At 46.8% G+C, this 134,012-nt stretch overlaps 2 protein-coding genes across 3 annotated transcripts; both read right to left on the bottom strand.

Moving 5' to 3' along the window:
- Positions 1-9,288: 9,288 nt before the first annotated feature.
- Positions 9,289-11,083, bottom strand: B9D1 (B9 domain containing 1). 2 transcript variants are annotated; one of them, XM_065733051.1, is made up of 7 exons: positions 11,017-11,083; positions 10,816-10,884; positions 10,601-10,712; positions 10,437-10,533; positions 10,000-10,062; positions 9,653-9,720; positions 9,289-9,487 (listed from the first exon to the last, which is right to left on the bottom strand). In XM_065733051.1, exons 1-7 carry the CDS (start codon positions 11,080-11,082, stop codon positions 9,342-9,344), a joined length of 621 nt encoding a protein of 206 aa, XP_065589123.1. In that variant the 5' UTR covers position 11,083; the 3' UTR covers positions 9,289-9,341. The 2 variants fall into 2 exon arrangements, with proteins under 2 accessions (XP_065589123.1, XP_065589124.1); XM_065733052.1 differs by lacking the exon at positions 10,816-10,884 and having other exon boundaries at positions 11,017-11,082.
- A 2,522-nt stretch (positions 11,084-13,605) lies between these two features.
- On the bottom strand, positions 13,606-123,339 carry CACNA1H (calcium voltage-gated channel subunit alpha1 H). Its single transcript, XM_065733031.1, has 33 exons — positions 123,247-123,339; positions 121,909-122,042; positions 118,222-118,319; positions 114,735-114,894; positions 106,965-107,280; positions 94,826-94,918; positions 92,160-92,949; positions 88,006-88,424; positions 63,794-63,945; positions 62,578-62,763; positions 61,773-61,890; positions 60,190-60,345; positions 56,081-56,171; positions 53,746-53,954; positions 51,611-52,045; positions 50,796-50,896; positions 50,270-50,393; positions 50,069-50,137; positions 49,774-49,958; positions 47,559-47,685; positions 46,843-46,968; positions 46,048-46,137; positions 44,954-45,146; positions 37,856-38,007; positions 36,053-36,162; positions 34,761-34,894; positions 34,099-34,169; positions 25,213-25,291; positions 23,640-23,761; positions 22,805-23,143; positions 17,760-17,943; positions 15,318-15,496; positions 13,606-14,729 (listed from the first exon to the last, which is right to left on the bottom strand). Exons 1-33 carry the CDS (start codon positions 123,337-123,339, stop codon positions 13,611-13,613), a joined length of 6,954 nt encoding a protein of 2,317 aa, XP_065589103.1. The 3' UTR covers positions 13,606-13,610.
- Between the last annotated feature and the right edge of the window lie 10,673 nt (positions 123,340-134,012).

Here is a 134,012-nt window from a genome sequence, read left to right as displayed (position 1 = left end):
CCCTTATGAAAAGGACGAAAAAACAAAAACAAAAAAAGCTGGAAGAGATTGCCAGAGTCGTGTGTCTTGGTGTAGTGATGCTGAGTGGGACAGTGTTAGGGTGCTGTGCTGCGGAGGGGAGGGCTGGCTGACACGCAGGGCACCGGGTTGTATCTTGTGGTGGGCAGAGAGGCTGAAAGACTATCAGATGTAGGGAACAATCACAGAGGTTAGCTGTGTAGGTCAGTGTAGCTCTGTTAGTAGATGGAACTAAACGTGTGGATGTTTCTGTGCAGATTGTTCAATCCTCTTGATACTAATGAATTTGCAAGTAGGATTCAGAATGTTCATCTGCTCTTGTTTTTATAGAAGAGGAAAAGGAATGACTGTCCACACCCAGTACGTCTTTTTTAAAGAGAAAACAAAAAACATCCGTGTTGCCTTTCAGAATAAGGAAAAAATACTTTTATGTTGTTGCTGAAGTTCTTGAAAAGTTTAGACCTAGAGGGGTTTGATTCTTGCAGGTGGGGGAGGGAAATGCTTTCCAATTGATCTGTGGCAAGGTTTATCTTCCATTATTTTTCCACTTTAGTTTTATCAACAGTGAAATTGAGGTCATTCGGTGTTTTTCCCTTGGTCACTTGAATGCATTTGTGACAGTTAGATGGGGCATTATCTATTCAGCCAAGCAGTCCTAATCACATCCTCTCGTGAAACACTAGGTAACTGTTTTCCAAGGCCAGATGGGGTTGATAGTATTTAAAATGATAAAGTCATCTGTAGTTGGGAATAACAATCTGTCACCATGCGCTGATACAAACGTGGTGCTGGTGTGGTGGGGAGCCCTGGCTTAACCCAGCTGCTGAATGGCAGCTCGTTGCTTCCACCAAGCCTCCTCTGTGAGAGCTGTATTGCTTTCCCATTGTGTGGAGACTGTACCACAGCAGCCTAAGGCAATGCACGCGGTGCTGCTGGAGCTTCGCCTGTGTCCAGAAGGGTGAATCCATCTCCTGATCATATAAGTGCTCCTCAGAATGCTCCTTCCCCCTCCTCACCTCCACCTCTTCCTGCATGGGGGATGTATGTGCATCTGATGGTGTTGCTCTGGCCTGCTTCTCCAAGTGCGTTTCCCTCTCGCCCTTCTTTTTCTCACTTGCAGATATTAAAAGTGCTTTTGATTTTTTTCTTTTTTTTTTTTTTTAGTGTTAGTATCCCAGAGTAGCCTTACTGGTCAAATTGACCAAAGATAAAGTGTTAATTATTTTGTAAAAAGAAAAAAAAAAAATCTTGGCATAATTTTAAACCCAAAATAAGCTCAGTTATTTATTCAGTTTTATACTATATAGAAACTAAACTACGTTGAGGGGACAGGAAAGGAAAACCATGGTGAGTTGTGGTGTTTACAGTCTTTTTGAAGTCCCGTAGCTAAGACAACTATTGTTATCCATCTTCCCTTTTGCTGTTACAGTTTCTAATGTGTACTGTATGTATTAATATTGCACAAATTGTGGAGAAATATATGGTTTATTTTTCACAGCAGAATCTCACCAGACTCACTTCCTTTACAAGTGTTACAGTTCAAATATTTACCAAACTGTTTTCATAATACTGGGAGCTGGCTGCTTTTTATGAATTTGTGCTGACTATTGACATTATTTACTGTATAAATAATTTATCATTTGTACTATTGTATCATAATGTCTGTATCTTTGTGTCATTTTTTCCCGAGTGATGTCACGAATGTGATATTTAATAATGCCATCAGAACAGTGGAAAGATGAGGGGTTTGTAGGTGACTGGTCAGAATTAAAATTGTATTGCTTATATGCCAGACGTGTTGCTTTTTCGAGCCTGCATAGCCTTCATGTCCTGTTCCAAAACACTTGCTGCCATGCTTGATTTAGTTTTCGAGGAAGGTGATGGGTTGGTTGAGATGATGAAGGTTTGTGCTCAGAGTCTGAGGCTGTAGGAGGAATGTGGTAGTTACTGGGAGTAATGCTGCTGCTTGGACGTTGTCCATGTGATTCCTGGGGCGAGCCAGCTCGTGCTGTGAGGAAGGAGGGTTTCCTACAGACCACTTCAATCAGAGTCAGTTGAGACCGTACTAACTCAATAAAAACGAAGACTTGTTGTGTTGCAGGTGACTGAATTGCTTCTTTAAACCGTGTTACCGTTCAGACGGTGTTTTTTGAGGAGCCATCAGCTGCTTTCCCTGCAGAAGCTCCAGTATTTATGTGAGACAGCAGCTGGGGAGAAGAGTTTGCTTTTGAAGCCAGTCACTTGTGGAATAAGGGCTGGGGAAGCTGACAGAACTGACCTGTGGAGCCCTTGCCTCCCGTTTTGCCTGTGAACCGAAGGCTCACCCTTGCTGTTCCTGCAGCCCTGGCTCTGCCCCCGATGGAGCAGCCTTGCACTGGGCAGCAGTGAGCTTCCTCCGGCTGGGAGGTGATTTCAGCTTCTAATGTGGGGTGTTTTAAATGGAAGGTACTTCATTATCGGGCTATTGAAAGAGCTGCCCCCCCAGTTCTGCTATGGCTGTGCTTGGCTGCCAGTCAGGCTCATCAGCAATCAAATACTTAATTTCTAGTGCTGAAGCTGCAGTGGTGCTAGAGACCTGGCAGCTGGCAAAGCATCAGGTCTGTGAACTATTTCCTTTTGGGTCTGTAGCACAGAGCTTGCTGTGGCTGTTTCACAAACCCACCAACAGCTTCTCTAACACTCCAGTGGAGAGCGAGTTCACCTCCTTTCAGGTCTTTAATTCATTTTGCTTCTGTGTTGGGGCATGAAAGGAAGAGGGGCAAACTTCTGTTGCCACAGATGACAGCCGAAATACCTTTTCTTTTCTGTAGCTCTCATTTTTACAGATGAACGTTCTGTGGCTCATGTTCTGTTCCCATGCAGAGCAGTTCCTCTCTGCCTGTGTGATGTTACTGCTCCCCTGGCCATTCTGTCCTGCATGATCAGTGCTGCATCACTGTTGTTACTCTGGCCTCGTGAAATTGCACGTATTTCTGAAGTAAAGCTGCTTGCTACAGGAAAGATTTCAGATAGGTTTGAAAGGGAAACTTTTGTGGTGACTTTTTAAAACCCTTAAAGAAGAGCTGAGTACTGCAGCCTGTTGTGAGCCAAAGGGTCTGTTGGAGGAGGGCAGAGCTGATAACGCTGCTGGGAGAGATTGTGGCCGTGCCTGTGCTTCCTCTGACCTTGGACAGGCTGCCTCCTCCCTGCCCCAGGCTTCCTCTTCCTCTTCTGTGAAGCGGGGTGGTATTTGCCTGCTCTGGGAGGAGGAAGAGGTCCATCTAGATAAAGTATTGTCTAGAGGCTTGGCCTGCCAGCACTGCCAAGTATTTCTGCTGAGTGTGTACGTCGCCACTGCCTCTGGTCTGTCCTGGGTTGCGAGTGGTGCAAGCTTTGCTCTTCCACTCGTTTTCAGTGAGCTGTGTGGAAATGCTTGGAGCCAGCTCGTGCTCGGGGTTCTGCAAGACTTCTGGAACTGCCTGCAGTCCGCTTTTCTGAGTTGATACACGAAGTCCCTCGTGCTGAAAACTTCTGCTTTCTAAAGAATGTTGCTTATTGTCTGCCTTCCAGGTAATGTCCTCTCCTGGGGACAAATGAACATTGATTTTTCTAATGACAGCAGTTGATTTTGGAGCTCAGGGTTATAAATAACTCGGAGCCGGTGTTAGGCAGGATTGCTACCATCATGTATCTTAGTGTCTTGCTGTCAATTGGTTATACCCTCTAATTGTTGAAGTCTCAAGGCTTCAGAGATTAGAAATGCCCCCTCCCTGTTCTCTCGGGAGCCTGAAACTTCCTTGCCCATTACTTATTAGGGTGGCTCATTGGGAGCAGTGTGGTGATCAACAAGGGATTGGCAGCCTGCCTGTGTAACACAGCAGAGGGGTGCAGCCTTCATTCGTGAGCGAGCACGTGGCCTCCCTGTGCAGAGGGCTGCAGCTGGGATGCTGGGGCAGAGGGAGCAGATAGCAGAGGTCACTGTCAGTGCACTGTGCAAGCAGCCTGGATGCATTACTGATCTGATCTCAGAGCTCATGTCTCTGGTTGAGCAAGTGCATTCCCATCCTTGGGTGAAAACATAATTGCTATTTCAAGGGGCTGGAATAAATCAGTAGTAGAGGTAAAATTTGTTTTCTCAGCTTCCTGCTTGTTGCTGCCTGATGTGATTTCTCGCAAGGACATCAGAGCTTCCAGCTCTGCAGTTAGATATCTTCAGCTTGCTCTGGGAAACCTTCACATTCAGGTGTGATATTGTGGTTTTAAATGCTGTATGAACCTGGCATGCTGCAGTGCTGGAGCTGTTGCAGGTGTAATCACAACTCGGTCCAGCCCCATATCCTGCTGCTGCTGGCAAAGGCTTCCCTGGGCACAGGTAATTGAGGCACTTCCCCTGTGTCGCAGTGGGGTGGGAATGTGGATCCTGTAGGAATTAGTGGGGCTTCTGGTTTGCTGAAAGGCTTTTTGGGAGGGGAATGTAAGGCAGAGGGGTGGCCAAGCTGAAGGCAAACGTTTTTGACTTGACGGATAGTCCTTGAGACCCTGGACTAGCTGGTATTGTGTTGGGTGGTGGTATTTTAGTATTTTTTCTTTTTTTCTAATTTATCTTCATCAGCGAGTCTAGCACTAACTGTAGCGATATTCTCTGAGGTGAAGTTGGTTACTTAAATATCTTGACCTGAATAGAGGTGTAAAAATAGAAGCCTGCTGCAGTTAGATGCTTCTGCTAATCTTCCTGCTGAAGGACAAGAGGCCAAAATGTTTGCATCCAGCTGGGAAAGTGTCCTGCTCTTGCTGCACTCTTGCAGCACGGACTTCTCCCCGGCTTCAGCGTCTGAAGAATGCTTTCTGACATCTGTGCTCCGAGGATATTGGGTACTGGAAATCGGTCAGTGAACTTAGAGTTCGAGGGATGCTCCGCAGCCATCCTGCGTGGGTTCTGCTGCTCGGTGCCATCCACCAGCACTGCTGGGGAAATGGGAAAGGGCAGAAGGGAGGGACCCTGGCATGATATTACCAGGCCCAGGGGGGCCATGCAGGGGCTGCTTTCTGCTGGGCTGAAACGCTTCCAGTGATAGGGCAGGGCAGACTTGGAGCTGAAAGTCTTGACTTTCTTAAAATGTTCTGTTTCTCAGGAGGCTCCTGCTCTGTAACCAGCACTGCTGCTGGGAAGCACTTGTCAGCTTGAATCTGTCTGCAAGACTCTCGTGTTCAGGTGGAGATAATTTCTAGCTGCTGTGGTAGTGCTGTTGCAAAACAGCCTGAGGAGCAAGGCGGCTGGCAGCAGTGCACTGAGCAGTTTTCCAGGTGTCCTTCATTCAGTGTTAGGAGCGATCTCTGACATCCTCCTAAAAGCTCAGGACTGCCACGAGAGGGCAGGAGCTGTTACTGCTGTTTCTGATTTTGGTAGAGCTGCAAATGTGTTTCTTTTCCTGGCGGTTTTTTAATCTCGAGTCACTGTTCGGACCTCATCCTTTGCTGCTTCCTTCCAGGGCAGCTTCCACCCTGGTGGCAGGAAAGCTGTCCCACAAAGCAAGCACAGTTAGTTGGTCTGTTTCCATGGAGCCCTTTCCACAGAGGGATTATTTCCTGGTGAAGTTGGAGCTGTCCCTGGCTCTGTGTGGAGCAGCGCTGACCTCCATCCTCTCTGTTGCTTTTGGTGCTGTCTGCCTGGCAGGATCACTATATTCACTACCAGTCCCTCACGTGCGCTGTGTTAGATCCCACAGTCGCTGTGCTGGCACTGGTGTCCCCACCACCTGCAGAGTAGCTGGATGCAAGTTCCCAGCGAGCAGGAAAAGCCCTTTATGTGGGATGAGGAGGTTAATGGCCAATTTCACTGTCCGGGAGAGATTTAAGCGTAACAAAGCAGAAGCTGCAGTGCCAGCTGCCAGCTCCATGCCACCATCTGTGTTACAAGCAGCTGGGAGCTTCAGCCCAGAGTTGGAGAAGGGAGAACGATGAAGTAGTAACGAGGAGGGGTGGCAACAGCTGCCTGGAGCAAGGAGGAGAGGAAATTGCTTCAGGCCTCCACTGTAACACAACTATTTTTTTTTCCCTGAGTTTTGGCTGTGGTTGAATCATGGGTTCTTTAATCTTTCATATATTAACAGCAACGGCCGTGGACAGTGACAGATCATAAATCCCTTCCTTAGCAGTGTCAGCCACAGCAGCGCAGCATCTCTCTTTATTCTTTTGTCACGAGGGCAGAGGCCTTCTCCTGCGTGAAACAGCTGCAAACCCTCTGCCATGCCTGAGCACCAAGGACTTAGAACTGAGACAGTCCAGAAAATCACAAAGGCAGCAGCAAGGCTGACTCCGGGAGAAGAACATGTTTGTGAGACGGACCAACAGTCGCCTTTCTGAAGAGACAGATGGCATTGAACTCGGGGAAGCTGTCATTGAAAGGGTCACCCCCCACGTGCTGCTGACTGAGGAGTTCTACGGCGAAGCATCCGTGCCCTGAGCAGGTTTAAGACTTTGCAGGTGTTGGGGGTTCTTAACAAACGTGCTCGGAATGCTGAGTCACAAGGGGAAAGAGAGGAGGCACCATGCCCCAGTAACACAGGTAGTGGTGCGGGATCAGCTCGGAGCCACGTGGCCTTTGCCATCATTGGGGTTTCTCTGAGCACTGCTTTTTGCTGTGGCTTCGTTTATTTTCTGTCCGTTTCTCCAAAGGTCCCCACAGCTTGGCTGAGCGAGGGGAAGCTGCACACGTGTTGATCTTGATGATTTTGATCAGGCTCTGTGGTAGGCACCTGCTGTTCCATCCAGGTAGCACTGCAGGTGGGCAGTAGGTGGCACACAGGGAAGCTGCATGCAGGTAAACTCTCTGCAGCCCTCTGGACGTGGAGTCTTCAACTGATTTAACTGTATTTTTTCACAACTGGAATTGCTGCTGTGCAGATCTGCTCTAATTGGAATTGAGGGCAAGTAACTGCTCAAGGGCAAGGAGATATTTAAGCAGTGGTAGGGTCTGCGAGTTTCAGGTCTTTCAGATACAGATATTTATCCTGCTACTTTAGATAACTGTTTCCAAAATACTTCTAAAAGGGAAACAACATTTCTCGCACCTCTTCTGAGCCAGTGGGAAATAGAAACGTTGATTCCCATGTGACTCAGCTGAGGAATTAAAACAGCTGCCAAAACTACTGGTGGATCCCTTTACTGCAAGTGTAAAACCAGTAAAAACACGGCAGGATGAAAGCAAAGAGATGAGAACGATCTATAACCACGATTGGAGAAGTATTTTTCATTATGAAAGATCCCCAGAGATCGTGTTATCACTTTAGATTTTATATTTATTTGGTGACACTGAGTGTGAAATAACCACATCGAACTGGGTGCTTTACGTGGTGTCTCTGCTGGAGGCTCTGCAGCTCAACGCTGTTCACTTTTTCCTACAGTTTCAAGGTGGTGGCAGTCCACTCACAGGGTGTTATCACAGTAAGCCCCAATACACGTGTTCACAGCACATGAGGTTACATGTCTGAGTGTAAATATGAAACTGGCTGAGCAGGTAGTCAGTTTACCCCCAGTTTACAGTTCTCATAGATAAAATAGGTACCTCGGATGATTCAGGACTCAGAAACATCCACGCTTATATGAACAAATAAAAACCCTTGGCAGCGGAAAGACAGAAACAAAAGCGTTTAGACAATGGGCTTTGTTCAGCCCACAGGAAGAGCACGAACAGCAGCTGCGGGAGGGCTCGGTGAGAGGCTGTAGTAAGACAGCGGAAGAGAAGCTGCTTAGATTGAGGCCCAGCTTTGTGTCCTTACAGTGAAGGCATCTGAGAATAGCTTCAAAGCTTCCATCCCCTGCTGTGATGCTATAATATGATGGAAAGTACAGCAATAATAGCAGGGTGGCAAGGTCTTTGGCTGCAGCAAATGAGGACAAACCCAAACACAGCAGCTGTGGATGCAGAAATGAAGGGGAAAGAAAAGCTGCTTACCTTCAGAAGGCCTCAGGCAGGCAGGGATCTCCAGCAAGGTACCCTTGCCTCCACTGCCAACCCTTACATGAGGGATCAATGGATCCTGGCTCCACCCCTTCTGGTCACTCAGCTGCACTGCATACACCTGAGCCCCCCTGGGCTGGCCCTGCCTTCCCACCAGGTGCTCAAGCACTGTTCCAAGCTGTTACTCAGCATTTCTGCTACACACACCAATAAGAAATAATGTAACATGGTTTGAGTCATTCATTTGGGTCATGCAGTGGGAAAACCCAGTTACAGCAAAACACAAACATCAATAAGTTGCTTTTTTACCACCTTTCCTCAGATAAGAATAACAGCTGAGTGTAAACAAACCTCCTCACGTTCTTTTGTCTCTTCTTTGAACCCACACTGTCACAGCAGTGTGTGACACTTCTGTTGGCAGAAGGCTTTTAAAAATGTTGCAGCTTAGAGCCTGGGCTCGCTCAAGTGTGAAACGATCTGCTGGGCTGGAGGGACCAACTTTCTGCTACCCCAACTGTCCTGTACAGCACAGTGCCACTGGTAACTAGTGTGACTTGGAGCCAAACACAGCACACACAGTTGGTTTACTGAGACTGGGTAGTTTCAGTTCAAATCCTTCTCAAAGGTTTATTTTTCAGTCAATAGCTGCACTTGAAATTCTATTTGTTCTATTGGAAGTAAAAAACATGCAGCAAGCATATATTTAACACCATGATCCCTCTAACACTTTTTCCCTCCTGCAGCTCAATGCACAAATAGAACCTGGAAATGAAAGAACCATCATCTTGTTCTTAAATGCAAAAGCTCAGGTTCCTCCACTAAAAATGTGGAAGGGTTTGCTGCTACGGTGCACAGACTATTTTAGTTGCACATGCTAAGTACTACGTGGGATTATAACGATGCCTGCTGTGGCTTTGGCAGAGGGCAGTGTGTGGCACAGGGAGAAGTGCGTGTGTCCCACTGGAACATTTCCATAACATCACCTTTTTGGAAGGTGTCATGATTTCAATAATTTCCCGTTTGTGCCACAGAATGATAGTAAAATGGGACTGCACTGATGCTTTAAACAAAGCAAAACTGGTACAACCACAAACCTTCCTATTGAAGTACAAAAAGAATATAAAAAAGGCTGTTACAAAAACACTTTGCAGGTCTCCTTTTGAGATAGTCTGATAACATGCATAAAAATGCATAAAAAAAATCTTTATTATATTCTAAGTAATTACTCCAAAGCCTTACGGATTAGTGTTTCCTTTTTAGAGTGAAGGTCTCAGGTAGAATGTCCTCATTTGAGTCACGTACTCATTTTCCATTGAAAGGAAAAGAAATAATAATCCTCAGAGCGTAACTTCTGTGTGTATCTTTGACCATCCCACTTCTGAGGTCAGTACTTAGGAATCCTTTCTGTAGCAGGCACCACAGAGGGGTTCTGCATGTCACCTGGGCTCACATCATAGCCCAACCTCTTCATGTCTTTGGTCACGACATCGAAGGAAATGGTCACAAAGCCCTGAGATCGTACCCTTGTTACTGGAAGAAAGAAGACATAAATAACACTGGTTCACAGCACACTTTGAGTCGCTGTTGAACTCTTCCCTGATCAGGGGAGGACTGCTTCTATGAGAGGAGAAGCAGATGGCCGAGCTGTGGCCTGCTGTCATGCAAGGGTTGCAGCATGAGCTCCTGCAGACTTACCTTCTCTTCCTTCTCCCCGTGCTACCACTTTTGGGTCAGTAAATTCCGGTCGTCTCCCCGTGAACCAACTTGGAGAAGAAAACAGAAAATAAAGAACTGGATACAATGAGTAAAAGAATGCAGGTACCAGACTGCTGTTCCTATTTTAGAACCAACGTTTTTGAGTCCCTCCCACGAGTCAGGCAGGCACTGAACTCATTTTAGGAAAGTGCTTCAAAAAGCCCCAGATAAAACTCAGAACTGTGTGGTTACGATAGAAAGAATGCACACACACATCAGTGAGCAGCTGGGCACACGTTTGTGAGCAACAGCAAGAACTTTTAAAATAAGAAGTCTTCAATGATTACCTTGTAAACTTCTGCAGCTTGGATGTGGACTCCGGAACAAACATAGCAATGGTTCTCTTATGCCTAAAACAATTCACACACATCACAGCACTGAAAACATCGAAGAAAAAAAGCTTTTATGAAAAGCACTTGCTTCCCATAGGAAGAGCACAACTGACTCAACTTCCAGGGGCAGGAATGAAAGCTTAGCATGAGCCGAGAGCAGTGGGGGAGAGCTGACACACTGCTCTTCATTTGTGGGCTCACTTCAGGCAGTTCTAGCTTTAGGGATTGCCAACAATTACTGGATAGCATGGCACTACTGATAGAAAATCTGCGTCCAACCAAACAAGGCACAATAAGCAGATCCAGGGACGCTTTGGTCACTGCAGTAATTCAGTACTTTAGGAAATCAATCTGTGCTTCAGCCCTGAAAGATGACGGGGCTGTCGCCTCACCTTCCGGGCGTGAAGGGAACGTGAACGGCTCCGTAACCTCTGACCACATCATTCCCGAAGAAATCGGGTCCGTAGACGCTCACTACGATCTGCGGCCCTGCAAAACGCGCGGCTGTGAGCGAGGAGCTCCGCCCGCGGGCCCGCGCCCGCCCCGCAGCACTCACAGCCGGACGGGTTGGTGCTCTTGAAGGTAATGTCGATGGGGAAGTTCCAGACGAAGGCGGCGGGCGCCACGTCGCTCCTGGAGGTGATCTGGGAGATGCCCTCCTCCAGGCCCTGCGGGGAGGGAGCGGCGTGAGCCCGGCCCGGCGCTCAGCGTGCCGTGCTGCCGGCGGGACAGCGGCAGGCCGAGCTCCGGGAGCACAGAACGGGGCCTCACCGCCGCGGGAGCCCAGTCCTGGCCGTACACGAAGCAGAACTTGCAGTAGAGGTCATCAAATCCGGGGAACTGCGGCGGAGAGAGGCGGGGCCGGGCCCGGCCCACCCGTCACGGACCGGGGCTGCGTTACGGGGCCGAGCAGCGGAGCAAGGCCACACCGCTCGGCCCTCCCGGCCCCGCCCGCCCCTCCCCGCCGCTTACCTGCCCGCTCTCGATCTGCCCGTGGACGGCCACCATGAAGACGCTGGGGCTGCTGGCGGCCGCCATGTTGCCGGGCTCCGTTGCCATGGAGACGGACGGCGCGGCGGAAGGGACAAACTTCCTTGAGGAGCGGCGCTCCGCGGAGCGGGGGCCCGAAAACCTTTCCGGAGCAGATCCGGAGCGGGGATACGGCCGCTAGGTGCTGCTCCTGGGCAAGGAGCCCGGGAATGGGCTGCCCCGCTTCGGGTCTGGGGGCTCTGAGGCACCCCCGGGCGGGAATAAACCCGCTCCCGATCCACCGCAGCAAGCGAAGCCATTTCATTAATGACTTGATTAATTGGAAGCATCCCTGCCAACTCGTCCTACCTCGTGCCCCATCCGGAAAAGCCGGAGTTCAGCGAGCAACACTTCTGCTGTAATTCTGGCTGGGTTTATTTACCCACAGATCCATCTGGGCAGAGCAGCACTGTGGGACAGATCGTCCCTCACTGGGTTCCCATCAGCCTGGGTCCCCCCAGCTCTACGGCACTGTGGGACACACAGCATCACTGTGCTCAGCTCAGGGCTCAGTCCGCATCCCCTCCTCTCCTCTGCTGCTCACACCACACCTAAAGGATGCGGCCACTGTCCCCGAAGTGCTCTTAGGAATTACCTTCACGGTGCTTTTCCAGAATCCCCCATGAAACCAATGGGAAGGAACAACTGCAGTAATCCTCCCTGGCTGCACAGGGCCCCGGGCTGCTCACAAAGTCAGGCCAGGCTTCCAGTTTATACAGTTTAATACATGTGAAACAAGATACATTTCCTTTTGAGTAATGAATGCATAAATAACAGAAGATATATGTGGATGCATAAATATGAGGGCGGCATGGAACGAACCAAATGAAAACGGCTGCTTTCACTCATTTTGTTGTTGGTTGGTTGGGTTTTTTGTCCCCGTGGGCCTTTTTGCTGCTGGTGCTGACCCACTCAGTGTCAGATGTCAGCGCTGCACGGTTAAGCTGTCCCGAGGTGAGGGCCTGGCTGAGGAGAGGGGAAGTGGTGGGGAATGGAAGCTAAGAACGGAAAATAAATCCCAAAACTAAATATATACATACTAAAAAAATATTATAATGGTGTTGGCTTGAACTCGAGAGGCTTTGGAGTGTGGCAGAGGAACCACGTCTGCGTGGGTGTGGGTTCAGGTTGGATATTAGGAACAATTTCTTCTCGGGAATAGCAGTGATGTGCTGCCTCCGCTGCCCAAGGGATGGGCTCACGGCCCTCGAGGTGTTCCAGAACCACGGGGATGTGGCACTGAGGGATGTGGTTTGGGGTCACGGTGGGATGGGTTGGGGATCCGAGAGCTTTCCCAGCCTCACTGGTGCTGTGATGATCTCTGTGTGAATGGGAGGGGTTACGGCCACCACCAGCAGGAGGAGAACAGCTCCCTACCTGCTCACACGCACCACCACCACCGACAGCTCTTTACGCCTCCACATTCTGCATCAATAATTTACTCTGAACTGCAGTAGACAAAGTAATGTTTCTTAAATAATTTACTATTTATTTGTTTCGTCTTTTTTTTTTTTTTAATCTCTGAAAATTTAACGTTTTTTCCTTTTTTTTTTTGGTCTTTTTTTTGTGTAATGCAAGACACCTTGCTTGTGCACGGTACTTCAGATTATTGCAACGCTTAACCTGAATGTCTGTGAAAAAAAAGAAAAAGGAAGAAAAATATTAATAATAATAAAAAGTGAAAGGACAATGGTACAGACGAGAATGAATGAATAACTTATTATTGCACTGGCTACAATTCAGTAGTGATTTGGTTTCTTTCTGTGGTCAGGACATAACCTCTAAAGTACAAAGGAAAAAATGAGAGGGGCGGCGAAAGCGTCGTCCAGGAGGAGCTGTGGTGGTGGAGGGGGAGAGGGGGAAGGAGAGCAAAGGAAGAGCAGAAACATTTGGAAAACGAACAGCTGTAATAGTTCCACATAGAACCCAAGGAAACACCACCCGGTCGCGTAATGCAAAAAAACCAGTATCATTTCTCTATAAAAATATGTGCATTATGAAGAAGAGAGTTTTTGTGGGTACTGTTTTTTTTTTTTTTTTCTTTTTTTTTTCTCCTTGTTTTGTATCTCACAAATACATCATTTCTACTCATATAACTGCTGATATACAGACAATGTACAGCGCCCATCTCCGCGGCACTCCCACGGCGTGTGACATCTCCAAAAGTGCCTTTGAAAAAAGTTGAGCATCTCGTTAAAAACGACGACGACAACGGAAAGAAAAACAACAACAGCAACAAAAAGAAAACAACAACAAAACAAACGACAAAGAGAACCCCCAGCCCCCCCCCCCACCGCCACCCGGATCAATGTGACCGAGGGCGCCGAGGACCGAGCCGACCCCACACCGCCTCCATCTGCCCTTTAGAAAAGCCCCCGCCCCAAAACCCGGCTCCGCTTCATCCGTTTGTTTGGTTTCTTTTTAAATAATAATAATTAATAATAATAATAAGTTCTTTTAAATGTTTTCTTCCTTCCGTGTCCACCCCCACGTCGGTGTCAAGCCCTTGAGACCCCCCGCACCCCCCTCCCAGACAGCTATACGGGCTCGATGTCCTCCTCTGTCACAGCAGTCACCAAGTCCTGCACCCGGCCGGGGCTCTTGCCCGCGCTGAGCAGCTCTTTGCTCTTCTCACCGCCGCTCCGTTGAGTTTTTAAGGGCTCCGGCTTTCTCAGTTCGCAGTCTGGCGTGGATGGCCCACTGTCCAGCAGATCTGAGAGGCTGCTCAGCGAGCCGCCGCCGTCCGACTGCTCGAAGGAGAAGCCGGGGATGGCGAGGTGCTGGCTGAGGTGCTGGCTGCGGCGCTCCGCCTTGCAGCCCGGCTCCCCCGGCTGCACCTCGGCCGGCTCCAGGGGCTCTCGGTACGCCGGGAACTCGCAGGACGGGGTCCTGCGGCGCAGCATGCTGTTCTCGGAGGGTTTGGTGCGCGAGGCCGCCCCGGCGTCGTCCTCCATGGGAGGATCTATAGAAATGCAGGGCGGACTCATCTTCTTCTTCCTCCGGGCTCCATGGATGTAGTCGGACTCCGGTTGGATGTGGGCGGGGGAGCGCGGCTTTTCCTCGGCGCGCTCCTCGAAGCCGCAGTCCCCACCGCCGCCGGAGGGGCAGATCTCGATGGAGTGCCGCCTTTGGTCATCCGCCCAGCTGGGCTTGGTGAGGAAGCCCTTCGTATCGATGCTGTAAAACTTCTTCAAGTCCCTGTCCTTAGTGCTGCCTGCCGCCAGGCTGCTTGTGCTGCAATTCTTCAGGAGCACCGGCGACGCGGCCGGAGAGACGAACGGCGACGTGGAGCAGCTCCCGGCTTCCGAGTGCTCCCCCCAGTCTTTGGCTGAGCTGTTGATGTGGCGAACCTCCTCGTCAGCCAGGTCGGAGGGCTCCAGGAGGCAGCCCTGGGGGCTTGGGGGGCTCTCACCGGGACTGGGGACCCCGTGCTGGCTGCAGGGGTGTTTCTGAGTCAGCGATGGGTGCCGGTGTGGGGAGGTCGGTGGGGAGCGCGGAGGGGAGCCCGGCAGGGAGGAGGCTGTGGGGTGGAGAGGGCTGCGGGTGAGGGTGCGCTGAGGGTGCTTTGGTGATGGTGCCATCTCTCCAAGCTCTGCTTGCAGGTTGTCCTTGGAGTCCGGAGGGTGTCCGTCCACTGAGTCTGTCCGAACGGCCTCCTGGAAGCAAAGAATCACAAAGGTTGGAAAAGATCTCTACTATCACCGAGTCCAACCCCAACCCATCCCCACCAGGGCACCAAACCACATCCCCCAGTGCCACATCTCCACATCTTGAACACCTGCAGGGACAGTGACTGCACCTCCTCCCGGGTAGCCTGTGCCAATGCACCACCGCTCTCTCAGAGAAGAAGTTGTTTCCAACACTCAACCTGAACCTGCACAGGCAGGGGAGGAGATAGATGGAGATGAGAAGAGCCTGGGGGTCTCCTAGACAGCACTTTTAGAGGTGAAAGATGGCACGTGGCAGGGTGGGTTGGTGTATGCATCCCTCACTGTGCTGTTCTTCCAGCCCCATCAGACCACGGCTGCACAAGGGGACATTTTGCAGCCAGCCCACGGCAGGAGGTGAGGCGAGGTGGGCATTAAGGCGCCTTCCAACACAACTATTCTATGGTTCTGTGATTTTACGGCAACGGAAGCAGAAACATTTTGTTCTAAAACAAGGAATGCTGCTCTCAGCTCCGAGAAAACTGGAAAAGAAGAGAAGCAGCGAGGTGACTGCTCTGCAGGCTCTTGGCCTCTTACCTGCCGGGACAGCAGCTTGCTGAGAGTTGGAGACCGAGGGACGACGTGCGGGGGAAGGACCTTCCAGCGGTGCCAGCCCTCGCGGCCGGGGGAGCGCACGGCCACGTGGAGGGACTCGGGGGGGACCCTCAAGGAGGAGCACGTCCCCACGGGCTGCGAGCGGATGGAGGTGATGGACCCTGGGAAACAGAGGGGACAGTTACTGCTGCTGCTGTGGCACCTGTAGGCTCCAGTGTCAGTGCTGAAGCATCTGCGTTACACGTGGCTCTGCCCCCTCCAGGACACTGCCCACGATAAACCTTATGGTCGTAGCTTCTGTTTTCTGTTTCAGGTAACAGAAACCTTCTCCTGTGGCACCCTGCCCCGGCTTTCCCAGGAGTGGACAGTGCTGGCATGCACTGAACAGAATTCCCATTTGCTACCACTCAAACAGCCCCATCACCACCTGACACCACGCAGACCTTGGCTGGCTCCCATCCACGGCACAGGGGCTGCTCCCTGAGCTCAGTACCAGGCAGGGACCGCCCTCCTCCTGAAGGCTTCTAGCCCCCTGGCCACTCCTAAAGGCAATCCTTCCTCCCCAGCCCCTTCATAGTGCTGCTTTACTGCAGTTCTCTTTGTTTGAAAGATCTTTGGCTTTTTATTCTTTATTTTTTTGGCTGCAGGATTTATTGTCCTTAGCTTGAAACCCAGCATCTGTTCCTACGTCGCTGCTCCATGTTAAAAACACAGCTATCCATCACTTCAAGAGATCTTACCCAGAGGTCAGGGAACTTGAACCTACGACAAAAGCCATCCAGACAGTTTGCAGTTGCATTTCAGAAAGAGATTGGTTGTTGGGAAGAAACAAAACCTATTGTTCGACCACTTTTCCTTTGGAGCTTTTCTCCAGAACAGCACAGAAGCAGCGGAGCAGCGAGCTTCCCACCCCCCAACCCACCCCACTTCTCCCTCTTTTGTTTTTGGGCTCTCCTATGGGCAGACTTTCAGCCTTGAGCTGTGCTATTCATGTGCTAACCCGGGCTTCACAAAACGTTTTTTATGATGTAGAAAAACGCTGTCATAAAATCTTTTACAAATACAGCCGTAAAATCAAAACCTTAAGCTTTCTTCCCCGTCCAGAATTTCCTTCTGTTGGAAACTTTCCATCTAGCTCTTATAAAGAAAACCAAAAAACCCCTCTAAATGGCACAGTCGGGAGCACCGAAGGAATCCAAATACTTCTGGATTTGTGCATTTTTCTCCTGTTCTTCCAATAAATCAGAAAACTGCTCGTGCAAACACAGCAACCCAAGACCTGCTCATCTCCCTGCATTTTCAGTGTGTTGGCACTCAGATACAGGCAGAAGGGCAGACATCCTTAACTAACAGTGGAAAGCCCATGAAAGGATAAACACTGATGGGGATCTCTGCGTGTGCTCAGTTTTAATCTCATGTAACTTAAGTATGACTTAAGTAAGAGAGAAAGGAAGCACCCATCGCAGCCATTGGAGTGTTCCTGGAGAGAAACTGGGGAAGGATGAAGAGTCCTTGGTCAGCTCTGCCCACCCCTGCCAACACCACAGCAGCCCTATAGCGGCATAAATCCTGATATACACCCAACACAGGGATGAAAAGCATCTCCAGCCATCCAGCCATGACACTCAACCTGGTTTACTTTGCTCAGAGAAGAATTTGCAAGTGAAATAACAACAATAAATGCTGAGCAGAGAACAACAAGTGGTATCCAGATTGCTTGAGCAAACAGAGTTACTTCACCCAAGGAAATCACAGCAGACCTTGTCAGTCCCACCACGGCCTGCAAACCCACTGCTCTTCTGTCCAAGCAGCACTTGTTCCAAAGGAAACCAGGCTGCTGAGTTCTTGGGAGCAACTCAAGCAGCACACGTGCTTCCAGGAAGGCAGTTTCTTCCTTACCCCTCCAAACCAGCTCTCTGACAAAGGAGACAGAACGGGGAAATGTATTTGGATGCAGTTTGGTGAATGTATGCTCCCAGGCTCTGTGTAGCTCACGATTCCATGTCTGTGGGGTCTCTGCATAATGTTCACTGTAAGGCCATGGAGGCACTGGAGGGTGCTCTCTAATCTTTATGCTCCCAAAGAAACTCCTCCATCTATGAACTCAATGTACTGTGCTAAAAGGAGCTGAAGCTGGCCTCAAACAAGAGCTGTAAGGAGCTCTTCAGGAAGCACTGCTGACACGGGCTTTCTTTCCTACTGATTTGATTGATCCATATCCCTGATGTCAGGGCTGATCACTTGTGGTCCTCTACGCCTCTCCTGCTGTTTGGCAGCCCTGCTTCTCCCCAGACACACACCCTGAGTAAACACGGGGACGTGATGAAAACACAAAGCCACAGCCCAACCCACACGCAGCACTGGTGGCATCTTCCCCATCCCTCCACCACGTGTGCACCCCCGTGGCATTGGCCATGATGGTACCTCGCTGCGACTTGCAGGGATACGTCTCCATCTCCACCTCGTGGAGGGGAAAGGGGGCTTTGGCTGGCATCACGGGCCGGAACATGTAGCTGTCATTGGGCAAGGAGTGCATGCGTGAAACGGAGATCTTGCGGACTGCCAGCAGGTTCTGGGAGTCCTGAGGCTGCGGGCTGGCTGCACCTCCCTGCAAAGCAAGAGAGAGAGAGAGGGGGCAGTCAGCATCTGGGTGGGTTTATGGCTTCTTTTGGCTTTAAAACCTCGTGCAGATGTTCCTCCTGGCATCTCATAGAGTCTGCAGCCCTTGTGACTGCAATGACAGCACAGCTGAGTACAGATTGTGGCTCGAATGAAACAAGGCACCAACGAGCACTGCTCTGCCAGTGCCACGGGGCCGGGCCCCACGTGCTTCTGGAAATCCATACGTGATCTCCCCGAACACACACAGACAGAGGCAGACATTTAAACATACACCCACAGTAACACCACTACAAACCCTGCAGCCTCTCCCCTGTGACGTCTGGGCACTACTGACCCCAGAGCAGGCAGCTGCAGGGCAGGAGAGGGCCTCAGGGCTCCACACGTGTGGGTCCAGAGCCAGATCCAGGGATGAGAAGGGATTTGTGTGTCTGGCCTCGAGCAGGGCTCCTCGACACATCACCCTCACAATTCACCCCGTTATCTAAAGTACAGTGAATCCCTCTGGTTTTCCTTTACTGTCAGTCTCCCCATGACTGATTGAAAACATTTTCCCAGCTGCATGTCTTAAATTAAACGTATGTTGCTTTGCTAATCTGGGCTGTTTTCCCTCTGTGCAATCAAAACCCATGCCTGAGATCCCCCACTGCATAATTTGGAGGTCACCAAAGATCTGGTTAAATCTGTTCTTTTTTCCATACATTCCTCATGAACTTCTCTCCTCAGATCCCAAAAGAGACGCATGCTGAGACAAATTATTCCATGCTTTTGCCCTCTTGCAGTTGGTTGAGGAGCCGGGTGTCCAGCAGTGGCGATTACAGGTGGTGGGCATCCCTCTGGGCTCTGTTAGTGCACGGAGTGGTGGCTGTGCCAGCTGGCCCTTGGCCATTGCAGCTAATGAGCTCCCAGCTAACGAGTTCCAGCATCAAAACACTGGGGCTGAATGGCAGCCCTCGAGATCTCGGTGCTGCGTGGAGAACACAAGTCCTCGTCCCTTTGTCTCACGCCAGCAGAAGGTCTGGGGCATTTCTCTATGAAATCACAGTTCATTTCTAAGGGATCTCATGTACCCGGCTTGTCTGGCTGGGACAGATGGACAGACATCCCCTCCGACATAAACAACTGCACTTTTCAAGTTTTTGGCTATTGAGACCCAATTGAGGGATCTGGGTAAATTCCAGATGGCTCTGAGCCACTGTCAGAAGTCCTGTAACTATTAAACGTGTGCAGGGAGTTTGTTGGCTCACACCTGGTGAGCTGCTCTTGACAGCTGGGAAGGTCTGGAGCCGCCCCACCAGCACTGCTCCTCCTCTCTGCTGGGAAATGCCTGCTGTGCTTGGGAGCTGCATCCATGGCCATCAGTGTAGCTCCTTCCCAGCCCACGGACCCCAGCAAATGATGGGGAGGTGCAAGGCAGGAGCCCACTCACTGTGGGACCCCTCTCAGACCAGCAATAAACGGAGCCAGGAGGGTCTTGGGGATGCAGCTTGGCATTAAGCATCTTTAGTCAGTGAGAACTGCTCCCTCCTCCTTTGTCTGGGGATCAGAATGCTGTTGGAGCTCTCATTTTGCTCTGGTGCAAAGGGAACTCAGGGAAAAAACAATGCTGCTAATCCCTCTGCAGGATATGACCCTTGTTGAGTGGCAGAATGCCCAGAGGGTCCTCTGGAAGCAAAGGCAACCAGCGGGATGCCCTGCACTGAGGAACACCATCAATTCTCAGAGGCTTGCAGCCTGCAAGCAAGCTGTGGGCAAAATTCCCAGAGGAAGGGAGTTCCTGACCCCAGGGCTGTGTGTCTCCAGCACTGCTCCAGCTGCTGGGCCCCTGCATGGCATGACTCTGATGGCACCTGGGCTGTGCAGTCAGCCCCTGAGGATGTATGAAGCTCTCCCCTCTGCCAGCAGAAAGCCACGGCCCCATGCAGCTGTATTTATGAAGTTGCAATTATCATCTGTCCCTGGGAGCTGCTTTCACAACGATCCACCTCTGTGGTCCCACAGCTTTCAGGTGGCTCCATGGAGCTTCTCTGAGGATTACTCCTTCATATCGCTCACTGTCTGTCTTGAGCAGGGAAAACATGCTTGGTGGTCTTCAAGAGCTTAAAGTGAACCCAGAATTTGCCTGGGGATGCTGTGAGATGCTTGCCACTAGGCGGTGCTTTGACCGTTGTGTAAAAGGAAAACGATCTGAGCCTGAAGAAAATTGATTCTAGGTGGCCACTGCAAGTTCTGAATGTGATGGCAGTGGATGTGCTCCCCACGCTGTATCTCCTCTTCCAGGCTGAGTTGTACTGAATGACTGCAGCCCATTGATTTCGGGTGTCCAGGAGGCAGGATGAGTGAAGGAAGAGACGGAGAGATGTTTACCAGCTTGCTCTGTCTTGCTGCTCAGCAGTGACTGAGTGCAGATGATGCACAGCAGCGTGGCACACTGTGCTGTCTTGTTCATGGGATGGCACACGCAGAGGTGGGGCAGCTGCTCCTCTGCTCCCCAGTGCCTAACGAGGCTCCTCTGTCTGTCTGGGGCTGATGGTAGGGACCACCCCGCTCCGAGGCTCCCAACATGGTCTGCTCACCTGCTGCCAAGCCAAAGCCAACCCCAGTGCTGAAGGAAGAAGACTGAAAGCAGAGAGTGCAGGAAGCAGCCTGCTGGCAGCACACACCTTAGAGCTCAGCTCCCCTTGCATGCCCAAGGCTGACTGCATGTCCTCGTGCACAGGGCTGTGGCATGGCACATCCAGTTCTTACGTGACGGGAGCTGGGCACCAGGCTGTGCAGCTACGGCTGTACTGGGGAGCAGGATGACCTCCCCACAGCACCTCCTGACACTGCAGCTCTGGTGCTTGCTGAAAGCCTCACGGGTTAATGTGCTCATGCCTTCCTGGTCCCTCAATACTATACCAGAAAAAAGGTATTACGGATACAGAAAGAAAACCAAACTGGTTCATGTTTTCTCAACTAAGCAAGAAAAGACTTTGCCAGCTTCCAGCTCTCAATGCACTGCTTGAAGACAGACAGCTTACACATCACATCACTCAGCACATAGAGTCAAAGAATCACTGAGCTTGGAAAAGACCTCCCAGATCCCCAAGTCTGACCCCACCCCAACCCACCATGCCCACTGACCACGTCCCTCAGTGTCACATCTCCATGGTTTTGGAGCTGGTAACCCCACACCACTCCCTGGGCAGCAATTCCAGAGCATCACCACTACTTCAGAGAAGAAACTGTTCCTAATATCCAACCCGAGTCTTCCCTGGCACAACAAAAGCCATTGCCTCTCATCCTATTGCTAGGTACTGGGAGGAGAGGCCAACCCCCATCTCCCTGCCCAGCAATCCTGCACATGCAAAGGCAGAACTAAGAAGGATAGAGGATGGGATGTGGCTGCCAAGCAATAGGTGGAGGACGACTCGGACAGCCCTGCCAGCTGCACAGCACCAAAGCACAATGCCACAACGCAGAACAACAGCACGGAGCCATTCACCTCAGCCTCGCGGCCTTGGGGGTGGTGGGAAGGTGTCAGGACATGGTGGGAAACAGAGCAGAAGGACGGGATTTCCATCATGGGAGTCTCAGCCCCCTCCAGCGTGTCTGGGATGGCTACAGACACATTCTCACAGCTCAGCGCCTCCTTCAAATTAGGGAGATAAAAAGCATCAGTAGCAGAGCAAGGCCATCCCAGTGCTCCAGCACGTGTGCCCCACGGTGTCTTGCCCTACTTGCTCAGAGCAGGAAGGAAGAGAAAAGGAAATGTGGTCTGCACAAGTGGCAGGACACAGCAGAGCACACCGAAACACCTTCCAGCATGTGATCTGACCCTGTGTGAAGGGATGTGCCCTGTCTTTCCCAGCTGAGAAAGGCAACACGGGTGTTGGGAGAGTGCTTTCCTGCAGAAATCTCTATTAGCAACTACATTTATGTAGTGAATTCCCCATTGCTATGTTACTAAATTCCTTTTTACTCGACTTAATAGAGTCTGATGGATTTTACAAAAATCTAATTTAATGTAATTTAATCTCACATCCCCCATTGATTTTGCAATAGATTTATTTGCAATCACGGTGACAAAGCAATTCTGTTTTCACTCTTAATCATATGCTGCTGACATGGGATGAGACAATCATCTCACGGCTCCTCCTTTATTTCCCCTGACTTCTGACTGCCTCATTTTTCTAGAGAACTAGAGAATTGGGGAGCAGGTGGTAGTAGTATCTGGGAGATCAGCCCCAGAAGTCCAGCTTCCTGGGGGGGGGATGTGATGGCACCCTGGGTCCAAGCTGGCCATGCCCTAGACAAAGCAAGAGCTTCAATTAGCTTGAGGCTTCCCTGGAAATCCCAGAATGGCACTAAAAAGAACCTGAGCAGGACTTCTATGTCTATGTGAAGAGAATTTACTCCACTCCTCCCATGTGGCACAGCCAGAGTGCCAGGACTTGAGGAGATTGCTCCCTGGCTCTGCTGCTTATGCTACAACGACAAGGACTGCTGCACTGCCAGGGGGAACAGGATGTGGACGAGTGGCTTTGTGCTTCTAAACTAAAAATTCATGACCTTTGACTTTCAGCTCTCCCTCAGAACAAAAACCTGTACAGTGATAGCCCCGGAGAATGTCACAAGTTGCCTTCCATCTCAGGGAGCCCTCCTGAGATGACACAAGGTGTGTGGTGCAGATGCCACCTCTGCCATAATGCAAGTTGCCTTCTTCCCATGCTGCCTGGGCTCTCCTGCCTGCTTGGTTCTGTGTCACTGGGATCGGACTGCCCGATAGCAGACAGTGGGGACTGGCAGGAACTGTCCCTTCCCTACCCCAAGCACAGGAAGAGCAGACACCTCGAATGAACCATTACCAGGGCTTGGTGCTTCGCCTGTGCTGTCGACTCTGATTTCATGGCCTCCTGGCTTCTGCAGGGTGCTCTGCTCTCCAGGGCCACCACACCTCCCCTGCTGCCACTGGTGGCTGAGGTGCTCGCTCCTCGGGACATCTCCAGCTCGATCTCAGCATCCATCTCAGCGTCCTCCTTGGCCTCCTTGTTGCTCTCCTCCAAGTGCTTCATCAGCACGGCCACCACCACATTGACCAGGACGAACTGTGCAATGAGGACGAAGGTGACGAAGTAGACAGGAGAGATAACAGGCAGGTAACTGAGGCAGTGTTTGTCTTCTCGAGTGCATTCCCGGAGCGTGTCCTGCAACAGGGGGACAGGGGAGGGATTCATAAACTCTGGGGCTCCAAACTACAGGGAGAATAGTTTAATTTCAGCAATTATCAAAGGTAATTTTCAACCCTTCGGAGGGCTGCACATACAGTAACACATCCCGGGCACAAACGCTTGTGGGTACAACCCAAACGAATGGAAGAAAAGATAGACTTCATCTACAGAGAGGGAGATCATGTTATGTCCCAAGAGAACGGGACGTGGAGGCTGTGGTCACTTCTCTGAATTGTAAGAACTGGCACAATTTTCCTGCAGAATAATACATACATTAAAAATACAAAGTTTCAGGCTGAGTAAGACTTAGGCCAAATTATGCTTTGAAAACACTTGGCTTTTAAAAGGGAAAGTTTAATTTTGATATTTGAAAAGGGATCCGCTTTTGTTTTCACACGAGAGGTGCCTACATCTGTCAGAAATCCATAGCTCCATATCTACAGAGAGAAGAAAGAAGAGAGATTGCACACACCTTCATGATACCATTCCAGTTGTCCCCTGTTGACACCCTGAAGAGGGTGAGGAAGGCCATCCCAAAGTTGGTGAAGGTCGCGTGCCGGCTCAGCCCTTCGCAAGGATTATCTTCGCTGCAGTCTGCAGGAGGATGAGGAGGAGCACATCAGGGAAGGGCTGTTTGCCTCTGCCCCTTTGGCAGGGTTGTCCAAACAGACACTATCCCCTACAGCACGCTTTGTCTGTTATTCTATTGATTACATTTTTGATCACATTTTCCACCCTGATTACTTTTTCAGGGCCTATCTACGGTAAGGTTTATTTCTCTGCAATAAAATTGACTAATTTCACATTTTTTTTTTTCCCTGAGAGATAACGTACGAAGAAATGCAAACTGAACACACAAAATATCCCTCTTTCTATAAAACATGAGTGCATGATGTTTTCCTGATGAAAGGCAGCAACGGTTCTTGCATGGCAGTTTTACCACTCGGCATTTTAGGGCTCCCCTCATCCCTGCCCACGTGCTGGGCTCCCTGGGGGCTGGCCCTGGCAAGGCTGTGCCTGGAAACACAGAAAGGATTCAGCACAGCAGAAGGTGCCTCTGCAAATAAGACTTTTCTTTCACCTTTGTGGCTGAATAAATGCATATCCATATATCCAGACAAGCAGTAGAAAACACACAGTATTTCATTTGGGGTGGACACATTGAAATAATTTTTTTTTTCTTTTTTTTTTTTCCCCCCAGAACCTATGGAGACTGAAAAATAATTTGTCTAGGGTTGAAAGAAATATTCTGCTTTCAGGAATCTGTAATGTGAGCACAGGGCTGGACTCATAAAGGGGATTAATGACAGCCATAAAATCACCGTGGAGGATGGGCCCTTCTGATCCTAACTGGGATGTAAGCATTGGGAGGGCAGACACGTCTGCTCTGCACTGCATGTTTACAGGCACTCACTGCCTTGCCCTGCTTGCCCAGCTCAGCCAGGTTTATGCTCTTCCCTCTGCCCCTGCCTGACTTTGGAGTGGTGGACACGTGCACCTTGAGCTGGAGGAAGAAACGATGCTGGACCTGCAGGAACCAGTGGTTGCTTCCTGATTTATGCAGAGAGAGGAAGGTGATGCTGAGAAGAACAATGGACGGACAAATTTGGGCAGCTGGAAGAGCAATGTCAGCCAAGTGCACAAAACTAATGGAGTGTGGTGGAAGCTGCAAGGAGGGATGTGTTTATGGTGGCATCACTCCAACACGAATCTGACTGCCATCCAGCTTGGCAGACCCGTCTGCTGTCTTAAGTAGCAAACTTCCATCTTTGTGAACATATTCGTGTTAGACAATTATATTTAAACAGTATATAGTTCTTCTACAGCCAAGGGTGGTGTGGGACAAACCTCTAATGTGTGTGTGCACACTGGGCAGGCTCTGTATTACATCCTCATGTGTCACCTGTGACCCTGAGATCAAGAGAAAGCTTTAATCTTCAGACTGAGAGCTACTAAGACCCAAGAATAAGGGGAAGAAAGGAAGCAGCTAGGTATCAAATAAATATCAACCGGATGAAATAAATCGGGGCAGGCACATTACTCACCTAGCTTGCCAAACAGTTCCACTCCCAGGGCAGCATAGATAAAAAACAGGAGCATAAAAAGTAGGCCAAGGTTCCCTACCTACACAAGGAGAAAGCAGAAGAAGGAAAGTTGAGGTCACAAATTCAATTGCTCCATCACATTTTAAATACAAGCAACAGAGGGACACCGGAGGCCAGGGGCTATTCATCTCCTGGCTTCCAGCACCCTGCTGCCCTTCCACAATTCTGCTGTAACAGACACAGAGAAGGCTCCTGGGTGGGGGAAGGAGCTCCTATGTGCAAAGCAGCCCTTGGGCCAGTCAGTGCCTCTCTACCCCACTTCCACTTACCTGGGACGCTGTGCTCAGCCATAACTTGACCAGCCCACAACTGCAGCCCCAGTGGCATTTAGCACTGCACTTCAGACAGGGGTAGCTTAAAGGACACTCTGTGCTCTGCTTTGAGTTTTAAGGGCCTTTCTGTTCAGCTTGCCAGGTCTGCAATTCTGAACACAAATGCTGAAGGTTTCAAGATGTGTTTTGAGTCATAGGAGGACTCACCTGGTTTTCAACAGTTCTGGTGCTCTGGAGTGCTTTTGGAAAAGGAACGTGTGTTCAAGTAGGATGTAAATTCTCCCAGCTTTGCCAGAGACATTTACAGATTTTTCTCAGCAACAGCTACCTGACTTTGAGCTTTCAGTGTCTCAGAAGAAAAGCCTTACTCCTTATACCAACACTTGGATGCAGCATCTTGCAGCCTGAACGCTGCGTGGTGTGCTTTGTGGAGAAGCCAAAGGGGATGGTCATGGAAGCGCAACGATGCCGAAGTGCACACAGAGGTTATTGATAATTACGGTATTACATTTATCCACCCCAGAGTCTAAGCCTATAAAACATCTCAGAGAGCAGATTATTGGTGATTCAGGCAGAGAACACAAAGGGCAGAGTGACCTGACCAGCTAACTACCTGCATTTTACCTGCCACTAACTCTGGCCACGTTTACCTTTCCTGCCACTTAAACGCCTGTGTCTGTCAGCCGGTGATGGAGGCAGGGAGATCTCTCCCCCATCAGATGTCTGTCACGAGCCTCATTTTATCTCTGAGTAACAACTGGGTGGTGATTCAGGTAGCCAAGGGGATCATGATCTTCGAGGTATCTTCTAGTTAACTCTCCAGTTTCAGAGAGTTTTCTTCTCTGAGGTGCTGCTGGATATCCTGACCGCGCTGCTTAGCATCATCAGAAAAGTTACCAGGATGAAAATGATAACTCCAACTGACACAGCTATCACTGATGGGGGAGGTGTCTTTTGTTTTGTTTTCTCTGTTTGTTCCTATTAAAGGAATGGGAGCAGTCCAATCATCCAGTGGAGGCTGTGATTGCAATAAAGTCTAAACGTACAGCTTTGCAATTCCACTAACTCTGTTACCACACTCCAGGGAATAATAGAGATAATGCAGCGATGTGGATGGCTGCTCTGGATTATTTCACTGCATGTATTTCTTTGCCTTCTGGAATGGTGCTTTCTAGCTCAAGTCTGCAGGTCCACTGACAGTTTGTAAGACATGAGGAGGCAGCCTGCAAGATGACTGAAGATCAGAGAACGTGGGAAAAGAGGCATATGCATCCTGACAGGGAGGCAAATGAGCAAATAATTACGGGGGGGGGGAAATAAATAAAAGCAATAAACAAGTTTTCTAGGTTGAACATAAATGAAAGACTGCTGTTGTAGCACTACAGAAGAGGGTCTTGGATTTTTTTTTCAAAGCAGCTTATAAGCTGGAAATTTTACTGCCATTTTAATGCTTAATAAGTCAGCCTGCAACCTACTGGCACTGATGAAATTCCAAAGAATCCAGACTAACTTCAAAGTTATTACCAGGTTATCAGTCAACACTACTGTTTAACTGCCAGCATACAAAGCATGGCAGCTTTGCATGCAGCAATACTGGTAACGGGTCATTTTGAATTGAGCTGACAATGTGCCTAGAGTGCATTTGTAAAAGACTCTGTATTTAAGGTTGTGATTAATTACAGTTCTGAATCAACATGTCTCATAACTAGTCCTTCAGAGAGCACTCACAGAGTTGCTGTATAGGCTCAGGACATCACGACAAGGCTGAGAAGTCTCTGCTGGTGTCTGAGGTTACATCTGCCCTTGGCTGAGAGCAGTTCCAGGGGCAGTTTCAAAGCTTGGCTGATGCACAGGATCTCTTGGAAAAGGATTGAAATCTCACAGTGGTGTGGAAATGTGAGCACATGGGAGAGAGATATGGGAGACAGCAGTAAGTGAAAGACTCTAGGATGGCTGATGGCCTCACCTTTACTGTTAGACTCCATCCCACCCTGTATCTAGACATCCTGAGCTCACGGCTCCTGAGCTTGAACAGGGCACCAGCTGCTCAGCAGCCCGTGAACACCTGATGCTCGGAGAAAGCAGCTGAGCAAAACGGATTACCTCTTTTTCATGTGCTTCAGCAAAACCACTCAGTCTATTTGTGCAGCTTCTGGCTCTATTGAATCAGCAGAAGTCAATGCCAGATTTAATATTTTGTCTATTCCAGCATGTGGCTTTCTGGCCTGCATCTCTCAGGAAAGGAAAGGAGGGTCCTCTTCAGCCCACAGCCTTCACCAAGGCATGAGCACAGAGAAAGACCTCAGGCACATCCCCAAGATGGGCTGAGGTGGAAGCACTGAGGTCAGTCAGTGGCTGCTGAGCAGCTAAGACAGCAGGCTGCATGTGTGCCTGTGACCTTGGGTGAGTCATTCCCCTCCTGTAACCCAACGTACCCATTTCTAATACCCCTGTGAGTAGGTAATTAATGCCTCTAAAGCACTTTGAGATCCACTAAAGCCAGACAAGAAAAATGTTATGCATTAATCATGTAGCTCTGAAGAACAGGAGGGGGCAGAAGCACCCTGGGATGCCTATGCTGGAATCTCCATAAGGAACAGAGATCCAACTCCGGTCAGAAACCTCAGCTTTGGCAGCCAGTCACCCAGACAGGCTCTGAAAAGTGGTTCTGCTCTAGCAGCTCTTAACAGGACAGCCCATGCTGTGTTTATCCATCAAGCTATCCCTGACTGGTGCCTTTGGCTGGGCAGAGAAAACTACAAATAACCCCTGTCTCTGTCAGCCAGGGGCTATCCATCATTTGCTGTGGCTCCAGTGCTGGGGGGAGGCTGGGGCCTGGAGGAAGTGAAGCAGAGATGAAGAACATCTTGGAGATGTTGTTGGTGTCCTTAAGTACCTCAGAGAAACCACAGGAGAAGATGGAGCCACTGGTGAATATTTGTGATTCCTCCTGGACCTTCACTCCCTGGCATCCTGGCTGACATCTGCTGCTGGCAAAAGCACATGTGCCTGGGGCAGGGAATTCTGTGTGGAGGGAGGCAGAGCTCTCCATCCCACGCAGAGGAGCAGGGAGGCCCTGTGCAAGGAGCTCCCTTCCTTCAACGTGGTGCATTCCAGCTGGATCTGTGGTCTACTATTGCAAAAGCCCTGGAATAACCCTGCTTAGCAGCGTGGAAAGCAACTCTACTCTCCACACTTCCAGCAACCCTTCTCTCACCATTCCTGCGTGGCCTGGGGAGGCTTTCTCTGCATCAGCCCCTGCAGACACCTCTGCCATTAGCTTTCTGCCTCTCCCTAAGTGAAACTGTGGAACCACTGTATGTCTCATCAGAGCCCAACCTCTGACCTATGCTAGTAAAAAGCCATTATCTGCAAGCACAGGGAAGTGCAGAAAATACCCCAAGCTGTGTTAGCTTGATATCCAAGTGTTGTGCCTCCCAAGTGACACAAACTGATGCTGGGCTACAGGAGGTGTGATACATGCTCCTCCAGACACAAACCAGTCCTGCTGTCAATGGGATGTCTCCCATTTCTCAGTTTCTCTCTATATTAGACCACACTGCTACCAGTAAGGCCAGTTCCCCTGTGGACTGCTGTGCCTCTGGTCCTAATCCAAGCACTGCACAAGGATAGTGGTTTTCACCCCCTGTGGGAAGCCCCTGGGGATGCTGAGATGCCAAGTGCTATGGGCAACTCACTGCACTTGTTGTTAATGCACTGCTCATGTACAACAGGATACCAGCCAGCTGGGACCATCACTCCTCTGCTGCACTGCCAGCTGTGTGATCCTGCCCAAACCCCTCAAGCACCCGCTGGTCTCTGTTCAACCTGCTCTGGGTGAGGCACTGATAAAATATTTGTCTTCTGGTGTCCCACTCCTGCAATGGCTGCTTGAGACACACTGCAGTTCTTCTTGTGCCTCTTCCTGCTCCGACATCAATTGTTTCTACATCGCTGGCCCACACCTTGGCATTTCAGTTGGCCACACAGGCAATGCACACAGGGATGCCTGTCAAGAGCAATTTCTCATGAAATTAAGCCTCTGCCAATCCTTTCCAAGGACATGAGTCCTCATCTTCCTTCCAGCACTCTTCAACCAGTGCAATAAGCTTGGAAACAAGAAAACACAGGCTAATTTGTGCATTAAACCCAAGGGAAAATGGGCACATTTGCCTGGAAAAGGGAGGCCATCTGTGTGAATTCCAGGAGTAGTGGAAAAGGGCCAGCCAGACAAGCTTGAGGCTATGATCACCTCGGTGGTGCAAACACAAGGCCACTAGCTGAACGGAATGAGCTCCCCTCACAGTGAATCCACCAAGCACCGCAGCCACCAGTGCTACGAGCCAGCAGAGCAGTGGTTTCTTTGTTCAGTGATTTCTGCTTCTTTTCTCTACGGATATCTCTCAGGCAGGTCTGCAAGGCTTTCAGTATGTAGCATAACACACACCTATCTACCCATGATCCAGAACCAGACTCAACTGTAACACCTGCTGGTAAGACATTTCTGTTCTTGCTTCACAGTCACTGTGTTTCCAGCACCAGGCAAAAGCAGGCTATTGTCTATATCCGATAACTGCTGTTATACAATGCCAAAAAATGTGTTCAAGAGCTACAGATAAGCACAGAAACTGCAGCACCAACAAGAGCTGAACTCCTGGACAGGAACAAACTATAGGCTGTCCTTCAGGGGACTGATAGCACGAGTTCTTCATTTTTTTCTTGGCTCAGACTGTATGTGGGGGGAGTTCCAAGCTTTGAAGGCAAGGAGGAGGTACTCTGGACAGTCCTACATTTAATTAATGTGCTGTCCACAGACCAAGTGAAAAAAAAAGAAGGAAAAATAACCCACTTTGTTTAAATAGATGGGCTGGATCTCACTCCTTGTCACAGGGCTGCAAATCAGGAGTCACTGCAGCAGAATTAGAGTGGTGCAGATGAGCGTGAGAAAAGAGAAAACAAAACTATACAGACCTCCTTGGAAAATAAGTACTTGTAGCTGTTCAGTTGGGTCTTGTAATTCCATGACTGTCTCATTTGCTTCAGAATTAAAAACCCTAGCTTGCTTGCTAGAAGTGAAATCATGGCATCAAAAAGCTCACGGAAAAAATAACACTCTTTGCTCCCTTTGTGTCTGCTGCTATTCCTGCAAGCAAGACTTGATAGAAAAAAATCCACATTTTCCCTTTGTTGGCCCTGCAGAGCCAGGGTGGCAATTGGACTGGATTCCACTTTGTGCTCTGTCAGGAGCAGCAATGGCAGCTCAGCATTGGCTGCAGGTTACTGAGCAGACTGAGCTGGGCTGCTCAATATGGGGACCCACTTACACAACAAGCATCTCAACTCAGCCAAATGTAAAGTTAGGAATCCGAGAGTCAAGGGCCAACCATGCTACAGAAAGGGTGAATTGTACATCGTAGGGCAGGGGATGTGAAACAGACTAAAGGATTACCATTGAATAGGACTCCTACAGTGCAAACACTGCATACAAAACCAATGCAGTCACCAGACATATAAGCAAGTGAATAGACAGCTGAACCTTGAGTGGTGTAATTCATTACATAGTCTAAATGGGGTTGGAGCTCATAAAGAAGAGGAAAAAACTTGAAACAGATCCTGAAAACATGCTTCATACTGAGAGATTAAAGGAGTTCAATGTTCTTCTGTTTGTGAGAGTGCAAGAGACTATTTTCCCTCTTATTACCTCCCAAAAGGAGTTCTAGAAGATAAAAGTAAAGTAACATCCAATAGAACAGACAAACAAACAAACATGGCTAATTCAGATTAAAAACACCAGATTTTTTTTTACCAGAAAGAGTATACACCTACTGGAAGAGTGTATTTTACCAACAGCTGATTCCTCAACACCTCACGTCCCTAAACAAAGTGGGGTGGCTTTTAAGACATGCTGAAGTGCAGCTCAGAGCTCAGGGGCTTGTGTTATGCTAGGAGCTGGCCTCTGTGGTCACAAGGAAGTTTTCAACCTGTGAATAGTACTGCTCTGGCTGAGTTACATCTTGCAATGACTGTGTGATGATATCAGTGCTGGTCATGCTAGCCCAGCGTTGTTTTTAGCTGTTTGGTTTACAACACCGGATCTATTTCAAGTTTAGACCAATGCAGCAGATTATAGCAATTTGTGCTTTAGAGTCCACGACAGGTTACTTTTATTCCCCTAAAGAGTGCACCACAGATCAAAGCTGAGGCTGACAGTGCCTTTCCAGGCGACCCTGGCACCATTACTAGCTTAACCCCTTGGTCAACCAGCTGTGAAATTGGAAAATGGATTCTTTTTTGAAAAGGAGATACTGCCTCAAGTCTGTGTGGTGGGGGTAAAAGAGCTAGGACATCACAAGCAGAGAGGTTACTAGAAAAGGAGTGTGCATCAGAGCAGGAAGTCCTTCTGCACTGAAAACAGAAGCTTGAGGTCAGCCTGTATTCCAAGAGAAGAGACTCAGCCTGTTTTATGACATCCTCAAACGTGGATCAAAATGACCATGTCCCCCAGGCCTGGGGATAGTTGGTCCTCTAGGATTTACTCAGGCTCTCCCTGCTGCAGAATAAATCCAAATAAGAAGCTGATGAAAATCACCAGAAAAAGGAAAAAATGTGTACTGTAATGATGCTATCTTACCATTGTAGCACACAAATGGGCATTCTACAACCACCAGATGAAGAATTTTCCCCTTAATGAATAAACATGGAACTAATTTTTCTTGTCTTATGCACGCTCAGTGAGGATCTTTCAGTTGTGGTTTTAAGCTACTAAAATAATTGGAGTAGGAACTCTTCCCCTGCCTTTAAAATTAAAACTATAGCTTTACGAAACAGGACCACTGTGGAAGAGGTCTCTCAAACTTCCCTGCTCATCTTATGAATTTCACTGAAGGCCAAAGTGGCATTTTTATTGGCACCAGATCTGCCTGGAATATCCCTGGGGATTTCCCTGTAAAAGAGACTTTGGTTTGAATGTTAGCTGCAAAAGCACCCTGAAACAAAAAGCCTGGCCTGCAGCCACCCTATTGTTTGGGGGAAACTAAAAACAAGGGAGAGAAAATACGCTCTGTAATCACAATGCTTTCAGAAGAAAAATAATAGACACAAATCAATAGCTTTCTTGAAATGCCAAAACAGGGCTCAAGTTGGTAAATTCCATGCTTGAGTCCCAGCCAAGACAGAGTTTCCCTTCACTGAAGAGATCTGAACATCAAATGGCAAATGTGTCACATTAGAAATTTTTTTATGACAGTGATGAAAAGAAGATGGGCCTTTCCAGGAAAAAGAAATTCCCTTTGTTTCCTAGTTCCTTTTAATAGAGCATGCACATAGCAACTAGCTCAAAGAGATATATTTGGGTAATTACGTATGCTAGTCCTACTACTTCTCTGCTTGATCCTTGAGGTCCTGAGACCCCATAATGGTATTCATTTATGATGAAAAGAAGATGGGCCTTTCCAGGAAAAAGAAATTCCCTTTGTTTCCTAGTTCCTTTTAATAGAGCATGCACATAGCAACTAACTCAAAGAGATATATTTGGGTAATTACGTATGCTAGTCCTACTACTTCTCTGCTTGATCCTTGAGGTCCTGAGACCCCATAATGGTATTCATTTATGGGCAAAGCACAGCAACGTTTCCTTTCTAATCTCAGAGCATCTTCACACCTTCTTGTTCATGGATGAATGAGTCTAGAAGACTCCAGAGTCCCCCACCTCCAGTACTGCCTGCTATATATTCCTATATGAAATAGGAATGTGTAGGCAGCTGAACTCTGAAGACTGGAAGATCAGGAATGTAACCACCAAACCCACAAACACAAACAGTGTAAGATTTTAAAAACAAAGGAGCCCTAAACTTCTTGGATTTCTTCCAATGTACTTAAGATTTTTGGGAGGGAGGAGTACAAATCAGCAGAACTTCTTTCCTTCCTTCCTTCTTCTTTATTTTTTTTTTTTCACAAATAAATAGATACTTAAAAAGGTGGTCCCAGGAACTGAACACTTGAATGTTTCTATCAAGTGTCATTGAGATTGGCAGAATGTTTGTTCCTCTTGCAGCACAAGGGAGTCCAGTGATTGGAGACCTCACTTCAGGCTTTTAACACTCAGTAATGCCTCTCCCACTTGGCTTTCAAAGTCTGCAGCTCCTCTGTCAATACATGTCAATAAACATGGCTGCTCCTGCCTCGCAAAGAAACCAGCTGAACTAGAAGCTAACTAGTTCCAGAGCGTTCACTGATAGCTTTCTCTGTCTGTTCTGGTCTTTCCTGAACTTCCAAGTGAATTCTATGTCTTAGAAGAGCTCAGCCTACAGCAATACGCCCTCTGTTAACCCTTTTTCCACCATCCTGGTTCTCCCATATAATACAGACTACGTAGACAGGCTGTACCCTGCAAAACTCCTCTATCAAAGTGCTGATGGCAGTGGAAAAAGCCAATATCCTTCCCAGCTGACCTCCAGTGCCCACCAAGCCCCATGGCACAGCGCCATCCCCAGGCCCAAAAGGCACAGTCCATGAGGAGGAGCAAACTGGGCACGGATGAAGTGTGGGGGCTTACCTGGGGAAGTGCTTGTACCACTGTGTCCAGAAGAGCTCGCATTCCAGTAGCCATTTTAAGCAGTTTCAGCACTACAATGAGAACCAAATCCTGGTAAGCAGGAAATATCTCAAGAAAAAAAACAAGAAAATCTAGCCTCAGACCTTGTAAGTGAGGGGGTCTCATCTCTTGCTTTCATTCACAGAGATGGCAAGCTCACTGCATCCTGGCAGGGCCCACAGAAAATCCAAACATCCTTACTACATCCCACACCAACTAATGTTAGTGACATTAGTAAAACAAACCCAATGCCACAAAAACTCCAGCATGTCCTAGCAAGAAAATGGGAGTCCAACGGGGAGACACTTCGCTGGGGAGAAAGCATCGTCTCATGCTCTCAAGCTCTGATCCTCCACCTCTGGTGATTCTCCACCAGTTTCCAGTCTTGTCTGGTATTGGCACAGAAGGATGATGAGCCTGGGTTTGAATCAGAGACCAATCTGAGACACCTCTTGAAACCCCCACAGAACCCCACCCAGCTTGTTTCTGAATCAACATTCTGCAGGCTTATCTCCTAACTGTTTTCAAACCAAACTGAAACAGGAGGACTAGAAGAACAAATGGCCAAACCGTTTCCTGAAGTGTCTGGAGGGATGGCTGAAGACCTACGGAGCAGGCCGTACCTCTTGCTATTCTCAGCACCCGCATGATGCGTATTATTGTGGGATTGATAGGCAGTGCAGCGTTCATCTCAATTTCCTCCAGCGTGATTCCCACAATTGATAAGAGAACAATGGCCAAATCCAGCTGATTCCACCTAACAGAAGAAGACAGGAAGGACAATAAAAAATAATAATTAATTGTATGTTGACAGGCATCCAAGAGCAGAGAATTAACTGTTAAAATCAATCGCAAGCAAATTCCAAAGGTCTCTCTGCTCTCGTATCTTCTATGTGGTATAAAACCAACTCACTGAAGCTGGCACTGACAGTTCTGAGACACAAGCTGCTGTTGGCAGGGATCCTATCCTGGGAAGTGCCACTGCCAATGCTGCGGTCCCTACTGTCCCCTGGTATCCAGTTGGACCCAGTTGCAGGGACAAGATATTAGGCTAGATGGACCTTAGATGTGACACAGCACAGCTGCTACCATGTTATGTCACCTGTTCCTTCCATTAAATTACTCCACTTGAGTATCTTCACTGATTTATAACTGATTTATAGCCAATAACAATTGCTGAGGACCTTCCACACCAGTACTGAAATACAGTGAGATGTGAGAATGAGTGTCTTTCCGATGCAATTTTCCTACTAAGCAACGTTGCTCATAGCAGCTTCCAACTGCTCGGGCAGGGTAAATGAAACAAACACACAGGTTTTGTGGAAAAGTGTCTGATCTCACCCTGTTCCCCAGCAAGTTGCCAGACCACAGTGTGCTCTCACACACAATCGCTTTTGGCTAAATGGCAGAATATGATCCGTAGGTCTCTGAAGCTAGGATCTGAAGGCACTGGAGCTGAACACAACTATCTTAATCTTTGTCAAGGGCTTCTACAAAGCCAGCAGCCTACCAATGGACTGGGTGGGTCCACTGGCAGAACAGACTTGCCTGTAGAACTCTGTGAGCACACATTGCCAAAACTACACTTCTGAGGACTACATTAATGCCAACAGGTTTCCTGACCTCTAGGATGAGCCGGTCAGGTCTGAAAGAAAGGCAGATAATGGCAGAAGGAGGGGGGGTCTAGAACCTTGTAAGATTTCCCAAATTCCCTCTGCAAAGCAGTCCCAGCAGCTTTTAGGATTTTTAGTTCCAATACTATAAAGTCTGCACCCATGGAGAGGCAGCTCTTTGCTCTCCCTTGCACACAGCATGTGGTACTACTGTAGTGATGCTACATTTATTCAGCAGCTGGCTTTGAAACTGGGTCAATACAGCTCTGTCCCAATTACAAAGGAGTTTAAAATACTCTCACCTGTCCTTAAAGAACCTTCGAAAACCAAATGCCACCAACTTCAGCACTGCCTCGAACACAAAAACTATGGTGAACACGTAGTTACAGTACTTCAGGGCTTCATCCAGGGACTGAAAAGAGAGGCACCAGTTAAACAAATCAAGCTGTCCTTTCCTCAGTCCAGTGCACAGGGACTGGCAGACAGAAGGGTGGGAAAGCAAAGAGATTAAGAACTAACAATGTCATAGATTGCAGAACTCTGGTACAAAGTTGCACTAAATTACACAGCAAAACACAGTCTTAGACACTGACGCAGACCAAACCTTCATAAGCACTAGTAGTAGTTGTGCTAAGAACAGTAAGAGCCATCAATCCTCCATCTTCACTACATAAATTGCTCAGGATCTGGGGCGGAGAGAAAACTGTATCACTTTCCCACTAAAAAAGTTTACTTTTTCTGAACTGCCTTAATGGATGACTTCATTCCTGCATGGCAATCCTTAGGACAATGGCTTTGATTAAAGCACTTGAAAGCACAGAAAAAAATATATGATATTGGAGATGGATTAAATCTTGCCTTCTTGAAAAATGTTACATCTCTAGAGCTGGGCAAATATATCCATATTTGGTGCAGTGTTCACTCTCTATAGAGTTGCTCTTGGAAGTCAGGAATCCACAGTGTTTATACTTCAAGATGATGGGTGTTTATAATGGATTTCATTGGAATTAGAGGCCAACAATAGCAAAAGAATCTTGCTTGGATCTTAAAATAGCTAGTTGCAGAGTAAAACAGCTCTTTGGTTGAGTAGGGATTTGGATTGAGGAGGGAAGGGGAATTTAGTTAAATGAAGTACAGGTCTCTTACAATAAGAAATGACAACAATGAACTTCAAAACAGACGCAGTTGGAAATAAAATACATTAGAGGAGGAGAAGAAGGCTTTTCTGCTTTGTTGACAGAGGAAGCCACAAACCACAGGAAAGCTGTCCTCTTCACATTGCTATGATGGCTGTGCTTTGCTGACACTAAATGCTGATTTTTTGGGAACAGGAGCTGAAAGTTTTTCAGATGTTAGAAATCCTCAATGCACCACTCTCCCTACTTCTGTTCCTAAATTAAAATAGCTAAGTTAAAAGAACGTGGTACTATTTTCTACTTCATATAAAGCTCCCTACCTAAGCCTGAATTCTTGGACCATTTGTGATGGTTTGCATTCAGGTTTACACCACGCTGTTACACATGAATGTAAAACAAGTATAAATACGATCTCATCTGGATAAATAACATTTACATGTGAAACAGAGACTGTTATGTAAAGGAATTATGGAGGCAGAACAGCATTCAATCTGCTGGCATAAAACACACACATTACTCTGTGGCTTGGTGCCCCCCTGGCTTAGCTCCCAGGAGACATTTGCAGGTTACCTGGCAGAATGTGCAACACTGAAAAAGCAAACACTAAGCCTAGAGCTCCATGAACAATAACACAATGGAAGGTTAATATATGCAGCAAATGTACAGGCTATGTGATTTATACCAGAAGTTTGGAAAAAAGGACTTGAGGATATGTAAAGAAAAAAAAGAAAGCCTATACATAGAATTGGTTTATTTCAAACTCATTGAAGAAAAGAAACGTTGCTCTGCATGCATTAGCTTCACTGTTATACTCATTAACAAAATGTTCTAAAACTGTGGACTAAAACTCTGGACTGAGAGTCAGTCAGAGCTGGGATAGGGAGAGAAAATATTTGGACTGTTCTCCTAGTAGAAGTTTAGTTTTGAGCCCACGTGGCTGTGTTTCCCATATTGACGGACGGCTCTTACCTTCGGCTGGTTGTAGTGCTCCATCGACATGGTGATGACGTTGACTCCAATGATGAATGTGATGAAGAGGTCGAGATAGTGGCTGGTGCAGAGGGTGTGAATGTATTTCCGTGCTGGGGAATAGTCAGCGTAGTAAGGCCTGCGCTGGGCTTCTGCAGGAAAAGTCAAAGAAAGGCAATGCAGTGAGCACAGGCCCTGCAGCTCACTTGGCAGCTCCCACAACCACACCATCTCCTTTCACACAAACAGTGCAGGTGAAGTCTTTGGGAGAACTGACTGGAGCAACCCACGTGAAATGGCAAAGTGCCTCTACCCCGCAGCGAGGTCTTCAAGAACCAAGTGGGGTTCTCAGGCTGAACCAAATTCCTTGGGCATGGAGAAGGGACCCCCACAGGGTCCCAACCAGGGCCTCTTCCCCTCAGGGTTCCCTGCTCTTACTGCTCTCCCTCAAGCTAGGGGACAACCTTTACGTAACGAGACTCTGTCACAAACCAGGAAGGGTGAGAAGCAAGATGGAAATGAAACCCAAAAAGCTCCAAATCCAGCACAACTTCAACTCGAGTTTAGGGAAAAGGCTCAGGGCAGATCTCATGGCTTGGGATGCCAACACCTCTCTTTTAAACCAGTTGGTGTCAGGCATGTTATGTGTAAGTAAGAGAAAAACAGAACCTGAGCTCAACTCCTGCATGAGAAGGCTTCTGGTGTGTCACTGAGGTCTACAGAAAACACAGCAATGCCTGTGGCAAAGTGGAACACATGCGTGGGGGGGTTACCAGCACACAGGACAGCATCACCAGCAATGGAGAGGGGTGCTCAGTGTTTCTCTCTACACTGACCATCAGCACAAGCTCCTCTACATATATAATAAAGGCATGATTGCATCTAGAAAACATTTAGGCTATCACCACACTCATTTCGTCCATCTCTGGTCACGGCTCCTTACTTCTCTTTGAAATAGGGAAACTTCTGCACATGACCAGTTTTCCAGGGCTGTTCCAAGGCAGGTGTTTGGACACTGCCCCATGACTGAATGCTATTTACTGCATGTGTCTCTTAAATTAGGCTGTGACCACGAGTTGGCTGAGGGCACTCTGATGGAGTCTCCTTATGAAGTTAAGAAATGTAAATATTCCAAGAGTGGACTCAAGGTCAAACTCAGCATTACTGTAAGTTCTGGAAGTGGAAGAGACATGTTAGGTCACGCTATGCCAGTGCAGGATTGTTCATAATAAAAAGGGAATTTTGGCAACCATTCCAGTAAATTCAGCTTTAAATGTATTAACAGTTGGGAAAAAAGTGTTGCTTCACCTTAAAAATAAGGAGGGAAATAAATTTGAAAGCACACAGTGCCTTCATGAAATACATCATCCACTCCTCTCATCTTGTTAATATCTTTCAGATGGAGTGACTCTTGAAATGCGGTTGGTTTTTTTTATTGTTAGTGCAACTAATGCCAGATTAGAGTCCAAAATCTTAAAATAAATGGGATAAAAGGAAATGCAATCTGCTGCTCTCTTTCAACTACTCTATTTTTTATGATAGTTAAAAGTGGAGTGGAGGCATTTTGAAAACATTTCCTACAGACTGAGGTCGCACAGACTTATCTTTTTCTGCTGAAGGGTGTGGAAATACAAGGTGAAAGAAAAAACAACTGGTTTGGAATCTGTTTTCATGTTGCTTATGTGCCTAAGTCCTACCAGCTGTCTTGGACTGTCTTTGCTATTGAGCTCGGCTGATCCGGTGTGTCTAAAAAGCAATAATAAAAATACTGCAGTAAAATATTATCAAAGGCTGTAAAATGTGCTTCTGGGTGTATTCAGGATTTTGACACACTTGGTTTTTGGCTTTTTTTGTTGTTTTTTTTTTCTTTTTTTCCTGTAAGTGTCTTTTTGGAAATTGAAAAACCAAATTCCGAGGAGGACTGAGAATACCCTCAACAAACTTTATATATTGTAAAGGTCTACTTTTTAAGGATTAACAATTAACTAACAGACCTCAGAAGAACCATTAGCAATGGTGGGCAGTATCTGGACCGTTTAACCCCTGGTCATCTGGTTGCTCAGAAAACTTGGGATAGGCTTTGCTTCAGCCAGGGTGAGGGAGCTCTAGGGAATGCCTTTCTGGGTTAGTATGCTCTGTAACCCCTGAAGCCAGATTAACAGATGAAAAGAACATTTCCTGGGGGTACACATACAAGGACAGTCTGTGATACAGTTGGCAATGATTGGAAACACATGCAACAACACTGTCATACTCAGTGCAGCAACCCATGCAATGTCCATTAGAGGAGATACTGCTCATGCGAGGCTAATGGTGGTGAGCAGGGGAGTGCAACAAGGGCAGGGCAGCTTCTGCTCTTGGTGATGCTGGTATTAGGCTGGGGAATCCCATGATGGCGTAGGGTTTGCAGAAGGGTGAAAGCAGTGAGAAATCAGTCAACGTAGCTACACTGCAGCTCTGCTCCCCCCAGCAGTTTGGGTGGAAGTGTTCACTGCACACACCTGCAGCTCCAGCCTGCTCAACTGGAGACGTGAGCTCTGCAGAACCTGGACGGTGTGGATGTGGGCAAACAGGGAAGACTGAATGCATCATTAATTACAGCAGGCAGAATGCAACCTGGCTGCTCCACAGAAACGGCTTCTGGGATCAGATTCCAGCCAGCCAACTGGCAGACAAACATCAAATACAGACAAGCATCCTTGCAGCTGCAGCTGGTGGTTTGAGTTGGTGGAAACATGGGAGGGAAAGGGAATGCCATCAAAGACAGACAAAAGGAAAACCACAGTCCTGTCCCACTCCCACTTCTGGATGTTGGCTAGTGCTTGGAACTCACCTCTCAGACGAGTATTTAAACTGCTTTGCTTGTGATTCTGCTGACATGAAAATTAATGAAGCACTGTCTCCTAGCTAAAAGGCATTTAGGTTGGCATTACAATTGCTAGCTAAAGCTCCTCCATTATTCTTCTCTGCATGAAACATTAGAAAGCCCTAATGGCTTTATAAGCATGCTTGGCACAGAGTAGCTCTATACCTGCAGCTGCCTGGAAAAATAAGCAAGATGGTTTGATAATTCCCTAGTTGGAAATATTAAACACTAAGATACGCAGTGCCTAAATTTTTAGTTACAGCTCAGATGTTTCTGCTGGATGCTCGGCATCGAGATGGGCTAATTTAAATACCACTGTGTGCTGCCCAAGATTGCTCATCCCTAGAGAGAAAGGTTTACAGTCAGCGCTCTGAAAGGTATCTATGTCAGATCTTAAAACAAAACCAGCCCCTCGCTTCTTCAAAACCCACGTGCTCAGCTCTGTGCTGGGAGAGGCCACAGTTGGAGTTTCCTGTCCCGTTTTTGGCACGCAGCGTCACCCAGACCCACTTTCAGCCCTTGAAGCCCTGGGCATCGCCTGTGTTTGACCTGACCTCGTGCTCTGCTCAGCGGCTGCTGGCTTCACCAGATGCAGGTGGGTTGGGTTTGGCTCTGTGTGCTGAAGGCAGTGGAGATCAAACTGATCCGTGCGACTTTAATCAAAAACTTTAATCTGGGGAGGCTGCTTTCAGTCGGTGTCTTCTGAGAACTTCATTAAAAGGTTTAGGAGTGGCAGGATGATTATATTACCATACACTTATTTAAGTGGTAGATAGAGCTGATGGAGGTAGGGACTGTGTCAGAAAAATATTCTAGTTTATCTTTGCAAAAAAAAAAAAAAAACCTACTCCGTGCAGTTCTATCTTTAAAATCACATCAAATACATTTCTATGGCATATTCAAACCCCTGCCCTCATTTTTTTCTCTCAGAGTTAACTGGCAAACCCACTGCTTACTGCAGTGCTGGAGTGCTGTTGTATCTACTCAGCACATAAATGGTGCCTGCAGTGCATGAATTACAAAAGCACTCACAAAGAAGAGGTAGGAGAGGAGGAGGGGACAGGAACCATGAGTCCCGTGTCACTAAAGAGTACCCAGAAGGCCACTGTCAGGACACAGAGGATAAGGACAAGCACAGGGGCAGCCAAAGCACCAAAAAATGGAAAATGATGTTTTGTCTGGCCAAACCCACGCAGCAGATGCACGTTTTGGCACACCATGCTGCTCCCTCCTCTCAGTGGTGGCCATGCTCAGCTGGGTCCAAACCCTGAGCCCAACCTGCACAGCTCACAGTTCCTGCCTCTGGTCTGCTTGGATGGGTCACTGACAAGCTGAGGTTTAAACCCTTCCCAGGCCTGAGTCCCTGCCTACTATGGTGCACTCCTGCATGGAGGAACCTATGGGTGCCCAAAGACCTCCACAGACAGAAACACACACAGGGTTGCGACACACAGAAGGCATCACAACAGAAGGGAGTGAGGACACGATGACAAGCTGGCACGCAGATGGACAACTCCAGATGGATGGATGCTGCAGCCCTAATTCTTCCTTCCCCCACAGTCTCTTCAGACAGGAATGGCAGCTGAAGGAAAAGCATGGCTTGCTGCAAGGCCTGTCCATCGTGGCCTCCTGCCTCCTCTGCAGGGCCACCAGTCTCCTGTGCACCATCCTACCCCACAGGGACTGGGTTCTCTCCCACTCACTCCCTCATGTAGGTGAGAAGCACAGTAATGGGGTACATGGCAAGCTGGGCAGTCTGCCTCCTATCACCACACAGCATCCAACATTAGCGCACACACACTGACAGTCCAGTAGACTCATCACCACATCTCACATCTTTCTGAGACTGCTGCTTTTTTTGTTTTTGTTACCAAATACAATCATTTTCTAAATAACCCAGGAGGAGAAAACCCCTCCCATTTAAATAAAAGAACCCCAAACGTTCAAATCTATGTAACAAGCCTCCAGTATGTATATGAGATATTTGATTTTGCCCTGTTAACAACACAAATTTGGATGCTGAGTTCTCCAGGCTGAACAGAGGCAGGTAGGAGACCTCAAACCCAGACGATCGGCTGTAACCTCCTGGAAACCCTGCACGTGGCCAAATGTTTAGACTCTTGTTTGCTCTATTGGACTTGATCCCTTTCCAGAAAGCTGTCCTCCTCTCAGTGGATTGTAACAACCTGCATCTCTGTAGTGCTTTGGTCTGCAGCCTGAAACATTTCCTTGACTCTGTCCTATCTTTATCTAGCTGGTTGAAGGACAATGTAACTGTGTCTATCACTTTGACAAGGACTGGCTCTTTTCAGCGCCTGAGCAGAGAGCCACAGATGCGCTTGTAGTAAAATTTACTTACTAATCAGAGACAGCAATTGGCTGTGGTTAAGCTATCCCTCCTTACCTGTGCCTCAATCTATTTTCTCTAAGGATGTTTTGTGTTCTTCGTCTGCATAGAAGTTATTTTTTTCCATATAACCTTTGAGTTTATCTGAGCATCTTCTTGGGTCATCACTCTGGGGCTGAAGAACTGCACAGGGAGGAAGACTTCTCTAGTTCAGGAAGCCTGAAACTGATTGCTTTTATCGTGCTTGAAATGCTGCCTTCAGGGCTTCCACTTCTAATTCTAGCTGGAGCCTCAAACAAACTTAAAGAACAATATGGGAAAAGGAAAATGAAATTGCATTTGAACTCTTCGAAATCTCTGAAGAGATTCAGAAGCTGCTTGCGACTGGCTAGTTTGACCAAAGTTTTATTTTAACCCACCTGCTTAACTCACAGCTAGCTAACACAAAATGGGCTTGGCTTTGTAAGGCACCGAGGGTACAGAAATTAATGCTGCGGTCTCTTGTGACTCTAACAAAGAGTAGCACAAGAGCAGGAGTGGAGCTGCAAGGGATAGAGCTGCCTGCCTTCTGATTCAAGTGTGTGGATGAATGGGAGAAATTGGCTAGGGACGAGGTTTCTATCAACAAAACCTCTGACTGCTGCATCTTTATAGACAGACAAAAGACTATTCAATCTAAATGCAATTTCCCTGCTTAGAATGAATAAATGGCTTGATGTTTGGGAGACAACTAGTCATTTGATCATAACAAGATATTATATCCTTACAAGAGATTTCACATAGCAGCACAGACCTAGGGCAAGAGCCATAAACCTTCTCTGGCAAGCAGGGCCAGCAGCACTCCAGCCTTATCCCTGATCACAGTGGCCACGTTTCCTTGCTTACTTCCACAAAATGCTTGCCAGCATCTAACACAGGCTATCCCTGCCTGGGAAGTTACTGTGGCAGGTTTCCCAGCAGTTTCCTTTGGAATACCCTCCAGGTTCTACAGGCTTATCCCAGGTGAAGCCTGCCAAGAAGTGGAGGTGAGAATGAATACATGAGAAACCCTGGGAAGGTTTGAGTGAGGAAAGGAGCACATGCTCCAGTGTTTCTCTGGTCTGGCCTGATCGTTCCTACTGAATTCACTAAGAAGCCGATTTCAGCTACAGATTTTCTATTGCACCCTAAAGGCCCTGCATCTGGCCAATATTTGCACAACAAACAGAGTGCCAGCACATAGCTCAGCACTGAAGGACTTCCCCCAGCCTGTGATGGGGCAAGCATCTCTTGTAATGGACATCTTTCCAAGAAGGCTTTTCTGGACAGCCCCATCTCAGGGCTGTTGGTATGTTCATGCCCTCATGCATCACGTTTGTAGCATGCGGGGCCATGCGTTAGGACGCTAAAAAGCATCACAACTACTTTGGCTAAGAAAAGAATTGCTAAATCAAACCATCACCATCATCATATACAAGCGGCACGTTAAGCCTCAGGGATACCCTCAGGACTGGCCTTCACATGCACAGCAAGCACTGCAGCTGTTTACTCACTGCATCCCTCAGTCACACCACGAGCTCCTGCTTGGTGTTTGGGAACATTAGGGACATCTTTGCCTTGCAGAGTGTGCCAGTTCCTGCTACAGGATTCTGCTTGGAGGAGGATTTGCTCCCCAACCAAGTAAACAGGTAATGCTTTGCATCAGGCTTGCAGAGGACAGTTCCAGGGTGTTGGCAACCTGAGACTTAAGGTACCACCAACAAGGTACCAAAGCAAAACAGCCTCTTGGAACCCCATGGAAACCAAACCAAAGAGAAATGAAAAGTCTCGCTTTGGGTGCAGGCAGGGCTCAGAAAGATTTTGGTTTGTAACGCAGTCTACCGACCAGACAGGTACATCTCCTTACTCCTGCGCTTTTTCTCCAGGCGTCTCAGACGCTTCTCCTCCCGACGCCGGGCCTCCTCTGCCTCCTGGTGCTGTCGGCACTTGTGAAAGTTCTCCACCACCACCCCCACGAACATGTTGAGCACGAAGAAGCTGACGATGAGCAGGAAGGAGATGAAGTAGAGAAGCATCCAAGGGTTATGGTTCTGGATGGGCTAGTGAGGTGGAGAAGAAAAAAAATGAGAGAGAGGAGAAATGACATGGCTGAGATGTGTGTAAGTCGGCACATTTGGCACCTCAGCACAGTACACTTGTGTGGGGAGGAGGAGAGTGCTTGGAGGAGTTACATTTTTCCTCTTATTCTACTGACTGGAATCGTATTTTTTTTTTTTTTTGTAAAACCTGCCCTAGTCTCCATAACTTGGCTTATGGAATTTATTTATTTTGGCACTTACTTGTCATAGCTTAAAATAAACCTCAGTCAATCTGTATCATCCCACCTGGGTGATTTTTTTTCAGCTTATTTTTTTCAGATTAGTGCTCTTTGTTAATGTTTTGCCCTTGTTATGGTACCTTCAGAAGCAGCAGAAAACAATGCAACGAGTTACTGTAGTTACAATCAGGTACTACTCACTGAAGATTCTTGACTAATCTTTGCTGATGTTTCACATCACAGATACTGCCTCTTTCACAGCATCTCTGATTGTCTCCCCATCTCATGCTTATTTGCTCATATTCATCAGGTCTTCATTTGAGCCACAGTGCAATAGCATACATGGGACAACTCAAGAACTATCACTGCAATTAAAATCCCCATCAGTGCTTGGCTATATACTACACAAGGGGTGCAGCCACTGTAAGAGCCACTCAGGGGAGGGCAGAAACCCTCCTTGGCAGCCTGATATGGGCCTCAAGTAGGTCCCATAACTCTGCTCCTCCCTGGACCTTGATTCTATGATTCTATCATGATTCTATGAAAATGAAAATTGGCTGGGGGTATTACTGATGCTTGATGAAGTAAGAGATACAAAGGTATGCAGCTTATGGAACTTCAAAAATCAGTCACCCAAGTATGGAATTTCTGATGGCAGCATTTTGGGTCTCTCAGAGCATTACCTGTTGGTCAATACCCACAGCATCCAGACCATCGTACATGATGTTCACCCAGCCATCTTTGGAGGAAAGGACAAACAAGGACATCAGGGCCTGTAAGAAGAGAAGCAGGGAAGGTTGTTCTAGCATTTTAGCCCCCGAGGAGGAAACTAGTAACAGGCAATGCCCCACAAAACACTCCACAGCTTGTAACACATGATCTGGCCTGGAGTCTGGAAAATGCAACACACCGTGGTTTGATTTTACCTGTTTGCATGCCTGGCTTAAAAGTGAGCAAACTGGTAATGCTACTTCTCCCTCATATATAGACAGATTTTTGCTCAACCACATCAGGCTTCCAGGTTGCTTAAGCACGATTAAAAATCAATATGTCAGGCTGGCCAAATGTCATGAGGTTTTATAAAGTAATCATACACCTCAGTTTCTACTATGGGCTTTTCAGCTCCTACAGAACACCATATTGTTTTTTTTCATTTGCAAATCTAACATTTGGAAGCCAGGAGATTAAAAGTGACACTCGAGCTCTGTACACAAGAGACTGCATGCAAAAACTGCTCTCCTAAGACAAAATTCTCTTATTGAAAAGGAACTGTATAGCTCTGGGAAGTCTGATGGCAAAACATCAACAAGTGGCTTGATTCATTCCTACCCAAAGTCAGGGTTGTTTCTGATTGATGAATATCTACATTGTTCTTGGACGCTCCCTCTGATAGATGTTCTGCACCTTTCTCAAAAATATATTTTAAATGCTCACTCACTAAAAACTGGTATAAAAAAACCCTGCAATGAGGACTTTACCTGTCCCAAATTGTCAAAATTGTACTTCCGCCGAACCCATCTGTAGTGTGCATTAGTGCAGTCAGTCTTCGTAGTGATGTTTTTCACATCAGGACCATCACAGTAGTAGAATTTGCCTTTAAAAAGCTGTATTTGAGAAGCCAAAAAAAAAAAAAAGAAAAAAAAAGGAAGAACGAAAAAGGAGCAGCTATGGAAAATCTGTCCCCGATTTATCTTTCTGTCCCCTCATAGAGCTTTTAGCCAGGTTCTAATTCTTCTTCTTTCCTCCCAGCTCAGATACTTGTCTTAACACACACAGCATGAAACTGACTCAGGTGAAAATTCAGGTCTTGAGACAGAGTTGCTTCTTGCCTCAGACATAGCAGAAGGAAGGAGATCCTTCAGTCCTGCTCTGTTTTGATGGGAGGATAAGGATCTCCTGTCTGGAGGAAGAGCTATCATATAAATCCCAGCACACAGAGCCAGGCGGAACAGCTGGAATCTGTTTTTTCTTTCCCCTAGTCAGGGAGGTCTTGTCTTCTAATCCCTTCTACCTTCCAATGAGCAGATGTCAACCCCACCCCTCAACACTCTGGATCTGTCTCTTCTTTCTTATCAACTAACTGAAATCTTCTCCTGGAGAGATTTAAACTCATTATTTCTATTTTAACCCCATGTGACAAAAACTGTTTGGCAGCAGCTGCTTACAGATGGCAGTGATGAGGGAAATACTCTACCTGCACCCCTAAAATCCCAAAGATTATGAAGAAAGCACAGCAGATAAGAACAATATTCCCAATAGGCCTCAAGGAGGAGATCAAGGTTTCTACCACCAGCTTCAGACCTGGGGCTCTGCTGATGACTCTGAAAAAATAGCAGAACATTAAAGTGTTTTTTTTAAATGCATTTCATATTATTATGTTGTTTTTTCTCCTTCTGCTTGAGCTGCAGTGAAGCTATCACAGCCCCCCTCTATCTGCAGGCAGTGTTCAGAGATGATTACTGATGAAGTCAGGCAACCAGAACATCCCCAGTTACATTAGATGGAATTAAGAAGTGTAAGATGCCATGTTTGGCAACCACTTACTAGTAACACAGATAAGAAAGTACTCTCTACTGGCAAGATATCACGGAGATTCCCCACTACAGTTTGGTCCAGAGGCTTGGTCCCCTGCGATCCAAGCAGAGGGACACAAAGCAATGGCCAAACCTTGCCATCACTGGGATTACCAGAACCCTCAAAGGCAAGGTTTAAGTGCTCAGCTCTCCTGATGACCCTTGTGACCACATCTCAAACATAGTCATTTCAATTTGAATTTCAGTGAGTGTAGTAATTATTTCCTGAGCTGACTCTTCACCAACAGGGACTCGTGACCAACAGCTCCGCAGCCAAAGGGTCATCCCATTAAAGAGCAGCATGGCTTGCTTGCTGTGAGGTGGTGAGAGGCCAGGCGTGCTCTGAGCACAGACTGGAGCAGCTATTGTGGACAGCAAGTATCTTCCTTTTCTGTTTAAGCGCCTGGAGAATGGCTCTCCCATAGGTGTCTGAGAAATGCATTTGCACACTGAAGTGTGACTAGTCTGAGCAAGCTTTTCTGGGCAGGCAGGTGTATCGACTGAAGAACACCAGGGCTTTTTTTTTATTTTTAGGAGGGGCCTGTAGAGCCCTTGCAGGGTAATGAGGCTTTCAGATCTGCCATGCAGAGAAAACATCAGAAGTGTATGCTGCAGTGACAGAGGGTTTCAATATGGTCTCGTTTGGCTGCATATGCAGCATCTGTCTGAACTGCACCTACAAATTGTTAGGAATGGTTCCTGGAGGAATCCTAGAAGCTCTAAGAAGTGAAGCCACCATCAGGGGTGATGGATTCCTCTCTATTAATAGGATCTGGCCCAGTTATTCTCCAAGACCAATTCTTTTTTCCCCTTATGTTTGCTTACGAGCTGCCTGTGCCCTGATTTCTGTCCTTAGCTACATGCGTGTCAGACAGGAGCCCTGAAGCCAAGCCAAGCCACAGCTGTTTGTCCAGGGTGACCAGAGCAGCCAGAAGTGCAAGGGGACATTGCTGCCACCAGCAAAACAGAACGCGGGAGCAAGAGAGGAGGCAAACACTTACAGAGCTATTTGTCACAAAAGGAAATACAGAGCAGCAGACAAACAGCTCTTCTCTGTCAGTCATGGGCCTAAACAAGATTGCCTCTTTCTAATATTCTCATAAGCAAGCAGCAAGCATCCTTTCATGAGAAGGCCTGCAGGCCTCTGGAGGTGCCTATCTTACAGACACTGAAATTTCATGAACAAAGCCTTGTGTTTCTTTCTTGCTGAGCAGGATGGAAATAGAACAGGAGTCATGAGCTGACAAAAATCCCCCAAGCACTAACACTCTTTGTTATTGCATCACTGTAAACAAAATACAAATTCTCTTTATTTCTTTTCTCAAATAATGAAAGCATCTCCCAGTTGTATTCCTCCTAGCTGAGAGCTAAATTGTTCTGCAGTGATGTTAGATATACAGGCAAAGGAGAGGAGATATAGATGCCTGAGCTTATCAAATTATCATCAGCACCTGTTCAATTGCAAATTCTCTCCCAGCCAATGCTACCTCCTAGCTTGGGAATGGCTGTGAGGTTGCACAGTTTAACAAGGAGCCAGACTGATTTGTAAAAAGGTGATAAAATTGCAGTCTGGAGGAGGCATTCAGTGCACTAACTGCCTGAGTATGATAACACCACTCGCTCCAAATTCCATCCGCTCTTCTCCACACTGGAGAAGACAAGTTATAATTAGAATTAATTTCACTGTTTTCAAATGGATTCACAAGATAAGAGCTCCCCAAAGACGATACCACGTTTCAGCTTTTTGTGTTATTATGCAATGCCTCGATGGATCATATGCATTTTTCCCAACGTCCCGATTTATGAACACAAAACAAACTCCATCCAGGAACACACCGGAGAGGTCTCAAGGTTCGCAGCAGTCTCAGAACGCGAAGGACACCCAGGATCTTTGCTCCGCCTGCTGATGCCATGGAGACAATAATGTCTATGATAGATACGAAGACCAGGACTCCATCCAGGACGTTCCAGCTGCTCTGTAGGTAGGTGTTCTCCCCAGAGAAGAAGCCAAGAGCTACTACCTACAGCCAGGAGAAGAGGGACATTTAAAACTGCATCTGTATCATAACTATGTCAGATTTTCAGTTTCTGTCTGGCCTCATTATGTGTCATGGGATGGAGATGTAATTACCTTAACCATCATTTCAGCCACAAAGATTGCAGTGAAGATGTAATTAGAAACACTCAGGAATATCCTCTCCTGTAAAACATAAAGCAGCAAAAAGCAGCATGTTATTTAAAGAGGACAGAAAACAAACATCTTCTATCTTTCAGGGTCTTGCACTGACAAGATTAAGATGTTCATGTGAGATCAAGGAAGAAAATGACTCACGGTGCTGTGCGGATCTATGTCCGGTCGCTCCAGTGCTATTGTAATGCAGTTGAGAAATATGAAGACCAGCACCACATGATCAAACATTTTGTGGGCAATGACCTTCTGGCACATCACTCGGAACCTGGAGAAATGGAGGAGAGAAAAATATCCTTCAAATGTTTGGGTTGGCAAGAGACTCCCACTTGAATGGCATGTCCTTGAAGGCCACCAGGATCAGCCCAGGTGGTGAACTAGTCTCACTCCACAGGACAAGTTTCTACCATTATAAAAGATAAATATAGAGTAAACAAGATGCAATAATGGCTATTATAAATGATGGTTAAACCATTCTTCTTCCCAGACAGGCATGGAGTTACCCATGCAACAATTCCGTCACAGTTAACAGAAAAGTTACCTAAAAATCAAGAGTCAGATTTATAAAACACTCAGTGCTTCTGCTTCAGAGGGATCTTTCCCAAGGGAAGGTCAGCTATAAATGTCATATTCCTTAGCTGCCCAGACCTGGTGGGCTGGGATTTCTTACCGATTCTGTGGGGAAAACAAGTAGAGGGACCAATCCTCATGACTCTTGCACCACTCTGGTTTGTAAGGCTCCAGGACTTTGCGAATCCGGTAGCAGTAACTCTGGATAGAAAAGAAGAAACACCTTTTCTTCCTCTTTTATTTTCCTGCCTCTTCAGCTTCCACAGTCTTTCTGTGAAAGGGAGCAGTACCTGGCATTTCAGAGTGCCTGAAGGTAGTCCCAGCACTGGGGAGAGCTAGGGCAAGCACAGGGAGGGGTAGTCGTATATTTCCAGTGAAACAGGGAGGAAAGGAGGGGAAGAAAGGGTCTGCTTTACAGTGTGATACAAATATAACAAATCAAAGCTTTTAGGAATGCGTCATTTTGAAATCCAAAGTTGTGTCAAAACCAAAAAGGCCTCAAACAATCACAAAGTGAAACAGTGTAGAGGACACTCTTTCTGGACTTCCTAGTCAAACAGCTCCTGAGAGCAAAGACATCTACAGATCTAAAGTTCTGCCATCTACAGCTCATTTTTGGAGGCTTCCTGACCAAGGAAACAATAGCAGCCAGTCAAAAAAATGGGTAAATGCCAGCACATTCTCTTGTTAGAGACCACTGCAGTGTAATGACCCACACCATTAGCATGAAAGCCTTTTGGGAAATGAAGGCCTTCCCTAGGATCTAGATTGGTTTGTCTACACCAGCCATTAGGCCCCAACACATCTGAGTCTGAGCGGGATTTTTAATCAGCCTCCTTGGAGCGTAGGCTGATTAAAAGCGTCTGATTAAGCGTCCACTTAACGCATGAGCACCCAATTTTCCCCTCAGCTTACATCCTCCATGTCATCCTCATAGTCCACAGCCTCTTCCTTGTGGGCATCGATGTGCAGGAAGAACTCGCTGGGGACGTGCACCATCTTCCCATTGCAGTCCTGGTACTCAGCAGGCAGAACAGCCATGGGGCTGATACTGAGCGAATGGCGCATGGGGGGCAGCTGCAGCAGCTCGGGCAGGTCGAGGGAGCTGCGGTAATCCAGAGACTCTGCCCGGCGGTGCAGTGAGGGCCTGCTGACCGTGCTGGACTTGGCGTCATCAGAGTCATCGTCTGTGCTGCCTTTCCCCTCTCCGGAGAGCAAAGACTCTCTTTCACCTGACTGGTTCTTCTTCTTGAGGCTCGGGGCTCTGCCCAGGCTGTTCCAGCTTGAGCGTCGGCTTCCCCAGTTGCTGTTGGTACCCCAGTTGGCACAAGGGGAACTACGGAGACTAGACTGAGAGAGGAGAAAGACATTTGAGGATTTGTTTGCAGGAAGAAGTAAAGGGTATGGTATTTTCTCCAGACTGGAAGACCCTTTTTCTTGCAAAGCATGCGTTCCCCTCCCAGCTTTCCTTACTGCTCCAACTTCTTCACACCAATGTCTTTAGATGGGAACCAAGCACCCACTTCAAAAGCACTCCTTGGACACTCACAGCACAGCTATCAAGCCTCCATGCTGCATCACTTCCTGCTGTTCTGGCAACATCAGTTGTGTGTAAGAACTGAGCCCAAAGATGCTAACTGCCAAAGCAGCATTTTCTCTCCTCACATCCAAGTGGTTTCAGCACACAACTTCCTTGGCTTCCCAAAGGGTGCTGGCACCCAGTCACCCAAGTGTCACTTGGAAACTGTGCCCAAATTTGCATTGCTTTCTTTTCAATTTGCTGCATAAGGAGGTAGAACGAATGTCTTTCTCATAGCAAATTTCTGGCTGTGAGCAGTGTGTTAGTGCAATTTGGTTGGCAGGTGATTGCTACGCTAAGAACACTTAAGGTCAGCACAGGAAAACTGGAAGAAAAACTCGTCTTCCCTTCGTGGCTTCCTCCCACCATAGAAACAGGGCAAACTGCCTTTCCCCTCCTGTTCCTCAGTGTTGGCCAGCTCTCCTTTGACTGCTTCATCTTCCTTTGGCTGGTGGCACTGACATGCTCTCAGAGAAAGGATTCAAACCATGAACAACCCTCTCCAACTACTCACAATCCCATGAAACCCCAAGGCAAATAGCAGTCATCTCTATTTTCTTTTCAAAAGCATTACCTTGACTAAGCAGCTTACCAAAGGGATAGTGACTGTCTCTGTATAAAGTACCTTCACAGTCTGCTGCCTTGATTTGAACATGATATTGCAGTTACAGAGCAGAGGAATAGGACAGATAAACAGCAGCAAAAATCCACTTTGTCTATTAATTCTGCTCCCTCTGTTTTCACAGAGCTGCCCTCCTGCTCCCTGGTTGCAGGCAAAATACAATCAGTTGCTGCACCAGCCAGCTCCAGCCTGATCTCTGCTCCATGAGCTGTGCCCAGTGGCAATCAGTCTGCTCACATTTTGCTCCCCCTATTTCCCCTCCGACAGGGCTGCCATACGGTAAAGAGGGCTCAGCTGCTGAGGTCAAATGCTTCATTTCCTGCAGATTCCAGCTCGAAACCTAAAACACTGGATCTCATTCTGCTCCACGGGAACACTTGACACCAAGACAGCACATCGTGGCCAGTGGTTTTGGCAGAAGGTGTCTGCTTCTCCTCAGAGTGGTTTGCTAGGCCAACTGCATGAACCTGTGACCTATTTTATGTTGCTGCTCTCCAGGAAGGGGGCTTGGCATGGACTTCTGATCAGATGTTTGAAAGCAAAACACTAAATCCCAGGGCATCCCCCTCTCCCCTCTTCACACACTCACTGTCCTTGAATGTAATGCCATCACTGTCCTGGCACAATGCACCACGCCCATTCATTTCCCCCTCTGAAATTTGTTCTCCTTCCTGTCCGTGCACTTCCCATCCTGCTGCCTTCTCCTTTTTACAGCAGCTGGCCCTGCTGAGCTGTGACAGTACCAGAAGCACCAGCAAACGTCGAGAACCACTGGGTATCATTCTATGCACACAACACCTGTGTCGCTTTCAGGCACTTGAGAGAGAGTGGTTAGCCTTGAAAACCTACCGAGGACTTCTGATCGTAGGTCAGGGGATCTAGCGAAGCATTACTCCCTCTCCTCGAGTCCACAAAAGTGTGCACTGAATCCATGTGTGGGGAACACTTTGGTGTGGGCATTGGTGTGGCAGCGGTGCGCATGATTATAGGAGGTGGCATGCTTCCCCTGCCCTCCAGGTGCCCATTCGGGGTGACAGCGAGTGAGTACATCTTCATCTCTGGAGAGAAGTGGAGAGAGAACACACAGTGGACGTTCAGCCAGAGCAACAGAAATCACTCATCAAAACAGACATTGCTCCTCGGGTTTTTCAGGAACTCCGCCAAACAGAGATGAAAAGTTGTGGGAAATACTACGGATAACTGACCACTTGGAAAGGCACAGGGCAAATGCTGTACTGTTCTCCAAAGGGAGCTTCTTTTGCTCAGTGTTTCTGGGGATTAGGAGAGCGAAGTCATAGTATTTTTTTGGTTCTGAGAGAGAGTTTCCAGGTAAAGGGCATTGAGGACTGGCTAAACTCACTCTACAAAGTCAGACTGTTCTCCCTGACATAGCTTCTTGCACAGAGATTTTTATGCTGTTCTGATATGCTCTGAGTTCCTTCATGTGGAAGGCACGAAGCAAACATTAGTCATTGCCTTTAGTCATCTGTTCAGAGGACAGGAAATGGAAATGACTGACTTCTAACATACATCTACATACCCAGACAAATAAACCTTCTGTAATACAGAAATTGAATGGTGTTACCAAATGTGGTCACTGTAGAAAGTATTTCAGCTGTATGGCAAGAATGGACTGCTGCAACCATGTTCGAACTGAGGACAAACCAGATGTAACACCTCTGGCCCTGTGGAGTGCAGTAACACCCCAAACCATCAACCTACTTGCAAACACAAGAGATAAGTTGAACTAACTCCAGTTTAGTTGATTCAGTTTTAATCACTGGAGCATTGCAGTCCTGGAGAGGGGAAAGGATTGGACCATCTGTGATAAGCGGGAAAGATGAAGAAATCTGCAGTGAGAAACTCAAGTAAGTGCACTACCCCTGCTATTTCTCCTCCACTGGCTGCTCTTGTAATGCAATGTGCTTCTACTGTATCATCTGTTTAGTTGCTGGCTTGGACACAAATATCTGATCTGCACCGCTGAAGTCCCTGGGAACACTGCCACTCACTTCAAGGGGTGGAAGATCCAGCTCAAAATTTGCTCATCTGCAATACACATTCCTCTTGCCAGTGTATCTGTTTACAGACCAATGGCATTGTAATAGAACTGTTAATGTCCTTATGCTGTTTAGTCACTGGATGGCAAACTGGAGGCTTATGGAGACACGCCATTTCTCATGGACTTTGACTGACAATAAGCTCAGCCCTGCTTTTTATTCTTGTACTACCTGAAGTGAAAATGCTTTTTTCCCATAGAACTCTCTTATTGTTTAAAATTGTCCAGCAAATAGTTGGTGCAAAGGAAATTTAAGCTGTGAGTTTCCTTGCCAAGTATTTGCAATGGAGATTCTTCTCCTCATTTGGTGTTTGGAATTTGTTATTTGATCTACAGACCGAGTAGCTCTGCCACCTTGCTGTGATCTAGCTCTGTTTCAGCTTCCTCAACAAATTACTTCTGCCTCTTTTCTAAGCTGAATTCCATCTGTTCACCACAATCAGCATCATTTCCTTAGCTGAAATGAACCCCAGTTTAGAAACATTTAAAGTAATCCTAACAAAAGCCCAAGCTGAGCATAAAAATACAGAGAAACTAAACTGGCTCTTGTTTACCACCTGAGTATTCACTCTCTCTCAGTACCTGATCCCTTCCTTTCCCCTACCTAGCTGCAAACACTACAGAGTGAAAACCATCACCTATTACCCCATGTTTATAGTGCAGTAATACAATGTGGACTTGTTTCAAACCAATTGTCAGGTCCCCCTGTAACACAAATAATCAGCAACATTTCCATCAATCAAACCTTGCCTAAATGCACTTGTGAGAGGAATCAAAAAGAACAGATGAGAACATGATAGATTTTGAAAAGCTGCTGAGAAGTCGCATGAGAATACTGCTGTCAGCAAACTGTTCTGTGGTAATGATACAGAAGAAATGATGAGACATAACTAAATATTCTACTAAAGCTGATATTAGGAAAGACATTTGTTTAAAGGAAATATCAGTGCTCGTTTAGCTTCCCAGCACATTTCACGTAGCTGCTCTGTTAACATACCTATCAGAATACTTGTGAAACAAAAAGGATTCTTCCACTTTCCTCCATAAATTTCAAGGAAAAAATGACTGTGGATGCAGAGCTGTAGCACAACTTAAATTCATGGGAAAACAGAACCAAGATCATACCTGTTGCTCGGAGATCTTTCAGCTTCTCAAAATCATCATCAAAGTTGGCAGATGTCTTGTCCTCGTCTGTGTCCGACCTATTGGCATCCCCCTGTGAAGAGGAGAAGGTAATTAACAGGTCTGATTCATTTCATCTTTAGCACAAAGGCCATTTGGATTAGTTAGCAGCTCAGAGATATCTCAGCTTATCACGGCCAGGTAGAGTTTGGCCCAAGGACCAGGAGAGGAGATTGCCATGCTCCCTCTATGCTGCCCTCAGAAATGACCCCAGGTAAATCCCTTTTCCTATCTATGATTCATTTTCATGCTTAGAAAGGATAATGTTGAAATTGCGACGACTGTTTCTGCAATGCTGGTGCAACGTTCCTTCACTTTGCTCAGTCTGCTACCAGCAATGACCAGACTAAGTAATGTACAAGCCCATAACCAAAGAGCTATAGGCAAGTTCTCTTCTGCTGGTCGGTCTGCAGAGAGAAGGAATTCCGGCACACTGTCAGATGGCTGGTTTGATCCATCAAGACAGCAGCAAAGCAGCACACACCAGTAGCAAAAGGCTGGATCCAAACAGCTGGGCCTAGAGAAAGGAGCAGAGTTCCTTAACTGGTGCCTGAACAAATTACCATGGTTTCTAGAGACATGGTGCTCAAGTGTCAGTGAACTTAATTTCATCCGTGATGTATTGCTAACTGGTGCAGCCAAACAGAAAGGAAGACTGAAAGGTTTAAGCTCCCTTATTCATTTTCTCTGTTTTGGAGCAGAAGCACTAGCACAGAGTAGCTGAAAGATCTGCATAATTTTGGAAGGTTTGTCAGCTTCTCTGGAGCAGCTCTGGGGTAGATTTCAAAACGACACGGGAACAATGGAAGCACAAATATGCAATTATGGTCCTGTTTGAAATTTGGCTGCTTGTTGTCCTAAGCTCAAATGAGGAATAGTCTGTACGAAAAATGGTTTTGTGGCCAGTTAAGCCTACTCTCTTCTATGGATCTGCCTGCCAAACGTGCTCCACAGGCAGATCAGAAGCTGAGATCAAGCTGAGACTGTGTACGGTGATTCACAGTATAATTTTTACTGTCCTTGCTGAAATACTGCTGATGGTTCAGAGCTTCAAGCAGCTCTAATGTGCACCCTCTTAGCTGCACAAGTCTCCTAGGAGTCACCCTCCACCCAAGAGAAAGAAACACCTGAGCAAAGGGAGGAGTGGTGCACATCAAGTGTCTGTCATCACTGCTAACAGCATCTCTTAGCAGGAGGGCAAAGTCAAAGAGGTCAAAATGCGGATTTCTGCCAACATACCAACAGAACTAGGAATGAAAAACGAAAAGACAGCTCCATCCAGCTCCAATTTCTTCCTGGGAGTTATCCAAGGAGACTGTAACAGTCTCTGGTTTACAAACAGAGATAAGTTATGCATTTATAAGTGAACCGAGCTCTTGCAGCCAAAACACGGCTCTGAGAAGGGTTTTCTGTCGCGCAGCTGATACCTCACTGTGAGGCATCTGACAAATCCATAGGCTCGATGTCAAATTTTATAATAAATGGAAGTGGAGAGCAAAATGTGCCCTGCAAATGTCATGCCTGTGGTTGCTGGCCTTTTCTGAGGCAGCACTGAGTGAATAATACAAGCTTTGAAAAGTACTCCTTACACATATTTAAATCGCAGCCCTCAACAGCTCCGACCTGAGCAAGGAAACGACAGCCAATCGACCAGGTCTGTCATCACACACTCAGAAGACTCTGCAAGGCTGCCCATTTCTGGCTTCATATTATCAGGTGATTCAGCTCCTGAGAGGGCAGGCAGGTGAGGATACACAGTACAAATGTACCTGAGTGCTGGCAGGTTGCTGTGGGGAGAAAACTTTATTTTGCCTTCAAGTACTCAACAACAAAGGATGCCTGGGGGCTGCATGTGTAACAGAGAAGCAGGAGGATTTGCAAGGTTCCTCTGTACGTAAGTTTGCTTGAGCTAAAAAAGATATCTGTGCGCTAAAGAGGCACAGCCATGTGGACAGAGGTAAATAAGAGAACTTGGGGTCCCTAATGTCTTCGCTTTGCTATGAACAACAGTGTGCCAGCAACAGGAGGAGCAGGAGGGGTTTCCAGTCATTCAGGTCACACCTGCTGGTTATTATCTGTTTGGGCTTCCCTGGCATGTCTTCTTTTTCCACCCAGATTTGCTGGTTGGTGGAATCACAGGAGATCTGGCACACAGCTGCACACTGAATACCACTTCTCTGAAATACCATGTAGCCAACGTATCACTTGCTTCTATATTCAGTTATAAAGCAATAGCACAGACTTTATTCTGCTATGGTCTGTGCTGTCTACCAACAGGACAGAGGTCAAACACAGCCACACTCTATACAGCTAACAAGTCTCCTAGAGGAAAACTGCATTTGGCCAGGAAGACAGCAGTAACTTCAGAGCTTGTAGAAATACCGGTCATTCTTTACTTTTGTTTCACTAGGTTAATGGATAGAATGTACATCTTCATCTGCCACGTGAACATGGCAAAGGTGTTAAAGTATCCAGAGCAGAGCCAGCAGATGCTGAGGTCTGTGACACTGAGAAAAGGATGTGAGTTTGGAAGTAAACAGCGTAAAGGTTAGCTCTGACTCGTGGGGCATAGCTTGCCCTTGAAAAAGGATCTTCATCTTCTTTGCAGCCAGCTGTGCTAGATCTCCAGAACACGGGCCCCACTGGCTGAGCCATCAGGATGCTCGCTCGTATAGTGCAGAGCCATTCATTCTGAAAGCAGAGAGCTGGACCGCTTGCATCTCCTCTGTGTGTGCAGGTGGCACTCACAGCCCAAAGCATCCATGAAACAGCCCTCAGCAACATTCAGCAGGGTTGTTTTTTCTCATTCCAGGCCTTGGTTCCTGTTGTTTCAATTAATTTTCCTCTGTTAGTGCTGTGAGGAAGCTAGGAGGGATGTTTTAATAATGAATCTATGCAGACATCCTTGAAGGACATAATGCGGCAGTGCTGGCTTGAGAGAAAGGAATTGTTGGTCCATGAATATTTCAATTATATTCCATGGTCTGTGATGGCTTGTCTAAGTGTGATATAAACACAGCAAATGAGAGCATAATGCCATTTCAGGAAAAAAAAAAAGAAAAGTGGAAAAAAAAACCATAAAAATAAAGTTTCTTTCTCCTCTTTCCCCTGGGAACTAAGGCGGTGAAAACTGAAACCATTCTCTCATTTTGTTTCTTAGTCAGCATGTCTCTGAAGCCACTCCAGCTTTTCCTTCTTGATGGTCACAGAAATAAAAAAGCAATAATTAAAAAATTCCAAAGCGTGACATAAGCCTTTTTGATACCACTGTTTCCAGCTTTAGCTGAGACTGGATGACTCTTGCTAAGTCTCAAATTCATTTCCATTTCCATTTGCACTAGGCCTTGGAAAAAAAAAAATTCTTCTGCCCATATGTGCATATACACCATTGTATTTACAACCCAAACAGATCATCCTTATTTAGAATCTCTCCCTGCTGTGACCTGAAAAGAAGATAGAGAAGAGCGCAACAGGGCAGGGAATGGTGGGTTTCACCTGCTCTAAGGATGCTGAAAACAGACCTCGAGTAAACTTGCTGATGGGGAGAGAAACCCAAGGGTCTGCAGAGCCCCCACTCCTACCATTGACATCAGTCACACCAGTTTGGCCTGCTGCTCTGAACCATGTGGCACAGGATTGCCTTCACAGTTGACTAGTTTGAATCAGTACAATGCACATCACTGCTGACTGAGAAATTATAAACATTTCTCTAATTCTTTCCATGTGAGATGAGATGTCTGCAGTTTACCAAATTCCCTGTTTACTGATTTGTTGATCATTGATCGATGTGAAATTTAGGCAAGCTAAATCCATCCTAAGTGACTTCCACCCTGCAGGAGATCAACCAAAGAGTTGGTCACCTAAGTTTCATGCCAAGTGCAACAGGCTTTGTTTGCAAGGACAGACTCCAATGCCCAATCCAGCTCATCTGTACCCCTTAAGGTTAAATTTAGTGCTGCTTGCATGGTTGGATCCACTGATGTGAACTGATCCATACAATCCTGTCTGCACACAGTTCGCATTTTCTCCCTCCCCCTGCTCAGATCTCTTACCTCTGCCTGGAAGCCTTCTACCAAAATGGCAACCAGAAGGTTGAAGAGCACATAATTGCCAAAGGTCATCAGGGCCACAAAGTAGAGTGCTGCCCATGAAGATGTTGATGCCATCCCATTGTACAGGACCACATTCCAGTCCTCTTGAGTGAGGATCTGCAAGGAGGTGAAGGGGAAGACTCTGATTACTCCACTTCTCTCATGCATAGCAGCTGTATTCAATTTCTCGCTGACATACTCATTTCTTCCTCTCCTTCTGACCTTTTCTAAGCATAATTATGAGCAGGTCTCATGAGACAGACAGCAAAACATTCATTTAGTCAGAGCTTTGCACATGAGAGCTCTCCCCTGACCAAACCTCCCCTCTCTGCAGGAAGATCTAGTGCACTGCTGCCCATAGAGATGACTAGTTCAGATCCTAGATATAGTAATATAAAGAATATGGTAGTAAAGGTCCCATTATTTGGTGGGAGTTTTGCCTCCCTTAGTAACCACCAATAGGTAACAGACCTGGGGCCAGAGCTATTTCCCCCTCTAGAGATGCTCTATTTAAGGTATAATTTTAAGGGCAGGAAACATAATATTTGACATGATAAACGACATGGAGTGGCTTAAGTAACACAGAGAACCAAAGCAGTTTCTATTGGGTAAGGCTACTGACAAACTGGGCAAAAAAAAACAGGCATCTTTGCAAAGACTTGCTCCAAGAGATCTTCGTTAGGGATTTCCACTATCTTAGCTTTCCTGGAGCTCAGAAATCCAGGGGCCCATGGAAAAAAAATGAGAGCTATGTGCTGCTCATTAATTCAGGCTTACAGTGAGAGAGACCTCTAACCCTCCTGAAAATAAGGTAGGAATGCAGTCAGTAGCACTAAGCCGTCTCTCTTGTTAACCTTTATGGAATATAGGGCTGAGCCCTTGTGCTCTGTGCCAACTCTATTTGTCAATGGCACTGTCAGAATAAATGCAGAAGTCCATATTTATGTTGGGAAACAAAACAAAATAAAAACAAACCAAACCTATGAGACTACAGCTGATTTCTCCTTGATTTTTTGTAAGAAGAAAAACTGCAAGAAGTTACAACCTTCACAGTGAAGACCAGCTCTGGACTGGTTTGCACCTTGCATTTAGAAACTTCATTTAACATTGTTTACACTGCACTCCATTTACTGCACTTAGGCTGTAAGGACTGAGTTTTTAAACAGAAAAGACTAATCTTTATATTTAGAACATCCTGGACTTAGAAGCTTATTACTCCATATGGAATAGCCAGTAATTTCAAGTATATAGCAGACCTTGCCCACAGAGGAAACACAACTTTTGGCGTAAAGACTTCCTCAGCATAAAGAGACAGCAACTCCAGCTCTGATTTGTGATAGTATTTGCTACACTCAGTTAAATGAAATTGTTCAGAAAGTGCATTATTTGTGTGTGCAGTGAAGACAAGTGAGGATACAGATAACTATACAACAGGAGCAGAATGGACAGGAGACTGTGGGTCTTAACGACTATATAAAGGGAAAATAAGGGTGGACTTTCAAGTCTTCTTAAGACTTTTACTGACAACAGGATTCGGAGCTTACCTGAAATACTGTCACAATAGCCCAGAGCAAGGAATCAAAATTCTTTCTATCTGGAACTGTGTCTCCTGTATCAGTTTTCAGACTGAACTTGCATCCAAAAAGATGCATGCCGAGAATGCTAGAACGGGAGGAAAAAAAGAGACAAATGGAAGAAATACATTGCTGTGCAGAATTCAGTTACCGGGAGGGTTGCAGTGCTTTTTTAGGATACATTTTCCCCTCCTAGTGTTCTGTGTGCCAGCAGTTATCTCCCAGGAAGATGGGCTCCGCAGTACCACTGACACACATGATCACCGACCAAATCCTGCCATTTGGCTCTTGTGTGTCATGTTTCATTATAATTGCCTATGCTGAAGTCCAATCAGGGATCTCATGTTTCTAGAAAATGACAAACCACACTGCCAGCTGCCTAATCCATCCGGTTTCCAAGAACAGGATCCCAAGGAGCATTGTAGGGTCAAACAGACAAAAGCCTCCGAGTCTGTATAACCTCCCCCTCAAATACGAGGCCGGTAGAGTCCAATTTCTGACAGCTTGCTGAGACTCAGCTAAAGGAGATTCCCACAACTGTTTTTCTGTTGTTGCCTGTCTGTGTTCCTCATTCATCTACAGAATTACAGTTTTGCATGGAAAACAGAGGCTGCAAGGAAGTAAATCATCTGCTGAGTGTCTGCTTGTCAGTCTATTGTGAGCAATTCTGTCATGTAGGCAGCCTCGCAAACGTGCTGTACCGCTATTCTCATCTATGCATTATATAAGCAAGCAGAACGATTAATGAAAGGAGAAAAGCTGCAGCCTCCAGTACCTGAAGATAAAGATGAAGAGCATGAGCAACATGCAGAAGGTGGCAACATTGTCCATTGTCTTCATCAAGACCACCAACTGGCGACGGAGGGCGGGCATGAAGCGCACCAGCTTCAGCACCCGGAGCAGCCGGAAAGTTCGGAGCACGGAAAGACCACCATCGGACTGCCCGATGATCTCCCAGACGCTGCAGGAAGGCAAGAAGAACTATCAACAGCAGTCCTGTCCAGCAAAAGCCCTAAGCAGGCTGGCTTCTTACAGGATATCACACCGTTTAAGTCCTAAAGGGGTAGTTTATTTGCTGCTGCTTTCTCGCTTCTGAAAAACACCTTTGCTTCCAGCTGTGCAGAGCTTCAAACTCACGCACAACCTATATCCTTTATAGCTGGTTTCTTGGTTCTTTAATTCCTTTGCTTGTGGCTATTCACAACACAGCACGTCTCCTGCTGTCACTACACACAGCCACAAGCCTAGCCACAAGAAGTAGATCACAATTTTGTACCAAGCTAATATACAGAGGGATTTACATTTGTGGGGGTGGGTTGGTTTGATCTGTGTTTAATATTTAACAGGCCACAAACTGGCCTTTGTTCTGGGCCTTTTCTCTATTTCTCACTTCTCTGAATCAAAGGGATGGGCCAACAGAAGTCAAGAGCACTATCTTGATTTACACCTTCTTTATCTGTCCTGTCTTCTCTGCCTCAAATCATCAACCAAGGTATGAACAGTGCTGGTAGATTTAATCCCAGCATGGAGAGGTGCTGCACAAGCTTCTCACGTGCATGCTGTGCCATCCCCAGTGCAGGTTGAGACAGTATTGCCTTGGGAGAGGAGAGCAGAACATTGCCTTCTCTTACCCTCCTGCTCACCCTGCGCTGGCCTAAGTTACACGTTAATTTCAGAGAAGCGCACTGCTGGGATATGGACACTCACAGCACTCCTTTCCCAGGACCAGCAATTCTGCACTTCAATGGAAAATTGACCACAGTGCCAGACATGTGGTGTAAATAGACCTTACTCTCCATCTGCCAGGTCCATTCATTTTGGATGGCTCTTCTAGTAGCAGAAATGTAAAATGGGGCAGCATAATTATGCCCCATGATAGACAGAGAACCCAGGATTCATGTGTGTCACATCGTTCCAGTTTCCCATCACACTTCCCAACTGAACTAAGCCCCTGGCAGAAGACCCATGGTGAAGAAAGAACTGGCAGTGACCTGATGACAACTATGATCCCATCAAAGATGTTGTATGGGTTCTTGATGTAGCCAAAGAGGCCGAAGGCAAGGAGCTTCAGGAGCATCTCCAGGGCGAACATGCTTGTGAAGACGATGTTACTGATCTCCAAGGCATTGGTCAGCTCATCTGGCTATGAGGCAAAAAAGCAACATGGTCAAACAGATGAACAGAGGAAACAGCCACAGGCTGGTACATTCCTTTCCCCATGGGATTTATGTAATGATGCATACAGGCTTGGTCCTACTGTGTCCCTCCCACAGTCCCCTGGGTCTTATTGGAAACATGGAATCCCAGCCCATTTTTGGAGCAGCATCAGAGCAATGGCACCTAATATAAGGGCCAAACAAACTATGCAAAGGAGAGTGCTTATGCATTCTTACAACAATATCTACAAAGGTAGTATGGCTTGGAAGTCTTCTAGTTAGACTTGCATCGCTTACGCTGTTTGTATTGCACAGCCTCATGGGTCCTGCTATATCCCAAACAGCTTTCAACACAGCATAGCTCTATTCACATACAAACAAAGCACTTTTCCTACAGATAGCTCTTAAAAGCATTAAGAAAACAAATATCTGTGAAAATCAATAGGATCAATAGTTTTATTTCCCTTGAGTGCCTTTGGAAATCACCCCTAAGAAAATCCAAGATGATTTCTCTTTCTGAAGTGCTAGTCAGTAACTCACAACAGACCTTGTTAAAGAGACAGCAGTAGAGCTGTGAGTGCCAGAATTCCCTCTAGGATCAGAGTGGGTTTCTCTGATTGCACAAGTCTGCATGCAGCTTACATCTAAGCACTGACTTTTCCATTCCCCTCCTCCGTCATCAGCACCAAATCACCTTGGGCTACAACCTCCTATTTCAGACACAGCCTCAGAAATCCCCTTCCTGGGAGGTGCAGCAGTGCCTGCCCAGCACCTGGGCACTTGATTCATGGCAAGAACCTGGCACAGCAGGGACACATACATAAGGCTGGCTGGGGTTTGCTCACTTGTTCCAACAGCACCAAGCTCTGCAATGCGCATTTCTAATACTCTCGACCCATTCCTTTGTTAAAGAAAATGACTCTTTTTCATTTCCTCAGTGTAATAATATTGCCTAGAAAAAGGTGTTATTTTCACATCTGACTCATCTCCTAACTGATAATAACTTCCTTTATTCCCCATCTATCATTAGATGCTATGTTAATAGTTGGCAGTTTCTTAGGAACGTTGCTGCATTATTTGTGGCTCTGAAGGGAAAAGACCGCTGTAACCCCGTGGCACAACCACATTTAACTCCACGCTCTGCAAAGTGGATCTCTGTCGACTGAAAGAGAGGGAGAAAGAGTTAACTCGATACCATGAAGAACCTGCACAGCCCCTACTATCGGCAGCGACAGTCTGTGGGCTGCTAATGAACCATCACTCATAGGCTAAATTACTTTATGCAATAGACTGCCTTTTGCTCAGTCATTTATCCAAGAGAAACAGCACTAAGAGCCTCAGTCTTCATGATTACAATTCATATACACTAATTACTAAGGGACACCAGGGGAGGGACTGCAATTTTCCATTCTTTAGTTTCCAGCAAGCGGTGACCCAGGCACCTTCCTTGCTGTAGAGACAGAGATTCACTCCCTACCATCAAAAAGCATTTGTCACGCTATTCCCTTCCCTGACAATGCCAAAATGTCCTGGAAAAGCCAGCTGAGGAAAAGGACTGCTCAAAGATGGCATCTAACCAGCTCCCTAGTGGAGACTGCACCCAAAATAGAGCCCTGTTGGCTCTGCCAGACCCGCTGTAAGCAACAGTGGTGACAGGACACCGTGCCCGTGGCATCCTTGAGCCACTTGTCACCATCAGCACACAGATTGGCAAAGTCAGCCTACCCTCGGCTGGGGTTATGCAAGAGCATTCTTGGCAAGAAGCAGAATAGCTTGCTAAATCCTTGCAGCCCTCCAGGCAGCAGAATGAGTCTCCTCACAGAATTGTAGAATATCCCAAATCGCAGCCTGCAGTGCTGCAGTTGTCTGATCTGATGAAGCCAAACCTACCTCAGTGCTCTCCAGTTCATCTCACTGCTGCCAGATGTGCTGCCAAGAGCCACGATTTTGTCATGAAATTGGGATGCCCGGTGATCATTTCAAAATCCCTAATTCTGGAGCTATGTGAATATGACAAAACAATCTCAGGAGGTTTTACCAAAGAAGTCACTGTTCAGCCTGAAAAGTGTAAGCTGGACAAACTTAAAAACACCCTCTGGCAAATAAAAAGAATTTTCAGGTTGTTCTTCTCTAAAATCCCATGTTTTCTAAGGCAATCCCATGACTTTCTGCAGCCTGTTGAACTCGTGGGATTGCAACCTGCTAATGCGCCAGTATAATTGCTTCAACTGATTTGCCAACTTCCTTTGACAGTTTGGTGTCCCTGTTGCTTACCCTCCAGTTTTTGCTTCCTATTTGAATTCAGAAGAAAAGCTGCAGGAATCTGTCATGGACGGTGATAGAGCGCATGAGAAAGAGGTAAAGGAGAGAGATGGGGATCATTAACTGCAGTGGTGAGGAGCTGATCCAGTAGATCAAGAATGATGAGGGGGGAACCCTGGGCAAGGTGATGGCAGCTTTTTCCCTTTTCCCCCTTCCCCAGGGTGTGGGCCCGTGGGTCCCCTGCCTCAATTGTCACGGTACCGGGTCGAACTGTCCCACAAACTGTTGACAATTTTGGCACCCAACGTGGGGCGCCATATTGCTGATGCTGCAAAGCAATAATGGTGCTTCAGATGAGATCTTCACTGGCCCTTCAGTGGTCATATCTGGTGTGAGGAAAAATCCATTTGGTGACAAGGATTGCTGGAACATGAGGTGGTAAGAGTGCAGTCTTGCAGTGACCTGCAGGCAGGACCCACTGGGCAGTGACAAGGATGGATGGCCCTGCATGTTGGCTGAGCTACTGATGTGAGCTTCTGTATTATTAGTGTAGAAGCTGAACAGCAGATGAGCCAAACACCCAGTGATACCGCCTTCAAATGTAATTACCTTCTTTTAACACCAACTAGAGCCTAGAAAACAGCTCACCACGGGTATTTTTATGGCTTAAGAAATAGTGTGCTGTTCAAAGTGCAATTCATTTCCCACTTTTCTCACTCCCTGATGAGCAAAGATCTAGAAGGAGAGTCAAGGAAGAGACACTTGGAAGCCAAGGTGGATTTGGCCATTCCCCTGGAGTCAGCCACTAGGAGACACTGTTGTGTTGTTCAAATTCAAATCAAAGAGCAGGAATTTTTCCAGGAGCCTTTTTCCCTGGGAAAAACAAAACGTTGATTTGCTGAAAACAAAACTTTTCATGGCAAGGATTATTTCTGTCAAACTTCCTGGCTGGAAGAAAACGAAGTTGAAACAAAGCTTTCAAATTGCTATGATGTCTTGTTTTGACCTGCTCAGAAAAGGAAATTTCAGATCTTTTGATCGAGATGTGGTTGTGTGGTGAAATGCAACTGCCTTTCTAGCAAGGAGTGGCTAACAAAGCTTGGCATCAAAGCGATGCACATCCAAAACAGTATTTCTAAAGTGTCATTTTTTGCTTTTTACAAAATACTTTGTAAGCCTTAACAACAATGACAAGGCAACTACTTCCTCGCTGTAAGGCTCCAATCTGTATCAAGAAGTTCCTTTTTCAAAGGACAGTGAGAGGGCATGATCCCTCATCCGCTTTGGATATCTCTACATCTTTTGCTGCTGCAACACTTGACCTTTACAGTGGTTCAAGTTTGCAGAAACAGGACAGGCCAGACAGCAAACAAGCAACACAGCACGATGCCACAGAACACCTAGGAGCCACCACAATGGATGCAATGCAGGCTGCTGGGTAAAACTGCCCCGTGGGCACAAGGAAACGAAGTGCTGGTCAGAGAGAAATGGAAACTATCATGCTGGACTCAGCAGAAATGAACACAAAGAGCGGCTAATCCACATGTGCCTCCATCAGACTAAGTCCCAGGTGATGTCTGTGAAAGGTTCAGACTCAAATACAAATCTTACTGATTTCAGATTCAAATTTGTCTGCATATTTAGCCACAGGAGTAAGCTTCCCATCATGGGATCAATTTGCAAGAATTCAGCATCCTTAAATGTAAGTTTAAAGTAACAGTCAGCCTTGACTCCAAGGAGAACACATCCCAGGAAAGCACAACCACCTCTGCCCGCTTTTAGACCGTATTTACACTGCAGAATATTGCAGTGATTCAAAACTGTGTTTTTATTAGGGACAAACCTCAAACGTTTCAGCAGTTCACTCTGAGTTCAGATAAACAGACAAAAAATCCTTCTCTAAATAGTTTGGGTCTGAAAACCTCGGAAGGATGGTCTCGTTCTGAGAATCTGATATTTCTGCTTTTAGTAAGATGCAGCACAGACCCAAAGCCTTTCTGGAATCAGGAGAAAAATCAATGAAAGAGAAACCCATAATGGTCAGATTATTGATGGTGCCTACGAAGAGAGGATGAAGACCAGGAGTAAGACTTTGCAGCCCGAGATTCTCTTAGTACAGCTGAATTACTGCAGTTCTTCAGGCAAGTCACTTTATCTCTTTGTGCTTTTCTTCATCCTTTTTGCCAATCTTCTACCTTGCCCTTCTCAACTCCTGCATCCACAAAGACCTATTTTACATAGCTTGGGCTCAATCCCCAGCAGGATGGCTCTGTGCTTTGGCTGGGAACCTTTTTTGCTCTGATACTGAGAATAAATAATCATGCCTGCATCACACTGGAGAAAAGGGCTGTTAGACACCTGGTCCCTCCTGCTGAATGAACAGGGAAGGATATTTCTAGAGTAAAGGATATGCTTTGCTTCAGCAATCCCCCTCAAGTCCAAAGCAGTCGTTAGGCTCCTCCTGAACAGGCAGAGCAGAGGCTGGCAGAGACACAGAGGAGTGGTAAACAAATCCAGAACATTTAGTCTCATAAACATCCTTAGCACTTGTGTTGTTTTTTTCTCTAGTCCTGAGCTGAAAGCTGTCAATGGGATTCTGAGCACTTGTTTATGTTGGCTTTTCTGCTTTATACTTTTAAGCCCAGTCTGCAGAGACTCTGACCAGGAAGAGGAGACATAATGAACCATCAATTTACGCATTGCTTCCGGACACTCTGCATTTTCTCTCTTCACCCTATTTTCAAAGGCTGTCATTTTCCAATTACCAGCTAATCCATTACAATGAATTTACCTGCCTGTGAGCTCTGGCATCACCTTTGTTTCACAGTTAATACCTGAAGAGAATGCAAGAGAAAGGCAGGGAGCAGGGGAGAGGAGTGTTTGAGATAATTACAGTGAGATAGAGGGAAGGAAAGTCCAAACCACACAACTCTTTGCATTAATAAACCCAAATCACGGCAATTACTACAATCCTGGATAATCCAAGCACTAAGCATCTTTGCTTTTTAGTATGTCTACAGGTTGTAAAAGCTATCAGGACACCTGCAGCCTCCGTCACAATGTCACCAGCTGCAAAAATGTGAGAGTCCTACAAAAAACACACGAGTCCCCATGTAGTGACACTCTCCTCTGTAGCCTGGCCTCAAGCCCCAGCATTGCCTCCCAAAGAGCACCATGACAACAATCTTCTGAGCTTCTGCCCCTTTGCATCACACTGACTGCACACAATGGAGCTATACTAGAGCCAGCTTTTCCTCTATGGGTGAGATTAAAGCCTGCTTGCTTTACTTACTGAGCCACACAGTCTCCTACATAACTAATCTGTTTAACTGATGGATTACTGGGTTCCATATTACATTTGTATGGTTTACATGCCACTGTGAAAGCAATTGCAAGATGAAAGCCAGTTTTATGGGACAGATTAAAGCGATGGTTTGGGAGGAATTAGTTTTTTTTTTTTTTTTTAATAAGAAATACTGGTCAAAAACTGTGGAAAACAGCTTAAATGAGTCTGAAGCAGTGGCACCACAGGAGGGGAGCAAATCAATGAAACTGCTAAAGAGAGCTCGACATTGCAAAATATTCTTCTAACTTTTTCTAAAGAACCAGAACATGTGGGAAAGTGCGTGTATAATACTAATGCTACAGGCAGACTTTCACGGTGAGCTTCAGTGTGCCACTCTGTGTGTAGCACAGAAACGTAAGAGCTAACAGCAGAAATGGGTGAGGGGAGGTAACTGCAGGGACTCAAACTGCAGCAGAAGAGACAGCGTTGCCCTAAACTCTGCAAGCTTTGTGCTTGTTTTTCTTTACAACTATTTCATTCTTTACAGCTATTTCATTCTATCAGCTATAAAAACACTTTGGGAAAAGGCCCTCTTTGAGGGAGTTTGAAGAGCAAGCAGCTCACAGCTGAAGCAGAGAGCTGTCAGGGAATGTAAGTGACATCTCTGAAGGCTGCCAGCAAATGTGAAGGCTATGGTTTAACCTTTTCTCCCCATTTTCTTTTTTTTTCATTTATCAAAGACCAAAGCGAATACACTGATATTTCTAAGGTGAAAAGAAAAAAGGAAAAGAGAAAAGAAGAGAAACGAGAAGATAAAAAAGAGAAAATAAAAGAGAAGATTAAAAAGACAAGAGAAAAGAGAAGGGAAAAGAAAAGAAATGAGAAGTGGAAGAGAAGCGAAAGATAAATGGAAAAGAGAAAAAGCAAAGGATAAAGTAAAGGAAAAGGAAAAGGAAAGAGAAAAGGGAGAAGAGAAGAAAAAAGAAAAAGAAGAGAAAAGAAAGGCTATTTAAGACTTGGTGTCTCTTCTCTTCATTCTTTGCCCTTAATTTGACCTTAAGACAATAATAATGCAAGTAGCCCTTTGAGTTACTGCATTGTAAAATATTTCTTTTATAAACTGTCTTGATGTAGGTTATTGACTCTTAGGACTCTCACTGTATTACAATCAACTTCAAACTAGTTTAGCTGATCTAGACTAAAGCACAGACAACAGAAACTGCCCTGCCTTCATATGACATGGCTTCAGTTACTAGCAAAAATAGCTTGTTTGGTGCTTTTCCACATGTACAAGTGCAGTCAAAAGTGATCTATGCTCTCTGGCCTTGGAAAGAGACCAGAGACTTGAACCAGGATGTGCCAAGCTCCTAGATGCCTGCCCTGGTCACCTGTTCTGAGGTGCCTTCTGCCCTGCACTGAACAGACAGCCAGGGTTGGGGTTAACAGATGGGGGTAATATCTCTATTAGAAGTGAGGCTTTGACAAGCCTGTGCTTTCTGATGAAAAAACAAAATGTTTCACTGAGAGATTCCCAGGTGTGTTCTACTTATAAGTAAGCAAAGGGAAGGAGAGATATCTCCTCCTCATGCGTACTGATGAATGTTCTCTCTCTGGCTTTGCAATTCTAAATGGCAATTTTTTTCTCTTACTCACCTCTCCTCCCAGGTTTTATGCTCTCCTCTAAATGGGATCCTTCATGTGGAGCGATAACAGTTTAATTGAAGGTAGCTGATGGTAATTTCTCCTCCTTTCAACTGACCTACTTGATCTCCTAATGTTCTGTGGAACTGTGCTCTGTTGATGAAAGTCATTGCTAATAATTTCTTACCAAACTGCATATGGTCAAACAAATGCAAAACGTACTGCTCCTTTTTGGAGCTGCAAAAAAGGCATCAGTGGAGGACTGGAGGAAGCTGCACACAAGCCTGATGTACTCCAGCATGCAAAAAAACCCAACAAACCATTAGAGTAAATGTTATCCAGTGATGACCATACGTACACCAAAGTTATATACAGTCTGGGGCTTCTGTGCCAACGTTCACTTGGTAGTGACTCCTGGGAGCGTTTTCTACTGAAGAAACCTTGGCTACCATACTTCTATCTCTTGTAACAAGAGCTATTGGTCAGAGTGTTCGTTCTGAGGGATAATCAACTCCTCTTCGTAGCTTCCTTAATAAACTTCCCAGGCAGAAAGTCCCACATGGCACAACATATTTGCTATATTACTTTCCCACTTCTCAGTTTTATTCAGCAAAATGCAATTTCATTTCAAGTGGCATAAATGCCAAGCTGGATTACATCAACTACTGTCTTCTTCACCCTCAGGAGGAAAGGACCTGGGCAATCTGAACCGCTACCAGCAGCAGCATACAAAACTACAGCTACCATTCTTGAAAAGTAGGTCAATCAGCCAGATTATATCCTGATGGAGGATCACTTGGCCTGACAGATGGCTGAAAAAATAAGACTTGAAATAAATAAATAAATGAATAACCCAGCAAACAAGGCCCGAAGTACTCAGGTTTAGTCATTAAATGAGAAGTCTCAGGAGGAAAAAGCCAGCTCTCCAGATAACAACCGAGGATGAAAGCCTGAAGCCATATACCAGGCACTGTAACAGCCCATCTGGGGACAGAGGCTGGAGTACAGACTGTGAACCGGCTGCCCGTCAGTACTAATAGACTGATCAGTTTCATCAAAATAGGAGAAAAAAAGCAAATATGCCTGAGTTGAGGATAACAAATGCCCAATTTTTCCTGTAGTGCTAGGTGCAAGTGAAGCAGCTGTGCTGTACCAACTCCAGCACATCAGAAGACACCCCCAGTAACCTCCTGGTGTTTCAGAAGAGGACCTGTCACTTCTACCCATTCTCTCCTCTCTCAAGCAGCTGTAAAATATTAGCAGCCTTCTCTCTGTGAGCAGGATGCCATCCATCCCACTTCGGTTTAGTTCCTTTAAGAGTGGCTGGCGAAATTCCAAGGAAATTATACAGACTGAATCATTCTCATCCATATGCTGGTGGAGTCCTACAAAGAATGAACGGATCTGCAAGGCACGGCATCTCTCTGCAAGGCCTGTGTTGACTCTCATCCAATGTATTTGGCTAATCCCTCACCATAAAAAAATTTATATATTCACACAATGAATTATACTCACACAGTTCTCATCTGTTGCAAAGCTTTTTGGTCTTGACCACCCTCTGCGCTGAAGTCCTCAACAAATGGTCAAAAATCATCAGCCTAATGTCCCAAACCAGCTTCACAAATCAAATATTGTTAGAAAGATAATGGATCATGGAATGTGATTTATTTTTTTATTTATACTTGGGCTGAAAATGTCTTGCATTCCAAGCTGTTAGCTAGAAAGAAGAGTTAGAGCCCAGAGTCTCTTTTTAGATGTAAACTGAGTCAGAGGATCTCAGGAAGTAGAGATTTTAAGAAAAAGCACATGGTATTGTGAGACATGCTATCAAAGGACAGACGCAAAGAATATGCTACGACTGCTCTGAGATATAAATGGACACAAAGACACTGCCTCAAGGAGTCTGCATAAGAAATCAAGGTTGATTTCATTTGCAAAAATCTTGCAGCCAAACTAGAATTACCTATTTTTGACTGTGCACAGTGTCTCTGTGGTTACAGCATGTCCATCAGAGGAGGCACTGACCGTGGTCATTAAAGGTGGCAGATGCGTGAAGATTGAGAGAATATAGAACCGTTTCCAAACAATTTGACTGTCCTGCAAGAGGCACCTTTAGCAATGATTATAAGATCTTCTCCCACATCTAAGCAACAGGCTCGCTCTCTGATAGCAGACTGATCAAAAGCCTTTGGGTTGTCATTAGCAGACAAACTCAATAGAAGTTGTTTACTTCACCCAAGCTAATGGCACTGGAAATATTTAATCAAAAAATGGACACACTCTTTCTATTACTGCCAAGATGATTCAGAAGGGGCCACTTAAATCTATTTTGTCAAGACATTATTCATCCCCTGCTAACAGACCTTTATGGAGAGCCCCTTTGTATAATGTGCATTTGTCATTTGTGGGCTGTGTACTGGTATTAGGAGGCGAGGCGCATCAAGAAAATACACCAGAAGACTGTTGATGGGAAGAACAGAACAGGGAGTATGTTTAGTCTACAGCTGACAGAAACACTGACTTAGTCAACTACTAAGAAGAAGAAACTGAAGTGGGCTGAAGGGGAAATAAGTGCAAGGAGAGGATAGTTCTCCAGAAGAGTTTGAGCAATCTGCTGTAATCGAGCGCTGAGCTCTGGGTATGAAAAGAAAAGATGATTAGGAGAGCTTTCCTACAGAGGTTCAAGGAGCTTCGCGTAGAAGAAAACAAAAACATTGGGTGGACATCAGGAGAAGATTTGGTGGCATGATTTCCACAGGGATCGTCTACTTCAGCCTTGATTTTTAGGTCATCAGGGGAAGGTTTAACATCCACAACAAGATGCCAAATGTCAGGACTCCCAAGTTATTTTCCTAGTTTTGTGACTGTCTAGTTTCCCACACGATCTTCAACAAGTATTAGACACTGGAGCCCAGGCAGTACCTGTGCAGAGACATTGTTTAATCAAGAACACCCACCTTACACAGCTGTCCTAAAAGAAATAAAATAACTTATGACCTTCATATATAAAGAATGGAACTTAGAGCAAGAGGATGAACTGAGTGAGGTGAGCTCTATCTGCTGTGACTTTTGTGACACTGGCTGAAAAAGATTCCTTGGGTTGTTAGATCCCGGCCACTGATATTGTGGGTAACTACATCTGTAACTGTATCTGTAAACTGATGAAGTTCAGTTCCCAGGGATATCTTCTGAGCTGTGGGAACCTCGATCTCTTTTGTTCTCCAGACAGGACTGCGTTTGGTACAGACTCAGATCTCATGTAGTTTCTCTGCAGCTTCCAGAAACACTCACGAGCTGCTTGAGATTCAAAAGCTTCATCAACATTGAAATGATTATCTGCAAATCCACATCTGTAATACAGGCAGCAACTCCTCTCTTCTCTGCATCAAAGACATATGCTGGAGCCAGCAGAATAAACACAGGGAAAATCCACCTTTCCTCCACTCCAGGAGGCCTAAAGCAACCCAAGTAATTGTTACACGCTTGTATTTGTCCCTGAGAACACAATGCTGCAAACAGCCCAGGGTGCTCTAGCCTGCAGCCAAAGCAGGCAGATGGGAACTTCAGATCTGCCACACTGTTCTTGCAAGTGAATTATTGATACATTCTTCTTAGCCATGAGCATCACACTAAAGTGGCAATTAAAACCATCCACAATGATCAAAACGAAAAAGAAAAGATGAAAAGGTACAAAACCAGTCTGTATTTGCTGATTGGACACAATGAAATAAAATCCCTACTAAGACAGAGAAATAACAATTATTTCAGCCCTAATAACAGAAGCACTAATTTAAGTTATTGCAACTCTCTAGAATTAGGAGGCTGCTGTGCCAAGCTGCCACAGATGTAGGGTTGCTGAACACCTGAGAGCAGGGACTTTCTCCCCAGGCTGCTGCAGTGGATGCATCTGGTTTCAGAAGCTGTTAGTTCAGCCTTGGTGCGTTGGGCAAAGGGGACTGTCATTCTAACTCTAATTACACTGCTAATGGCAACAATAACAACACCTCTCAAATCATCAGCACTGATGTCATGAACGCCAAAGCGATGCAATTAAGTGTTACTGTTGTTTCAAGTGGAGCTGTGCAGCTGAGAAAAGCAAAGGTAAAAGAGGCAGGCAGCACATGCCTTCTGATTTACCAGCTTTCAGCTGTTTCCCTATGGAAGATGCCACAGTTGTGCCCTGCACAGGCTCTGCAGTCCTTTGTGCTGCTTTGCACCATGACCCATAGCTCGCTTTGTTCACGATCTGACCAAAGCTCGTGGCTCTACCATCCCGCTGGCCACCACCATAAGCTCACTAGGGGGAAATTCTGACAGGAGGAGCAGACAAAGTGAAAAAATGTATTTAATTTGCAGCCTTTACACATGTCACACTCGAGTTTTCCTCCTGGCAGCATTTCACACCCCTGCCATGGCTCCGGCTGCAGGAATGATGCTCCTCCTGCAGTGAAGGCCAGGTAGATGGGCCCTGGTTCCAGCTGGCCCTGCTGTATGGAGCTTTGATCCACTCCCTGCCCTGAGAGCAGGGCCAGGCACTCTCTGCTGTAAGGCAACCCCAGGAAAAAGCCAAACCAATCCCTATCTTCCACACAGCAACCTCCGTTTTCATATGAAACAGGCAACACAAGACTTCGCTCATGGAGAGTAGGAGTGAAGGAGAATTGAGATGCAATCTCCAGTGTCACGGCTTTAACAAACTAGCAAGGCTAAGCCAACCACTTGCAAACGGTGAGCCCTGGAGAAAGTAACTTAGCTTGCAAAGGTTCAGCCCCAGTGGGAATTCTCCTCATGGGTTTCCAAAGCAGACAGACTGCAGTGAAAGCTGTCATATTACTTCATTTCTTAGCCCCCAAAGTGTCGAGGGATGGGATACACAGTGGTTCTCAAGCAATTATTTGCTAAACATCGGGACTCGCACAAATGCTCTCACTTGAGAAGGCGATGAGTGTTTCCATGGCAATGAGCTATTGCCTTGGTGACCGTGGGCCTGGATGGGAGCTGCAAAACCACTGCGGCCCTTGGACACCCGAGCACAGCAGGAAGCTTCTTCCTTTGCTGTCTGATGATGTTTCTTTCATTTCTGAGCTCATCCCTGTCTCGAAGTTGCTGTATGTTGCTGTGCCAGGGGCAGAGGCCCAAATTACCACAGAAACATGGCCTGCACCAGCCTCTCCTGGCACAGCTCTAAGCAGTCTTTGCTCTCATCCAGGTGGGCACCAACACTATGCCCAATCCTGGCTGCTCTGAGCAGTGCAGGGTCTCCATCTGAAAGCTGCCAAAGGAAGAAAGAGTAGGCTCAGGACTTCCTACATCAGAAGTACACCAATCTATATGCATTTAAGTCATTTCAGAGGGGTCAAACTGAGAGGTGGCGGCGTTAATAAGGGCAAAGGAGGGAGCCTGCACATAAAGAGACAGCTTCACACCTAGACAGGTAATCTCCTAGGGAAGAAGTTTACCTAGATTTCGGTGTAAGACTAAAAAGTAAGTGTGTCTCCCTCCCAACAAACTTCCTGAATATCACAAAAGCTTCAGCCTGGGCTGATACAACAGAAAATGGTTGCATCTCTACCTTCGAGTACTTCCAGCGTTTTCCTTCCCAACTTTATCACTGAAACACACATTCTTCCAGGCATGCAGCAGTCTAAAACCAGATCAACCAGAATCACTACAGTAAATCTTTTCAAATTTGTATAAGCCCTGACTTTTGCAACTCTGAAGTGGTTTCTATAGAGATGCTAAAAAAACAGAACGACACCTTCTGGGTGCTGAATTTGGCACAGCAAGAACTTCGGGTGCATGGCAAACGTGGGGTGAGAGGAGTGAGAGAATGGAATCAGGGCCCCAGAGTGCGACTGCTTACACGGAGTTGAAGATAATGGGGTAAGTCACTGCTTCAGCTGACAGATGTTAACCAAACTGACACGCTGCACTCAGCAACGCACAGAGTTTAATTAACTGCAGGCAATGGGGCATTCATACAGGGGAGGACAGCCTGCCCAATTTCCTTATGGTGTGGACGTGATAGGGAGAGGGAGGGACGTGAGCACTTGCAAGGCAAAAGCAATTCTTGTGCATTAAGAGGTTTCTCAGAAGTGTGCCGAAGCTGCATTTGGCTGCCCCTCAGAGCAGCTCTATCTCCTCTCTATCTTTATCTGCAAAACTGGGCAGAGGAGTCCAAATCTTGCAACTTCCTACACAGTCTATTTTAGAGTCTCAAAAACAAAAACAACACACAACAGGAAGGATGTGATTACTAGAAATATGTCTGAACTCTCCCACACCCTGGCCTAATCAATCTCGACAGCTTCTCCATTTGCATCATTAGACGGAGCTTTCCCAGCTCATCCCATCCCATCCCATCCCATCAGCACAGTCCCACTGGACCAGTGCTCAGCCTGCACGGATGCCCAGCTGCCTCAACACTCTTGCCAGAGCCCAGCTTGGCTCTGCTCTGCTTTTCCCAAGGACAGTGGGACACAGAGATGCCCAAAGCATGGCTGAAATGTCACTTCTCATGTTGAGAACCGTACTGAGCCACACTGAACCTAAACCTGAGTGCAGAGATCCTACAGGGATGCAGCCATGAGGCTCTGACAAGACCTTCTATACCAACTATACTATATTTAATACACTCAAAGAGCTATTTAAGCAAAAGCCAAAAGCCATTTGGTCTTACTTAAGCAAGCCTCCATTGGAATCAATCGAACTTCAGCCCGGGCACATGTAGGAGCAAGGAAGCACATGGCCACAATGGGGGCACAGAACAGTGTGTTGTGCTCTTGCTCCTCAAAAGAGAGGCAGAGGACCTCCTCCTCCAGCTTTGGCAAGCAGGACACCTGGTTTTAAATGGGCACACAATAAATGGCATGGAGCACTGCCTACCTCCCGGTGTGCGGTCACTCCTGGGATTTGGACACACAGTTGGCTGCATTCAGTACGGCCAGCGCCAACCTGATTCTTAAACTATTAAACCAACCCTTCAGGCTCTGTATCCTGTACTTTCTGTGTATATGGTACAAAGGAAAAGAATTTGATTTGGGGATTTGAGAATTTCAAATAAGGACATAAATTAGAAAAGTATTTGTTTCAGATGATGACAAATAACCCTAACTCAGAAAATATCTGTTCTTCACTCCAGCGTGATGACACGAGGTCCTCTGCAGTGCTGTTTTACATGCTTTCCCAAGAGCCCAAGCTTGTTAACCTTCATTTTACTGAATGTTTTCAGAGAAGTGACAGCTGGAACAATAAATACAGCATGCAGATTTCATGCTATAGTTAAAAGACCAAATATGTATGAACACCTCTGCTATTACGCACTGACTAGCAAGGGGGGAAAAAGGAGTGAGAGGAAATCTATGGCATTAAATCATTCCTGAAACACAAAAGGAATTCTTCAAGCTTGGGTGGGAAACATCTGCTCCACTGTTAGCTGCGGGGTCAGGATCTGTCTGCTGGTCTCAGCCTGCCTGTCCATCACTTGTTTACAGGTTAAAGAGTCTCAGAAACAGAGAGAATGTGTGCCTGAGAAAGACAGGAACATACGTCCTCCACCATCCACTCTACAGCAAGGAAGGGAGTCCTGCTACTTTGGTGGGTACCTGTGTATATGCTGGAACTCTGGCAGCAGGAAGAAAGTGATCCAACAAAGAATTCCAGTCTGAACCTTGGGAGACCCCAGGGGCCCAGGAGACAGAGCTAGGGAAAGAAGGGAGGGAATGAGAGGTGGGAGAGCATCTTTGATATCTTAGCCAAGTGTTGTGGCTGTGGGCATCCCTACTCTCACCTCTAAGGACCTTAGAAGTGTTTGAAGCTCCCAGTCTTCAGCACAAGCTAGGATTTCTGTGATTTAATCCTCCTGCACTTCCATGCTCTGCCCCTTCTACCTTGGCACACATATCTGCTGGTACCTGCCAGGACTCCAGCACACCACATCAATAGTTCTGTTCAAAAACATCCAAGATGCTGATCTCTTATTTTGGCAGGTTCAAGAGACCTTAGCAAAAATGAGAAATATGGTCCCCATAACACAGGTCATTCGCAGGAAGATAATTGCCCAGCAACCCACGCTGCTTTCAGACTCTTGGGCTGAAAATCATTTACACAAATGACTTGACATTGTTTGCACTCCCAAGAAGCAGTGACCAGAGACAAACAATGTTAGCTAACGCAGTTGATAGCTCTGAGCCCTTCACAAACAAAAGGAAGTCTCATTCTCTCCCATGTTGAGCTCTCCCTGTGTGTTCCATTTATGTCTTACTGATGGGATTTGGGGCAGGTTGGAGCCATGAAATTTCTGCCTAGTTCTGAGAGCAAGGGGCACATGGGGGACACCACGTATACACACTCCAACTCAAGAATAACATTTGTCACCCAGTGAAAAAGCCCTCCCAACATGGAGAGCCGTACCATCTACCACAGGAAATGTACAGCACCGCTGTGAGTTGTGTTTTACCCAGAGAGCTAAGTGAGAAATGCTAGCACTTTTCTAAGGCTCCACAGGTAGAGCTACTAGAAGCAATCAGCACACTCACACTTCACAAACCACACCAATTTGAAAGCACAGACAAGTCCATGTATAGTCATGCTGAGAGCCAGAGAACTACAGGATCTGTCTGTCTGCAGCAAGCTCAATTCCCTTTGGAGTACATAAAATAAATAAAAGACTTTTCCTTCTGCTGCTTTCTCCTGGGGGACCATGGCAAAAAGTTTTGGATTCATCTGTGCATGGGACAGGATAGGGAGAGTGAGGTATTCATTTGTAAAAGCAACAGATATCTGAGAACTGAGAGATGAAATGCCTTCACTGGGGGAGAAGCCAAGGGGTCTTCCTCCCCTGTGCTTTTTGGTGGCAGATTACAGTTCTAGCAAGCTTTCCTGCTACAAGGCCTATGCACGGAGTGTTTTTCCCAAATTGGGACTCAGGCTGTCTTTAAGGCTGTAAACCAGACAGAGCAAACAAAAATAGAGCTTGAAAAGAATGCATGCAGGCATGCCAAATCTCCCTCATTTTTGAGTATAAGAGTCTCACTCCTTTCAGATGCAGCTCTCTTCCCCCCACCTCTCCAATTCAGTTATAATAAAAACATCCTGATCTTGTAACAGAAGATTCAGAAGGAGGTTTCAAGGATATGTTTAAAGCTTCATTCATAATTCTGGATAATCTCACTGTCCTAGCTGGTGAACCCTGGTTAAAAACTGAGGAAAACTCATGACTCAGGTTGACAGCAGCAGTAAACATACCTGCTTATTTCCTTGCAGTGATTTTTCTGCTCTGGTGAAAGGAGCTAGCTAGACTGCTACCCAGGCACCTCAAATCCTCTGCCTGTGAATCCTCAGCACTGAGAACATGGGCAGCACACAAGACACCTCAGCAATGCTACTGAATCTCTTCCCAGAGCTCACAGACTATGTTGTCATCAACCCATATGTGCTGCCAAATAGCAATCCCACTTTGCCCTTAGGTTTGTCACGACTGTCTTCTCTACAGCTCCCTAATATTCTATCCGTTAAATTCATTTTCAATTCTTTCTGTATTTTCCAAGTCTCCATAGAAAGAATGCATCCATGGGAAGTGGTTGGAAAGGCACAAAGATATTAACCAGATACTTTGCCAGCTGACTGTTGGGAACCACCACTCTATATGCATTGCTAGTCCGTGGCCCAGCAGTTTCTTGCACCACCTCACCCACTCTCTTCACTGCACATCTCCCTGAGTTACGGTCCATATCTCCTTGTGCTATACTTCTACTGCTTCTGGTTTGAATCTGAAATGTAAACTTGGTTTTGCAGAGTCTACCTGCGACCTTGAGGCATGAATACTAGTGCTGAGAGAATCACAGCACTCTCTTCCCATTCTCACTGTTATTATTAGTCATAATAATATCCAGCAAACTGGGAATCTCACATGGTGGGGTGATGTACACAGAATAAAACACAATCCTTGTTTTGGGGAGAAAAAAAAAAACCACAAGGAAAGAAAAGATGGATGCAGACAGACTGGGGAAGCATTAGAGAACAATGGGACAGCCTCAGCTAATGTGGTGGTGTTTCTGCAGATCAGCAGAGCTCCCAGGACAACCTAAGGCACTCTCTGCTTCCTGCCACTCCAGGATACATTCCTCTCCAAGTCTGGTAAAAGGTGGCACTCAATGACAACCAGCAGGAAGGCAAAGGCTCAATGCAGTGTCGCACTCACTGCTTGTGAAAGCCACCTTCTTCATTACAGGCTCTCTCTCATCGCAGTTTCCCTTTGCAGCAAGCAGACGCCCTGCTGTCCAGCTGTATGAAACCTCCTGGCCTTGGAGCACATTAGAGCCATTGTCAGTACAGCATTTGAAACTGGCTGCCCAGGGCTGTGATTTACACACATTTTTGTGATGAAATGCAGCTGGCAAATGCACTCTGCTTTCATTCTTGAGGCTATATTACACTTGGTTTATTTTACCTGCCAGTTGAAATGCAAACAATCCGTCTGCATTCTATATATAACCACCCGTTGCCATCGTGCGTGCTCGTGAAGCATGGGAGTTTAACGGGCTCAGCTACAGAAGGCACAGGGACTGGCTCAGCTGACTCGTTGCGTGACCCAGATGGAAGAAAAGCAGCTGGAGGGTCCGGCACGCCGCAGCCACGTGCTGCAGGCCCATTACTGGCACCGAGCAGAGCACCAGCTTCCACACAACTGTTTATGCTTGGAAGCATGTTACTGTCACCTGCTTAAGGAGTCATCTCAGCAGGGAGCGGATGCCATTTATACGGTCAGTCCCTCACCACACAGAGCAACTAATGGCGTAAGTGAGGGGAAGGAACTGAGCCAATGGTGGTGGTAAAAAAAAAAAAAAGTGCCTGCAGCTCTATGGGGAATAGCTTAATATTATTCCCCAGGCCAATGAGCACATCTATAGGAACCAGATCAGACTGCAAACTGCCCTTGCCATGACTAGCTTCGTTGTTCTCCTGACTCTCCCGTGACTGCTGAGCATGTCAGCACTCAAATGAGTTATTATGCTCAGTTTCTGCACTGGAGAGGTGCTGTTCCTGCCTGGTAGGAGGCAGAGGAATGGAAGGATCTCTAGTATGCTTGCCCTTATATAGTAAAAAAAAAATATAACGAGAACATACAATCCAGCAGAGGAAAATGGAACGGTGGAGGAGTCAGTTAAATTAAGTATGAGAAAAGTCTCCAGGAACACCATTTCCCCTGGAAGGATGTGATTTACACCCTCTGCCATGAACGCTGCCAAGGTGCAGCAGACAGGGATCTACTCTGCAGCTGGACACCTGTCTCAGGACTGCTAACATTTACTATCTGCCATGTTATGCAGAAGTACTTCACTTTTTGCCTATGACCTTCAATTCCCTGTGACAAGAGAATGAAACCTTACTTTGCTGGGTGTAAGTGCTCGCCCATGAGCTGCTGCTGGCTCTGATCACAAGCCTTGCACCTGAACTGGGCAGAGGGGATAACAAACTTGGGACATCCCCAGAAGTGCCACCAACAGTGTCTGTCAAACATGGTCTGGAGAGCACACAAAAGTTGGTGCAACCTCAGTGCACAAGAGAATGGGAAACATCCCTTTCCAAAAGACTCCAGATAAAGTCCTTCACCTCCCTCTCAAGAGGTGGGGACAGAATTCAGGTCATCAGCAGGTGCTTGCTGAATAAGTTCAACTTCCATTGCTCTGTACAGGACACCCAATACATGCTCTCAAAGTTTCCCTAACAAACCAATGCCTGGGGAAAGCCTCATGCTTCCTTCAAGAACCTCAGAGGGAAGCAGGGATGCACTGGGCTGAATTCACACATCCTGGATTGAGCTGGTGGGAATCTGCTTACTTCAATTCCAGACAGTACTTAAAATTGTGTCACACAAAGTTTGAAGAGTGAACAAGTTTTACTAGCTGAAAGTCAGAATCTCAGATCAGGACAATATTTTATTGACTCACAACTCAAGAAGAATTCAAGCAATTTGCTTTTAACACTGCTGAAAGGTTCAATTCTGCCTTCTGAATAAATGCTGAACTTTCCAGGCCTAAACAATTTTTCAAGCCAAAATTGAAAAATGCTCACTAGAGAAGCTGGTTGCTACCTTAAATCACACAGAATTACTTTTACTTCAGAATAATAAAATGTGCTTACTCCAACCCACTACTTCTCTTACACCGATAAGCCATGGACCACTGGGTGCTCAGGAAGGTCACCTCCAACCTACTGCAAAGACAGCTGCTCCGAATGAGACACACCATAGGCGAGAGATCAGAAAACCAATTAAAAGCTCTTTGAACAGCAATAGCTTGGAACAAATACTAATTTGTATTTCTCTTCACAGAAGTGAATATAAAATAGCATTTCTAGTGCCATTTGATGTAAATTGAGCCTTTTATGTGGAATCATTACAAGTATCAGCAGTTACTTCTGCAAATTCCACTGGGAAGGCAAGTAAGGGGCTCTTCTCACAATTTAGGACAGTCAGGGGTCCTCAGGGATGAATTTGGAGCTTGCCTTTAAAGGGAGATATCACCAGCATCGCTCTTGGACAAATGAACAGGATTCTGTCCCTTTGCCACATAATGGAGGAGCTGGGAATTGAGCTCTCCCAGCAGGGCTGAACCTGTGTCACTTTGTCATGGCCTTGACAACAGATGATACGGATTTGAGTCCACCACTCTTTGCCAGGTCTGAACTGACCCTGCAGCAAAAGCCAGCTGAAGCAGTGGCAATTATTTTTTTCAGATCAGGCATTGAAGAACGAGCAGGAGCTGACTCTGGGACAGAAAGCTACCAGCTTTCAGTGTCAGAGAGGCACTCAGACACCTGGCTCCTGGAAAAGTCTGATCTGTGCCAGGCTCCACACTGCCCCAGTGGCATGGCAGTGGGCACGCTTTTGGAGTGCACTGCTCCTGCCTGGTTACTGCAGTACCATGGCACATTCTCAGATACCCTGGAGAACTGTCAGTTGCAATAAATGCCCAGTGAAATCATCCAATTTATTGAAATTGCCTGGAAGATTAATGTGAGGACTGCCTTCCTCTTTGTGTTTGGCTTTCCTCATCTGTGGGAGTGCCTATTTGTGTTTGACATAGAGAAATATATAAAGCATAAGAAAAAAAGAAAAAAAAAAACAACTCTGAAGCAGCCAATTAACCTTTGAAATACAAGTTGTGCTGATGCTAACTAACAGCATCCTGTAACTTCCTAATTACCAGCCTTGTATAACCTGGCAGTTGGAGACAGTGCTGGCTGTTAACCGGGCAGACGCACTGCGCGGGAGGATCCGATTGCTGCTAATGATTGATGTCCCAGAGAAACTCGTTTGCCTTCATCAGCTGCCTCCTGCTACCAAGACCTTCTGCCACATACTGGCTGTGCTGCCATGAAATCCTCAAGTCTGGCTCTGGGAAGAGCTGCCTGCTAAAGGACTGCTCTGTGCAAAGCTGCTCCAGCATCTCCTTTTCCTCCGTATGAATGCTCTGCCGCTACCTCACTTGTGCCTTGAGCCACAGGACAGGATCCTTGCCTAAGAGAGTATTATAAATGGGCTGCATGCTTTAAATGGGGCAGTGCCAGCTGTGTTAGCCAAAAGCAGGAAGAGTAATTGTGTGAGCAGACTGCTGGGAGCTTCAAACTCCCATAAAAATGCACATTCAAGCCTTGAAGGAATTTGGATATGGACAGGTCCCTCTCAGGGGCTGCTGCAGTACAGACAGAGAACAGCCATAGTGCTGCTGTGACACAGGCCCTGCACCTTGCACTGCAGCTACTATGAGGGCCAGCAGAAAAGTGATGAGAACCATCAGGTTTTTCCTCCAGCCTGGCACCTTGCAACCCTGATTCCCTCATCCAGAAGGGAAGGACAACAATAATGCCTGCTTGCCTCAAGAGGGCTCCGTGCGACTTTGCTGCAGAGTGCTGTCATATCCCAGGATGAAAGGCGAAGTAACACACCAAGGACCCGTCTGCTCTCTCTTCCATGCTATATGTTGTTCAGTGCCCTCCAACCAGGTCGCATGCACAGGATTGATGCCCTGAGTTCGAACAGCACTCAACTAAAAAGGCATGCAGTGTACCCATCTACTTGCAAAGCCACTGATGTCTGTATGAAGTCAGAGAAGCCAGAAAGGAAAAGCAAGCAGTTGTTACTGAGTTTTTTTATAGGGGCTGTGCATTTACTTACAGATGGGGAGGTGTGGGGAGAGCTTCCCCATGGCCGTTGCATTGATTGCAGCTCAGTTTAATAAAACCAGTCAATGACTGTTCATTTAACAAGCGGCAAGAATCAGAACCAGGGAACTTGTTTAAGCTGTTCTACCCAGAACTAATGTTTCCATGGTAGATGATGCTTTGCAGGGCTTCAGAGCCCATGCTGCTGAGAGGGCAGGAGGTTGCACCAGAGCAAGCCTCTGAATGTGGCTCACTGGGTAACACTAAACAGCACAGGGGAGCAAAGAAAGAGGAGAGAACAATGGATCGTAGCTTGCCTTGTAGACAGGCTCCTAAAAACTTGGGAGAATGGTCTCCAGGTTTACCCTTTGGAGGATGGAGGAGACAATGGTAATGTCTGTGTATGGATAACAGCCTGGAGAATGCTCACACCTTCACACCTTTTAATATCTACTCTAAGCAGAGGTATGGAGTACCATGGCAGCATCCCTCACACAGCAACCAGAAAGCCATAATTAAACTTCATCCTGGCATGGAGCATGCTGTACCCCAAATGAGCCTTTTTCTTTCTTTTTCTTTTTGTTTTTACCTCCCTGCCCCCTTTTCCAACACCGGCTTGCAGGTTGGTGATAGCTTTGCTCAGGCATCTGCTCCTTAACTCCCTAAAAAGCCAGCCCTGCACCTCAAGCCTCACAACCAATCCTCACACCAGGAGAACTGTGGGTTCTGAAATCACCCTGCTTTGCTTGAAGAAGCCCCAGACTTTTATGCCAAAAAGTTCAGGAGCCCAGAACCATTTTCTCTTGTTTTCAGATAACCTCACCCCAGAGTGATGCCCTGGTGGTCACTGTTGATGAGAGAATGTTTGGGTGAGGTGTCTCAAGCCTGGGTTCTGACAGCTCCACAGCTCATTATCCCTGCTGGGCACCAGCAACACATCACAGGCAAGCATGTGGAGGAACTTTAACAGGTTTCACTTCAAAATTCCCCCCTTTTTATTAGACCCAAGCTGGCAGGAGCCCAAATACTCCCTAGCCAAAAGTCTCAGAATCTTTATTGCCGTTGGTTTTGAGATGGTTTAAAGCAAATCTTTTACAAGGTAAGATCCCATAAAAATCTGCCGGCTAGAGTTTTCCTTTATTAGCAGCAAGGATGTAATTATCGCAATTTGCCTTTGTACAAGTGACTGTGGACAGACTCCATGTGATCCCTCTGCTTTCTCGGTGCAGCCTGCCTAAAGCTTTCCCCCAGCACCCATCACAGCAATACCCAAGGACTGACAAATGTGTATCCGCCTGACAAAAGAGTATCGATGCAGAAATGCAGCCGCTGTGAGGAATGAATGGTTTATTCAGAGGTGACTGACAAGGTGTACTTCCTAATTTCAAAACTTGTGGAACAACTAAGCAGACAGAAAGCTGACAGCGACAGCTATTTCTTTGTTGAGTTTGGACTCTCTCTGCTGTAAGCATGAACTAATTTATTGTTGCACAGCTGAGGTTCATGTGTTTCAGCTGAGTACTTGCTTTTTTGAAAGAAAATATGCCTCAGACAGCATTGAGTATGGCATATGGTGGTTCAAAACACCTAAGTGGGGAGAGAATAGAGGAGTAACACTTTGGAGGACTGTTTGCCACAGTTCTGAAAAGAACAGAGTTTTGGAAAGTGATGGAGAAGAAAATGCAGAGCATCCTGCTTTTGGGGGCACCATGCTACTGTCTGCCCTTCCTCCTCACTCCTGAGCAGATGGTGGCAGAGAAGGGGAACAGCTTTACAGATCCTGCCTTGTTCTTTATTCTGCAGGGGAAAGCTGGGGGAACACCAGATGAACCTTTGATAAGAAACTCAGTGTGAGTATCTGCTGGACTTGCTGGGGGTATTTTCAACACCCAAATACAGAGGCAGCATGAGAAACTCCACAGTGCATCTTCAGAAAACAGCTGAAAGCAACCATTTTTTCCTGTCAGGAAAGCACAGCTTTCCCCAGAGTGACCAGCTGAAGCCATCAGATGACTCACCTCTCTCTCCCATTGCACAGCCCCATGGCTCCCATCAGCCAGCAAGGACAAGCTGTCCTCGGCTGCCAGCACTGCTTTCTGCCATCACCACGTTCACACTAATACTGGGAACAGCATGATTTCTCTTTCCTCCCTCCAAGCACTTAAATGAAAGATCTACTCACACCCTACGACATCAAATTAAACATGTTGGAGCCTTCAGAGTGGAACTCACTTTTTTTTTCCCCCCTTCACTTATTTTAGCATTGCCTGATGGCGGAAGCTTTTATTTAACGGTCAAAGATGATCCTTCTCTGGGTGGGTTGAGCTGGAGCTCTGGGGGAAAGGGGCAGCTTTGTACCCACACACCACCAGCATGGACCAAAGGGGCACTTCCACCATGCTTGTAGGAATCATTCACAGCCGATAAACTCACAGCCAGGCTCTGAGCTGCCAGGCCCTAGCACACACATTTCAACTCAGCACCTCCATGGTGCTGACAACCACCTTCCAGGCTTTTCACGCACACAAAGATGCTTCTGCTCCATACACGCCATCAGGATCAGGCCCTCGGTCCCACCTGGCGTTTACAACTTGCACAAAACCGCTCCCTCCTCCTCCAACGTGGCTGTGCCACAAAGCCATCACACCCAGCACCACAAACCCTCCGGGCTGCTGAGTCCAGCCGCGCTCACCTGCTCGTGGTACTCGATGCCCATGCTCAATGTGTTGATGAGGATCGCGATCATGATCCCTCGGTTGAAGTACTTGCTCTCCACGATCCTCTTCAGCTTGCTGCCGAACGCCTTCCACAGGCGGGTGACCTTGTTCCTCTCCTTGGCTTTCTTCTTCTTCCTCTTCCTCCTGCCCCGCTGCTGCTGCTGCTGCAGCTGGTCCCTGTGGTCGCCATGCCGCAGGTCCTGGGTGAACTCGTAGACGCCGTTGCTGTCGGAGTCGCAGCTGTCGGACTCACTGAAGGCGAACTCGGGGTCCTCCAGGAGGCTGGCACAGAAGGGGCAGTCCTGCAGCTCGCAGCTCAGCGTGCCGCCCGGGGGGCTGGGCAGCGGGCAGGCCACGCTCAGCCCCGACAGCCGGCTGGGTGTCCGCCGCAGACCTGCAAAGGGAGAGTGCACCGTGAGCCCCTGGCGCCCACAGCCTCCCCACAACATGGCGGCCATGCCCTCAGCATCCCTCCATGGGAGCTCTCCTCACAGTGCGATGGCCATTTTGTGCTCTGCTGCGCAGGGAGGACTAACCCACACACCTCTCACTTTCAATTATTTTTGATTATATCTGACCAACTTAACATCATTAGTGGGGATCTGAGTGCTATCAAGCTGTTACACTCAATTTAGGTAGTGCTTCCATTTAGATAATAATGAGGAAGGAGAGGGAGAAATGGACCAAAGGTGGCTACAGACCACGGATCACAGTCTGGAGTCACGTAGTCCCTTCGGTCTCCTTCATCCCTCCTTCAGCCTTTAATAAAGCTCAGGTGTATTCTTTACTTGAGGCACAGGGTGTTTTAAAATCAAATACATCACCACATGTTTTGTGGTGCGAGGAGAAATGCTGGCTGCCCTCACAGGGCCGGGGCACAGCGATGACGTGGGCAGGTGTCACGAGGCTGAGTCAGGTGGAAAAGGCATCAGATTTTGTTTCCTCACATTCAGGAACCAAATTCCCAATTTCCTCCTATTTAGCAACCAGACATTAATGGCAGGAAACAAAAACAAACAAACAAAAAACCCAACAGGAATTTATATACATTTTCCTTGATGGAAAACAAGGTGCAAATGCCATTTCTTGGAGGTTGGAGGGGGGTACACACGGATGTGTTTCAGGGACACCATGCAAAAAAGCACTGAGCGGATGCTCCTGGCTCTGGTCCCAGGAGCTTGGAGCTCACCCAGCAGTAACGCTGCTGATTTCAGCCATTCCTGGCTGATGCTTGAGGACGTCTTCAAAGAGAAGGCGGCAGCCAACAAAATCCAGCACCTTGTTAGACTGAAAGCTGGGTGGTGACAAAAGTCAAAATATATTTCACTCGCCTGAATGTCACTCATATCACTGGCCTTCAAAATAGCCTTGTAGGAGAGGACAGTCCTCCTCCACATCTTTACATCAAAGGCACCAGGAGGATCAGAAATAATTGACCCCTTATTTGGCCTGCAAGCAGCACTGGTCTGCACTGCACATCAGCAAGGCATTGCTAACTGGGATCGGTCAGATGAGGAAACACTGCAGCATGGACACAGTGGCATGGACACAGAGGCAGTGGGCTTGCCAGTCATCCTGAATGCTATCAAAGTGTTAAAAATCGTATGAAAAACACTGGCGCCACAGTTGTCTTCAAAATACCAGAGTCTCCTTGGCTGCCTGCTAAAATAACCTCACAGCATTGCAGGGCACGAGAATGCAGAGGAACAGGCTGTACTTTTATGCTGCTCAATTCCACAACAAAAGAAGGGAAGAGAATACTCTCTCCCACAATTGCATCTTTCCCAGCAGACACCAACCTTGCTTCCAGCTGGGTTTGAGAGTGCTCTGGCTGTAATACCTCCTTAATGTACTCAGTTATCACTTGTGTGCTCTCCTTGCACAAATCTTTCAGCAAACAGGCTCTGCTTGTTGACTTGTAAGAGTGGGGAGAGAACTAAGTGAGGCAGCCCTTTGCTCAAAGAGGACAGAAGGTTTGGGCATGGCTTGCGAGCCGCACCTCACCTTCCCTGCCAGGACTTAGCACGGCTGCTTTGCTCAGGCAGGGATGGAGAACCATGAGTTGACAGCTGGCAGTGCCACACCTCCAGGAACTGAGATGTTTGGCACCTAAAGATCCTCCCAAAACCTGGAAGGCAAAGTCTATCACTCACGTTGTACAAAGAGGGGTGTGGTGCAGAACTGAATCTGACTCAGCCCCATGGCAGGAGCAGGAAGGAGAACCTGGAAAGAGCCGGAGTTGTGCAAGTGAAGAGCTGGGCACTTGTGCACTAAGATCTCCAGATGGACATGGCTGGCTTGCTTCCTCTCCCAGCTCCTGTGCTCCCCACGGTGCCAGATAAGCTGCTGAAACCACCACCCGCTCTCTCTAGATATATCACACTTGAGACAAAACAATCTCAGATTTGTTAAAAGCATTTCGGTGTCCTCTGGGCTGAAATGCCCCTGTCAAAAGAAGATACTATAATTGCATTATAAATAGCAACTCCATCTAACCTCAGGCTTTTGAAGAACCACCAGAGGCCATGTGAAAAATCTCCAGATTCAATGGAGTGGCTGAGACCTGGTGATTCTTTGTCCTGGAGAGAGTCCCAGCAGCAGATCCACTTGTGAGCACAGAGGACCAAGTCTCTGACTTGAGCATTGCCTTCCAAGCAACAGCTCTTCTGCTTGTCCTTGGTTTCCCAGCTCCAGACTTCTGTGAGCCTGGACTTTTATCTCAAGGTAAATACACATTCTCATAATAACCTTCATTAACTTCCATAGTTAAAGATGTACCAGTGATTCATATAAAGCCCTTGCTTAACAACGGAAGAACGCTGCAGCTAACCTTGCCCCTTCTGCCCTTCTGCTAAGCTCCCAAAAGTACAGAAATATCTGCCGAAGGCAATTTCTATAAACAATCCACTTTACCCTTTTGTATGGTCACTTTAAAAAAAATATTAACAAAGACAAGCCAACCAACCTATTTGGCAAGCGACCTTTACTGTGACCTCCCCCAAGCTAGGCTTGGTATTTTATCAGCACATATCACTAGGATAAATATTTGTGTCCACACACAAGCAGATAAACAGTTTTGGAAAACACAAGCATTGATAAAAACAGATGATGAGTTTGTGTTAAAGATATAAAAAATAAAAATGGAAGCTAGATCTTTTTGACTTTTTGAGGGCTTAAGACTATTTTTCAGGCTTTGGCTCCAGCTTTGTTGAGAACTGGAGAAAATATGCAAAACAGAAACCCAAGAGTTGCACACAATCACTACTTCAGCAGCAGATGATTTATATCAGAGTGGAGATAAAGCTGCACTAACTAGCAGTGCTATTGTGGCTGCAGTCTGTAGAGATAAGGATGGGACAGAGGTACAAAAGAGTCCCTAACATGTTTTATATTCACTCAGACTGAATGGATCTCCAAATCTGCAGTAACACTCAGTCCTACATTTCTTCTGCACTGGTGAAAAAGAAGAGGGGAAGCCTGAGAGCTGCAGATCTGCTGTGCTCCTGCTCTCACGTGCATCCCTTGAAGATTAACACAGAGCTAGACTCTGCAGTGTCCAGGGGCCTTCCTCCAAACCTGCTGCTCCTCTTTCAAAAAGAAATCCAGGGCCTCAAAGGCCCATCAAAGCATCACAAGGTGGTCTCCGGAAGTATCTGTTGTGGGTTATTTCAATGCTTTCCTGTTTCAAACATCTTACATCTCCTAAACCTCATGCTCCTCCACCATCTTCCATATGCTATTCCTTTTCAAGGTACCGTTTCCCAACAGCTGAGGCTTTTGTGCTGCAGACCTGCAGCCAGGAGGACCATAGTCCATCCAAGACAAAATTCCAGGGGCTGCACTGTTCTGTGCTTGGGTGGGAGCAGAGGGAGAATGTTCAGGATATCACTAAGCACATGAGAAGAGCTCAAAAATATGTGCTTTGTAACCACGAAAAGGGGCCTGAAGTCATTGCCTACATCATTCCGTACTGTGCTTTACCCAATGACAGCAAATGCAAAGCTAGAAGGAGCAGAGCTGTCAGTCCCTCAATCTCTCCTATTTCTGGCTTCTGTGCTAAGCTCAAATAGCACTCACAAAACAGCTTTCATTTTCAGCAAGCAAAAAAAATCAGCTCATTTGTCCTTACCATGCTCTCCAACCAGTTGCTGCAGCTTCCCATAAGAATCTGTGCCCAAATTTACAGGGCTGTTAACTACAGCCACAGGTGAATTGCCATTCTTCTTTCCTTTGGGAACAGGGACAGAACTGGCTTTGCTAGTTGGTGAAGGCAGGATGGTAGGATAGTTCATGTTGCCACGGCTGGAGAGTCCAGCAGTCAGTTTAATGCTTGCAGGGGCATTGGAAGACTTACAGTTCACCTGTGGTCCTTCAACATGACAGTCTGCGTGGTAAATGCTATGCACAGACTCCGAATCTGGAGGAGGCGCAGGGCCCTGCAAGTTAGGCGATGGAGAAGGGAGCATCAGCTGGCTGCCAGGCTTCATCACCTTGAGTTCCAGGTCGCAGATCTCCGGGTTGGAGCGTGGCCCCCGCGGGCTCCCGTTGCTGATGTGGTAGTGGTGGTGATGGTGGTGGTGGTGGTGGTGGATGAGGTGGTGAATGGATGTGATGCGCTTTTTGCCTCGGCGGCTCTGCCCGTTTGTGGTGTTGTTTGGGTTAACTTTTTTCCTGCGCTTGCTCTGCCAGTTATTGTACAGGCGTATTGTCCGCCGTTTCACCTTCCGGAAGATGTGGCAGATGTACTTCAGCAGCTCCTCGTAGCAGCTACCTGGCTCTGAGAAGCTGGCAATTGTGCTGTCATTGGAAAGATAGCGGGCCCGCTGCTCCTGCATCAGCTGGTTCTCCCGCTGCTTTGTTTCAGAAAACTGTGTTGCTATCACAACCAGGCACAAGTTAATCATGAAGAAGGAACCAACCTGGAGAAAACACAAGGAATTAGCAGGAACTTTACAAAGCAACTCATGCTGTCCAGGCTGGAAGTGTTGTTCTTAGAAACCCTGTGATTTCCAAATGGGCCAAATCTCAGGATCTGCTCGCCAAATGTTATGTCAACATGAGCCTAAGCTGCTAAATCTGTTCCTAAACTGTGTTAAATTATTTTGGCAGTGGCAAAGAAAGCTGTTAACAATAGCCTTCACCACTTTCCTCCTCTCAGCAGTGATGACATTTGCCACTAATGCAGGGTGCATGAAATACAGCGTAATCAGTCACCAAAGCAAAACAGATCACTAGGAAGCACCCAGCCAATCTGCAAGAAAAGATGGTCTGAAGACCTATTTGTGCTGTCTTTTCCTCTATCACTTTACACCCTGCATAGGGCACCCACCTTCTGAGGAGGACAATCAGGGTTCACGTGTTGTAACGTTGTACTTGTGTACCTTTATGACATGGAAAAAGTCATTCCCAGGAGATCTGGTCCTCCTAGAAAGGCCTAATTTACTGTCTGGTTGAAGTGATGAATTCTTAGGTGATAACAAGTTTTCAAAATGCAGTTCCAAGGATAAGAGTGTGAAGTGACCTAGGACTATCTCCCTCCCCTCAGCTGCTGAGTCCACAAAATGGCTTTTCATCACTTGAGTTCATAAACCGGCCAAAGGAAAACATCAAACACTCCCACCAGAGAATCACTCCCCTTGGACGTGAAAGGGACTGATGTCAAGAAAGTGCCAATGCTTACAGGACAAAAACTCTGTGCTGGGCTTGGTAGGAACGTATGGATTTAATCTGGGCCATGTCTGGTGAAAATCTCAGGGGAAACCGATGAGAGTGCTATTCTCTAGTTTTTAATACCAGCCTAGAGAGTGCTTCAAAAGCAGCAAAGGTGCCAACGCCAGCCCCAAGTGACCTTGGGGTTAGTCACAGGGCTTTTCTGCAAGGAAAAGTAGACAAGAAATAAAAAGAGTGGAAAGTACATCTCCATTATGCATGGCCCATTGCTAAAGGCTCAAAAATCTCCAGCTTCAGAATGCTATCCATTATTGGCAGTCTCTCACACAGCCCTGATCCACGCAGTTGTGTGAGCTGTGGTTGTTTAATTTCCAAAGGCCTTCAAAACTACAGAGACAAGGTCAGAGTTTTATGTAAAGAATGTCCAGTCACAAAAACACTTTGAAATGCCCCTTCCCCATGTCCTATTTGACATCTACATGAAACTTGTCCCTTGCACTCCTGACTTAAGGTTTATTTTCCACAGATGTAGACCCCTGGGGAAGGTTGTGCCCTTTATAAAACAGAAAAAGAAACTTGCCAGTGTGGGATAACAGCTTCTGAGAGCAACTTTCAGCTCTTTCAATGAATAACACTTTGTTTCTAGAAATGACAGCACTGTAAGACCTCAAAAAAGTTGTAATACTATTATTACCCTTGTTTAAAAGGCTCATGTGAAGTTCAGTGACTCTTTTGAGCGCTCTTCATTGATATAATCTGCCCTCTGGCATGCTGAGGAATCTAAAGGAAGGAAAGCCGTATCTTCTTTTTGTTCTGATTAGCAGTTGCTTGGCCAAGGCACAATCGTTAGGACACACCAAGGTGACAAGACCAAGACTGGAAGACTATGAGGGAGGGAAGACCATATGGCTTGACAAGCTGTGACTATGCATCACATGTGACACTAAAAAGGACAGAGTCTATTGCAGCCAATAACCTGTCCCTACAGCACTAATCACAACCTGCACCATTAGACTTCAGGGTGGGAGGAAGTTCTCACATCCTGAATCCCAGCTGGCTTCCCTCTGTGAAAAGCGAATAACTATACCCCAGAAGGACAGGGATTGTTTCACAGTTCATACTTACTATTATAAGCAATATAAAATATATAAAATTGTAAAAAGAATGTGCATCCATCACATAATACATGATGTCAACCCATCCTTCCAGGGTTATAACCTATAGGAAGACAGAGAAAGAAAGTGTGAGAACACGAGTTAACCAAAAAGACAGTGAACATCAGTCACTCCTTAGGATCTCTCAGGATCCACCCAGACCTGCTGCACTTCTTTTCCCAGTTGGCTTAGGATAGACCAAAGGACCGTCCTGAGGTTCCTACAGAGATTTAGCACAAGTAAAATGATAAAACGATACAATAAAACATCTGAAACGCTGGTTTGGAGCCAGTGCAAATAAATCCCAAGGAAGGGTTACAAACAAAGCAGAAGTCTCTCTGTGCAGAGATTTGGGCTTCTACCTCAGCTCCAGGTTGTGTAATGCTACCTGTAATGCTCCTAAGACTTGAAGTCAAATTTGTTTCTGCAGAACAGGTCTCTGTGATATCTGTTGGCTCACCACTACACCTGCATCGCTAGCATCTTAGTGGGAAAGCATCTGAATGAAAAAGAGTTACTTTAATTAAACAGAGAACTGAGTTCATACTTGTTTTCTCAATCTTCCTTCTACTAAAGAAGAAGCTGAGGATTTAATTAACACCACACAGACTGTGCAGAGCGAAGTGATGCTGCCATGTAATTTACACTTTCTATTTAGATAAAACATACCGAACTTCTAGTGCTGTCTTGCTAGTGGTGCTAGAGCTGAAATTCCAGCACAACTTTCATCAAAATCAAAGCTCCTTCTGAATGCACTCTAGCTCAAAACCCAGAATTACCATGCAGTGCATCATTCCCAAGTTTAACCATGCTCACAACAATGGAACAGAAACATCATTCTGCTCAGGCACTGTGTGAATTAGCTCATTGGGAACAAGGAAAGGATCAAGCCTAAACAGCACAGACAGCTGTCTATATGGACAGCACAGAAAAGCAGACCTACAAAGCACTTGTCAAAGCAGTGAATAAACAAAGTTCCCTTTACACCTGAACCGTCAGGGCAAAATGTTTTCAGGGAAGTCAGACAGGAATCCTTGCCACTTTTGTCCCATTTTGTTTGTTTGTTTGTTAGTTTTTCCCTGGCAGAGCTGCAAGAAGCTCCTTGGTGTGGGTCTCAGGGATATGACCATATCTGCAAAAAGGAGAGCACTGGTGTGTTCCCAACCACCAGTCCCCATAGCCTGAGACTGTTAGAGACCATGAGTGCTAGAAGAGAGGCTCTACTCACTCCTGATTCTTCTCACCCCGAAGTCAGTGTAGTGATGACTTACCAGAAGCTTTTCAAACCCAGTTCCTGTGTTGAAGCACACCTACCCTCTGTGCAGTGGGGTGAGAAGGAGCCAGTGCCCGAACCCCTTCCAGCCATCCAGCAGCCAGTCTCACACTAAAACCAATAAAGGTGATCCACCAAGGAGCAGGCACAAATTGTCTCTGCAGCTATTATACTCTGACAGCACTGCTAAAGACTCGGAGCAATCAGGTCTGATGATGTGCTGGCTGCATTTACACAAACTGCACCCACCTCTCCTGGCTCCCATTACATGCATTAGATACTCCTTAATAATCACAACCTTGTACAGGTATCAGGGAGCGACGCTGATCTCTGGTGCCGCAGATTTAACAACAAAAAAAGGGAATACTCTTATGTCAAGAGATCAATCTCCAATAGGAAGCATTCAGCAACTGACACATTTTGTGCGTGGATGCGAGGGCTGCTACTCACCCGGAGTCTGAGAGTGGGATAAGCTGTCTGGGCACACACTGGCAGTAATCAGTCTGTTCAGTGGTGTGAAACGGACAGGCAATCAAACTCAAACTGCCCTTTCCTACCTTTCATTTAACGCAGTTGAAACGTTTATAAAGAGCAGAGTTATTTTCAGCCCCATCCCCTGTGTGCACCACAGCAGAACATCCCCACTCAGCGCTTGTGCAAGTTGATGAGGAAAACGGAAGGATCTCAGTGGGACTCGAGGATAAGCCAAATCATTGCCAGATACATGAGAAACTCTTTTGTGCCATTCAAAGTCTCCTCCTTCCATCCCCCTTCCCCCTGGGTTGCAGGGGCATTTCAGCACAGCTGCCACAGCAGGTGCTCTGGCCATTTACACCCAGGGATGAAAAACGAGCCCTGCGACTCCAAACATATCAGATACACCTCTTTGCCGAATTCACATTTGGCTGGCAATCCTCAAATCAAATGTAGTAAACCGATACAACACAACCCCCTCTACAAAAGTGGTTACCTGAGGGCTGCCGTCGGGCTTCTGCAGGCACTGCCAGCTCCCACCTGGGAACAGCTGCCAAGAGAGGCATGAGAGCCAACCCAACATTTATCGAAGTACTTTCCTTGCATGCTAGACAGTGATTTCAGCAAGAATCAATCAACGTGCCACACTTCTCCTCTGGAGGGCTCATCCAGCTTTCAGAATATTTAAGATGTAATTAGAATTTGCATTATTTACTACTCACTTGTAAACCAAGTGGGACACAGGAGGAACACGCAGACCGCTGGGCTTTTGTTCTCCTGTTTGACATCTTTGTGGATTCAATCTCGGACTCATCACCCAGTATAAATGCAGCAGTACCTAGGGGAGGATTCCCGAGCTGCCGAGGATTACAGAGTACTAGCAATCCTATAAGAGAGCGTGCTCACAGACATCTGTCTTCTTTTTTTAATCAAATAGCTCTGGAGAAATGCAGGACAACACACATGCATGGCCACCTGTCTGGACTGAAACAGTCTCTATGACTTTTATAGCCTGATTCTTGCCATGCTGAGGACTTCTTTCATGCTGCCCTTTAAAGGGCTCCTTGGGGACTTTACATGTGCGATTTTATCTGCTCCACAATCCCATTGCATACACCCAGCAAGGCCTTGGTGTAAATGGGAACATGACCATTTGAATCTGCCAACAGCTGGTCTATCCACCACAAACTAAATTCCTTAACTATTTTTGGAACCAAGACAGAGGCATCTGCACTGGTGCAAGGTTCACTGCTGCAGCACAGCCTTTGATCCTACACATTTATTCTCAGACCAGATGAATTCAAAGGGAAAGCTAACAGCTCTTTTCTATTCTCTCAAGAATTCCAGGAACACTGATACATTTTTTCAGTACTGCGTGGACTACTGTTCCTCCCTTGGGGCCTCCTGAATGCAATACCACCTACTTTGCTAAGCAGAAATGACTTCTTCCACTCTGCAGTTTCCAATCTGATTAATCCACTTGACGGCAACTCCAGTATTTGGCCCTCCAAGGATGTCTTCCAAGGACCCGGAGCACCTTTCCTGTGCTTTCCAATCTCAGCAATCCATTCTCAGTAATGAAATTACATCTCAGCCGTGGTTGTTCGCAGACAGACATATAAAACAGCCCCTCCAAATGCACCAGCTCAAAGCTACCAATAAACGCAACACACAATTATTTATCAACAGAGATAAGATGGCAAGAAACACATTTTTTAATTATGCCCTGATGAACAAGATGTGCAAGATACGTGGCACACTAAAATTGTCAGCTGCAGGGAAACAACCAAAACATTCAATTAAGATGATTGGCAAGGTTGCCCTCGGGAGTGCTGCCAACTGCAATTGTGTGTGGCAGACCCAGAGGGAAAGGAGACTTTGCCCCCTTTGCACAGGAGAAGGATTTTGGCCTCCAAAGGACTGAGGCTCTGGCCAGAGAATAGAGCCATCACCTAAAGCTTTGGCAGATCTTGCATGACACTCAGTGCAATCCTCACCTGCACATTCAGTCCTGTACCTCTTACACAGCATGGGCAGGGATAGAAGATGTTATTTTTCCTCCCATTAATACCTTCGAGGCAATGTACTAAAGCCCTGAATCTTGTGTCCAAGCCTTTCTTCCAGCAGTGCAAGGATTTAACTGAAAGCTCACTGAGGTCAATGGAAAGACAGATTTTGAGTTCATCAATCTTTGGCTCCACCATGCAGTTCCCAGTCTGGCAATCCCCCATCACCACATTCAGATGGGCAGGATGAGAGCAGACAGTTCAATATATATATATATATATATATATATTTAAGTCTCCTGTTCTGTGATTCTGCTTCTCTTGGTTTGCTCATACCACAACAATCCCATCAGCTCTCACAAAGATGCTCATCTGATTTATAGCAGCATAACTGGGGACAGAAATCTAGTCAAGCTAATCAGAATCAATGTAATACTCCAGAGTGAAAATCACAAGGGAGATGTAGATTAAAGACGCTGGCAATTAACTCAGACCTCCTCATTGTTCCCAGGGAGACAGAAAGTTTACATTGGTTTTTTTTCTGGGGTCACATGAAAGGTCTCTGCAGAACAATTTCTTTTATTATCCCAAGGAGTTTTCACCATAAAAATCCTTGTCCTTGTGCTCTGCCAAAATTTTTTGCAAGTTCTTGGCTGTAATCCATCAAAGAGCAGGTTATTTTTTGCTTTAGTTAAGAAAAAGGAAAAAAAAATATAAAAAAAAGAATTACCCAGGGAAGGAAAAAAACACACCAGAACACCCAAACTCCAACCTAAGCTCCTCCAATTAGTAAAGCCAAACACTGAACTCTTCTCTGTGTATTAGAAAGCACTAAAGGCCATTGCCAGACAGGCTGCTGCAGACAAATCAACCTTGAGGTGCCACTGATCAATCAAAGGAAGATAGGAAGATGATTGTGTGAAGTCAAGCTGAAAAGATTCTAAGAACTGAAGGTACAGCATACAGAAATCAGAGCTAGCACAGAGGCCGGATCTTTCTTATGGTAGGATTTCACTTCTGTGATTACCTGAACAGGCTTCACGGGCAGAAACAGCCTCCTTAAGCATGGGAACCAAAATCAGCATGTTGCACTTTGATCAGCCCCCATAAAACACACCCTCAGCTGATTCAGAATTGCAGGTGCCTGCTCAGCTCAGCACCGACTGCAGCAGGAGGTGATAGATAGAGAAACCCAAGTGTTTCCAAACCATTTCAAGTGTTCATCTTCATTCATATATACAATTTGCACTTAGCCTTTTTTTTTTCCTGGCCTAAACTAGGTCCTTTGGGGACAAGATGGTCATTATCTGCAGCAAAATCAATTATGCTAAACTGAACAGCAACCGAGTGCTGTCATGATTATTCCATTTTGTTGGTTTTGTTTTTTACTTTTATCTAATTTCCCTGGTCGTGCAACAGTTCTCTTTTCTATAAATCTCTTCGAGACAAAATACAACAATATAAACTCTGAAAGCTATTAATTACTGTGATGCTCTCAGTAAGTTTTATAAGGCCTCCAGCACTCATCTCAGAAAGCCTCTTATCTACATGCTTTGTCCTCTCTGGAGCATTGATTTGGCTAGCAAGCACTGGCCAGCTAATAATGGAGTATTCCTCTTCTGGATGCAGTGTGCTTGGCAGCTAATCAAATCACTATTTTTGAAGTCAATTTCATAATTTTAATTGTTTCCCCATGAAACATGTTGTTAAGTAACCTGTGTCAGAAAAACAGGTTTGTTGTATTCTGCTTAATGTCCTTTGAACAGATGCTTCTCCTTTCACTTCGAGAACTTGCTCACTTTGCAAAGGAAGTTTAATCAGTTTCTGTATAAGCTGGGAGTCTTGCAAAGCATGCATCTGCTCTGAAAAGCAGCAAAACAGAAAATAAAGGGGAACAATGCAAACTTGCATTTGCCTTGGATTAGTGACAACCTCTCAAGTTTGTTCCATGGAAGCACAATCCCTGGTCAACACCGTCAAACCACAGCGGATCCTAAAAAGCAGAGCTCAGCCAGTATGCAGTAAAGTTGAAAAGGCCATGATGTTACTGGTGGCTCTGAACATCATGAAGCTGAATTTATGAGCTTAAAATGGCATCAGACCTCAACAACTTCTGCTGCACAACTTCTGCTGCTGTCTCCACATTTAGATCTAAATAATGCAAGATCCTCATCTGACAGCAAAAACATCTCTGATTTCAGATGACTGCTGCTTATAACAAATCACATCTCAGTCCATATTCATGAGGTTTGATTTACTGGGATAATTACCTGTCTTCATTGTTTGTGTAAAGTATCTTATGCACAGGGAATGTACTTAACTGCTTAACTTCAGCAATAATGAGTCCATTATCACATAGAGCCATAAATCAGTTTCATAGCAAAGCTGAAAGATGAAGCACCTGTAATGAGAAGGAAGCCTACACCAGACTGAAGGCCTTGCTGAAAGCTGGGTATGCGTGACAGTGGTCCTCCAGACACTACTGGGACCTGAGGCAGTCTGGGGTACTGAGCCCAACACAAACAGCAAGGATTTTTGTTATCCTTTACTCCAGAGTAAGCCATAGCTTAATGCAGGAACCCCTCTTTCTTCCTAGTAGCAGGTTTCTGTCCAACCCTTCTAATACCCCTCATAGGTTGGTGGGCCTGGTCCTGGAATCAGGATGGCTCTGGCTTGTGCTATATGGGACAATTCCTTCTAGCCTTCAAAATTAAAGGCTTTTCAAAAGCAACTAGTCCTCTTGGAAGCACATTCTGAGATGCTTTAAAGGGGCTGGATATTTTTAGATTGGGTAGTCAGCATGAAAGCTCTTCAAATGAAGCAAATGATGTTTAGCTGGCTGGCCAAATGAAAAAACAACAACAACACAACACCAACAAAGCTCAAACCCCATCATTTAGATCGAGATATTTTCAGAGATCCAAAACAAATGCAATTCAAGTCCAGCGACAAAGCACCATCTTGAAGCAGTGGAAATGAAAAGCTCAGAACTCTCTTCTCTTTTTTTCCCTTCAGACAAAACTTCTTGTTTATCACAGATAAGCACTGTTGCCACACATCTCTAGTTTAAATAATGAAATGTTTGACCAAGAAAAGTCCCTTTTCGGCCAAAAAAAAATGATCTATTCAACGAACTCTGAAAACAAGAGCACCCAAAGTGACAGTTACTTCTGAAAAGTGTGGCCCACAGGACTACATGTGGCATGCATGTATAGAGCTGCAGTTGGAAGCCTCAGGCTTTATCCACTTCCTTCTGTTTCATAGAATAGCCATAGAGTCACAGAACAGTTTGGGTGGGCAGGGACCCACATCTAGCCCCTCTTCCCCCCCATCCCCCATTTCAGTGTGTCTTTTTGGCTGTTCCCCAAAATATACAGAACTACTGAAAGTGGGAGAACAGTGGTTGCAGCAGACGGGCAAGGAAGCAAAACAATAGCATCTTGGGCACAGCAGACTCTTCAGAGTTTGGGCTACCATTCCTGAGCTGACCTTTGGTAAGGAACTTGGGTTGACTTACTGCAGGGTGAAAGTTTGTCCTTTCTCTGAAGGAAAGCAATGTTAAAGCTTTGCATTTAAAATAAGATCTTTTCTTGATTGAGTGACATTCATATAGATGAAAAACTGCAGTCTCATTCTTGCACGTGGCTGTAGCAGAAGTGCACTGAAGTGTCTGCTGTTTTTCCTTCAATTTGAATGGAAGATGTGATTCCCACTGCAGATTTAGCTGTACAACTTCCAGGCAAAGGAGAAGTCCTCAGGGAAGGCTTTCAATCGTTATGAACAGAAGCTGAAACGATGTGAAGTGGGCAAAGGCCACGGAGCAGATCAGAGCATGGAACAGCAACGTACAGAGAAATGGCAAAAAAATGGACCTTCCCCCTTCCAAGCCTCAAATCTCATCCCATAACGTGAACCTCACCAGCTGAACCATCTGGAGGACATTGAGCAAGGCATCGTGGTGGTGGCAGTCAGCAGCACAGAGACAAAGCAAGCTCCTTGTCAGCACACAGTGAAGGATCCAAGTGAAGAAATCCTGGATTGGATTGAGATAGCTCACACAGGTTCCCAGGAGCTTTTTTTTTTTTTTTTTTGACATGCTGCAGCACAGGAAAGGGAACTTCACATCCAAACAAAAGCACCACGTCAGCAGGTGGCCTGCAGCAGGTGGCTGTCACTGCCAGCTGTCACACTGCTCAGGCAGCCTGCCGTTATCTCCAGAGTACAGTATCCACAGAAGGACAAATGAAGGAGGAATCGGGTGGCATCCATTCCTCCAACTCTCCATCCCAAGCTTTTCTTCTGGAGCAGGTCACCACACCTGCAGGGCTGTGGCACACTCCCAGCTTCAATGAACCAGATGCAATGAGATCTCCATCTAAGCACACTATCAAGATAACTCCTCAACCTCTTGCAGCTGCTGACAGTTCCTTTAATGCTGATCTATTTCCAGACATATCTGAGAAGGTGATTCAGCTTTTCTTTTCTTGGGCATTCTCATCATGTCATGCGCCTGCTGGGCTGTCTTCAGCTCTCATGAACACAACCAGCCTTTTCTTTCCTCCTGACAGCAGTAAGGGAGATGCTGAATGCAAAGCAGTCTCCTCTGAGAATTTCCTCGCTAGGGTCTTCTGATGATGGGCCAGAGATGTGTTACATATAGGACTTGATTAACTTGTTAACGGAGATGTCTTCTTACAGCAAAGCCTCATAGAAGCAATATGCACTCCAAAGCCAGAAAGAGTCACGAATCTGAGAGCTGGATCCAGACAGTAATTTCAAGCGAATCTTCGAAGGAAATCCCTTAGAAAATGCAGATATTTCTGCAACACAATATGTTAAGAGGAAGCTATGGAAAGGGACAATCAGCCATCAGCAGAAGTGCCTTAACCCCTCAAGCTGCCAAACAAATATTCTCCTGTGTTGGATGAACATTTCCTTAAAACTTGCTTTTAAAATTCAGTCCTTCCATCTACATCGTATAAGGAGGCACAGAAGGAGTTTGTTCCCTTCATCTCTCCTTGCTTCCACCCCACTGATGGCTATTGCTCCTTAAGCTTTGCCTCCTGATGTAAAGTACTGTTATGGGTCTTGCTCTTCTGCAAGTCAGACCTGAAGTCATCTGTGCAACAGTTCTACAATTTACAGAGCAGCCTAAATCATCTTTATTCTTTCCAAACTGTGCATCTCAGCAACCATCCAATGCCCTTATATTGTACATAAATGGGGTTTCTGCATTGAGGCCTGGCCACACTAGGCTGATGGCTATGAAGGTGGCAGTGTTTCGGTTGTTCCACTGAGATTGTCACTAATTCAGATTAAATTGGACTTTGGTTAGGTGAGCAATTCATCATTTGCAGTGTGACAATACCTGTAATTACTGCTCTTATTGTTATGGCTGAAATTCATATGCAGTAAAGGGATCTTAATATCATGCCAAACCTCACAGTTAATTTAGGTTCTATCTGCTTTCATTTATTCTCTAATAAGCTAATTAGTTCATATAATTTGCCACTGAACGTGCCTTTGTAACAAATATATACATGAATTAGCCTATTACACAACAAATGAGGGGAATCAAAACATGAATCATTTTCAGGATTACCTAAGGAATTATTACCCGTGTGAACACCCATGGATGCAGCCACTGTCCTTACTACTTTCAGATTTTGTCTGCACTGGGTTCACTCACCTGTTTGATGCTTCTCACTCTTCTGCTTAGGTCAGCAATGTGTTTCACTGTTTGGTGTGCCCCACCATATGTCCCATCCATATGCCAGGTTATCTGCAAGTTTAGGATCACTACCACAAAGCTAAGTGTCTTTCAGCTTAGCTGCTCAAATCTAAACTCTTGCAGTTGAAAAAGCTCAGCCACGCTGCCAGTCTCCTGCACTGGTGTTCCATTCACAAGGAGCAGAGAAATTCAGATTCCCCCATCAAGGTCTGCTTTTGGTTTTGTTTGTTTGCAGACTGCACGGTATCAGACTGCCCTTGAAAACTCATGGGCACACCTTGCAGTCACCGTACTCAGAAGATTCCTTCACTATTTCACCTGTGGGGCTCATTTCACCAATCTGCCTTCTGACAGCTCTTAAACTGTGCTAGATTTCAAACTCATTTGGGATAAATCATGAGGGATGCTTTATGCAGCTGAGTCTTAAGACTGCCATTATGCAAACGGGAGGCTTGCCAGACCTTGAGGTTCAGTCCTCTGTCATAACCCTCGCAAAGTACCACGTATTCATTATTCCCCAGAAGGGCTCAGGACAATTGGATCCATCTCCTTCAGAGCACAGCAGAGAGCTATCTGCTCAGTAATTCAATACAAGCTCACAGGGAAGCTCCCAGGCTACGAAAGCCGTCAGTTCTACTTTCTACACTCCTTCCTTTGAGGCTTCATCTAACTGCTGACCTGGTGATACCCAGCCTCAATATTAAATGTAATGAGAGCACAACTCAACAGCTTTATTTGTTAAATGTTCTCTGCTTATAGCTATTGTTTTGATTTAGCATCCAACCTCTTGCAGTAATGATTTATTCTTTCCACACCCAAGTTAAGCAACCACCTTACTCCCAGCAGCTACTTCTTTACCTGGAGTTATATTGCTTTCATTTTCTATTCTGAAAACTCAGAGAGGGCAAGGGAATAAAGATATAAGAGCTTTGTTTGACTGGAAACACTCTTAAGCATTTGGATGGCCGAAGTGGCATTAAATTCATCCATAAACCTGCTCACGTGGGCAAAAGTGATCTATAGATACAACATTCAAATTTGTCAGACCCTCTACTCTTTCCAAAGGTATCAGCTGAAATCTTTGCGGGTTTTAAACCTGCCATGCATGCTGGGAAAATGGAATACCAACATGAAATGAAGGCTTGCCACTTGCCAACCTGCTCGTGAAGTACAAAGAAAGCAGGAGCCCTGGAAAAGCATCTGCCCAATTTCAGTGCGCTTGCACAAGCAGTCTGCAACACATCAGCCTCTGCCCTTTCTCTGGAAAGAACACTGTTGTCCTGTGGCAGGAGCCAGAGAGGACCTCCTGGGCACATCCACCAACTTGTGAGTGTAGGAAAAGGAGAAAGCAAGTGCAGCCAGAGACATACCTAAAACTCACACATTGATTTCTCTCTTTCCTTCATGCAGCACTCACTACCAGTTGAGCTTCTCTTTTGACATATTAATTCCAAGAGAGAACCCAAGCATCTTTCAAAACAGCCTAACAGAGGGATTTGTTTGAGCCCTTATGGGTTTGGTTTTGAGCCCCTGACACTGGCAACGGTGCAATTCGAGGTGTGCTGCTGAGAGAGCAAACAAGATGCTCACAGCAAGCAAACAACTCTTCACAGCTCTCAGATAAAATGACAAGTTATTATGTTCGTATTATCCTATGAAACCAGAAGGAAATTCAGAAGTGGAATTTAGAGTGAAGGATGAGCAATTACTTGTGATTAAGAAAACTAAAAGGAGATGGTCTCTCTTTTAGGAATAGATGTCACCTGCTCTTCAGGAAGACCAAATAAAATAGGACATGTAGCTGAAAGCATAGAGAAACGACATCAAAAACAAACTGCAAAATTAAGACTGCCAACCACGCGCAGCTCATTTAAAATCCACCAGCCCTAAGTGACCGTAGCCTCAGGACTGAGCAGATGAGCTTTGTAGTGTTCCACAGCTACAAACACACTGAAAATGCTTTGGATACTGGAGTACACTTTGTCACTTGCCACCTGTGAACTCTTCCCCAGTCTGAGCCAGTCAGAAGCACTGTGGTCTCCAGCACAGAACTGTACAAGAGTGGATCAAGTCAGACTCAAGCCCCACGTGAGTAGACATCTCTTTCCAAAGATTCTAACCAGAACAGTCTGTTTGGGTTATTTATTCCTCTCCACAGCATACCATGCTAACCAGTATGACCTTGAAATTCTTGATTCAGGCTGAACTTTTGCCATCACGCTAGCTGCTACATTTCAGAACAGTATTAAATCTTGCTTAAGAACGTGGACATTTTTCTCCAGTTCCTGATGCTGCAGCAATAAATAAGGACCCCAACTCCCAAAGTGATTTCCTTCTTAGGATTTACCCAGGTCTAATCTGCAGTGCCACAACTTGGCAAATTTTTGTCTGCCTGAAACATTCCCCCCCCTCTTTTAGAACACTGAAAAGTGACCATTCCTTCATTCTTTCCAAGTGCTCTCTTGGAGCATTGGTGCACAATGTCTGATTCATTTGCTCTGCGTGTCTTTATTTGCAGCTTCACGCAGGTGCAAGCAAGTTCCTTTTTCCACTGAGGTATTGATCAAAATCCTCCCAAGCAAAGGACGACAAAATAAAGAAACAGGAAACCTTTAGAGAATCATACCTGAAATATAGCTATCCAGGCATAGCCAATATTATCAAAATTGATAGCTCCATTGTGTGGGTTTACATCCCCTGCCATGCATACATTGTAATATTGGTTCCAGTTTATGCAGGCATTCTTGCTGCTGAAGTCAGGGTTGTATAAACTTGGGGTGTAGGAGTCCATGCTCAAGGTGCACTCCACCTTGTACTCCTTCCTGGTTGGGATGTTGGAGCATTTCTGCATGCCGTTTTCACGATGGGATGAGCAGATGAACGGATTCTCCTCTGCTTCGTCTGTGCGGTAGTACGGATGCAGGAAGGTAAGGTTATACGTCCTGGGGGGGGGAAAAAAGGAGAGATGGATGAGAACAGGCTGCCCAGAGAGCTGGCGATGCCCCGTCCCGTCAGACACCCATGGTCAGGTGGATGGGGCTCTGAGCGCTGATAGAGCTGTGGGTACCCCTGCTCAGAGCAGGGAATGGGACCAGACAGCCTTTAGAGGCCCCTTCCAACTCAAATGATGGTATGAAATGCTGCTGTCCACAAAACAGCTCTTCCTGCAGCTCCACATGACAACCACCCCCCATTACTGTCTCTCTCTGTGCAGTGCCCCTTCCATGGCTGCACCGCAGGAGTCAGAAGACCAGCGCCCATCATGCAGCACAACCCCAGCACCCGTACAGAGCAGCCAAAGAGAAGCAAGACTAATGAATACTTCCAAAAACATCGTTTATGCCACCTCTTTCCATGGCCAATAGTAAGACTCTGTGTCAGGACCATATCTCGTCAGAACAAGGTCCCAGAGACTGCAGCATTCTGAAGTGCCTCCCTTCTGCCTGAGAATCCCGGAGCCCAGCATCTCGATGCCAGTTCCTCCCATTTCCACCTCATCAGACAGGAGACAGCAAGTCACAGCTGAGACGTCATTGCCTGTAAAGCTGTTTGCTTACAGCATCCTGCAAGGCTCCAGTGATCTTTCAGTTAAATATCAGCCTGAGTTTTCCAAGCGAGCAAATGAGGCGAGGCTGCTGACAGATGAAATGAAGTGGTAAAGAGAGGAAAAAAGCAGTCTAGGTGCTTCCTAAAAGCCAGGGCTGGTAACTTTTTGTTCCCTGCTAAGGATTTTAAGAGAGCTTCTTTGATGCTCAGATCATGCTTCAGATGACCCTAAGGCAAAGCAGCTTTCCAAGAAATTTCCCCCTCAGCACGTCTCCAGGATGAGTGAGCTGAACTTTAATAAGGAGAGAGGCAGCCACGGGCATCTCAAATTCCTTCTGTTCTTACTGAAGGAAAGAGCCCACGTTAATGGGAACTGGATGCTGATTTAATTGGCCTGGATAAAGTTATAAAGCTCTGTTAGAGAGAAGAAAAGCAAGTGCTCTGATTGCAGCATGGCAGGGATGTGCCTTTTCCAAGCCGTGCTCTGGGGCAGAGCAGCAAGCAAGCTGAGTCCAGGGCTCTTCATGGCATCTGATGAGCATTTGTGAGGTACCCCAGCACTCACTGCTGAAGCACTGCTCAAAGCAAGAAGGAGAGAAGACCTCCAGCAGCTGATCTGTTGTGCTCAGAGCAGTGGTGATCTAAGGTGCTCTATAATCAAGCAGGAGATAAGGGAAAAAGCAACACAACTGACCAAGCAAGATGTAAGTAGCAGACAAGCAGGTAATTCTTCAAGACAGGACAGCTGTATTTTTTTTTTTTTAAATCCATTCTGAATGTTCCCAACTATTGAATAAATGCTGCTCTAACGATTGCCAAGCAAGTGATATGGTTTGAAATTGCTCCCTTAAACCCTGAGTAAAGCAGAAGTCACTCTGCAACTATGCTTTAGGAGAAAGCAATTGCTGCAGGGCAGAGACAAGGGGAAATTAGCCCTGAACAACTTTCCTGAACAACCTTCTCCTCCATCAGTGAATTACTTGATGTGGGTGTTGAGATTCATCCAGCTGCAAGAGGAGCAGGTAGAATGAATTGGGCATTGTTGGCTGTGAATAACAACTCATTCACCAGCTATTCACCTCCCCTCACACAACACTCCCATTTTCCCCCAGACACAACTGTAAAATCTGCCTCCCCATATCTTAGATTCAAAAGACAAGGAAGAAACGCACGACAAATGTTTTTCCTTCAGGACTGTTAAAGCCCTCTCCTTCCCCCGCCCACAGACTGGTTTCACTTGGAGGAAATTTCCATATAAAACAAGCTGAAGATAAAGGTGAGCACTGCACCAGCACCTTGTTTGCTAGAAGATCAGAAGCTGCAAGCAGAGGAGTTTGTCACACAGAGGGGGTTATGGTGGAAGTTTGCAAAGGATTAAAAGGCACTGAGGCACGAGGATGTGTCTGAGGGTGCTGCAGTCTGTGGGCAGACAGCAGAACTTGTGTGAAGCAAGAGAGACAAGCAGCAACTTCTTCTGACTCACCAGCAGCAGGGAGCTCTGTTTTGGTCTTAGTGGGTACAAGAGGGGCTACACTCAGATGCAGAAACCAGGACCTTGCAAAGCTGCTGAGTCCCTAAGGCAATGGGAGGAGAGATGCTGAAATGTCTCATGTGGTACCTTCCCATCAAAGCACTAGACCTGCAGTTTAGGCTCTGCAGCTCTCCACAATTCTCATCAAATCTTGATGAGGTGCACCATGTAAACTCAAAGCTTTGGCTCTGGTTGGGCAGCTCCCAGTGCCCAAACCTGCTGCTTGCAGCAGGGAGAGCCACAGGCAAGTCTCACAGCCCATAACTTGCACACCTGAAGCTATGCATTGAACTCCTATCCCTGCAGCAAAACTGAGTGACACTGGAAACATCTCTTGCTCTTTCTTGTTTTGCTTAAAGCAATGCCCTTTGATCTGGATGTGCCATTCCAGATGACACTCCTCCAGACTAGAACTGATCACCCAGGAAGATTTCCTTCAGAGCCAGGAGGAGCTGTGAAACTCTACTAAAACTTATCTCCTTCCCCACCCTGGAAGCAACACCAGCAGCAGGAGTTCCCTGGTCGCAAAAGGCAGTTGGCAGCGGGTGGGATGGGAAGGCTCAGCATGCTGCAGCTCACAGGCCAGCATAATTAGGATTCTACCCAGAGCAAAGCTGGACTTGTAGAGGGAGAGGGACCATCTGGAGGGATGATTGGGTAATTAGCAGCTATGGCTGCACAAGCTCCTTTCCCGGGAGCAGTTTCACGTTCAAATGCAGACACACATATGCCTGTGCCAAGAACACTGCCCATGGAAGAAGTGCTCAGACAGAAGGGCTGATGCGTCAGCGTGATGCTCTGCTCCGATCTCACAGCCGAGCCCCCCAGGGGCTGCCTCTCCCACTATGGCACAATGACACACAGCATTCAGACACACGAGCTGCCTTTCTCACCATGGCACAATGACACGGGGCATTCAGTGCCACACAGCTGCCTTTCCAGCTGCAGGAGGGACATGCATGCATTGACCCAGATGAATCATCTTCATTTCAGCTCCCAGAGGTGATCTCCAACCTCTCGATGTGCCCACCCCAGCTTGGCAGAGACACAGCTAGCAACGTGCCAGCTTGTTCTGTGAAAGTCCATGCACCCAGTTTTGTTGGAGGGGGGAAACGCAGCCAGGCTGGGGAGCCAAACGACTGAACCCCATCCTATTCAGTGCCTCTCTGTTCACTACACATTGCAACTTGAAAGGCCCTCGATGAGCCAGTCAGATCTCAGAGGCTGCACATTGCCTCTGAGTCACAGTTTAAGAAGCCTTGGGCTGAAGGAGAAAAGGCTGCTTGCAGACACGCCGCCTTGGGCTGTGATCTAATAAGCTGCACAGAGATCTGGGCACAGGCACTGGGGAGAAATGCAAAGAACGACACTTCGGTGGCTTTGGGAGGAAAGTAAAAGCAGGAAAATAAAGCACAGCTTGATTGCAAAGGGTGGATGAAGCTTGGTTTGGTTCTGCTGCTAACTGGTTTTATCCTCCCTTCTCTCTACCTTGCCCATTTTTGCAACACCCTCTCAAAAATAATTTACAAACTAAAAGAGTCCTGCCCTTGATAGGCCAAAATCAAAGGCACAAGGGCCAGTTCCTGCCCAGCCCTTTTCAAGCCCTTCTCCCTCAGCACAGGACACATGAGCATCCATCCAGCTGGGATGGACCCACAGTGGCACAGTGAGGGCAGAGGGAAGGGACACTCCAACTAGCAGCCAACAGTGCCCAATTAAGACCTTATTCCAGTTCCCTTATTCTAGGGCTGTGCTGGCAAAACCAGAAAGGGGAAAGACAGAAGGAGAGCAGGGGAGCAAAGTGTTGCAGAATGAGAGAATCCTCAGCATCCACAGCTTAAATGTACGCGCCCTGCCAAGACCACCTACCTCTATGTGCATGAAAGGTCAATCAGCCTGCCTTGGTTCTTGCCAACAGGCACAGTCCAAAGAACTTATTAATGGTAATGAATCCACTAATTGTGAGACCCTTGTGCTCCGGGGAAAACTCATGAGAAACTAAGCCCCAGAATGGATCTTGTTATCACATTAGAAAGGATTAACACCTCTCTCTCGGCCAGCTGCCCAGGGAGCATCTTTTCTCTGGGCTTACAGCAGCTTTGCTATATATTTCCCTCTTGGTCCCTGGGCATGTTCGTGTGCAGGAAGGATAGCACTGAAGCAGGAAAGTCCATCCTATCCCACACCAAGGGAGGCTGATGTGCTGTCTGCTCCATCTGCCCCAGGCTCGGTCCTGCCATGCAGGGCATCATCCCTAAGTGCTGGAGCATGGTCTAAGCATGAGGAATGGGGGAGGAAAGAAAAAAGTTACAGAGCACCAAGTAGGTTCACAGCTCTCCAAGGGGAGGCTGCATTCTGGAAGAAACCCTGCTGCCAACCCATCTCTGCAACACGGAGCGATGCCGGGAGGAGCAATTAAGTAACCCTCAGAAGTACCTTTCAAACCATCAGCTGCCTGCCTGGGTTGTGTGTGCCTTTGCATAGGACTATGAAAGCCAAGGAGCCAAAGGCAGTACAATACCAAGCAGATACAGAGTTAATTAAGACCGAAGCACTCACATTAGAACTGTCCTGCAGCATTAGATAAATACAAAGCACTTCACAGCTCTCTCCTCTTTCTTGCTTCTAACCTGCTGAGCTCTCTGAAAGGGTCCACGAGGAGGAAAATGCTCTGCTGCATAACAACATAACACACAAGTGAGGAGCAGCAACAACACACTGGGAGTGACCCAGATCCTTTATTTACCATGGAAGAACTTCCTGCTGGCAGGAGGGAGCCGAAGGGGCTGCAAGGGGACAGCAGATCTGAGGTCTTACAGATAAAACTGCTGGTCATGCTTGTCCTTCCCATCCATGGTTTACTCTCCTCTCTCAGACCAGGCCAACCCAAAAGCAGCATGAAATTTTCCTTTCAGTTCCCACTGCTGGGAATCTCCTGCACTCAGAGCCCATGCCAGCACTGCTGTTCCTGTGTGATGCCAAGGGAAAGGCCACTGAGCTCTCCAGCAGCTGAAGGAGCTCTGAACCACCAGAACCCCCAAGGCACCATGGCTGGTGTCCAGCACTAGCCAGGGAGTCACAGCCTCACAAATCCATTGAAAATACCACGGGATATTTTCCTAACCTACCTCTGTGTAGGTTAGGTCCTCCCCTTCACAGCACTGCAAGGAAACCTGACCCAGAAGTATCATCTCCTCAGCACAGGGCACCATCCACCCTCCATTGCCCACAGCTTGCTGGGGCACTTGTGAACACTGTTTTAGGCTGAGGACAACAACACTGGGATTTAGTAGGACTTGGCAGACAAGACCAGATAACCAGCATCTCATTCCTACCTCCCAGTAGAGCTCCACTGTTTAATTCTACCCCAAACCAGAGCTTAACTTTAAAATCCCACAGACCCTGTGTGAAGGTTTTGAAGTTGTTATGTTCTCCTTGGCAGCATTCCCTGGGAAGGGATGGATGGTCGAGACTCTCAGCAGTAATGCCAAGCACAGCAGCTAGACACAGAGATGGAGCAAGAAGATGGATCCTCTCCAGTCCAGCCCTGGGCAGACAGCATCCTAGTGCTGATAAGTGGGAATTGCTTGTTTGAGGCCAGAGCTCTGAGTTTTGGGCCACGTGCACAACAGCTTTCTGTTATGCTCTTCCTGAGTCACTCCATGCCTTTCCCCCTACACAACTTACTGTTGGGATGATGAAGGCTACTGTAGAGTTGGATCAGTGTGCACTATCTCAATGACTGGAACTGTGGATTTCCTGCCAATTTCCTATGCTCTGAAGCTAACCCAGAGAAACAGACTCAGATGGCAGCTCCAGGCTGGTTGAGAGCGTCAGAGCACATTAAGGATTTCTCTGAAACTCCTGATGGGCTGTGAAGGAAGAAGGAGAACTCACAGAACTCCTGTCTCATCAAACAGCTCCCAGGGCTGAGCTCAGGGAACCTGACTGCTGCAACGAGGGGCCAAGACCCTGATAAGCAGATCCTGCAATGCCTTTGATGCTGCTAATAGCCTTTACATAACAGCCCACTTCCTGGCTGCTTAACATCTCTGCTTAGCAAACAATCATTCCATGATTAATTTTAAAAGCTCCGCTTTGCAGGAAATCACACAGTATTTTAGACATCTGGTCCCAAGTCTTTGGTGGTCCCTCCCCATCAGCTACAGCTCTGTGCCACCACACTGCTCAGAGTGAGGCAGGAACGAGACCCAGGTTAAATCAAACGGATGATACCTGCTCATTTCCAAGACAATACAATTGCAGGCAGCAGATGATGACAGACTCATAATTAGGCTGTTATCTCCTCTAGAAAAGCTGGAGCTGCCCCAGTAAGCAGCCTTCAGGCTTTCCTCACCTCTGAGCCACTGGTGTCTTCAGCAGACTCTAAGAGGACGCTTTCTGCAAGGATTTGCTCTGCACGCCTCCTTCTTCGCAGGAGCTCACAGCCCACACACAGTCCTGATTTTGCTTGTGATAATAAGGCAACCAAGGGCAGGGCTGCCCTATGACAGGGGACAAGCCAGCAGCCATACGTTACCCAATTCCAGCTCCAAGCGCAACAAGTGACAGACCAGGGTCAGACCCATCCAGGAAGCAGGACCAGGAAGAGAGCACTTACAGCCCTGGTGAAAGGAGGGCCCAGGGCCCCAGCCTGAGCTTAAATGGAGGGCCACAGGTGGGGTGGAGAACCCAGGTAAAGGTCATCTGGGCAATTAAGGTCTATTACCACCTGCAGCACCTGGCAGAGATGCTGTTCCATGCAACTGCCAAACTTGGAAGAACCTAAAGTTTGCATCAGCAGGTGATTGAATATGCTGCACATCCCTTGTGGCTGTTTCAGGTTGAGAGTGGTACAAATGTCTCTAACGTATCTTCAGCATCTGGTCCTACAGAGACGTAGAATCATAGAATGGCCTTGGTTGAAAAAGGACCTCAAAGATCATCTACACATACAGGGTGTTTCAGCAGCATCTCTACACTGCTGCATGTTCTAGCATGCACACCCCTCATTAACCTTGTGCCAGAAGCTGTGCTGTGCTAGGTGACCTCCCAGACCCACCCAGCAGTTTTCACAGAGCTCTCATACTTTTGTTTGGTCTAAATTCTCACATTTCCACTGTCAGGGATCTCAGCTTCCTTGGTCAGGGTGCTAACGTCTTTGTCCTCCAGGAAAAAAGATGAGAAAGCCACAGCAAACCCTCAGAAAGCTGCCAACAACCATCTCTGAGCACCCCTTGTGTGCCACCACCAGCACCATGGGCTCCTCCATCAGGAAAGAGGGAGAAAGGAAGAACAGGAGACTTCTGCTGTACTTACGTTGCCAAATTCCTGTCTAGGAAACACCTGTTTCTCAGCAGCCCTGCCCAGAGCTGCACACCGACGATCCCAAAGATGAAGAAGACAAAGAAGCACAAAAGGAGGACGTTGCCTAACATAGGCAGAGTATCTAACAGCAGGGTGACGAGTATTCGCATACCTGCAGGGGGAGAATAAAACAGGTTAGAGGTACTGGGTGATGGGGGCAAGCAGGGTGCTCCATACCGTGCAGTCAGGGCAGAGGAACTGGGATGTGCTGATCAGATTTCTGGATGCTCTCAGGGACCACATCATGCACTTACCCGAGGGAAGTATCAAAATATGCATTATAGACATATTGAGCATCTCATGGGAATGACACGTCTTCCCCCTAGACAACGCAGGGCCCCCTGTAGAATAACTGCAGCTGCTCTCCTGACCTCTCCCATTCCTCTTCCACCTCTGGCAGCTGAGAGCAGCCCATGCTCATCTTACAAGCAGGGGACGCAGGGAAAAATGGGACTTTTTCTGAAGCAGGAAGCAGGACGCACAAACTGCTTCCCCAAGGAAGTGCTCCAGTTCTGTCCCCTGCCTAATACTGTTGAGGACCTTTCCATTCTGTCCTTCAAATCCCTGCAAGGCTCTCTGTGAACGTGCATGCACACTTGGAGGCTTCCCAGCACCTGTGCTGCCAGGGACAAGCTGATTTCTGTGCAAGAACTTTCAGCTTAAATAAAATGATGGAGCAATGAGTGAAGCTTGCAGGGCTGCATCAAACCTTTGTGTCCCCACCAGCTCCTGGCATCACTCCCTGCACAGACTGAGCAGGGATTGGGTGCTGCCCCAGGGCACCTTCAAGCCCAAAGAAAAAAAAAGAATAAAAAGGGAATTAGGACTTGCTGCTCAGCAGAGGTTAAATGAGCCTCGGAGATGGTGGACCAGCTCTCATTTCAACAGCGAATAATTGATGAGAGGAGGAATAATGAAAAAAGCAACGGACAAAGGCAAGTGCTAAATTACAGGAAAGAATAAAACAAGAAATGGAGTGTCAGGAGCCCAGTGCTCATCAGAGAGAGGGCTTGGGTTTGCAGCATGATGACAAACCATGCATTTGAAGGGTCAGGTGGTGACACTGCCACCTTTGAAAGCATTTTGTCCCACTAAAAAGTGCTCAGCAAACTCCTTTCCCACCTGCGTGGGGTCTGCTTCTCAGCCCATCAGCTGCCTCACAAGGGGATGGGCGCTGTGAGCAACCTGGTCTAGAGGAAGGTGTCCCTTCCTATAGTGGGGAGTTGGAACGAGATGATCTTAAAGGTCTCTTCCAATCCAAACTGTTCTATGATTCTATAAGCTGCACCCACACGGATGCGAGCTATTTTTCTACCATCTATTTCTAGCTCACTACCCATTTCCAGTGTTCCTACTCCTCCTGCAATACCCTTGGGCCTGTTGAAAGGAGGAGTGGGGCACCACGATGCCTCCAGCCCCGTGTCTATCTATTTTACTAAAAAATGGTTAAAATTCCTCTCTGTGTGCCAGACAACTTTTTTCCTCTCAGCTACTTCTGGCATTTTGGGTTGTTGGGTGGCATCATTCTTGAGACTGAAGCCATCTGCTTGCTATCTGCTCCGGGTGCTCGGGGCCCTCAGCAGAGTGCAGGCTCTGCCATGGGAAAAGTCCACGAGCAATGCTTGAGCTGAAACGAGGCTTCCTTTTTGCTCCCATTCCACGTGAAGCCTGGTTGGAACCACGCAGCAGAAAAATAAAAATAAAGCAGTGAAAGGGGCTTGAAAAAACAGTGACCACTACTAAAAAAAACACCAAAACACCCAAACTGCAGCCCCTGCCAAATGTATAAATTGCAGAAACTGTATTTTTCCAGTCATTTCCGAGGAATAATTTCTAATAGAGACGATGTTTTTATTGGCTGGGGTTCTCCTTTCTTTTCTTAACGAATAAAAATGAAATAATCTCACGGGTGAATTTATTGTGCCTGGAAGCGTGGTGCTCGCAGCACTGGCTGGAGCCCAGAAAAGTGCCCAGGCACCACGGGGATACATCGCTGGGCAATTTCTCATGGGTCCCTGCAACTGCATGCCAGGCTTGTCTCCAGCCATAATTCATATCCACTCAATGTCATTTGTGGCTGAAAACACTGCTCTGGATGGCAGCATCCTGGCACCGGGGACACGGGGACAGGGCTGAGAAGCAAGAGGTGTCCAGGTGGTTCCCCATTGGAGGTGGAGTATCCCCACAGATGAAAGAAGAGGAATGAAACATCGCCCCAAAATCCAACACGTAGAAGGTTTTTGCTATCCTTTCTCTGCAGGCCCTGGATTATGGCATCGGTCTGAAACAGTGACAGCAGTGAAGTGCCAAGTGGATGGAGCTGCTGTCTCATAAACAGGTAAATCTGTGATTATCTGTCCTCCCGGAAATGAGGGATTTCCTGGAATGCTGATCCCAGCCTGGCACTGGTTCAAGGTGCTGGTAACACTGTCAGACCAGCCTGAACGCTCACCACGCTGGCTGGGCAACACCAAAAACTCTGCTTAAACCGTTAGGTTTAATTTCATTTGCTATTAACAAAACTTGATGGCTTTCTTCTGCTGATCTTCTGAACAAAACAAGAAGCACTGGAACCGACACTGACTTGGGGGAGTTTGTTGCACTGTCTTCGGATGTGCTGACGTGATGGGCAATTAATCCCAGCAGGATGCTCAGGGAGGGTGGTTGGACTTGATGATCTTAGCAGTCTTTTCCAATTTTCATGATTCTATGATTAATTCTGTGGTTCTGTGAATGGTGGGGTGTGACATTCGAACATGCTCTTAAAATGACCCCAAAATAGTTATTTTAGTGAGGAGCATGTATGATTTCCATGCAACGCTGCTGCATTTGGTTAGAAATTGATGAAAGAGCAATGAAATTAGTGCCTTGCAAGGGTCGCTCAGCAGACAGCTGGTATGGCAGGAAATTATTTCACCTTATTGGTTCATCTTTCAAATTGGATTTAGAAGACAAGCAGCTGAAGCCACTCAAAAATGGATTCAGGGACCACTTGAACTTCCCATTGTGGATGAACCCAATTTTGTTCTACACGACAGCAGACCCTCCGTGGTGTTTTACCAATGATGGAGAATACCGCGCTTCTAATCCTGAACACAAAGAGACCAAAAGACCTTAAATAACCGAGAGGAAGAAAACGAGCCCATCCTGGGCAAGATGATCTCTCTTAGAATTGGTCTTTCCAGTTTCTTTATGGGAGCTTTGCTATTTACTGGGAGTTACTTGCTACAAAGAGTTCACAAAACTGTTGGAAATCAGCCACAAAAACTTGGCACCTCAGGTATACAGTCTCCCTTGTCCTTTTCTAACATTGCTAATAATAATAATAAATGATGTCTAACATCACGTTAAAAAAAATAAAATCAATGAACTTGCCCTTGGCATCGAGAGAAGAGGATATCAGAAAGCTTAAGGCAGAGCCACACTGATGGTTACTTACTTGGAACCCTGTTAATGGCTCGCAGCGGCCGCAGCACACGCACAGTGCGGATGGCAGACAGGCTGACGTTGTGTCCATCCAAGGAGTACTCCATCATGCTGCAGAGAAAGAGAGAAGAGGTGTCTGGGCATGAGGTGCCCCATGAGCACGAGGCTATGGGGTGGGGAAGTGACTCCCAATGTGGTTTTGATATGGGATATAATGGATATTTCCACCTTTGAAGGGCTGCTCACACCCATGCAAGCAGCATGGTGCATGGACTGCTGGTGGGTATGCACCTGGGGAGCTCCTGTCCAAGCAGGACTTGGCACAACAGGGAGCTGCAAATAGGGGGCACAGAGCTGGGGCTCCCCACGGCTCACCCTTGCTGATATCTCATTGTGCACAGCTCCACATCAACGAGATGTGCTGATCAAACACCCCCTGCCCGCATCCCGGTGCATTTTCACACCAGCTTATCCATCCTCCTACGACCAAAGTGTGAATAATGAAACCAACAAACGACTACAAAGTAGTTTGGTTTTCATTTCATTATTAAGAATAAGGAACATTTTATTTTTCATGCTCCGTCTCCATTTCGCATAAATATTTCTCTCCCAGGCTGGGAAGGACATTAAGTTTAGTCAGTTTTCTTCTTTTATAGCAATGAGTAGCAAATGTGGGTAGTGTTGTTTTTTAATGGGGTTGTGGCTAGTTAGCATGGCTGTAATTACAATTTATGAGTTTGACTACAGGGAAGCACTTGTAAATATATCACAAATCTCTCACCACGTCTGTTCAAATAACATCACAGCATCTGAAGAACCCTACGAATAAGCTGCTGGATGCCACAGAGAATGGGCTTTAAAAAAAATAATAAATCAAATAAACAGAGACAGGAGGAGGAAGGCAGAACTGCTGTCAGAAAGAGCTCCAGTGGAAAGATTTTCAGGTTAAGCATTCTCCAGTCAGGATGGACCAAAATGGTTATGGACCATCAAGAAAAAGTAGCCATATTTTCTAAATTTCAAGCCACAGAGAAGAAGGGCTTGGTTTAGTTTATTTGCTTCTCTGTTGCCTTGGCCTGCAAGCTGTTAACACTTCTTTATAAATCAAAACCACCTTAAAGCTTGAACGTAGGAACTGAGCCCAACATGACAAACGGCTTGAAAACTCAGCATGGGCCAACACCAGACCTTACACCCAACCTGTGCTCACTGAGCAGGGACCACCCAGTGGGGATCCCACTCCCACCTGGGCTGAGGGGCCCAGAGCCAGCACCAGGGACCTCCTGGAAGCAGCCCCTGCAGGAATAGGGACAGCATTGTCTCAACGCATACAGCTTAAGCCTGAGCCTGCTGGCTGGCTTGGTCCCAGCACAGCAAACACACACAATTTATCGGGTGGCTGAGCAAGTGGGTTTTGCTGTAATGGAGACAGTTTTTGAACGCCTAATAGTGTGTGAAAGGAGTATGGACTGCTCCACGTGCTTTTTTGAGGGCCAGCTCCTGGGGCCTCACTTGAAGTTTCAATAGGGCTGATGAAAGATGTATAATCCAGGGTATGGCCTAGGAAAAAGCCTTTCTGACTCCAACATTCTGGATTTCCATGACACTTCACTTAGGATTTCAAAGCAAGTTGCCCACTGTAGCCAACTTGAACCACCTGATTGATGGTGATAGGTTCCAGGTCGGACCTGCTTCAGTTAAATCACCTCAAGCCTTCATGGAAAAGTCCAAGGTTCCTTTGCCAAGAAGAAGCTTGGGGTCCTGTTCTCACATTGCACTTTTCAGCCAAGGATACCTTGGAAAACTCCAATGGAAACTTGCTGGAGCTGGATATTTGGGATATGCATGGAGTAGAGGCAATTCCCCTCAGCCTTTGGGTACTGGGAAGCAGGAGGCACAGCCTCTGTCTCCTGCTATGAGCAGCTTCCACTCCTCCAGCTGTCAAGATAAAGATGTCCAAAGCATACCACATGAGCCTGCAACACCTCCAGGGAAGGATGCACAAGAAACATCTCTGCTTTCAGCCCTTGTGGACAACGTTTTTGATGCTTGGGAAATGCTTTCAACTTGGCGGCTGGACAGACCCAGAGGTTGTGAGCTCCATTTGCTCTGAAATTTTCCAGGGTACATTTCTCAGGCGAGCAGAACATGAAAGGGCTTTCAGTGCTGGAACAAACTTCAGACACAATCTGTTGCTAGAGGCAGAAGATATGTTTATTTTGTAGTTTCCCTGCTCACCCTCCTTTCTCTTTGGTACACTTGCTTGTCAGCCAAATCAGCTTATTTAAGGACACCAAATGGGACAAACAATGCAGGCAGCACTGTGCAGCACTTCTTTCCCTTCTTATCAGAAAGGCCTCTTCAGATCTGCATCACATCCATGCACCCACTGGAAAAAGCACCTGTTATTTCCAACCGTGTGCTCCTTGCTGAATGGCCAAAGTACACTGCCATGGTCTGTTTGGTGACACGGGGATCCTCTGCTCACCCAATCAGGAGAGCTCAGCATGGGGTTCTGCTGTTGCAATGGTTATGGACATCGTGTTTCTGACCCCATGTTTCCCCCACAGTTATGGCCCCACTCTTCTGTTAAATGTTTAAATGCTGCTGCAGCAGCTTTGGAAAGAAGAAAAACAATTATCAATGACTATTGTTGTTCTTGCTGTTTTTCCCTAGGTCAAAAACTCACACTGGTTCAAAGCAGCTCTGCTCAGGAGGGCTTCTGTTTGATTCAAGCCTGTAGGGCCATTCCAAGCTGTATGCCAGACAAATAACGTGGATCAAAATGCAACTCTCTAAGTGCAGTTAAGATTGTACATTGCTAATGTAACGGTAAAAATGGCCCAGCTTATTACAGGAATGCTCTAATTAACCCCAGGCTGGTCATTATAAAACCAGGAGTTCAGAAATAAGGCAGAGCTCTGTCATTAAAGGCAGTCTATCCCTTTGTAGGGTACAGTAAGCAGGTAAGAGAGCCTGGAGTTTCTATATCCATCTATTTATAGAATAAAGTTTTGGACTTGCCAAGTTTTCAGTTCATGCAGTTACAATTTCGCAGGAGCTGATGTCAAAAGCAGACAGATCTTCCTTGGGTGATTCCACAAATAAATTATATCTATTTATTAACACATCCTACACAAATAAACAGCTGTGGGAGATGGTTTTAAAATATAAACCAACAGAAGTTTACTAGAGACATGTGCATGTGTTGGTAATTTGGGAGGATCACCGACAGCAGCTGCCAGTCAACTTCTGGAGGGGCTCTTACACTGGGATTTCAACCTTCTGAAACAGATTTTGGGCTTGATTCTCCTTGTTTGGCTAATTTCTGCCTCTGCCTCACTCTAATGGTGCCACATGACAGGAGCAGGGCTGCGCTGCCGTGTGCTTTATCCTTCTCTTCTCGAGATGAAAACCTCACCTTGAGCACTGGGTTAGATCAGCACACACCTGGTTTGACGTTGGCAAAAGGATCCCTACTGGCAACTCAGAGACTTTTGCCCTGACAACCACAGTGCACTCCACAACCTGGTGTGGTTGCCAGAGGTTAAACCAAATGAGATTCATGGGACTTGGTCTTGGCTGGAGCTTACAAGCTTTCACAAGACATGAAAACCAGCCAGGACAACCTACAGATTGGGTTCTCTGGGGCTTTCTAGCTTTCACGTCAAAGGCAATGTTATGAGGTTTTGTTACTGACCCTGCCATCACGATGAAGAAGTCCAGGCGATTCCACGTGTCTCCAAGGTAACACTTCTGCCCGAAGATCCCCAGAGCCACCATTTTGATGACCATCTCCACCGCAAAGAAAGCGAAAATGAAGTCGTCAAATGCCTGGGGACCAGTAAAAGATTATTACAGTCAGTTCTACTGTGCTCTCTTACCAGGGAAAGGGAAAGCAGAGGCACTGTATACCCTGGCAGAGGTTGTAGGGCTGGGCAGTGGTACCAAAGTGCCACCTACTGAGCTCAGAAATAAGACCTACAGCACATGGTGGGTGAAGGCAACCCCGGGGTTAGTCTGCTGCCTTTAAAACTTTAGCTTTAACATTAGTCTCTGGCATTTCCATTTGAAGGCCTACGTGGATTGCTGGCAAACTTAACAGAGTATCCACATGGAAGACAAGTTCTCATTGTGCACTCATGTCCGTTCACCTGGCTGTGTGAGCTTTTGGATGTTACTTTATCCCTTGATAAACTACAGTTTTGCTCCATTATTTCACTTCATTTAATAATTGGCATCCAAATGCTTCCATAAAGGAATTAAGGTTTTTCTACCTCATGTTCTGGCTTCTGTTAACTCCTGCAAGCTGTGACAGCACAGGATAGCAAATGGCTTTACTTGCAGCACTTTTCTGCCTGCAGACCCTTTGAGATAACACTCTGTTTTCCACAGATACACTCAATACGTTGTAATCATTCAGACAGTACCAGGCTTTGAAAGGGGCAGGAGCTATTGGAAGGATCCCATTCAGCTCCATGTAATGCTGGAACATTCAGAAGGAATTAAAGCAGCAGATACGTGAGGGATTCAAATGCATCGAGTGTGCTGCACTACCAACTGTCAGCAGCCCCTGCCTCATTGATGTAATGTGTCACAGATCCACCCCATGACATTTTCTCCATGAAGGAAGGTGATATGGCAAAATCCCCAGGGCTGGATGGCACAGAGCACCCTGTGACCATCCAAGAGATGCTGGCAGTGACCTGAGTGGGATGCAAAAGGCTGGCTGTGAGTGTGAGGTTCTCTGAAGCACTGGTCATCTTGCAACTAAAAAGTGCTCCACACGCAATGATCCTTTCTGATGGGAGTAGAACACATGGCTTTGAGCCTCCCAGTATTCATTGGTTGGAAAGAATCTCAGTGGGATAAGTCCCCATCTGCCACCACATCCCACCTAGGGATGTGCAGATCTCCAGCATTTTGGAGGGTGGCTGTGAGTGCCCAAGCGTGTCTCACTGCAGAAACCACCTCTATGTGTAGGGCTTTCTAGATATCATATGGGACATGGTAGGTCCCAGCTCAGGGCCAGCCTTACCTCCAGGATGGTGCAGCGCTCTGACTGGCACTCCACGTCCTCACAGGGCTGGAACATGCCCAGGGTGACACAGTTCAGGAGGATGACCAGCATGCTGACATGCTCGAACCAGGTGAGAGGAGGCATTAAGGAGAACACAGTGCCAGTGGAAAGCTGGGGAACCACACCGCTTACATGTCACAGACCCTTCACTCATCACACAAGCTGAAAACATCCTGAGCATCCCAGACCTGATCAAGTCCACCCCAAAGTCCTCGAAACTACCATCCTGCTGTATTTTGTGCATGCCAAGGGCAGCCCTCTGTCATCCTTCCATAGCAGCGCTTCTCCAGATCTCAGAGGGTTTTACCACTGAATCAGCCAAAATGTATGGTAGCATAAACTCTGTCATTGCCAGATGAAGAAATACCAAACAAGATGAGTGAATTCAGGCACTCTAATCACCAGGAAACAGCTTGCAACCCATGGATTGCTCTCCTTGTTGCCACCTCAATACAAAGAAATGGGTTCACAACACAGCTATCCCTTCCCTGCATGATTTCTGAGTCTCTTCGAGTCCAATCCAAGCTCTGCACCATCACTATGGATGAAAGCAAAGCCAAGCCATCATGACCAGCACAGGATTTATGGAAGGGGTTTAAGGCTAGACGCCTCCACAGCCCCCCCAAAAAAATCACATTGTCTTGCAGGATCCACCAGTGCTCAACATTAACAGTTGCAGTGCAGTAAGTGGTGACTTGCATCAGTGCAAAATAGGTCCAGAGCTTATGGTTAATGCTGTCGGTATAACTATTACATATAATAAAAAAGGTTCTGGGGAACTAAACAGGAGTTTCACAAAGTAAAGATGAATGAGAGAACTGTTCTTGGGAAAATAATTGGAAACACCTGTGTATAAATAAACCTTTATGCTTTCAAACATACGAGTGTATGTGAGTGAGGGATCATGGAGAGGGAAGAACACAGGCATTGTCTTATTTCTGATAATGAAAAATTGCCTTCTTTGCACTTGTCTAAAATGGAAATGCACGGAAATAACCAAATAACTGAAACAAATAAAACCAGGCACTCTCGATGGGAGCTGGAGCAGGTGATCTTCTGGCTACAGCCCCAGAACACTTGTGTGCTGCTGCAGTGCCAGCATTGGTCTGTTTTAATTCCCCTCTCCCTTTGACTTTGTTCTGATTTCTGACGTTTTTAGGGGCTGTCTGGCTCCCCTTCCCTCTCAGCTAATTAGAAGCAGATCGGTAATCCTGCTCCACAGAGAGAACAGCCCATGTCAGACCCAAACAAATCCTTACCCACGGCCACATCCTACTTACAATATTTGCATTGCTTGATGGGATTCATGTGGAACTCCCTGTAAACACGGCTCCTGGACTGTTTCCAGGGTGCCTGCAGCCACATTCATTCCACTTACACTTGTGGATGTTATTTTTTTTTTTCTTTAAAGGAAGAAATAGAAGCATATGGATTGTGAACTATAAACAAGTAAAACCTGTGTAGCAGTGCTGAAGAATGAGGTCTGCTTCCCTTGGAGGAGGGGAGCACAAGGACCTGTTTGCTCCAACCTTTCTCTTCCACTGCTGCAGTGAAGGGGAAGCACTGAGCTCACATCACCTGGACTCTTCCCCACAGCAAGAATGAATGAGGCTTCAGAATCACTGTCTAACACAGACTGCTTGCTCTTTTGCTGCTCTCAGTCTGCTCTCTGCCATCCCGGCCTCTGTTTCCAGCAGAATCGAACAAGAATTAGTTTTTGTTCTGCATGAGAAAAGACTGATTTGTCAAAAGTGAATCATCAGCATGGACTGGTTTTGACGGTCACACTCAATCAGAATGGACTTTTTCAGATAAAACAAGGAAAAGTCTGTCCCCAGAAAGGCTTAATTGCTGCTGAACAAAGACCTCAGGAGAGCAGGCAGTCTGCTGCTCAGATCTTTCTCACCCCAGTGCCAAATCACAAGCTTTGTGAGCTGGGGTCAGCATCCACCAAACAGCAAAACTGCAACAGCAAGAAAGGAGATGGGAGAACTTCTGCTGCCTTGGAAGAAAAGGCTGAAGAGGAGGCATGGGGAGTAGCTCTGCTTTGGTGGGAGAATGGAGTGGAGGAGAAAGCATTAAGCCCCTGCCCTATTTATTTTCGAATCAGATTAATGATGGTGATTTGCTCCCTAATTTGAAAGTAGGATTACTCTGAGAGCTCCGCCCTAATGAGACTAATCCTCCCTCCCTCTGGTACACAGATATTCAAGACAACGTCAGCTCACCCCCTGCTTCCTTGCTGCTAACACCAAGGGAGCACCCAGCGCTGGGACTCCCCCCCCGGAGCCCACCCAGCCAGTTTTGTGTCTGCAAAACAGATCCCTGAGGCTACCATGGATACCACTGCTCCAGCATCATCCCCTTCAAAAGCAGCCAACTTCACAGTGCTCAGACTTGAAAAGATGCAAAGGGGAGATCCAGACACACCGCTGGAGGCAATCACTGCAGAAGATTTGCTTAGTATTTCATCCTTTGCTGCACATTTCAGGATAACAGCACCCAAGGAGAATCTGGGCCAAGCTCACATAGTCGCACACACTCTTGCTAAAACTTAGCCCTGAGTTTAGAAGTGGAAGCACAGAAATGAGGCCCTGCCCTGCAGTTCTGCTGCCACCACCTGCTGCTAGCACAAGGGCAGCGGGTGATGCTCTCCAACAGCTTTCATGGGGCTTTATCAAAATCACCTCCAGGGTCAGAGCAGTGGCTTGAGGTTGTGGAGTGTTGATTGCTCACACATGCCCCAGCATGGCCACGTCCTAACACATAACTGACATCAGCCCCATGGCAAGGGATTGTGGGTTTGGGCTATTTCACACCACCGAGTGGAAGGTTGCAGGCAGAAGAAAAAAAATGACTCTGCTTCATTGAAAAATCCAAACACAAACCTAGCCTCCCCCAGCTCCTTCCCCCATAAACTTCTGATTCTTGGCACAAAGAGAAGTGCAGAATGAGCGGCAGTGATGCAACCTGGATCTCTGTTGCATGCGTTTCGGCCAGCAAAACGACACGGAGAGTTCCTGTTTCTGGAAGACTTCACTGTACTTACACATTTGCACAGTGTTATGAGGGGATTTCTTGGCCTGCAGGCCAGTCTCAATATTTTCTTTAAAAAACTCTGGAAGCTTTCTTCAATATTAAAATGAAAGGCTTAAAAAGAAAACGCTTGTCTAACCAGAAAGCAATGTTTTCAATATCCACGTTAAAGCTGCCCAGGTGCACTGCCATGCCTGCAGCCCTGGGTTGTGCTTTGGTGCTTTTCTCCTCTCCAAAAAAAAAAAAAAACGAGCACAGAAAACTCCAGGTGTGGGCATGGGAAGGGCTCAGCCTCCCCCCAGTGCTCTGCTCTTCTCCCTCACCTCACCATCAAGTTAACCTCTACTATCCATCCCTTGAATTCTTGAAACATTTTCACAATAAGCACAGTAAAACTGCGGTGTCACAGTGGTGTCACAGAGTTCCCTGCTCCATCCCAAGCCTTGTCATGAAGGATGTGCTGCTTAACTCCAGGGGCAGAGGAAGCTGCCCCGGCCCCAACCACTACTGAAACAGTGGGAACCCAGTACCCAGCACCAGCAAAGCAGTGAGACAAGCTCATGGTGCTTACTATTTTCCCATAATCTTACTATTTTTAAGCCAGTCAGGGAATTTTGGAGACTTAACCCATTATTTGAAAGGCCTGGATCTGGTGGCACTACGATTATTGCTGTTACCACATCTCTGTATGTACTGCACATGATACAGAGGAATAACACACAGTAATAAAAGACAAGTTACAGTTACAAGGAGACCATATGTTTACAGAAGCAGCAGCCAGCCGAAGTTTCAGCTTTTACAGTGTAAGATGTGACTAACGCACTAAATATACACATACACACATAAATACACATGCACACACACATCTGAGAGATGGGGATTTTCAGAGTGCTCTTGGAGAGCTGGGCACACACTGCACCTGGGGACGTAATTCCTGCTTTGCAGCTCCATGGTCTTATTTTCCATTCAGAAATGAGGCCAGCTGGAAGCCAGGGTGCTGCTCGCAAGCTGCCCAGACCAGCATCCCTTCTCAGAAGAAAATTTTGGGGAGGTGTTGGATGCTTGATCCCCACCACAAGGACGTGCATTAGGATGGATACCTGCAAAGCAGCCACCACAGGAAAAAGCAACATGGCTCCGTTACAGCTCTGGAGCACTGAAATCTAGCAGGAATCACAGAACTACAGAATGGTTGGGTTGGAAGGGACCTTAATGATTACAGAACCATAGGCTGAAAGAATGGGTTGAGTTGGAGAACCATAGAATGGGCTGGGTTGGAAGGGTACTTACAGCCCCCATCACCCCCACCCCTGCCATGGGTCACACAGCTGGCTGCCCACAGCCCCATCCAACAGGGGAAACAGCAGCAAGCTGCAGGAACAACACTTCACACACAAACAGTGACAAAAGCAGCTTTAAAAATCTGCAATATCCACCTCGTCCTTTATGCTAAGTAATGGAAAACAGTCCAAACTCAACGGTATTTGGTAAATAGGAGCAGGAACAAAAAACAAAAGGGAAGAAGAAAGAAAGGAACTGCAAGAAAAACAACGCAGAACAAAAATCCCAACAGGCAGAGCTGGCTGGGGCTGGCAAAATTTTTAGGAACATTCTTATTTTTAAAAAGTTGATTGATTAAAGCTATTTTTTGTACTCATACTGCACTGGATCATTTGAGTTCATTTACTTATGACTTGTAAAACAAAATGAGGCAGCTGCACTTCAGAAATATATACCTCCCCAAAAGCACCACAAACACGCAGCCCAGGAGCAGTATTTCAGCCTGAAAGACACCAAGTTGGCACATGTCGTTGGATACAGGGCTGACTGCAGAGAACTCTTGTTTAAGAAAGCATTAGCCTGAGTTACTGGAACAACTGCACCCCATTTGTTTGTTACAAGAAGTGTAATAATCACGAGACACCAAAAGGACGCAGGGTGACGCGTGCGAAAGCCGAGTGATTGCTGTAGGATGTGCCCTTCCCTCCCAACGTGGGGATAATTCACAGCCAGAGACTGGGAGCACAGATGCTGGGCACAGCTTCTGGACCTGGCCACACTGGATGCTCTGCATGCAGTAATCTGCAGAGCTTGGATGCACAGCACCATCTCAACACCTCCACATTGGGTTTGGCACTATGGGCTTGCTGGAAATGTGTCTGCACAAAAGGCATGTGCTCTGAAAGCACCGAGAAGCTGGCACTTGTCCCATCAGGAGGGTTGCTTGCATCCACTGAGCCACTGCCTCGAATGGGCAGCGGTCCTCAAATAACCCCCTCCCTATGCTGACAAATCTTGGTAATGGCTGTAGTGCAGAGATCAAAGCTTGTTCACAGATCATTCACTGGCAGTAAAAGGAGGATAAATCCATCTCATTATGCACCTTAAATCATTCACCTTGCTCAAGCCAATCTTTCGGAGCCATAATGAATTTAAAAGCAGTTAACTCCAAGTCCTTGTCATGTGTCATTTGTCAGACAGCTCCATTTCCCCGCCTGCTGTTGCGGTGCTGGGAGGCTGTTATGAGCCGGGTGTGCAGTAGCAGGGGATTAAACTCTCAGCAGAAAGATGACACGGGCAGGAAAGCACCTTGAGGGGCGCATGATGGAAGCAAAATTAATTCCCATCCTTGGAGCCTTATGAGAGCAAAACTGGGATCATAAGCACGGCTCCTGCCTGCCTTGTGCACCCCTGCCCTGCGTCCCAACAAGGCTGGAAAAGACCTCCAAAATCATCCGGTCTGACTGTTCACCTACCACCAAAAAGTGTTCCCCACTACACCACATCCCTTTGTACAGAATCACAGAATCGTTGAAGTTGGAAAAGCCCCCTCAGATCCCCAAGGCCAACCCATCCCCCTGTGCCCACTGACCACATCTCTCAGTGCCCCATCTCCAGTTCTGGAACTCCTCCAGGCACAGTGACTCCACCACTCCTTCAGAGAATAAGTTTTCCCTAATATCCAACCTAAACCTCTCCTGGTGCAACTTGAGGCCATTACCTCTCAAATCAAAGAGATTTCCCCATCAGAAAACTTCCCCACACCGCTGCCAGCATTCATGGGGCAAATCCCCTCCACTGGCTGCAGTAGGTTGGTGCATGTCAGTTGCCAGGGTGATGATAGCAAATGGACTGAGCATGCCATCAGGGCATCCTGAACAGCTGCAGGATGCCCTGGGAGAAAATAAGGTTGCATCGATTGAGGTGATGTTGATGGATGCACTCCATGGGCTTCAGGAGCAAAGCACAGTGCTAGCAGGAGCATGCCAGGAAGGCTCCTTCCTACTGCTCCCACAGCTCGTAAAGATTCCAAGGCCAGGGATGGTGATCAAATCATGCCTGCTTCATCTCAAACACACCCAAATGTTCTGTGCACACATCCCTACCTGTTCACCCACCAAATCCACTAAAGCTCCCAAAATGAGAGCGTATCGTGCTCACTATATTCCCAGCCATCAAATGAAGAGCCAAGGACTGAAACACTGTTGTGCCTGGTCCCCTCTGTCTGTATGACTTGCTTGATTAAAATACACATAAGCACCCATCTACGTGGCAAGCAATCAGAGCAGGTAATTGCTTGAGAGTGATGGGTGCGTGGGTGAGCTGCTGGGATCCTGGGGGAAGCAGGTCAGCATGAGCAGTGAGCTGCAACCGCATCCTTGGGGGTGGTTCAGTGTCATGGCAACAGGGGGATGCTGGAAGGATGCTGCAGGGTAAACCCTGGCTGAGGACTGTGAAGAGAGGGCTGCAGGCACCAGGTGGGATGGGGCTCTCCACTTGGGCTGCTGAATCCTATGGGGCAGCAGAGTTTTGGCTTTCTGGTGTTTTCTTTCAGTGTAAAGGCAAAAGTGTTGTTCCCCCAGAGAGGGACAAATGGGTGGGTTCAGAAAGAATGCCCACAGCTCTGACAGGTCTGGGCTGAGCATTGCTCCCCCTGTATTCCCCAAGTACCTGGGGAACTCGCTGGAGAAGGAGGGGAAGCAGCCTCCCCCATGCCCTCGGTGCTGGCAGCCAGATCTGTCACTGCAGGGCACTGCCAGGTGCCTCCAACTCCTCCTGGGGAAGAAACTCAGTGTGAAGATAAAACTGCTCCAGGGCTGCAATTCCCATGGAAACGCATCACCTTTGCATCCCATTTGCCTTTTTCCTACTGTCCTTATAGGGAAAGGCACTCCATGCCCAGCCTGCGCCCAGCTGTGCTGCTCCCTGCCCTGAAAGCTCTGTCCTGGGGAAGTGAACTCAGCTGCAACCTTGAACACAGAGAAAAGAGGATGACTCTGTTTTCTGTGTCATCTCTCCAACCAGGGAAAAAATGCTTTACAACAGAAAGCAAGCAAATAAATTAAATGTTGCAGAAGCACCGTGCAGTGGGTAAGAAAAATCTCCTTTTACAGATGGGAAATGTCAGCACAGGAGGCTGGAGGGCTGCAGAGCTCCTGCCAGCCCTGCCAGCAGCCCGGCAATGGCACACTGGGGACACCTGAGATGCACATAGGTCTCAGTGGGTGTCAGGTGGCTCACACTCCATTCTGGCCCCCCAGGACAGGATAACTGTTGCCATCCAAGTGGGGACAGCAGGACAACATGCACTGCTGGGCGGATAGCCAGTGTTTCTCAGAGCAAGACCTCCCCTGTGGGAATGTGGCTCTCAGGCCAAGATTTTTGGGTGAGCTGCTCAGAGCAGGAGCATCCCAGTATCACATATTCCCTGTGCCCACAGTCCTGGGAGAAATTCCCTCCAGCAGGAATTGCAACCCTCTAGGCAGGTCATGCTGCATGGGGTAAAGGGTGCCTTGCTCTGACCTTGATGCAGGCTGCTAAGGGCAAACAAAAGGCTAAAAGATAATAATGTTGGAAGAGAAACAGCTGCACTTCCTCTTCCTCTGTCCTTTGCTTCAGTTCTGACACAGCTGTGTGGGATGGAAACAAGACACACTGCAGACCAATAGCTCTGGAGATAGCATGAATCAGCTGCTAAAGGCTCAGGGGATGAGAAGAACATCTGGAGGTTTCCCTCTGCCCTCCTTGCAGCTGGTATTCCCTGGGCTGGGCAGCAGCAGCCTCAGATCCCAGCGGAGGATTGTCTCAAATTGGATCGAAACCCAAACTCTGACCTGGTTCTGCCATCCTGATCTGTGGGGCAGGATGAACACAAAGACAAATGTGGTACCTTGCAGAGGGACTGAGGTCACATTCGTAGACTCACAGAGCCATTAAGGTCAGAAAAGCCCTCTCAGATCACCAAGTCCAATCCCAACTCGAAGCACCATGTCTGCTGACCTCAGGGCCACATCTCCACGACTCCAGGGACAGTGACCCCACCACCTCCCTGGGCAGCAGTGCTGAGTGTCTGAATGCTTCTTCTTTGGAGAAGAATTTTTTCTTGATCCTCCCAACAAGCCTCAGCAGCAAACAGCAGGCAGAGCCAAAAGCATCAGGTTCTCCACTAGAGCACCAGAGATCAATTTTACTCGGGGGCAGGAGAATCAAAAGAAACAGAGGGATTGAACCCACCTGTGCAGATCTCAAGTGTTTGTCTCTGGGACTGACTCCCTACAGACCTCACAAGATCAGAAAAACTCCGCTTGAAATTTGGTCAAACGAGCTTTTTTAATGCTGATATGCTTCATAACAGAGAGTGCCCTTCTTGCCTCACATGGTTAATGCTGCCGCTTGGCTGCCACTATCGATATCAATACAATGCTGCTGTCCATGTAAATGTCACTCCATAGCAGTAATGTCAATGCCACGGTCTCCAGGGTCAATAAACAGCAATACCAAATGTCACCCTGCCGGAAAGCATTGAGTAATTGGGAAATGCTAATAGAAAGGTAAAAATCAGCGAGGCACGTGGGACAGAAGGTTTGTTTAGGGGAGGAAACTAATTTCACCACGGAGCAGAGCATTGACAGGTGCTGGATTCGGGCCCATTGCTACAGCCCTAGTGTATCACCCCACTGCCACAGGCAGGGGCTGCCCAGCATCCCGTAATTGTTGCAATGGAGTATGACAAGGGTAACTCCTGCAGGGAGCTGGCAGACAGAGAGCCTTTTCCCATCCTTTTCTTTTTTCCTGACTGTAATACTGAAACTTGCCCCCCTTCCCCCACCCAAAAAAAAAAAAAAAAAAACAGGGAGAAAATAAAATGAAATCCCCAATCAAACACTCCATGTTGTACTTGGATCCATAGCACATTCTTCTGATGAATAGAGGCAATTATTTTCCAGAATAATTTAAGCAGCTTTGATTCAAGGGGCAGTTTAGATTGACATTTAAATTAGCTCAACTTTAAAACGAGACACATTATCAGCCGGTGAATTTCTACCTACTGCTTTAAATAACTCCATGTCCCACAGCTGCAGTGTAATAAACCCTGAAATTACAAGAATCTCAGGATGCAAAAGAGCTGCACGAGGGATGGGAGGAGCTCTGCTTTGGGCAGGTGATAGGGACTGAAGGGTCCCTATGCAGTCAGGTATGTTTTGGGGCTGATGCACTGCAGCATGCTGCAAGTTTGGGATGAGAATGAAAGAGGGAAAACCCAGTGCAGGATGCTGATGGACACAGTGGTGTCACACAGTGGTTGGATGGGTTCCAGAGTTCACTGCCTCTCCCACCCATCTGCAGAAACCCATGTAGTGCCAGAGGAAATGAGGCACGTTTCCAACAGAGCACTTCCGAGTTTACAACTGATCCAGGTACACCTGATCAAAAAGCAAGGAAATGACCCCAGTCTTCATCCCAAGGAAACTGGGGGCACAAATCACATACAGGCAGCAATGGCACAGTCCTGGCTACCTTTGCTGTTTCAGGTCCCCATATTGCAGCAAAGCTTGCGGGAGCTCCAGCAGGTTTTGGATGAGGGAACGACATTAATTGGGCAGAACTGGTGAGCACGGTGATTTTGAAACAAACCACAGTCCCAGATGGATGGTCCCTCTGGCCCTACAGCACTCGTTGATCACGTCGGCAGTCAGCAGCGACGTCAGCACAAAACCTATTGATTCCCCACTCCTCTGTTCCAGTGGAAACGTTTAACTAGGGGCATTTTGGCAAGGCTTGCTGATTCTCTGCAACCTCAGTAGGAAAATACCCTCTCCAGCTGACTCAGCTATCACAGCAGGGATAGGAAAAAGGGGATAGGGAGAAATATAGTTCTTCTGGTCTCCGGTGATGTACTATTTACATCATCAGTGGGCAAACCCAACATGCAAGCAATTGATTATCACTCAAATGGTGGTGCTGAAAATGGGATTTGTGATTGAGTGCAAAAGCCAACGAGGTAAATCCTGGGAGCTCAGCCTCCTCCTGTGCACAGCCCTGCAGGGACACACTCCTGTCAGCCAGGGACCGAGACCCCATAGTGGGGGATGGGGATGATGAAATGGGAAGGGACAGAAGTCCCTGAAACAACTTCTGAGGGACATGGTTGGTGAGCATAGGGGGATGGGTTGGACCTGGTGATCTTAGAGTCTTTTCTGACCTTGATGTGTTATTTTGCAGCTCTCCCACAGCGACCCTTGCAGCCTTTATTTCTCTCTGCTCAACCCTGCTATCTCTTGCTCCTGCCTCCAACTGGAGCATGATCAAACCAAATAAACAGCAGATCTGAGATGCAGCTGACAGAAGGAAGGAGGAGCACTGGCCATCCCTTTGGCAGAGGGGACACGAGTGAGCTCTCAGCAGCT

The sequence above is a fragment of the Cyrtonyx montezumae genome, unplaced genomic scaffold, assembly GCF_038088225.1.
Source record: "Cyrtonyx montezumae isolate F1298 unplaced genomic scaffold, pur_monq_1.0 scaffold_16, whole genome shotgun sequence".
Classification (NCBI taxonomy): domain Eukaryota; kingdom Metazoa; phylum Chordata; class Aves; order Galliformes; family Odontophoridae; genus Cyrtonyx; species Cyrtonyx montezumae.
This window is presented reverse-complemented; position numbering and strand designations above follow the sequence as displayed.

Coding starts and splice junctions, on each gene's coding strand:
- B9D1 (XM_065733051.1), bottom strand. CDS start 11,082: ATGGCGGCCGCCAGCAGCCCCAGCGTCTTCATGGTGGCCGTCCACGGG. Junction 10,885..11,016: donor GGCAGATCGAGAGCGGGCAG/GTAAGCGGCGGG, acceptor TCTCCGCCGCAG/TTCCCCGGATTTGATGACCT. Junction 9,721..9,999: donor AAGCTGCAGAAGTTTACAAG/GTAATCATTGAA, acceptor TTCTTCTCCAAG/TTGGTTCACGGGGAGACGAC.
- CACNA1H (XM_065733031.1), bottom strand. CDS start 123,339: ATGCTGGTCATCCTCCTGAACTGTGTCACCCTGGGCATGTTCCAGCCC. Junction 50,897..51,610: donor ATGAGGATGACATGGAGGAT/GTAAGCTGAGGG, acceptor TTTTCTATCCAG/AGTTACTGCTACCGGATTCG. Junction 36,163..37,855: donor AGCACTACAACCAGCCGAAG/GTAAGAGCCGTC, acceptor CTCTCTTTTCAG/TCCCTGGATGAAGCCCTGAA.